Genomic DNA, 144179 nt, shown 5'->3' with positions numbered 1-144179 from the left:
CTGAAGATCCATCAAGACACTGAAATGAATTTAAGAAGTGCAACAAGAAATGGATTGCCTTTGAATCACCGATTCATTATGTCCCCACCTATTTGAACAGTGTTGTATAAGCTGCAGGTGTCCACCGTGCACTTCAGGGAGTAGAGATACTCCAGGGAGCAAAAGATCAGTGAGATGCTGAGATCATAGAAATGGCAAGCAATGATGTCTCATGGACACAGGGATTGATGAGAACACAGAGGAGCGGTGTCCAGGCAGGACTAGAGGTGCATGGCGTGACCCACACAAAAGGCACAGAACTGTGAACTGATAGAGTAAAAGAAAGAGTCAAGGGTGGTCCAAGCAGGTCCTGTGGCTGGGCTGTGGGAGGGAGATGGGTCTGCAGAAAGACCATGCAGTGTTTAGCTGGACAAAGCATTAGCTCAACTGTTCTCCTCTGGATCATGGGAAGAAGTGAGGAGATTGAAGCAGATGATGATCCATGTAAGCTGTAGCACTCTAGAGCTATGTGGAGGGTGGGTTTCTGAAGACCAAGACCAGGCAAAGGGAAACCAGCTAAAAACTAGCCCAGGGCCTCCTTGTCACTCTTGGATATTACATTGCCTTCTGATTTGCACAGGAAGTGGCATTCATGGGAGACTTGAAGGATGAAGACAGGTCTTCCTGGAGAGATCTAAGCAAGAGGCAAATCAATGGAGCCAGGACCTGGGAGGCACAAGTGTCCAGTATCACAGAGAGGTGCAGTTTGGTCTTCAGAAGAAAGGGGAGGATGAGGAAAGTTGGGAGGAGACAGATCCCATCAGTCTTCCTGGAACCTGGAAGGAGTTTGGAATTTGTTTCCTAAGAGGAATGCCATGGAGTCGATGAGAGTGCTCAAAAATGCTTCTGGATGCTTGGCAGTTAGTGGTAGTAGGGAGGGAAAGCACAGAAAAGACCTTGGGAGTGGAGGAAGGTGGGATCCAAGTGGTAGCAGTCCTGAATCTCAGAAGCGTATGCAGAATTCCAGACTGGAAATTGGGCAGAAGCTGAGAGGCATACACAGAATTCCAGACTTCCATCAGTAAGAATTCAGAAGCCCATTTTTCAGCCAACGAAATGAAGAGTGAAGGGTCACAGGAAGTATCCCTGCTCCACACAGGTCCACACCCGCTTCCCTCAAATCACCACCCCTGAGATGTCTTCTCCACAGCTCTGAAGAGAGCCTTTGTTTGGCAGCATGGGCAGGATGGAGTTGATGGAGGAGATAAAGCAAATATCTATTGTGAGAAGACACGGAAGAAATGCAATCTCTCATTAAGCATCCATGGCTGATATAATGATTTTCTCCCTGCAAATATATTTTCTGTTTCTTTCCTCTCTGACTGAAGCTTTACTGTTTATCAACTGAGTCTTTGAAATATCTTGAATAGCAAAGGAAAGAGCTTCTACCCCCAGGCTGGCTGAGGGGGAGCCCAGAGTGCCCTACAACAAACAGCAAAGTTTTGAGAAGTTACCTGTTTTATCTTAAAAGCTTGTAGAATGTTGTGTTCTGCTTCACAATGCAACTGTGTTTATCCTAGTGTTTAAAACTGTATTTTAGATAATAGTCAAGTATCACAATATGGAAGTACAACATTAAAAAAACCTTGGCTTCACTAATTATGTATCATAATGCTACAGATACTTCGTGTTGTGATTTCCCGTAACACAGGCTGTGTTCCGCCCCTGTAATTGTGACCTCGGCTTGGAAGGTAGGTTTCTTTCCATCTTCTGCAGGTACGGAATCAGGGCCTGCAGGAAGGGAGTGACTTCTCCAAGGGTGCAGCGTGTGCACTTAAAACCAGACACATCTGTGCTATAGCTGTATGTGTGGCCCTGCTGTGCACTCCCAGGAGACAGTAGCCCTATGTACAGAACTGTGACCTAAATGGTGTTGTGTAGAGGCACCATGTGTCACAGTTCGAGTTGACTAGCTACAGAGCTACAGAGCAAGCCTGGTCTCCAGTCATGGAGGATGTAGGGGAGAGAATGAGAAAGACAGCTGAGAAGGACCTGACACAACTCTGAGATAGGCCCTTGCAGGATGGCAGCTGGCAGGTCAGCCGTTCTGTCTGAGGGTCTGATTAAGGCTCAGATGGTCCAGATGGCCACAGTATCTGAGCTTTCTGGATACCTGCAACAGAGTCCGGCCTGGGGACTGAGGAGCTGGCTCCGTTTTCAATGTGGGAAGAAAGAGCATTTGCAAAGCTTCGATAAACAGATCACCATCAGAGAAGAACATTAGCTGCAGGTCGGAGCTCAGGAAATCTCTCTTCCAGGCTGGAGGTTATGCAGGAAACCTTGGTAAGTGGGGAGGGGCTGAATCTGAGGGTTGTGGGTGTACCCCAGAACCATCTTTGCAAACGTTCAGCAGGGCACCAGCCTGTCCCTGGTGGGGTGAGGAGGGAGGGGGCCTGAATGTTTCCTGCTTAGGAGGCTTGAGTGCTGACAGCTCAGAAGTGCCAGAAAGGCAGCATCTGATTCTCTTGCTCCTCTTTTATGGGGAAAGGGAGTCTACATAGCCCACAGCTCTTACTGTACTTCACTGAGTATTAAACCCCTTCCCCACGGTCCACTCTCCTGCAATTCTAACTTCCATGACACTGCGCTCCTGTGGCAGTTCAATTCTTACGGTTCTAATGAGGAAAAGCAGTCCCAGGCTAGTCTCCAAACAACAGCTTTCACATCTCAAGCATTTTTTAAAGATGGAATGAATTACACTAAAATCTGTAAAGTCATTGGCCACTTTCTTCCTTTTCTCCTAAATAAAACTGTATTTGTTTAGGAAAAACAAGAGCTGGGCTCAAGGTAGGAGGGACCCTCTTAAAGGGCCTCGCATTTTTGGGTAGCCCTTTGACATTTGGCTGTTTCTTGTTCCCCCCACTGTCCTCCAAGACAGCTGAAAATCCAGCTGGGGCCATTTTATGCACTCAATAAAACAAGGGCTGAGATTGGGGCTGTGAGGAATGAGTTCATTTGCAACCTTGGGGCTGGAAGCGCAGTTTCATTGCAAATCCAAACGAGTCCAGAGATGGGAAGCAAAGACTACAGGGCAAATTGTCGATAAGCATCCTGGGAAAAGGTAAGTCTGGAGTGTGCTGGCGTTTGCAAGGGGCTGAGATCATTTCGGACATATTCAATATGTTAAGAGGCAGGCGCTCCCCAGGGACACGGGGCCAGCGGGCTGGAGAGAGGTGGGGGGAGGCTTGAAGTGGAGCCACCACGAGTAGTAAATTACATAATAACTGCTCTGTGTTAATGAATGTTTATTGAGCTCATGTCTGACGCTAGACTCTGCTAAGCACTTGGTATATGTTGCATGGGATTAGAGACCTCCCGAGAACAGGGTGGGAGAAATGATTTGCTTTACAGATGGAAAAATATAAGACCCAGGGCATATGTGAGTGCCTGAGGTCACACAAGTCTTGTCAAAGTGGGGGCTTCAGGTCGGGGTGGCTACAAATCTCGGGCTCTTCATTCATTTCCTTGTTTCTTTCTGCAGCTCGGAGTAACTTTGCCTTTGCTGTCCCACCCATGTTAAACCTTCGACAACATCCCCACCTTTTGCATACAGATAGCATAGATTTCCTACTTGGCTCTCAGTTCCACTATAAGACAGCCAGCGTTATGATGTGCTAATACCCCCAAGTGAAAAAAAAAAAGCCCTAAATATAATCATTTGCTTTTTTCCTGTGCTTTATAATCTTCAAAACAATTCTGCATACATGTGTTGCCTGCTTCCATCTCTGGGTGAGAAGTGGGCTATTATTATCCTTAATTTGTAGGTAAGAAAGCAAGCAAAGGAATTGTACAATGTGTCTCACTTAGCAAATGGAAGAGAAAGGTCTGACTTCCCATGTGTTTTATTTCTAAGCCAATATCCCTTTGTGTCAGGCTCTGTTAGCTGCATTCCCAAAACCCAGTGTTCCTTGCTGACAAAGAGAACATACTTTTATTTAAGAGTCACAGAGAATATTGATCTTAGGAAACATAGCTTAGCCCCTGATCTGCAGGTGACCATTATTCCTATTTTGGGCAATGAGATATAAGCAGAGATTTTTCTTCAGGATAAAAGCCCTGTGCTATGTCATGCCTCCTAAGTAGAATGCAGGACTTGATTTATGGCACAGCTGCAGCCATCTTATGAGCATGAGAATATCAACAGAGTGGGCTTTGACATTACTATTACTGTTCTGTTAAATAAGCATAAAACACTGCCTACCAACATATGTTTAGTACAGTAAAATATAAAATAAGCCTCTGACCCTGACAACTGATATGACTTTCTTCTACACCAAGAAAGGGCACTTTCCTTGGCCAGTGTGCATTTCGGAAAGAGTGATCTAGAACTATGTTTTGTGTATGACTAGACAAACTCACTATGCAAATGAGTGTCAAGATTGTTGCTGCAGTTTTAAGGATGGATTTAGTCTTCCAGAAGAGTTTGCATTTCCAGTGGACTCCTTGGTCCCCCACAATGGAGACAGAGTGTAATCCTGAGACATGGTCTCTTTGCCTCTGGTCTATCTGACCCTGGCCAGGCCTGGCTAAGTTTGTACTTAGCCTAGGTCAGTGTTTCTCTTCCCCAGTCTCAGTTCTGTGCACTAACAGAAACGTCCTCTCTCTCAGCTCTGAGGGTACTGGGGCAGTGAAACACAGATGACAGAGAAAATTAAAGGAGCAACGGGAGGGGAGGACATGCTTATCACAGTGGTCATTCCCAGGGCCTTGTCTTCGTCGCCTTCTCCCCTCTGACAGCTCATTAGGTGATCCCTGTGCTCTTCAGGCACCTTGGTCGGGAGGTGATGGGGTGTCTGATGAACCCACAGCAGACTTGGTGACCACTTCCAAGATTTAGCTGTAAACAGGGGTGTACCTCCATCACTGTTATATGATATCTTTAACTTAGGAAGATTCCAGACTTGGTGTGAGTGCCTAGGTCTGGCACTTCCTGTTGCAGTCTGCAGCTGAACAGCCCCAGAATTCATGTATGAAAGGCTTGGTGACCAGCTGATGGGCTTTGAGGGATGTGAACAGACAGCAGGGCTTTGGTCTCTTCAGGAGAGAGTACATCAATGAATTCATAATTTACCCGTAGGATGGGGAGGTGAAGGAGGCAGGAGGTGGGGCCTGGCTGCAGGGAGTAGGTCACAGGGGCACACTGTTTCTTCTCTGATTCTGCTCTTGGCCACCATGGACTGGGCAGTGTCCCTCTACCTCATCCCCTCTGCCGTGATGCTCTGCCCCAACGCAGCAGAGCAGTGAGACACCAACCACAGAAGCTGCGAGTCCCGAGACATGTCTTACTTGTAGGTTGTGTCTCTCAGCTGCTTGGTCTTAGCGAAGGGAAGCTAACCAACACCTCTTTTTTTCACCTCTAAGAGCTTTAGAATAGAGGGCATGTGGGGATCTCTCCTAGACCAGAGCAGGGGGTTACAGGCAAAAATGTCCATGCATCGATTCCTTAGCTTCACCAAAGAGGGTCGTTATGGTGACTGCAAAAGAGGGGTGTTGAGGGGCAGAGAGCTAGGTTCCCAGCTCTAGACAGTCGACAGTGACAGAGACACCAGAGTCTGCCTTTCACCCTCAAAAGATGCACTATGTAGCCAGAAGAAGTCATGAAATTTTCCAGCCACCAGCAGGGGAAGAATTGCTCACCGTGAAGAGAGAAGGGAAAGAAATTAGAGACCGAAGGATGAGACTGCAGTCAGGAGCCCCACACCCCGTATTCCACCTCAAGCCACCTCCCTACCTGCCAGGTGGCTTCAGATCAATCCTGGAGCCATAAAAGGACACGCCCCCCTCAGGACCTCTAGATCTGACTCGCAGCCAAATGAAATACAGTCCCACCCTCACGGAGCTCCCTGTCTAATGAATGAGCTTGAAGAAGTGAACCCATCAGTGCCGACTGTGGCAAGTGTGGCATGGCCCCTGTGATTTGTGTCTGCAGTCCTGAACTGCCCCTTCCTCATTATTTAAATCAACAATGTCTTCCCGAAAGACTGACACATGGCTTGCTTTGCAAAAGCGATATTAGCCTGGCGTATTCTCCACATAGGGCGCACAGTTAGGACTGAAAGGCAGTTACTGCATACAAACGTTTAATGTGCGACCTGTTACATGGCCAGAAAGAGATTGCTGATTGCCATCTGAACGTTCAGACTCCAGGACCAGAAAGATTAAGCAGAATCCGGCCTCTTCCACTAATTAGCTGTGACTATGACCAACCCCTTGGGTCCCTCAGCCTTAGTTTCTCTCCTACAAACATTTAATAACAATTGGTCCTGTCTAAGAGTGGTAAGAAGAATCAGGTGTGCTGACACACTCACCCTTCTTAAAATGTACCTAGCAAGGGCTGGGGATTGAGCTCAGTGGCATAAGTGCCTGCCTGTCAAGCACAAGGTCATGAGTTACAAAAAATAAAAATAAAATAGAAAGTACCTGGCAAATAAGAAGTGCTCATTAAAGAATCTTATTAGCCCATGTTGGCAATACACAGCATTTACATTTCTTGTGCAGAGTGTAGCACATCTTAGCTCTTTGTTGATCCCCTTTCCCCCACACTTCTCTTCATCTCTTGATGCTCTTCCCCTTTGAGAAACATCTAATCTCTTCACTTTCTGTTTTCTACCTTTTATTTTTCTCTTTATTTATAATGTGGGTTTCTCACACAAGAGAAACCATGTGATATTTAATGTCATGTGTCTGATTTATTTCAATTATATCTGTTTTCCTAAAACGCCTGAAGTTTATTTTTCTTTATGGGAGAGTAGTACTCTAATGTGTACAAACCATGTTTTCTTTATTGTTATTTGTTGATGGCCATAAAGACCACTTCCAAGATTTAGCTGTACACAGGGGTGTACCTCCATCACTGTCCTATGATGTCTTTAACTTAGGAAGATTCCTAGTAGGGGAATAGCTGGGTCAAATGTCATTTCCAGTTTTATTTTTGGGGGGAAACTCCATGCCAACTTTCACAGTGGTTGTACACGTTTACATTCCCACCACCAGTGTAGACAGGGTAAATTGCTTATAATATAGCAAATGGTTGTAATAGGAAATGAAAATTGGACCTGGAAACGCAGGCTGCATCTGGTAGGATAGTGGTGACCCTTTGGGATATCCCAGAAAGTCAGAAGTGGCCTTGAATGAAGGAAGCACCCATGCCTTGATGAACCTTGAAAACTCTTAAATTCCTGTATCTACCCAAATTTACTGCCGGCTCTTCAGACCACTGTGCCCCCAAGAAATGTCACACGAAAACAATCACAACAAAAACAACACAAGGGAAAGAAAAGAAAAGCAGAGGAGGAGAAGGATGACCATTGTAGAGAATCCAGTCTTCAGAAACTCTCCACATGCAAGCTTAAGTGAGGGTGACGTTGGGATGGGGCAAGCACTCTGATATAATCTGAAGTGACTTTTCTGCCTGATACAAAGCCATAGAAAATGCACAGGGACAGTTTAAAGAACAAGCAAGGTGAGTGAGCTGCATTAAAATGGGAATGAAAAATAACCCAGAAAATGCTATTTATTGTAAAAATTGCTGGCATGCTTAGAACCGCTTTGATCATCGCTGCCTCAAAGAAAGCACAGCCAACAAAGTGAAGTTTCAGAAAAGGGCAGCAGAATGATCAGAGGCACAATGGGTGAAAAAGGTCTTTATCCCTAGAAGGAAAGAAACAATTGGGGGGAAAATTCTTTGGCTTAATAGAGATCTATTGGATAATGAATGGTGAGTGGTAGCCATTCAGGTGGTGCCCTCTCCCCTGTCCCAAATCACAAGAATGAGCAGGAATTTGAAAGGACTGAAAATAGATAAATGACCATCATCTGTCTAAAGCCTGGACTGGGGAAACTGGCAGCCTCGGGGCATTTTTGAAGCAAACAATAGAGTGGTTTTCTAAGAAGATCAAAAGTTCCGAGCTTGTCCAATGGCAATTCACCTGCCAGGGTGTTTGCTGAAAACAGAGACAACACCTTCACTTGAGCCTCCGAGGAGAGGGCTTCCCAGTGCACCCCGGGACAGTCTGTGCAAATGGAATCTGAGAGACAAAAGAGGCTGAATGTATTTTTCCTTCAGGATTCAGAAAATGCAGTAGGATGGTGGCAAGAGGACAGTTTTGGGTTGTAGGTGATGTCAAGCAGGCTGTCACAACCTGCATCCTCCCATCCCACCTTCGAAAAGGGAGATTTCATCGTGGGCTTGGCTGCAGACGGGACCCAGGACCAGCTAACTCCCCATGAGCTTGTTGGAAATATAGAAACCTAGCTGCATCCAAAATCCCAGAATAGGAACGTGCATTGCAGCCAGAGTCTTCCATGGGTGATTACAGGCACACCCGGGTTTCCAGGCTTGCTTCCTACAGCTCGTGGCACTTAGGGAAATCGGAGAAAAGTCTAGCAGTGTCTGCAGCCCGACTATGCCATTCACCACGGAGGCTTCAGCCCTGCGTGCCACCTCCGTACGCTCATGATCTTCATCCAGAGACTAGAAATTGAATTACTTGGAGTCTTAAAATAAGGAATGCATTTAAAGCGTTCGGAAATGTATCAGACATAGAATTCCAAAAGTGTTAGTAAGTGTGAACATGATAATTACTGATATTTAAAATCATTCAACCACCAAGAAATTGGAAGACAGGATCAAGAATGAGCAGCACTGAGAATGCAGAAACTGTTCAAGGAATAAGAAAAAGAAACAAGGCCATTGACTCAGAGCATCCCAGCTCTGAATGAAAAGTATAGGAGGTGGGCTGGGGATGATGGGAACCTGGTAAGATGTTCCAGAGTTTGTAAATAGCTTTTTTTTTTTAATTCTTTTTTTTTTTTGTCTTTTTTCTTTTTTCATGGGTACCAGAGATTGAACTCATGACCACACACTTCAAGACAAGCACTTCCGCTGCTGAGCTAAATCCCCAGCCCCTGTAAATAGCTTTTTATAACGTCCAGCTAGGAAAAGACTTTGAGAGACAAAAGTGTGTTACAAGATAATCAAGGAAGATGACACTGCATCTATGTGTATGTGTGTGTTTTCTTTGACCAATTACAATCATCTTGGGAGTGCCTGATTTGTTCCTAGAGTTGTTAAAGTAGTTGTTGTATGTTCTCCCAAATGAGTATTATTTGTCTTTTAAATACAATGATTACCTCATGTAACCCTTAGGATTTCTCACTGCTTTTCCAAATTTCAAGCTGACTTTAACTATTCCTGCTGAATATATATACGTGTGTGTGTGTGTGTGTGTGTGTGTGTGTGTGTGTGTGTGTGTATTCTCAGTGAGTAAGAGGAAATAATTCAGTAGTAGCAACAATAAAATAAAGAGTAGAGAAATTCCTCTAAGCCTCAAATTGTACCAAATGGTGATAAGGATACATCATACCATTAAAAATAATATAAGTTGTTCTTGTGATCTGCTCTAAGTAGAATTCTCGGAAAAGACAGTTTGAGTTCCCAGAGCGGGACAGTCAATTTCGCACGCAGTACCTGTGCTCACGGCTTGCGCCAGGCAGAGTTCCTGTGTGATACAGTCATCCTGCCCCTCCGCTGATGCTCCCACCATTGAGGTGCTCCTCAGAGCAGACACTCTACCCATTCCTACCCTCAGTCTAATTAATGGCTGAGTAATAAACAACCACCACTTCTTCAGACAGGTGCGTACCATTGTCAAAGGTCTTGGCTAAATCATCTTGATGGTCTCTAATAACAATGCTAATGATCCTCTGCATTAGTGTCAGATTGTAAAACACCATTCCTTGATGTTTGCTCAATATTTTCATGAGGATTAGGAACATCTATTACAGTCTCTAGGGTGCTAACAGCCTCCTGGAACATGATACCATAACTCATGTTGGAAACTTGGCAGAAATTATACATTATTGGGTTCTCCTTTACCATCTCTGAAAAGAAAGAAATCAGGTCTGAGCAGTCACTAAGACTATCTAGGATCTTTCCCTTCTGGCACATGCAGACCCACACATGGAAATTGTAAGTTCGCAAAATAGGTTTGCTGGGGTCACTAACATTCCAAACAGTGGATTCTACACACAGTGGTGTGTGTGCCTCATGGGTGTGTTTGGCACCAAAGTGGCTGTTCTGGTATTAAGTCTTTCACCCACATGTAGATAATGCAGGAGGACAAACACAAGAACAATGTAAGTAACCAGGCTTGCGGATTAATCAATGCCTTAACAGTAGCTCTGAGCGGACATAGCGGGAATTAAAGACCTCACAGAGGCGATTTCTCTTATAAAAGGACACGTTTCTCATTATCCAGATTAGTGGGCCTGGAATCATGAGGGATGTAGAAAGGTGAGTAGGAAAGATGGCCCTCTGCCAGGTTCCTGTCAGAAGATGGATACATGTCTTATTATTCATTCAAAATCCCTTCCAACTGAAGTCATGACTGGACTTTTCAAAAGATAGAATTTTAAAGTTCTAGTTCCTGTTCCCGTTTAATCCAAATTTCTCTTGCTCTCCTCAAAAGAGTGGCACTTCTGTATAATCTTGCAAAACTCACACATTCTATAACCTTTAGGCTGGAAGGGAACTTAGTATATTCCCTTTCTCCAGCCTGTACCTCTTGCCCATAACCCAAGTTCCTAGCTGGAGCATCTTGGAGCATCTTTTATCAAGCAGTGCTTTCCGAAAGATGACCTCCTAATGTTCCTACCTCCTGACTGTATCTTTCCTCTTCCTGCCCGGTACTCAAGTCTGTTCCTAGTGATTGACTGTGCAATCAGTGGTGTCACCACACAGTTCCTGCCATTTGTGAACCCTCCTCCTCCTCTACTCCTTTAATCTCAGGCATCACATGGAAATGTCTCTGCTTTGGAGTTGTCCATTGAAGTGACCTTTCCGTCTTTTGCCAACTTTCATTGCTTATCTGTTCATTTAATAAATATTTTTGTCACCCTCCTTTGCAATTCATTTCTTAGCACCTCAAAGGGCTAGAGCCTCAGCATGAGAAGGACCCAGCTGGAACTTCTAGTTTTGATAACTCATTCAAGAATTGGGTGAGTGGATCTGTTTCTCTCTGTTGGCTGCCAGAGAGTGAAGTGAACTCCTATATGTGAAAAATAACATTCAGGGCTTCTCTGGCAGTTTAAGAAAAGTTAGCAAACATGTTTAAAGAAAACCAAGATTAAAATAAAGGAAAATAGAAAACAGAGTTGGTGTATGTTGGGTTTTTTAGAAATGTACTTAAAATTTTTATAATTCATGTGCTAAAGAAAATAAATGATAAAATCTAGAATTTCACTGGGTAATTCAATCGCTGTAAAGAAATCAACAGAAATTTTTGAACTGAGAAAATCATCCCTGAAATCATTATAATAGATTGAACTTAAATTTCGTGAAGCCAGTGTAACTTTTTGATCAAAGCATGGCTCACAAATCAGCAAAAATGTATAGGTCATCTTTCTCAAAGTCAGTTTCAAATATCTAAGGCAAAATTATTTAGCACATTTTTAGACAAAATAAAATATATTTTCTTATTAGTCCATTAGGCATAAAATATGCAACTTTTTATGATACTAAAATCACAAAACTCTTAGCAAACCACAAATATAAGAGAACTTTCTGAATCTGATAACAATTATCAAGTAAAAAATAGAAATAGTGCTTCATGGAATTTGAAAACTTCCCTCTTAGACCAAGAAAGAGACAAGATATTCATTTACCATTGTTATTCATTCTATCAGCACCAGAATAGAAGCCATAGCTATGCAATAAATCCAGAAATCGGGGCATCATAATTGAAAAGGAAGGAATAGAGTCCCCATTATTCTCTGATGGCATTATGGTGAGCATAGAAGCTTGAAATGATTTATGCAAAGCAAATATTATAATTAATAAATAGCAATAGCATTAAACACATAGTTAATTATGCAAAAAGTAATTACAGTTCTATGTACAACTACAGTGAGATTATAAAAATCATTTACACCTTTGTAAAATATCAAATAGTGAGAAATAAATTTAACAAAAAGTGTGTAATAGTTTTACAAAGAAGAAGACATAGAAATCATTAACAAAAATTAGGGAACAAAGATGATGGGAGAACTTAAAATTTAAATGCTAGATATAGCTCACTATAAAGCTAAACTAATTATGCAAGTGTAACATATACAGGAACTGGATAAAGAGCACATGAGTATACTCACATAAATAGAACGACTTGCTTTATTTAAAAGGTGATACTGGATCTGGGATTTAGCTCAGTTGCCAAACGCCTGCCTGGCAAGCGCCAAAGTCATGAGTTTGATCCCCCGTACAAAACAACAACAATGAAAAGGTGATACTGTACTGGAAGGAAATAAAGGTAATGTTTTCATCACGTGGTTATAGGCTGAATTTCATAGCAAATTAGGAAAACTGAAATTACTCTCTGCCTTACATCATATACAAAAGTAAATTTTACAAGAATTTTAGTCTCAATATGTAAGAACCAAAAAATACATTTTGTGTGAGATTTTTAAAAACATTTTAATTTAAGCAGATTTTTAGGAAGGAAATAAATAACACTAAGCTAGAGAAAAACACTGATAAAAGTAACTATGTAAAAATAATTTCTGTTTTCACACCTAAGAAAGTAAACCCTGAAGTCACAGTGCACATATGCAATCACAAGTACAATAAAGGACTCAGCTCCAACATATATCAGTACTTCTGAATCAGCAGGTAAAAGACAAAACCTCAAAATTTTGAACAGGCATTTTGCAAAATGAGATGTCTAAATGAGCCATGATCATATAGAAAATGTTAAGGTTCATTCATCATCAAGGAACTATAAGTTTAAAAATAACAAACTATTTACCACCTGTCTTCCGGTGTGAAGACCAGTATTACGTGTTTGTAGAAAGACTGGGCAACTAGAATCATTTGACACTAACTGTGGGCACGTGGGTTGTTATAACCACTACGGAAAACTGTTTTACTGTATTTACTAAGAGAAATAGAAGACCCAGAATCCCCAACTGTAGCTAAATTCCCAGTAAAAGCAGGTGTAGCTAGGCACCAAACACATCGTGTGAGATTTTTCACAACACAAGTGGGCACAAAGCAGGAATGACCCAAGAACCTATTAATACTACACCGCACCCTGGACACACCATGGGAAATTTTTAGAAAAGATGCATTATAGGGGTGTGTGGCACCTATGTTTATTTTAGGAGTATTTCTATTGATGAATTATTAATTTATTAAACAATATGGACTTAACAGGAAAATAAAATAACAATAGAAAAATACTAAATTTTTAATTCCTGTATGAACTACAATGAAAACACAAACAAAACTCTATCACAGTACACTCCATTTCCAGTGTCTCACCTGAGGCAGTCTTTGCACACGACAGCAGCATGCTCCGCACGCACATCCTGCTTACACTGATCTCACATGTGCTTGACTTTCCTTTCCTGTTTGCCAGACTGCACTAGGTGCCCCTCAATACCACATCTGTAACTTCTCCATAGATCCTTGAAACTCTGACAATTAGAGTTTACATTTGGACACGTGTGTATACATTTTGCCTTTTGTTGTAACAAGGGGTGAACACAGAGACTGCTTCCTGTGTCCCCTAGCACAGCTGCTGAGCTGCACAGCTCAGAGCTGTTAAGCTAAAGCACATATTTCCATTAGAAACAGAATGCAGCCTGGTGTGAGGAGCTCAGGGCTGTGTCTATGGACTGGGGTGGCACACGATGGTGAGAAAGAACAAATATGTGAAACATGGCTGAACGATGTAGACAAATGTTGAAGCACTAGCATGTAAATACAAACAATGCATGATACATGATTTCTTTTATGCATTGCTATACTCAAAGAAGCCACGTGATGATGGTTCTGGACTCAGGAGAGTGCTTGCCATCAGAGACTTCGAGGGACAGGAGGAGAGTCCTGTTGTGGAGACAATGTCCTATGTTCAGACAGTCATTTCATGCATATTTTGTCTTTGTGAAAACTAAATTTAGGTGTGCACTTTTGATTTGTACTTTTTGTGTATACATAATATTTGAATTTAAAATTTTCTTTTAGATACTTTCAAACACAAAAACGTGATTGGCTGTGCCTACAGTGTTAAAGGGATTGACTAAATTGAAAAGAAAAAGTTAATGTGTTTTTCAGTGGAAATTTTCATAATCTTGACGAGGAAAATTTTAGTTTCCTCATACTAGCTGCACTGCTCTTCAACGCCCACATTTCTATAATTTTAGAGGTCTCCTTGGCTCCAGTGTCTTCTCAGCTTTAAATCAGCATGAATTTCTATGTTAGAGAGCTTTCTGAAATATTTGCATCATGTAAGCTGTCACAAGAAAATTTCCAGCCTTACAATATACCTATTTGTTTCCATATATGTGTATACATGCATTTTTTTCTTTTTTGAAATAACCTAGTTTATAGACTGACATGGAAATTAAGAAGACAGGACCAAAAGACATACTAGCACTCAATTTATGATTAATATTTCACTATTTATGGTTCACTTATTACTTTTTTACTATTATTTTCATTGCACAAATGAAGTGAGATACACATGTACTAAACGGGGAACAATGTGATGACTCAATACCTGTAACAACGTGTGATGATCAAGACAAAGTAGGTGATGCTTCTACCTCTCTAAACATTTTTAACTTTCAATTAACACACAATGATTGCACATATTTATGAATACAATGTGGTAGTGTACAATATGCACAGTTCAAATTAGATAGACTAACATTGCCATCTCCTTCCTGTTATGCTGTGTTTGGAGCCTTAGAAGCTCCTCGCTCTTCTAGTTATTCATAAAATGTGTAGCAGGTGATTGTGAGTTAGAGCCATTTCCCTGTCCTGAAGGATGCTGGAACCTAATTGTCTTTCTGCATTTGTATAGCCAGTATCTAACTTCCCTCTATCCTCAGCCTCAAGCATGCACTCTTGCAAGCCTCTATAAACCTTTACATACCCAGACTGACCTGCTAATCATCCATGTAATAGAAAGAACACTGCTACTTGTTTTCTGTATCTGACTTGCTTCACCTAACAGAGCGCCCTCCAGTTCTGTCAATTTTGCTGCAAAGGCTAGGACTTCCTTATCCGTTATGGCTGGATAATATTCCCTGATGTCTATATTCCACATTTTTTAGCCAGTCATTCAGCACTGAGTATCTTAACATCACCATCCCTCCACCATCTCTCCTTGTCCATCTTGAAAACTTACCTCTGACAACCTGTCATAAACTTTCACCTGAGTGTCACAGGTTTTCCTGCCAAATCCTGTATGTTTCCTGTTCATTACCATTCACATTCTATTACCATCACCAGCCCATGTTACTGGGAAAGTGTAAAAACGCCAAATGTCTTCCAGTCTAGATCAAGCCTCTGATGTCCCCAGCCACCCAAGGAAAGAACTCTGTTGCATAACTTCAGAGGAAAAGATTCTATGAGAAAGACAAGAGAAAATTCCTCTTCTGAAGCTATTTAAACACAAGCACAGAAAAAGAATTATTCATTAGCTCTAAATCCATGGTATAAAGAGATTAACAAAGGGCAATTTTCCACCTAGAAAGGACCCTGGATGGCACATGCTGTTTGATTTTCTGAAAGTTAGGGATAGTATCTCTTGGCTTGAAATTCATTAATCCTGTCTCCCCCAAGGATACCATCATCTTCCTCTCAAAACTGCATTTTGAAGACTCTGATAATATTATGAAATTTCGATTTACTTGAGTGTTGAGGCTTTCTTAACTCATGGTTCTCTTCTTACCTGTCTAATCATGGCCAAGTCCCCATGATTGCGGTTTAAGGCATCAAACTCCTAAATTCTGAACATTGCTATCTCTCAGTTGGTTTAAGTTATCACTACTCCTTGTCTTAACTGTTGCTTAAACTGATTCCTCTCTTCTATTTATTTGCATTTAGCTTTGTCTCACTAGAAAAGTCTCATTAGAAATACAGACCCATTTTTGTGATTCTACATTACCTAAACAATACTGTGAAACTGCCTAACATCACATTCCCAAGTAATAACCCCAGATATCTGCCTGGCTTTCCCTCCCAGCACAGCACTGATGCTCCCTAGTGATGCTCTTTTTCCAATACCTGCCCTGAACTCCTCCCCCGCCTTAGCTAATCATTTCTCCTCCTGTGACACACTCTGATTTTCTTTCTCACTTTTCTATTCCTTTTCACATTAGTGAAAGTCCTAACCAATCCTGCAGGACTTATTGAAATTCCACACTCTATCAGAGTCTTCCCAGCTCTCTCAAACATGTTCACTGAACTCTCTTTCCCCTGCTTTCCTACCTTCTCTGGTGGTGGCTTTATTTAAGCATGCATCATGGTCCAATCCTGTTTCAGGCACTTGTGTATCACAGTCTCTCCGTCTCCAGAGGAAGAAGATGAGGTCTTAGTTACATGTGTCACTTTCTCCATTGCCTTCTGTCTGGGACTTACGAATTGATTAACTTGACTACTCTGACAACAGCTATTTCATCATCTTCGTTGGTGTCCATGAGTTTTGCACTGAATTTTATCACTTAGCTCCCAATATGATGCCAAGTAACTTGATACCATTGTATGGAAAAAGCAAAATGGTCTACAGGTCAGACTGCCTCAGTTTGAGGTCCAGCTCTGCCCCTAACTTTGATTCTGACAAGTCATCCCTATTTGTGGGTCTCATATCCTAAACTACACAAGGAAAGGAACAGACTAGCTGGACATTTCCAAAAGCATGATCCACAGTCTTCAGTTGGGCTGAGTGCTCTCTTCATGAGAAAGAATTTTAGGATTAAATAAATCAGAGAAATATCAAATAATAAGTCTCCCTTGCAGAAATTTGTACTATACCAGGGTTTTTCAAGTTACAGGTGAGGAACATTTAATAGGCCATGAAATTAACTGTGTTCCAATGAATATGTTAAATAAATTAGACTAAAAGATTGCAGGAACCATTAGATACGGAAGGTATAGTATGGCTTAATGAAAACCTTAAGTCCCACATGTTATGTGCATGTTGTCTTCTTAAAAGAGCATTGCCCGATGCTTCCAAATACCACACTCATACCAGCATATTAAAGTCTCTAAATTATCTTATAGTAAATAGATTGCCCAGGTCTTTTGTTTCAAACTTTCCAGATTTAAACATTCAAACTCCCACCACCAAATACATACATTTCTTTTCTTGATATAACACTTACTGGTCATCCCAAGAAAACACACATCTGGAAATAACTGCTGCTACACATGATCTCAGGAATCACTTTACCACCAAACACACCACCAGTCTGCGACTTGGGAAACAAGGCAGCCTGAGGTAATCACGCTGTTACCCCTTGGAAAGTTCTTGCTGTTCACAGAGTACCTCTGGGAAATCTGTATACTTTCCCCTTTCCTATTTGCCTTTTGGAATACTTTGCCATACTCTTAAACTTCAGCAGGCTCATTGACCAGGGTGAGGCAAATCCCTTCGCTGGAGCAGAGACGCAGTGAGCAGGACTGAGGATGACTAGCCAGAGGGGCTGGTAGCTGCCTCCCATCCCCAGCTCTGGGTCTGGAGCTGTGCCTGCCTCTCTGATCAAAGGCTGCCTTCTGCCCCTGGCTCCCGAAGCTCCCCCAGGAGGCTTCCCGGTAAATCTTTTTTTCCCTTATATTGCACAAACACAAGGATACAGCTGCAGATGGAAACTAAGAGAGGACTTGGAACGGAGCTCCTGGCTGTAGTCACCTCGCAGTCTGGCACCTGCTGGTAGCTGGGCATCCCTGTGTTTCTATAGGGAGCCCACACACAAAACAGCCAAGTCCTGGCAAGCATGGGCAGAGGTAGACAAAAGTCCAGCGAGGAAATCCAGTTTCCACAAAGCCTCACTCTGCTCACATTCCCTCTGTGAGCAAGAACCCTCCTCATATCCAGGGAGAACTGGCCTATTCCCTGAATGTCTTGGAAGTGCAGTGTGCCTTTTGGGAAATCCAAAGTAGAGTGGTTGTAAGCAGCATTTGGACGCTGCCCTCGTAAGAGTGGTGTCCACCAATCCCAGTTGACCAGCCTTTCCTGCAGCCTGTCTGTCCTTCATGTGGTTGCCATCACTTTCCCCTGCTTAATTCTGCAGTGTGGCTTTCCATCGTCTGTCACATTAGCACAACTTAGTACACAGATACATAAACCAATGTGGAGAGCGGCAGTCTTCGGGTAGAGCTGTACACAAATGAAGAAAGCCTCCTGCATGCAGGTTGATTTGACTGGGTTTCCTCCTTTCTGTTCCAGATTCCTATTTAGTCCTCCCTCTCCTCAGCTCCATGTACCCTGGAGCTATTTCTCTGGGCTCTCTGGGCACCTGGGGAGCACAGCTTGTCCTGCCCACAGCACTAGACTACTCCTTCTCAGGTTAAATTGTTTCTTTGTGCTTAAATCATTCAAATCCTACCTCCGCAACCTCAGTTTTCACTACAGTCTTACTCTGAATTAAATCAGTGTTCCCAGCATGCACACCAGAAGAAGGGGTCAAATGTTTCCTCTTGAGAATACTCTGCTCACCACACCCTATTGACCCTCTCCACTTCAGCCCCATCCCGAGTTTTCCCCCACAGCATGTTTTCTTCCCCTTCGTCAGCCTATCAAACAGCCAGAGACAACACCCATAAGGTTTCTAAAGTGAAATTGCCATAAAATGTTCTTCTTTGGGGTAAGAGAAACACTGACAACTTTTAGACTGAGAGTTGACAATTCTTCCTACAACAGTAATAATTTGAATTTACAATTTGGATGAAGAATGTGAGGCATAGCCAGTGTGCTCTCTTCTACATCTGTGAGAGAAGGTGGGCATTCTTCAGAGTCAAAGAGAGAATGTGAAAGGGATCTATTGATTCTCTGGGAAAAATAATTTCCAAAGAACATACATTAGTCTTAAACAGAGCCAATAAAGTGTGTGTGTGTGTGTGTGTGTGTGTGTGTGTGTGTGTGTGTGTGTGGTGGGGTGGGGGAATTGGCTTACTTGGTAACAGGGGATAAGGAGTCCCCAGATCTGCCATTATCTAGAAGCTAGAGGTCCACAAGAACCAAAGGTTAGTTTCAGTTCAAAATCCAGAAGGCTCCAGATCCAGAAAGAGCCCATATTTCAGTATGAATTAAAGGCTAAGAAACAAAACAATTCCCAGTTTATGGATTACTCCTCCCTCCCTCTACCTCTCTTTTTTTCTTTTTTCTTTCTTTCTTTCTTTCTTCCTTTCCTTGTTTTTCTTTTCCTTCCTTCCTTCCTTCTTTCCTTTAGTACTGGGGATTGAACTCAATTGAACTCAAAGCCTTTTTAAGAAACTTTTATATTGAGACATGACCTTGCTAAGTGATCTAGGCTGGGCTCGAACATTCCCATTTCCTGCCTTGGCCTTTCAAAAGTGCTGGCATCACAGGCTTGCTCCATCATACCTGGCATAGAGCTCTTTCCTACTCAGACATTTTGTTCTGCTCAGAACTTCAATTGATTGAATAAGCCCCACCCATTTCAGTGAGGGTCAACCACTTTATTGGGTTTACTGATTTAAATGTCAATATCATCTTGAGAAATATCAGATCTACACAGAATAATCTCTGATCATGGCATTCCATGGTTCAGGTAGATGAACACATGAAATTAGCCATCATAATAGAATTATTGACATCATTATCAGCCTTTTTATTCAAAAACAAAGACAGCATGACACAATGAACCCAGTGGGCTAAGAGGAGAATGGAAAATCAGTTGACTAGAACAGGAGTGAGGATGGGATAAAAATCATTGAGTCTGAGAAAGAAGGAAGGCGGAGTGGAGCCATCCCTGTGTGGCTGGTGCTCTTCCAGAGCTGGCCGAGCTGGCCATTAGCTGGTGTCATTGTTGTGACTGTGCCCGACACATCTGGGCAACTGGGTGGATAGTCACACAGCCAGTGCAGAGTTCCCTAAAGTACCAGGTGGTCCAAATCCAAGTGCAGGGGAAGATTGCTGCAGCTGAGGAGTTGCAAGTGGCCCTGGACAGGTGACATAGGTGAGTGTGACTCATTGTTCCCGCAGCTCAGCGAGGATGGCAGCAGTGCAGATGGGTACTGTGCATCACAGATGTGGCAGAGCAGGCTCACATAGGACAATTTTCTCATACCCACAGTGCCGTGCAACAGGACATGTGTAACTGCCAGACACAGGGACAGCTGAGAGGTAAGTCACAGTGGAATAGTGACAGCACAGGACCAGTGGCAGTAATGCTTAAAGGAGAATGCACAAAACACTGTGAACTGGACTTAAGTAAGCACTGAGGGGCCCTGCAGAGAACTGGTTGCCAATGTACTATCACATCAGAGGAGGACCAGTCTGCAGGAGCAAATGGGCAAAGCAGGACCACGGGCGGAGAAGCTGGTGTAGGAAAGGCCCAGCTCCGAGACTCGGCCTGGTGCTGTCCAGAGTCACGGAACTTTCTAGCCCCTCTGTGAGGTAGTTTCATATTTGTGTTATCCATATTTTAATTAGGAATATATATGACTAGGTTTACTGTTTAAATAAACCTCTGTATATTTGGAATATTATTTTATGTAAGGTTTTCTTAATTGATTATTGTTTCAAAACTCCTCTTTATAATTAGTTAACAGCTGTGTTAGATGGTTTTGCTGTCCAAGCAGAATCAACCCTAAGCCACCTAGATAATGCCCCTGCCCCATAAAAAGCACCAAACTCATGATTCTTCACTCACGTACTGAGACACCAACATCACCACCTTCAACAAACATTATAGATTTTCCATAAACAGGTCACTAAGCTAGTTCTGTACATTTTTCTGGAATAGTTTGGCTGATGGTTGTAACTGGCCAGTGTCTCTGGGGTGAGAACCACCGGGGTATTTACACCTTTTTCACCACCCAGCAGGCAAACCTGGGCACCTCTCTGAAATGTGGTCTCAGGGTTCACCAGAATAGCAGAAGATGACTACCCCCACACAACCCAAGGAATTTTCAAGCATCTGCCCACGTCTCCTCCTACTGTCTTATTGCCAGTACAAATGACATGAGCAAAACTCTGATTCAGTGAGGGAGAGAATTAGCCAGGGGAAATTACTGCTACCGTTTTGTAATACTATTCTACAAGACACTCTGATACAGATGTCACCACATGCAAGTTGATTGTGACAATCTCAACATCAATCCATACAAAATTTCAGCAACTTGCCCTATCTGATAATGTGATCACCTTACCTAACACAGGTGGCTGCTATGAATGTCTGATCGCTTCACACACATTAGCCCCTTCACTCATGATGATTCTTATTTCTAGATAAGTAAAATGTGATTATGCAGAAACTGATCTCCACAGCCTGTCCTCTTCAACCCTTTGATTGCTCCGCACTATGTGGATAATATCTACGCAGAAAGAAAAACTTAATATGCAAAATCTCAAGCTTATACTACACATAAATTAGGGTGTAGAGAGTGATTTCTCCCATCACACCAGGATTCTGTGTTCTTCATTGAGATATGTTAAAATACCCGGCTCCCTTAGGGCCTCTAAAAAAAGAAGCTCATCACCAATCTACTGGATGTACATTCTGAGAATGTACCTACGGCACAGAGCAAGATGTGCCTATATTGATTATTCTCTCCCTGGCTTTCATTTGACTTAAGGGTCAGTGAAGGACTGTGTCCTACTTGGAAGACTGCATGAATCAAAGCAGCAACTTTCTGCCCAGATAAATTTGTAAAGCTCATAGCTTTGCGAAACGCATGCGCATCTCAGTTCCTGTGGTCTTGTGACTTGGAAGTCATGTCCTTTCTGGAAAGGGAACAGATGAGTTTAAATATCAGCCTTCAACTGGAAAAAGGTATGGAGGAGAGGTGATCACCAACCGGGTAGGGTGAGGCAGGGCTGGGGTGTAGACCTGGCATCCCCTGGAGTGCACCCCAGGAAACCTGCCCCCACATAGAAGCTGTTTTTTTTCTGCTGCTCGGTTCCTAAGCTTGCTATGATTAACTTTCTTCATTTGACTGACACATCCCTCAAAGAGCAGGTGTCTCCATGCCCTTCTGTGTCTTCAAGCATGTCGGCGAAGGATGCATGGACACCATCACGTGGAGGAAGAGCCAGGCTGTGTCCTGTCTCACAGTCCACTGCCCCTCTCTGCTACTCCATTCAGTTCCACTGGGGCTCTTATGAGCCAGCAGGTTATGTAACATCCTATAGAAGGCTCCTATTTAAATCCCTGATGGGTGACAGCCCTCCTGACAAACAGGCTTCAGTCTGCCAGGCGAGTATCTCCAGAGCGCCTGCATTTGCCAGGCTGCAATTTTCTTTCTTGTAGTCCATCAGGGCTGCTCTCAGTTCTTCAGGCCCTTCTGCAAGATGGGAGCTGCTGTGTCTCAGCAAGGGGCTGTCAGATGACCCCATTTTCCCTGCTTTATTCTTACCGTATCCATATTTATACTGATCTAGGCCCAAGAGTGGCATCTGCATGCCAGGCATCAACTCAGCAGAGATGATCCAGAGAGACTCTGCATTCGCTGTGGGTTGTATTTCACCCATGAAATGTACCTGTTTAGCCTGGTCACTGTGTAATTTGTTTCCCCACTATAAACAGATATCACATCAGCGACTGAGTGTGCATGTGCATGTGTGCATGTGTGTGTGTGTGTGTGTGTGTGTGTGTGTGTGTGTGCGTGCGTGTGTGGTCTCTGTCCTGTCTTAGCTAATAGCAATAATCCTGGCCATTTTTCATTTTGCCTCTTTTCTACTAGGAGTCTCCTGTAAGTTAAGTGACACATTTCCTATTGTTGACACATCAGCTTAGAGTACCTGTGTAGCCCACAATCATGAGCAACCCCACAGGAATGCAAATAGACTTCTGATAGTGCTTACCACGGTCAGGATGAGAAGAGAGGGGTACTGGGATGCTTGCTGTCTCCCAGCACTGTTAGGGGAGTTGCTGCTTCACCCATTTCCATCTTCAGCCTCTGTTAGTGACCTTCAAGTTGCAACTGAACTCTTCAGGTCCTTGTCACTTGCTCCTGTCATCTTCTGCTAATATCTACCCCTCTCCAACATGTGAGAGCCATGAGCAAACATTCTGCAACTACAGACCACTGTCTGCTCCTTTTGTCCATCAATGGCTCCCTGAAGGAACATCCTAGCATTTGCAGGACTACAGGGAGCTGCCTGGGGTGGAGGGCTACCTTTTAGGCCTGCAAAGTTGGCATTGGAAGTGCCCCTGAAAAGGCCCACTGTGATGAAAGCTTACTTTTCAATGGGCTTTGGAGAACTGATGGGATCATGAGGACCATCACTCCATCCACTGAGGAGACAGTGACTTGACACCATATTGGAAGATTGTGGAAACAGAACCCGGAGCCTAGGAGAAGGCTAGAGATGGGCAAGAGACCTTGGTATCTGGTTCCTAGCTCCTTTCTCTCTGGCTCTTTTCTTTCATCCCTGCTGCCAGCTACCATGAAATGAGCAGATTTTGACCTCTGTCCCCTGTCCCCAATAGAGTTCTATCTCATCATGGGTCCAGAAAAACAGCCAAGTGCCCATGAATGCCATCTCCTAAACCACCAGCCAAAATTAAATCACCCTACATTAAGGTTTTTTCTAGGAATTGTGTCACAGCAATGAGAAGCTGACTTCCAGGAGACCTGGTTGCCTCTTTGCCTTCTTTAGTCCCCTGCTCCACCACGGAGGTGCCCTGCTGCCTACACCGACTCTGCACCTGGAAGGAAAGTACAAGTCTCCTCCACGGTCCTTGTGCTAAACTCCTCTTTGTGGATATTCACCCACTGTCACCCACTGTTAATTCTGCACTGTGTGGGTTCTGGTTGGGAGGGCCCATAATTTTGGCATCATCTCCATGTGCACTTCCACGCCCCTCAGGAAACAACAGCAACCACAGTGCTCCTACCACCTGGACTGTTGTATGAAATCTATCACGCACTTTCTATACAAAAGCCGTAGAATGCATTTTTTGCTCTCATCTTTTCCTTCTCTCCCCCGCAAAAATATTCAGTGGTAGAAGAACAACTTTTGTTTTCAGATCTACTGGTTCTGCTGTACACTGCATTACACACTTAATAACACCGTGCTCCTCTGTTTTAGTATTTATTTACACCCCTCCAAGAACAATGCTTATAGGGAATAGTTCCCTAAATCTTCACGTGACAATTCATACATATGTGAAAATTCCATCTTTTGAGGGTAGGGAGAAGAACATATTGACATCCAAAAATTTTCTCTACTAAATTCTTATTAGAAATCTGTACTCATTTTCTTTCAACAAAAATAAGCTTTGGTGTGCACATGAGTGATTATTTATGACCACTACCCACTATCAGTTGCAGCAATAAGAAGAAGAAGAAAAGGAGGAGGAGGAGGAAGAGGAGGCGGAGTTTGTTTAAAGGCTTGATACTGAAGACTTGCTCATCCCTTCCACGGTGTGACTTCACCGTATTTGTGTGTCAGCAGGGCCCGTTGCTGGACACGACATCTGTGTGGCAAGAGCCAGCTCTGTGGGACAGGGCAGGGCCCACATCACTCACCTAGTGCATACTCACCTCCTGGACCAGCATGTTCTGGGTTGCAGGCAGTGCTTGTACACACTGGCTGAGTCTTCCTGCTCTTCTGTGGGTTACTGAGGTGTTGCTCCAGACAGAGCAGGGGTAAAATATCCAGGTTCAGCTGCCGCCTCTATCAGTGTGCTCTAAAAAAGAGCTCTGTGACAAGTCAGGGTTTTGGAGCCCATGGCTCTGCTGACAGGGGAGAGAGGGTAACGGCAAAATCAGCCAAGTCTGCAGCAGCAGAACTCCTGGCGCTGCTGACTCTAATTTAACCTTCACTCCCAACCTGCTACATCCACTTTTTCATCTGTGGCCTCTGACATCTGAAACATTTCATTCACTGTTCCCCCTTGGTCAGCTCACGGGCTGCTTTGCTCTCTCTAGGATCTGGTTTTCTAGTTTAAACAAACCACAAAAAAATAAGCAAACAGATTCTAAGTCCATCCTGTGAAAAAGGATGAACCTAGTTATACAGCTCAAGGAAAACATAATTAGCAAAATCATCTATTTTTCCCAAAAAAATTTCAGGCTAACCATGAACACATGCCCTGGTTACTTCACTGTCAAAGCAACACAAGAAGCTGCTGGTAAAATAAGTCTTATCTTCACTGGTTGACTCTCAGAGAAATCAGCCCAGGTCTCTTGGGCCAAGCCAGTGTGAGCACAAAAAGAGCCGCAGCTCTTCTGAAGATGCTGCAAAGGATCTCAGAAAGGGGTGAGTGGAAGCATCTTCCAGGGCGCAGAGGAAGCTGAAGCAAATTCATCACAAGGAGGAGTCCTGCAGTTTACCCCGGTGAGTAGGTCCATAGTGTCCTCCATGCTTTGCTCTAAGAAAATCCTTCCAGTAGGAGCTGGCCACTCAGCTTTTCACTTCCCCTCTCGAATTCAAAACAGCCAAACTCAGGCAGTCCACCCCTAAGCTTTACTCTGCTCTACCCCTCCATTATAGCCAGACTTTAATCACTCCTCCTACAATGAAGCAGAAGATGCCCCACTCCAGCCAGTACACTTCAGTCTGTTAACTGCCCAGGTCATTGTTCCGGTGAATGTTCCTGTTCTTTTGTTTCTTACAAAGGGCCGGTCACTGTGATGCATAGCTGGTCACTGTGATGCATACGTAAGAACCAATCCCCAGACAAGCCATTCTGCCTCTGTACTTCCTGTTTGCTTATCTCATATAAGCCCTAAACCACCAGAGATCAGGGTCTGATATTTTGGGAATGATCCTGATTAGTGCCTGTCCACATAAGTAAACCTCTCTCCAAATCCTACATGTCGTTTTGGTATTTCTGTTTTCCATAGCACCATCATCTTTACAAACCTATTGACCAAAACTAACATGTCCTATAATTGGTTAAATGAACACACACACACACAAATATATGGGAAAAAACTAAAACAAAATTTCATAATCAAGTAAGAGAATAACAATAGTTATTAACACCATATCATTATCTTAGAATACAAGACATAAAGATGCTTACAAAAAAGAAACAGATAACACAAATCTTTCTTTTCAACAAACTAAGATAAACTAGTAGTATAATTGAAACCAATTAGCATATATATTGAAATATTTTTTTAAAACAATGGAATTTGCAATTTCTATTTGAACTCCCCATTTCCTATTTTGTTCTTTGTATATCTCATAAGTATACTTTTAAAAGCAACTCAGTATGTATTACTTAGATAATTTATTTTAAATATATTCACACTAGTAATAATGAAAATAGAGTCCCATGTCAGGGGATTTCCATGTGCTTTATAAATTCAAAGTACTTCCTTGCTACTTTAGGGAGTGGCTGGTACCACTCGAGAGGCTTAGAGTGCCTACATTTGAACCTTTCTCTACTATTTTCTCCCTGTGTGCCTGCTGCATCCTGATTATATGTTTTGCAAAATGGGCATAGTGGAACTCTACTTCAGTGAGTTACTTTGAGGATTAAATGATTCCTAACACCTCATTCACCATATACAGTCGGTTTTTCATTACTGTAGTGGAATACCTTATGCTAGGTGAACTTATAAAGAAAAAGCTCAGAGACCTGGGGAGCGAGCTCAAGGAGATGCATCTGATGGTGGCCTTCTTGCTGGCGAAATCCCAGGGCAGGACCAGGCAGCACATGGCGAGAGACTAGAAGCATGCATGTGTGTCTCCTCTGGTCCTCTCCTAGAAAGCTACAGGATCCAGGCTTTGGGACTGCACCCAAGGCTGTTATCTAACCCTAATCTCCTCCCCAAAGCTCACCTCTGAAGAACAGTGTCATGCCAAGGTTTCCACCCTCCTAATACCTTCTGATGGAAATGAAATTTTCATATATAAACCCTGTGAACTTACTTAAACCATATCCAGAGTATGGTGTTGTGCTTGGGGAATGCAAAAACACTTCTGGCAGAGTCTCACCCGTTGGCGTTGGCTCAAATGTCAATCTAAGCACAGGCCTTGCTTCTCTGACCATGCTGGATCCTCTGTGCCACTTTTTCCCCCTTTTACACAGCACTTAGGTTGGTTTGCTTCACCAAATGAAATTTCCAGCACGTCCAACAGTCTGTACTGATTTCACGCGTTTGTGTTAAATATTTATATAATGATTTTCTCTAAATAATACCCTTCTGCACATGTGGCTGCATTGTTCTGGTCCCCTCCAGACTGTAAAGTAAGTGCAAGGACTTGGCCTGCTTTTGATGGCTGTGTCCCCAGTGCCTCAAATGCTGGCAGTGCACATGATAGTAGCCAATAAATATCCATCAAATGAATAAATAAACGAATAAATGAATGCTATTATTTTGCACACAAGGAAACTGGAGGTAACCGATAAAGTACCTTCCCAAGGTCAGATAGGGACTCAGGAGTGAGGGATTGAAGCCAACTTGTGCTCGCTCTGTTGCTGGAAACCACTGTGTATGATTGCAGATTCCTGGAGGCCTCCACATCATGTCAGGAGTCCGTGGGGTCAAAATTATTTCTATCGTTATACTAAAACTGCGATTTCATTTTAAACTCTACTGATATTTACACTGATGATGCAAAAGTAATGGGGGCTACAACTGTGGGCCCCTGGATGCTAATCCAGACAGTAGCATCCAGCTAGAGCAGTAGCTACTGAGATCTTCATTTATACACGTGCACAGAAAGGGGAGGAATGCCAGTTCACTGAGGAATGCCCTTTGCTGAAATAAAAGTTATTAATTTTACCAAGGCTCAACCTTTAAGTAGAGACCCTTTAATATTCTGCATGAGCAGCTGATGGATACATACAGCAAACACACTACAGAAGCAACGTTAGGGTTACTTCCAGAAACAGCTCAGATCAGTTGAGTTGTGAGCTGAACTAGTCACTTTTTCTTGGAACACACTTTTTGCTCAAAAGAACCAATTTCAAACAAACTATGGTTTTCAGACTTGGGCATTTGGCAGGCATTTTCTCAAAATTGAGCAAAGGGAGCCTGTCATTTAAGAGGAAACAACTGAGAATGTTGGTTGGCAATGATAAAATGTTGAGCTTCTGAGACAAAAATCAGAATTTTGAAAAAAAAGTGTATCTGCTTCTGTAAGCTTGACAGCTTCCCAATATTTAAAGATTTTTCTGCTGTGATTAGTAATTATATTGACAGATGTAAGCTTCTTGTGTTGTGTAATAAAAAGTGTCCACTTCTGGAAGATGGGAATAGCTCAGCAAATCAGCGGTTCCCAAATGTGCCGTCCCCGGTGTTTTTGCGAAGTCTCTCTGGGTCAAAGGTCCCCTGGAATGACGGTGAACCAATGTGTGTTCATCTTACAGAAGAAGAGGGCCCGCTGCTCAGTGTCACATACCATAGTGCAGAACCTTTAAGGAACTTCCACTGCCTGTCGAGTTTTGGTGTAGTATCAAAGAATCACAGTAGTTACTTGAAAAATCTAGGAGACTAACTCTCCCTTTTACCTACTGCACATTTACCTGATGCCAGATGTTCACAGACTTCGATCAAAAAACCTTATTCCACAGACTGAATGCAAATCTACATACAAGAATCCAGCTAAATTCTGTAAATTTAGACACTAAAGACATAGGCAATGGCACTTTTAATACACAGTTTTGCTTTGGGATATATGATTATTTTTCTTGATGCTGTGTCAACAGACAAGATATTTATCATGAGGCCAGAGGTAAAGCTCAGGGCCACAACAGCTGCCTGGCAAGTGAAAGGTTGTGAGTTTGATTTCTGATACAGAAATAAAGAAAGAGACAGACAGACAGACAGGCAGACATTTATCATTTTTTATTTTCACATTAATTTTCTTACTGTTTCATTTTTAATATCATTACCAATTCCCTCCATATTGTAGTACTTCTCTGAAATTACAAAACTTTTGATGTATATAAAGAGAAATTCTGACCCAAAAGTTTTAGAACTCTTGAATTAGACTCCATGGGGTGGTATTTAAACCTTTATGTGCTGTTTTAGTCAAGAGTTGTGAGGAGAACAACTAGAATCAGGACACAGAATTTATAATATTGTTTCATGATGGTCACCCAGAATTAAACACAAGAAAGTGCAGGAAATCTGTCCACAACACTCAAGACCCAGCATATTCAGCCAAAGGCCTGAATCCTACTGCAATGTCCAGCATGAGTCAGATGAAAACCTAAAGCCCATGATAATGACTGCCATGAGTCTAAATGGAGGTCTAGAGCCCATGACAAGGACTCATGCCTTTCTGTTTTACAGATCTATACTAGGAAGGCCCAAAGATCAGCGGTGGAAGCCAGAAAGTCTATGTGAGAGGGGTGAAGGAGCTGTAGGTTGGTACAGGAGTAGGTTGAGGGTTCTAGTTGAAGTCAATTTCAAAATAAGGACCAGAGCTGTCCTGAAAAGTACCATAGCCATCCTCAGCAACATGGAGGTCCTAAGCTCCTCCAACGATAATAGTTGAGTACATGCCAGAAAGCCAGAGTGACAAGTTGCTTCTGGAAATGAAACAGTACGTGTCTTCCCATCTGCAGCCAGGAAGTAATGCTCTATGTAAGGACAAGAGCTCCCCCGAAGTGAACCACAGCCACTCTCACCAACAAGGGCCCCAGCTCCTCTGATGACATTGGTCAAACTCATGCTGGGGAAGCTAGTAGGAGGAAGCTAGGATGAGGAGAACCAACAGCTCAAACAGCAACACTTAGGAGAACTCACAATACCTCACTCCTCTTCTCCACGTCTCTATGCTGGTAACTTTCCTCAGGTGGAACATCTATGCTCAGCACCATGTTAATTTAATTCAACTGTTGTTAAGCCGACCACCAGCTTTTAATCCATAACATGTGTTTATATAAAACTATAAGAAACTGTCTAGACAAGTAGTCCCCAGAGTTCACGCCATCCTGTGGTCTGTTATGCAACTCTAGAAAACCACATTAGAACTATTTTTAAAATAGTAAACTATCCCTAATATCTAAACTGAATAAACAACACACATATCTGGGTTGGTGAGGAGAGCAGTTTAACTAAAATCTTCAAGGGTAGAAAATCAAGGTTGGCTTTCAGTCTTGCTGAGTACGCATTTCAAACTGTTCAGGGCTCAAGTCTTCACTCCAGAGTCCAGGGCTATGGGGCATCTGGGCCTGCACATGTTGTCTACCACTGTGGGAGGAGAGAGGGGAGGAAAGGGATGCTCCTTAGGAGAGTGGGCTGTTAGAGCCACCACTGAGAAGGAAGACATGGAAAATAATGTTGCACTCACATCTCTTGGCTGAAACAAATATCATGGCCACTCCTGACTTAGAAGAAAGCAGGAAGTAGTACCCTAGTACCTATGATGCCCAGATCAGGGAGTCAGGGAGGTTGGGGTAGAGTAGACGTGGGAGTCAGGCTGCACCAGCAGCTCGGGGGGACTGTCCCAGTACCAGTTGTCTCCCCATGGACGAATTATTGATACCCATTCTTAACCTGCTCACATACTTTTCAGGGGCAAATTTTTATGTATGCTATTTTGCGTCATTTTTATTTGGCATTATTTTACATGTCTCTGTCACTCACATAGTTGCAATTTTCATGTTAAGTTTTACTTTTTCAACAACCAGCCTCATGCTAGGTACTTGAGTGATAGGTAACTAGTTTTCCACTAGTACAGATGGCATAGCAATACACAACAATTTCAAAACATTGTTTTAAAACAGGTTGTAGGGGATTAATGAATTAAGGTTTGGGTAGAGTTTGTGGTGACTCCTGTCCCATGTGCCACAATTTTATAAGATTTATGGATGAAGATCTGGCCTTATTAACTTCTGTATCCCCAGAATGTCACAAAATATCTGGAATTCATATGCACTCCATACTTGTCTACTGAATGAATGAGTGTTGCCAGATTGCTTCCAGAATTATGACACCAATTTACAGCACCATCACTATAGGCCTGTATTGTTCTAATAGACTTTAGTGGTTTGAGCAATTCCTTTCTCCTCATTTATTTAGCAATTAGCAGGATTGCACATATTTCCAAGATTTTTCTTTTACTATGTGTGTTTTTTTCTCACTTGTAAGAAAAATGTGACAATTTCTTTTAGAAGTTACCACTATATATTTATATTTTCAAAGATTTAGAGCAATCCTCTACAGGGTCATTGAGAAGAAAGAATAAACCAGGAAAGGAGGTGACAGTGAACCAATGGGCCAGCCGGAAAAAAAAAAAAAAAAAAGAATATCATTATACTGTTATCACCATTTTCTCAGCCCATTGTGTGCTGCTATAACACATACTTGAGTTTAGGCAATTTACAGAAATGATAAACTCATTTCCTTACAGTCCTGGGTGGTGGAAATCCAAGGTCAAGAGGCTGGGGCAGCCAATGGGCCTTTCTTAGTGCACCAACATGGTGGAATGAATGGAAAAGACAGCATGGGAAAGGGAACAATGTGCCCTCTAGCCTGTGATAGCAGCAAAGATCTATTCATGACAGTGGGGACCTTGTGGCCCATGGCCCCTCAGAGGTCCCCTGCCAACACTCTCCCAGGAGCAATCAGTTTTCAATTTATTTTGGAAAGCACAAACATCTAAATTGTAGCAAGCTTCTCTCTCCCCTCATCACTGACAAACACCATTCCTTGAACACGGTTTGTACACACTGTCTCTTGTTCTCATGTTACTGAAAGACAGATATAATTACAGCTGTTTTTGAGCGAGGCTATCAGTATCGAGGCTGAGAAACTGCCTGAGACCTCATAGGGAAAAAGAAGTGAGCCAGCTCCTGCGTCTCCTCATTCGGAGCCTGAGCGTCCTCTCTGTGCTCCCCGCCTGGCCACTGCACAAAAGAGTAGCTCAGCAGGCAGCGTGCTCTTGACCTGGAGGTACTTGCGGGACGCACTGGCTCTGTGGGTGAGAGGCTATGGAGGTGATGCTGCAGTGGTGCTGAAAAGAGCATCTGACCTGGGTGACGCAGCCTTGGTCCAGCCAGCAAAGGCAAAGCATGCAGAAGAGGGGGGGACTTCCCAGTTCCTGGACAACAAGGCACCATTCAGCTGCAGCCCAGGAAGGCAAAGCAGGAAGCCAAGCAGAAGCCCAGTCCGCAGCTTGAAAGGTTCAGGTCAGGAAAGGACAGGTGGAAAGCAGAGTCCCGGTGGGCTCACAGGTCTGAGACATCCTCTATTTTTGTAAAATGTCTAGGAAGCCAGCTGAAGGGGCATCTTCCTTAGCTTTCCACAAACAGCTACAGCATGTCATTATGTCCCTTTGGGTTAACTAAGCAGACCAGGGGTAAACATCATACCCTCAGAAACACTGGCTGTACCTCCAGGCCTCAGTACAGACCTCTGCACTGGACAGGATGGAGACAGAACCCCTCAGAGCGCCTGTATAGTGGTGCTGCCTTCTCCCCGTGGGGCAATGTGGAGCCCAGGAGCCTGTGAGTGGCAGAGGCTCAGACCCACCTGGACCTACTGAGTGAGAAGCTTCTTGTGAGAAGACCCCGGGTGGCATGGAATGTGTGCAGGAGAGCAGCACTGTCTCTTCTCAGTGTGCTCAGAAAGTATCCACAGACCCAATCTGTGCTACCTGATCGGAGGTGGGCCAGGAAGAGGCAGGCTGACCTCTATCGTGGTCTATATTATAAGTGTCCCATCCTCCTTCAAAGGCTCTTCCTTTTATTTTAGTTTTGTTCATTTTTTATGAACATCTTTCTGGACCCTATTAATATGTAAGAGATGGTGATGGTGGGAGCCTGTCTTGGCTCCCTCTTGGGAACAAATCACGTCCCTCTGCCCCCACCCCCGCTTTTTGGGGTTCTGTAGACAATGCCTCTGCTGTGTCCCTCCACTAAGTAGTGAGTTCCCAGCTCAAAGAGCTGTGTTTTTAGCTGCCTCACCAAGAAGCTGGGTAGAAAGCCTGTGCTCGCCTTCTCCAGAGCAATCCTGTCTCACACAGCAGAGCTGGTGTGGTGTTTATAGATGCCCTGGCAAGAGCAGGGGCCCATCTTGCAAGGTCTCATAAATATTTAACAACAAGCACTTGCTAAAGAAGAGTGTTATTAAGGGTGGTGCTGCCATCGGGTTCAAATGCACCCATATATCAGGACCTGCTAATGCTGTGTGGACATAACCCTCTCACAATAGCAATCAGCTCCTCTTTCCTATGGGAGAACTTAGTCCCTTCCAGGCACAGAGGGTGAGATGGATCCTCTTCTGAGAATAGCATCCTAACAAATCAGCTATCTAAGAGAAAAAGCAGTGATTACAAGGAAAAGGAAATATATCACACTCGTAGAATATTCATGCAGAGAGGTGGGCTGCCCAGCTGGAGTTCAGCAGGACCTCTCTCATCACCATGGCAGCCCAACCTAGACCACTTATTCTAAGGCTTCAAACTTTAATAATACTGGCTCTGTTTTCTTTATCCTGTGTATTGGTCACACTGCATTGCAATTCAAATCACTCCAAACACCACAGTAAGCAGGAAGTGATCACATTTCTTCCTAACTGGAAATGGCTCTCCACAGGGGACTCATTCTGGGAGCAAGAGGCTGGGACAGCATGGCCCTGGCAACTTGTGTTCCCCTAGGTGGTGATCACTGGAGGTAAATGCTCAGAAGGTTAAAGTCTGCAAGCCCCAAAGCAAATGCCTGTTAACGTTAGGGAAGTATCTTCCACTGACCAAATTCAGTGCAACCGATAAATCACAAGGGATTGCAGAATGAAAGGGTCGTTGTGTGTGTGCATGCCTGCGCTTACGCACACAAATCATGCTTAATACATTTTTCCTTTCAAAATGTTTTTACTTTGTTTAGCTCATGATAATCCCTGCAAAGTACTCTGAAAACTAATTTGAGTAATTCAAGGTGAACGTAGAAGGTAGAGAGCTCCTGGGAGTTTGCACAACAAAACGTTTGCTCCCAAGATCAGCCAGGAAAGAAACTGACTTCAGAGACTTTACATGAACTCTACATGGATTGTGTTCCCGTGAGAATAAGCAGTTCTGTGGAACTCGACTTCCACATGTGGAAGCTGGATCCCATAACCATGTTCCAGGGATAACTGAAAGATAACTGAAAGATATAAATTTTTTAAAATGACAGCACTGGGCCCATGGCCAAGAATGATGGGATAAGGGCGTTGGAAGGCAGGAGTTGCCTGGTGGGTAGTTTGAGGGTGGGTAGTCAGTGCCCAATCTGTGGTCCTTCTCATGATCGTGGTGATTTCTGTCAAATAAAACATCGCAGTGTGTCTTTACCCACCCCGTTCCCTGGACTGGCTCTTCCCCAAAGTCAAAGTGACCACGAAACAGAAATATTCTGAAGCAGTTCAGGACATCAAGGTAGCCATGTTAGGGCTCCCCTGAGAACCTCCTGAGAGGGCACTTCCAGAACTGCTGCAGGAAGCATCAAGAACCACGGGCAAAGTGTGAGGTAAGAAGGAGTCTGCTGAGGAGATCAGCGTGGATGTATCTTTTACTATAACAACAAATCTAAATACTAGTGATATTTTTCAGGTCACACCTCATATAAAAAGGAGCACCTCTTAAGTATAACAGGGACCAATCTACCTTTTTATAAGACATTCTGCATTTCGGCCACCAGTAGCCCTGAGCAGGACCAGGTGCCACCTGTCTGTTGAGATTAGAGTACTGGGAGAGAGGGGGGCTGGGGATTTAGCTCAGCGGCATAAGTGCCTGCCTTGTAAGCAGGCAGTTAGAGTACTGGGAGCGAAGTCCCTAACTGGCCAACGCCCCATGCAGCCATCACCTGCCTCTTTTACACATTCATGAGCAAGCACTTTGTAAGGTGCAAACTTTGTTTCAAGTTAGAGTCAGGAAGCTCATTTGTCAGTGCATGGCTTGGGGCATGGAATAAACTTTCCCTTAGAAACCAAGTTATAAATAGTGCTACAGCCTGGCCAACAAAGGCTTGTCTCTCCCACTGTGCTTCTGGTATTACAGAATTGTAAGAAAACAATGGCGGAGAGACACCCATAATTAAGCCAAAGAACAGGACAATAAAGTGAAATACTGCGGTTTTTACACGAACATTGATTCTCAAGGAAAGAGATTAATTGGGAGGGGGCTGAGGAGGTGAACGGAGCCTGTGCTGCCTCCTTAAGGAGCCCTGGGTAACCTCAAGGGCTATACAGGCTGATGGCCGGGCTCTTCACTGCGTCTCATCTCACTTCAAAACTGATCACTTGCCTTTTGCGTGATGCAGGTAGACAGCGAGCACCACTTACACTTATCCCCATAATTAAAGCCAGCTTTTACTTCTCCCGTACAGATGGAGAAGAGGGAGCCAGAGAAGTAGGGAGGGGCAGAAGAAAAGAAGATGGAGAAAAAGCAGGCAGAAAAAGAGGGCGGTGGTTTTCTTGAAGCAACCATATAAGGGTTAAAAAGGGACAGGGAAACTGGGAGTCTAGAGCAAATCTGTGTTTGTGAGGGAAAACTTACATTGGAATTATCAATCAGAGAGCATGAGAGAGGGGGAGAGGGAGGGAAGCAGGGCGAGAAGACTCGAGGTTGAGAGAGAGAGCACCTAGTCTCAGGGAGGGTGCTGCCCTCACCAGTTTCTTCCTAGAGTGCTGGCTTTGCTGCTGACTGCAGCAAATAGACAGTAGCAACCTCTGGGTGAGCGGGGTGAAGGAGGGTAAGGAGCAAATGCCCCTCCTCACTAGGGGCTTCGCTAGTGCAGTCAAAGCCTACCAGCTGCCCTCTCCTTGTCACTGGAGGAGTTGCGCTCTCCCCTTGAGGATTATGGGGACTCTCTTGTTTTCTGTCAAGACAAAGACGCACTCTTCAGCCCAGGCCTGCCTTGAACTCACAGCGATGCTCCTGTCTCAGCTGCCCAAGTACCTGCATCACACGCATGTGCAAGCAGAGCCTGCTCATCCTTAAGGACAATTATCACTTCTTAAATGGCTAAGACATCCCCAAGTCATCCACTCTTCCAGGATGGTCTCTTCTGGCAGTGAAAGTCCAACACAGAGATACTGGATCCTCCTGGGCCTCAGACTCCCTCTCACCCCATCTTCCTTCTGCAACCCCCTGCACCTCTTTATTCTGGACTCTTCCTCCTCTCTTCCCAGAGAACCGTTCACTCTCATGGCTGGATTTAATAGGATTTTACAAAATTACACAGCTAAGAGGGAAATTTTAGGCCACGTGAGAAACAGAATGAGATCCAATGCTGTGCTCCTAAAATGCTGTGCTCCTAAAATTTGTTCCTAAAATGCCATCCACCCCTGCTCCAGCTCTGGTCCTCTCTTGCATCTGTCTTGGGGCACTACCCTTCTCCAGGCCCACAGCACCTGGCTTGTCTTCCTCCTTACCTTCCAGGCCACCTGACTGCCTGACATTTGCAAGAAATTTCCAGTGAAGTCCAAGATAGCACAGAAGTTGTCACCAGGCTAGGGCCCTTCATCTTTTCCACTGCACTCAGGTCAGAAAGCTTTACTCCAAGCTCACCCCACCATACACTCTTCTGCCAGCCAGAGGACAGGCCATGACCCTGCATGGGACTCTGCAGCCACAGTTGTTGGGGACCCACTGCATCCTCGGGAGCTGCCCTCTATGGCTGTGACTCTGTGGTAGTGAACCCTGCAGCACAGAGGCACAGAGCAGAGAGGAGCAGAGGTGGGGTGGCAGGGTTGATATGAAAGAGAAAGCATCTGAACAAGAAGCCCAGGAGACTGCTCTGGGCCACAGCTGCTAAAGAGCCAGGGCTATCAACTGAGAGCCAGGCAGACTCCAGCCACGGAGCCCCGAATTCCAAGCTGGCCAGTGCTGCTTCTCAGTGACCCTGTGCAGTGTGTGCCACGGCTCCTGGGTGGACTCTTCTGCTCCTCCCTGCCCGCGACTCACTTCCCTTTGTCTCAGACTTCCACTGCAGGCAAGGTGAGAGCCTAACCTAGCGGCCTATTAAAAGGCTATTTTAAACAAAAGAGCTGTCCTCCCGAGATAAAGCCTGCACTCCCTGAAATGCTGGAATCATTTATTCTTTTAAACACCATCTTTTCTCCTCAGCCTACCCTTATTATATGTGCCTTTTACAGTCCCACCTGGCAGACCTCACCCTGCAAATATACTCTCCTTTATCAAGGATGAGCTGTTTAATAGTAAAAATATTTTAATTGCCAGTAAAAAGTAAAAAGGGGAAAATATCACCACTTTGCATGCTGGGTTGCAGCCCAATGACTGAGTACTTCTCATCACCAGAGGGACAGGGAGGGGGGTAGGACCAGGAAGGTGGGTACCCTTGTGTGGCCAGAGCAGGTCAGCCCAAGCCAGGCTGAAGAGTCCGGGAAAATTTCACGGCACTACGACACAGACTTTGGTTCTCCTGACATCTCTAGAGGCCCTCCCAGCCCTTCCTCTCCTGCCTCATTGGTACCATGGGTGGATCTAGAGTTTCCTGACTTAATTCCTCTATGCTTAAAGGTTTAGTGCATTGCTGTTACATACTGAGCGTTTGAGTTTCCCTAGCATTCACATGTCAAAACTGTAACTTGAAATTTAAAGGAGTGAAGAGGTACACAGCATTCAGGAGGTAAATTAGGTCACAAGAGTAAGGCCCTTACGATTAGGATCAGTGTCCTCAGAGAAGATTCCAGAAAGCCTTCCCACCTCTTTTGCTGTGTGAAGATGCAACAATAAAACATCGTCTCTGAAGCAGGAAGCTGACCCTCAGCACACACAAACCTGCCAGCATTTTGCTCACAGACTTCCCTTCTCCAGAACATTGAGAAACAAGTCACTTGTTCATCAGCTACTGGGTCTATGGCTGGAAAAGGCCCAAAAGCTCCTCCCCCTCTTCTTCCTCTCACCTCCTAGGTCAGCTTCACAGGGTGGGGTGTAAGAAATGACCTGGAAGTGAAAGTTGCAGCTTCCGGTTCCCCCCAAGTGCCATTCTGTCATCTGAGCAGAAGACAACGAATTCTCAGTTTTGGATGTCTACTACTTTACGGTTTTATTTGTCAAATAGAAAAGAATGGATTGACAGAAAAGATTTTATTTTGCTGTTATTTTAGGAGTAAACCCTAAATATGAAAGGATTATTCTGAAAGAAAATTTATATGATTTTTTAGAAAAAGAGAGAGAAAATTATTTAAAGCAAGACATAATTAAGCCATGCCATTGCAATGGACTACTTAATTTGAAATCAATTGTTTTGACCCAGTTTACAATAAAATAATTACGATATAAATAATGGCAATAATTTTGTTACACTTTCTTCATTATCTCATGTAGTTTCAAATATTTTTTCATAAAATGACAAGACAGAACAACTGTGATTTTATGGAGGCCCCAGGATGCAGTGGGTAGGAAATTCTAAGGTAAGAGGTCAGCAGATGGAGGTTGCAAAAGGAGTTAATAAAAACTGTCCAACTCCATCACTTCCACTGCTTTCAAGACACAGTCAGAGGAAGGTTTTCTGAGACTCTCTTTAGAAAGAGTTGTTGCCTTGCTTCCAGACCAAGCCTCTGAAAGAAAGCATGGAGGAGGCTGCTGTCTTCTCATCTCCTCTCCCTCAATTGATATGGCAAGCTTTGGGATGGTCAGTGTGAGGGAAATGGAGCCAGAGCCCAACTCCAGGAAGGGGGTTATCAGTGGCCACTTTGACTGACTCATCTGCTTCCTATGGCCAGACATGCGCCATGCCCAAGACACAGGGCCAGCCCAGATCTCGTGTGAATCTCGCACAGAAGGGATCTTGCCAGAGTGGGAGTGCAGCCCACTGGCAGGGGCTCAGGACAATTCCCATATTGGGGACTTCCAGTGCTGTTCTGTAAGGAAGGGCCTGATGCTGCTACTATACCTCTGTCCAGTGCCCTCCAGGGCTGTCGACCAGCTGGAAGCAGGGAAAAGTGAAGGCCACTGTCACACAGCCATGGGGTAGATTTGATATGAAATCAGGGTCTGAATTCTAATGAAATTCTTTTTTAGATTGCATATTTAAGTTTCTAAACTCAGATTGCATATTTTATTTAAACAGAAAATCTGTTACTTAAAAAGGCAATCTGATATTGGGCCAAACACTTTGCTACCATCCTGGGGAATGCCTGCAGCCAGCACCCATCTCGAGTGTCCTGTCTCAATACTTACTGAATGGTGAGCAAAAAACCAGGGACCTATCACAATTTGTATGCAAATATAGGTGAAATTTTGAATAGAATGGAAACTTGAAACTTGAACCTGGACTACAATATATGATTTTGAGTCTTAAAGCAACATAATGTGTCTGCTTCCACAAAGTCATTTGAAACATGATCATATGCTCATTAATACATTTTATCAGCCTCATCATCTGGATTTCAAGGAAACAATCCAATCAGGAATATGCTAGAATTAGGGAGGAACAAAAAAAAACACTCAGAGACAGGACTAATTTAGGAGTTAACAATCATTTAAAACAGAGTTTCTCAAACTACCAATTATAATTCATTAATTAGTTATGCAATAAATCTAGCAGGCTGTGACCCAGTGATTTTTTAAAAATCAAAATTGAATAGATGAAATGAAATGCAAAAGACAGAACAGCATACAAAATGTCACAGTTCATCTTCCATAGTGAGGTTAAATATTATTTAATCATGTTTTTGTTTGTCACATGAATATGGAAGCATATATTCATACATATGTACAGGCTAGGGACTAAACATATTGTACTGTGGCTCATCATTTAATATAAAAAGATTTAAAAATCTGAGTCACAGCATACATGAAATTCACAAAGAAAAATCAAAGATGACATGAAAAATAGCATAAAAAGGGACAGAAATGCAGAAGAAAAGGATCTGATTTTATGTTCCTTCAGAGTCCCTTTAAATCTCTTCCCCTAGAATGAAAGGTTGTCCTCACATCCAGAGTATCACCAAGATGTCTTATTATTCATTTGCCTTTGTCAACAGAAAGAAGGAAAGGAGAAAGATAAGGATAAGGGACAGGAAGATAAAAAGGAAAGAATAAATTAAATAGCGAGCAAGTTAGCGAAGGCAATTTGGGAGACTTGCACTCCCATGGGCCTTGTGCCAGCTCAATGTACATGGTATTTGGGGGTCACATGCTCATAAAAAGTGCCCCGAGAATAAAGGAAATTCCAAGTTACAACCAGCACACATCCCACTTTGCAGGGCTGTGACACCTGACATATCAAACATTGCAGTATTAACAAAATGACTCCACTGTGTAGAATGCCCTGGTAATGAACTTTATAAGCTTTCCCTTGAACTCTCATATTGTGTTAATCAAGGAAACTAACTTATTTTGCCAGAGTTGGCCAGAATGCTTCACGATAGAACTTAGATCATCTAGAGGAGACCCCACCATAGAGGGTGGACCATGTCCCAGGCTGTCATCTTGTATTCGCTTTGGACAGCAAACCCTGCCCCAGGGTTTGCCTCATTGAGGGGACCTCTAGGGCTGTGAGATGTACCGCACATCTTCCACGATCTTGGCTCAATGCCCACTGCTGGCTGGGGCCCCACCTGCAGCGTTAGTGATACTTCCCTCAGTGAACCACAAGGCAGGCACTGAGTCCTGGGTCTCTGCCCTTGACCTCTACAAGGGGCCATGTTTAGTCTTCATCTGTTCCCACCATGCTTTTCTCCTGAGCTGCTAATGTAGTGTACGTAGCCTCAGATCACAATATACCAAGACATCTGGTGGGGTCAAGTACAGGTATATCTGCATTTACCTTTACCATAGTCTATCAACAAAACTAACAAAACTCTCGCCCTGTCCTCTACCCTAGCTGTGCTTAGAATTGAGCCAGTAAAGCCTTCAGAATGTTTTCAATGAAGCCCTTCCTGCCTCACCCAGGGCTCACCAACTTTGTCTAATCTGTTAGTGCTGGCTGTGGCTCCCTGGTAGGCTATGAATTCTTAGTCTTTGGAATCCTTTGTAACAACTAGCACCCTGCAGTGCCCAGAAATACTGGTCACACTCAGAGTTGAATTGCAAGAAGTTGGTTCTTTGAACATCAATGTCTTTAGATGTGAAAAGTGACTTCCAGACTAATGCATCCCTTTTGGAGCACTCACAAATGCTTAGACACGGTTTCCAGAGTAACACAACAGAAAAAAACAAAAGCAATGCACATGCCAGGCAGAATATAAAGCGCTTTCCACACATTATTTTGCTTAACTATGGCCACAACCCTTAGATAAATAATTTTAAATAATTTATTGGAGAAAAGATGAGAAACAAAGGGGATAATTTCTCCAGATAGCAGAGCCTGGATCCCAACTCTGTACCCCTCATCACACTACCTATAACGTAGATTAGGCCTTCCTGAATTTCAGTTAATTCAGGTGCATAGAAAAACATTTTGCTGTTGCCAAGGAGTTATTCCAATTCCCTGAAGGCCTCAGCCCATCTCTTCCCAAAGGACCCTAAATTAATGATCCTGGAGTTCATAGGACTTCAGATTATGTCCCTTGCATTCTTACTGAGCTCTCATTCATAAGAGAATTGCCTTTAGGATCAAGAAGAGACAGACAACAGACAGAGTGGGTCCAACAAGTCACGAGGCCAACGGAAAATGAAAAAGATCCAGGTTAAAAAGGCTGGCATGAGCTAGTGAGAAAGAAACAGCTGGGTAAGAGCAATGAGGAAACGCAAAACAGAAGCGAGAATGTGTACGGCTCTCTACAGAGAAAGGCTGCCACCACATCCATCAATATAAGAGAGAGCCTGCGGGCGCATGTCTCCACCAGGCTTACGACTCTCGAACCCAGGTGAAACCACAGTAATTATGGAAACAAAATCATCCAGCACTTACTACACCAAACCACTATGTTAATCTATACTAGGTTGCCTAAATTAATTTAAATTTGCTGAAGTTGATTATTTCAGCAAACACTTGTTGATAGTCTAGCCAGTGGTAGGGGAACAGACGCAACAACAACACAAGACAAAACTTTTCTCTTCTTGGAGTTTACAGCCTTGTTGGTACATATTATTAGTGTGGGAGACAACTCCAGTGACTCCTTTTGAATCCAGAACAATTGCTGTGAATTTGATTACTTGGAGACTCATTTTCTTATACTGATATGTAAAAGGCTGGCTAGGGTATTTCCTTCTCTTCAACTGGCACTGAGCATTGCAAATAAGGCTAGCCAAGGCGCTAATGTGCAAAGTCTATAGCCATCAGACAGTCCTGTTTCCTCACCTGGTGCTCTCCACAATACATGATTGAGCTTGCGAGATGTTAGAGCAAATAGCTCCAGGAATGTCAACTGTACAAGCCTCAAGATAAGAGGCTATGACTCCCCAGGGCACAAGAGTTTGCATATCAGAAACTGAAACAATAGCCCCCCAAAACAATTCCACTGCTGCCTTAATTGGGTTATATAAACTGATCCTTCTGCCCGTCTTTATCTCTGCAAATTACCGAGATGCCATTCTTGCACCTGGCCAGCCAGCTCAAGTTTCTTAGTAATCCCCGACATCCTCACTATCACTCATCCCTTAGTCACCCCCCTTTCTTCACAAGATAATAAATTCTGGGAGAGGCTTAGGATCAAGGCCTTTGTCTACACGACCTCACAAGGATTGAACTTAGGACCCCTTGGTTGCCTTTAACTTGGAACGTGTCTTGATATTTTTATTCTCGCCATGGGTTGCATTGGTGGTGGTACATTGGAATTAATTTGCTAAGATTCCAATGACGTCTCGATGGGATTACAAATATAACCTTTTGGATTGTAAGGAAAACTAGAAAGAGGATTACAATACTTGGGTGACTGAACTCAATATTTGGGTTTACAATAATTAGTAGTAGTATTCTTGTATAACAGATAAGTAAACCGAGGCGTACTGGGGATAATCACAGTTAGGTACCAGCAGAAGGCTAGGTTGGGATCCATATTGGCCTAGCTCCAAAGTTCATACTGGACTGCACCCTCCCAGGTGAATAAGCTGGAAGATTCCAGTCTTATTGCATTACTTGCTGAAGTCTTATACATGTGGTCTTTATTGTCTGCTCTGGCTCTTGATCATATTGTCATTTACAATTTTCTAGAGGTTGCATGGATATAAGATTTGTTTGCACACCTAAATTGAAAAGTCCTAGAAGGTTGGACAAGACAATATATTCTGTTGTATTTCCCAGAGGGCCTAGCATCTCTCAGGGTGGGGAATGGATCACATAAGCTTTAAGCACCTGCTAATCTGCCAGGGCATGGTGCCAGGCAGCATGAGGAATAAGACAAAGGGTCCCCTGCCATCCGCGATCTTATAATTTCATGATAGCATCATTAAAAACTGACTGATGGAAGTTTAGTTTCAACGAAGCCCACTGCTAACTCATAAAAAGCCCCCCAAAGGTGAAAATAGGCAAATGATGTCTGTTCTTAAACAGACAGGAAGATCATAACTCAGAAAGTTAGAGATCAGCAGCAAAGCATAATTTGCCTATGAGAAACACTCTCAGGACAATCAAGAGATCAATGAGGAGAAAGATTTTAGCATGTCGGGTCGAACCAATGTGGCCTTAAAAGGAAAATTTCACTCGTCACCCATCCTGCTTACTTCTATCAAAAAGACAAAGATGGGCCTTGGAGAAATGGTGAGGCAATAGGCATATTGTGGCTTGACTCTAGCAAGGTTATTGATCCTGTCCATGTGACACATTCATAAATAAGCTAAGGAAATACAGTACTAGGAGGTAGATGCTCTCGGACGGTTACAGTGAGCAGTCAGCCCTCTGTCAGTTCAGGAAGGAACTGCAGAAGTCTGGGCAGGAACTGCCCAGGAGTCCTGAGGTTTCTACCTTTGGTGACACGAGTGATAAGAGTAAGGACATGCCTATTAAATTGTGCAGCACACTGAAAGGAAGCACAACCATGGTGAGCAGGCCTGGAATATCTACAGCTCAAGCAGTAGTTAGCAAAAGGTCGAAATGGAAATACACTGGATTTTACTAGAGAAGGCATGCAGGACAAAGCAACTTTTTATCTTTCTGTCTCAATATTACTCCTGGGGTCCAAGGGTGGAGAATGCTTTCATTTGAAACCAGAGCCTCTGATGTGGGAGAAGTGTTGCCTGGCCTTACGTTGTCAACCAGTAGCCCAGTTTTCTGTTCTGCTCAATGAGGTAACCACTGGCCTGCAGTACAAGTATTATCTTTTGTGGATTAACTTAATGATCATCACTTAGGGCCTAAAACATGCAAAGCCTGTACAAATGCTGCGTTATGATGTCTCATGAAAAGGGCAAAGACCTTGATACAGAAAGGAAATGGGAGGAAAAATTACAGGAGATTGAAAAAGAATACATGGGAGAGAAGTCATTAGCCAATCTGGGGAGCACAGTTTCAAGGACTTGAGCATCATAAAACATCTGTGGTAATTTCCACTCTCCTCTGCCCCTCTAGCCACCATGAAGGAGAAAATAGACTGTTGTCTTTACATAAAAATAAGGAAAAGCATAAAGTGAATATGTGCCCTTGACAAGGTCAAGGAAATCTCTGAAATGTCATGCAGTTTCAAATGTTCTAAATGAAGAAATTACTTAATCTGCCTGGGGGATTTTAGCCACTACATAAACCAAGGCAAACAAGCCTTCAGAATCCAGCTAGGAAGGACTCCTTGGCCACATGGCAGACAGATTCAAATTAACAAGTGTCCTAGGCCACCTGTGAAACTTGATTTGTTGACAGTTCATAGGAAATAACAGAGATGCCTGTCCAACACCCAGCATACCCCTTCAGGTACCCTCAGCAGTCTTTCTAAAGGAGGCTGTCTAGACAAACTCTAGATGGCCCAGGATCGTGAGGCTCATTACGTGAATGTACTCATTACAGACAGAGGCAGGAGGGGCACTCTGCCTATGTCCGCTGGCTCTTACGGCCAGCAAGACATGGAAAAGGCCAAAGGGATTGGAAGTCAGCGTTGTTTCAACAGCCAGTTCATAAGAACACAAAACAAAACAAACACCACAAAAACTGATCAAAAACACCATAAAAGGTCATCAAAAGGAAGGTTATTTTCAAAAAACATTTTATTTTGTCACAATACAGCATGCATTCTCAAGAGTAATGCAGTAAATGTGTATGGGCATGGAAGAGTATTCTGGATATTTTGTGAGGATTTAATAGCAATGTGTCTTTTGCCATTATAACTTTTTAATTTAAATTTTTACCCTGTCTTATGATCACTTCTCATTGATCAAATGTCTTTTTCAGAAAAGGAAAAGAAAGGAAAGGAAAGGAAAGAAAAGGAAAGGAAAAAGAAAAGAGAAATAAAGATGGCTGTGTACTCATCCATTGTATTTACTGGACCTGGGATTGTGCTTACAACTCATCCCCAAAGTGATGATGACTGGACCCTGAGACTGTGGGGCCAGTAAGAACAGCTCCTCCCTTCCTCTGTTGTCCGCAGGGCTGGCAAGAGGAGTCTGAATTCAGCTTTTCCCTTTCTCCATTGACCTGGGATGGCACAGCTGGTGAGAGAGAAGTCTGAACTCCCCCCTCCCCTCCACTGGGGGACTCAGGGCCAAGAGACCTGCAGAACGCCAGTGACACAGGAGGACCATGGCTAGGGTGCACAGACGGACAGATAGATCTAGAGGCTGGAAATACCCCATGCAGCATTAGCAACACAAGTCAGCAGGTGATCTCCAGCCTTTCTTTTGGTTTTATCCTACTTTTCCTCTTCCTCTCTTTTGTCAACTATCTCACTTGACCTTATGATACTTTGCTGCAAGTAAACAGTGCGTCTCCTTGTTCTACTCCACTTCAAAATTCCTAGGCCTTCTCTTCCAGTCGTTCCCTCCTGTGTCTGATGATTACCCAAAACCTGGATGATCATCCTCCAAGGATTCCCTGAAACCTAATTCCTAACATGTTTACCCTCCCTTGTCTCCACTTTACGCCCATCCTCCTGAACTTCCCCCAGCCATAACAGGCTAAAATCAATCTACTAAGTGAAAAGTCACTGCAGAAAGTTCCTGGTATAAGTGAGATTATATTGCATTTCTGTAGACCTTCCTCCTAGGGTTACAGATATGAGGCTAATGGTTACCACAGTTTGCCAGTAGCCAGGCTGTACTTGAGTCTACTCTTAGTGCCAACTGAACTAATTTAACCAGAATGTCATACATGATATACCCAGTTTTTCATCCCTGTAAGACAACACTATGATTGTAAATAGTGATAACCCTCACTGTAGTCTAGTACAAAAGAAATGGTCCCTAAGCTAAATAGATAATAACTCCTCAGTCTTAATATATTGGAAAATAGGTTCTAGGGATAGACATAAAAACCAAGAGCCACAGACATCTAGAAGACATCTGGAGGAACAGACACCTCCTAGGAAGGCCTCGACACCAGTGACAAGGCTAACACAAGAAATCTACAAGCTTTGACACAGAAAACAAAATAAAATAGAAAATGACAAATGAAGAAGCAAAATTCAATCCAAAATGCCCATCTACCCAGGACAAGTCTAGAACACACAGAGATAGAGGAAATCAGAAGGCACCAAATGGAACTCTCTGAAATGATATCCACAGGAGTAAAAGAAAAAAGTGGAAGTGGTCATAGGAAAAATAATCTCTAAGGTACAAAAAGAAATGATTATAAAAATAACAGCTTTAATGCAACAATAAACAAATAGAAGAGCTCAGGAAAATTATGGAAACCATGGATGTCAAACGTAGACAAGAAATAGAATGAATGAAACAGATCCAAACAGAAATGCAAGAGATTAGAACAAATAAAATTAATTAAATTAATAAAAGTAATAAAATAAAATTGATAAACTATAAATGAAATAAATAAAAGTGATAAACTATTAGCCACTAATGGGGCAGATTGAAACAAGGTGGAGATAGAATATCAGATCTAGAAGACAAGACCATGACTAGTTACAGGAAAATAAAGGTACCTTCAAAATCATAAGAAATCACAAAAAATCAATCCAACAGCCACAAGATGAAGCAAGAACAATGTAAGATGGACTTAAACCAATGAGAAACCTAGACACAGCACAAAATCCATTAAAAAAAACTGTTCACAGACATAATGGCAGAAAACTTCCCAAACATGGATAAAGAATTTGACATACAAACAAATGAAGCATATAGATCCTAATAGTCTTAACCAAAATAAATCTACACCAACCCATATAATAACCAAGATTCCAGGAATTCAGTACAAGACAAAATATTAGAAGCAGCTATGAAAAGAAATATATCACCTATAAAGAGAAGCCCATCAGAATCACAGCAGACTTCTCAACACAAACCTTCAAATCAAGTTCTAGAGGAAACAATCTTCAACTCCAATTGATATATGCCCCAAAAACATCTTTCAAAATTGATGAATAAATAAGATACTTCCATGGACAACTGAAGAAATTTATAATCACCAAACTAGCTCTACTGAATGCGCTAAAGAACATATTAGAAAAAGATAGTGAAGATCACCAAACATACAAAGACCAGTAGATGGAAGCCACCAAGCAGGCCAAGCAATTAAACAGAGGAGAAAGACAGGGAACAAACACCAGGATAACAATATGAAAAAGTAAGGCCAGTAAATGGTCTCAGCTCACCAATCAAAAGAAGCAGACTGGCAGAATGGATCAAGAAGCAAGATCCAACAATATACTGCATTCATAGACTAAGAATCAAAGGGTTGACAACAATCCTCCATGCCACAGGAGCCCAGAACAAAGCAGAAGGAGCTATTCTATTTGCAGACAATGCAAACTTTAAGCAAAAATCAAATGACACAAAGAAGGTCATTACATATTTGTTAAGGGAAAACTCCAAACCAAAGGGATAACAATCATAAACATTTATACACCAAATACATGTTCACCCAGCTACATAAAACCCAATAAGAACAGACATAAAAAGTCTAGTAAACAGTAACACAATTGTAGTGAGAGACCTTAATATTCCACTCTCACAAAGAGATAGATCAAGGTGACAAAAAAAAAATTAACCAAGAAATATTAGAATTAAACCAAAGTGGTCAGCAAATGGACTTAGTAGATGTCTACAGAGTTTTCCACCCCAAAACATGAGAATACACATTCTTATCCATTGCACATGGGACCTACTCCAAAATAGACCATATATTAGCTGACAAAACATGTGTAAGTAAAGGAATTGAGATCATCACATACATACTATCTGCCGATAGCACAATGAACTAGAAATCAATAACAAAGAAAATCACAAAAACTACTATTAACACATGGAAGTTAAACAATACCCTTAAAAACAATCAATGAGTCAAAGGGGAAATTAAAGACAACTTAAATCATATATACAATTAAACTATAATGCCAGTAAAACATACCAAAACTTACGGGACATGATGAAAACAGTCTTACAAGAGAAATTTATAGCAGTAGATTCACATACCATGGAAACAGAATGAGCTTAAATTAAAAACCTAATGTTGAAGCCTAAACTTCAGGAAATAGAAGAGCAAATCAAATCCAAAGCTCAAACAAGGGAGAAAATTATAAAGATAAGAGCTGAAATTAATGCAATAGAGACTAAGAGCACAATACAAAGAATCAATGAATTAAAAAAAATCTTGGTTCTTTGAGAGAATAAATAAAATTGATAAACTTAGCCAACCTTATCAAAAAGAGGAAAGAAAGCACACAAATCCAAGCAATTAGGGCTGAAAAGAGAAAAATCACAATGGGTGCCACAGAAATCCAAGAGATCATTAGTACCTGGTATGAGAACTTATATTCCAATAAGAGGGAAAACACAGAAGAAATTAACAAATTCCTAGACACAATTGAACTGCAAAACCTAAGTCAAGGAGTCATAAAAATTCTAAATAACCTTACATAAGCTAATGAAATTGAAAATGTAATTAAAATTTTACCAACAAAGAAAAGCCCAGGTCCTGACAGATTCACTGTTAAATTCTGCAAGAAATGTAGAGAAGAACTAACACCATTAGTGCTGAAACCCTTTAAAGAAATGCAAAGGGAAACAGAACTTCCCAAATCATTCTTGTAAACAAGCATTACCCTGATTCCAAAACCAGAGAAGAATCCAAACAAAAAAGAAAACTACAAGCCAATCTCACTAATGAATATAAATACAAAAATCTTCAATAAGATACTGTGAAACATAATGCAGCAAATCAAGAAGATTATACATCATGATCAAGTAGGATTCATCTTAGGGATGAAGGAATGGCTCAAGATATGCAAATCAATAAATGTAATACATCACATTACAGGACCACAGGAAAAAAATCACACAATCAACTCAGTGGATACAGAAAAAGCATTTGACAAAGTCCAGCACCAATTTATGATTTTAAAAAACCCTACAGAAAATTGGAATAGATGGTCTATACCTCAGTTGTATAAAAGTCATCTATGATAAATCAATGGTTAATATGATATTAAATAATTAAAAGCTGAAAGCTTTCTTTCTAAAGACAAAAATATAAGGATGTTCACTATCACTACTACTGTTCAATATTGTTCTGGAAACACTTGCCAGAGCAATTAAACATCAATAAAAAATAAATAAATAAAAGGAATAAAGATAGGAAAGGAAAGAAGTTAAACTGTCATTATTTACAAATGACACAACACTCTATGTAGAAGACCCAAAAAACTTGTAGATTTTATATCCAAATTCAGTAATGTAGCAGGATACCAAGTAAACACTCAAAAACTCAAAATTCCTGTACAGAGCAAAAGAAATCACCAAAAGAGTGAAAAGACAACCCACAAAGTGAGAAAACATATATCTAGTTGTCCCTCAGAAGAGACTTACATCTAGAACACACAAAGAATTGAAAAAAAAAAAAATCTGACCCACCAAATTCAAAGAGCCAATCCAAAAATGGGCATCTGAAATGAGTATGCACTTCTCAGATGAAGAAATACAAATGGCAACTACATACATGAAAAAATGTCCAACATCATTTGTCAGTCAATAAATGCAAATTAAAACAACACTAAGGTTCCATCTCACTTCATAAAGAATGGCTGCCCTTAAGAAATCAATCAATAACAATTGCTGGTAGGGCTGTGGGGGAAAAAGAACATTTCTGCACTGTTAGTGGGAGTGTAGACTAGTGAAATACTGTGGAAATCAGCATGTAGATTCCTTAAAAAATTAGCATTAGGAGTACCATTCAATCCAACTATTCACCTTCTGGGTATCTTTTCAGAAGAATTAAAAAGATCATACCATAGTAATATATGGGCACCCATGTTTATAGAAGAACAATTCATAATGGCTAAATCTTGGAAACAACCCAAAGGTTCATCAACCACTGAAAAGATAAAAAAGATGTGATATTTTTATACAATGGACTACTACTGAGCCATAAAGAAGAATAAACTGAAGACTTTAATAATAAATAGATGCAGCTTGAAATTCATAAGTGAAATAAATCACATCCATATGTGTAAACACTGTATTATTTAGTGTGAGAAACTAAACAAGCAAATAAGATCTAAAATATATAACAGATATTGTGAATTGAGAGGAAACTGTTCAAACGGAAAGACAATGTATGATTGAGAAAGAGGAAAGGAAGAAATGTGTTTTTATACAAAACAGTAAAGTCAGGTATCCAGCAATCTCTCTTAGTTCACTGAAAAGAAAGATTTGAGCTAATATTGTTTGGACCAAATATCATGCCTATATCTTGGTCTCTAAATAACTACTATGAAGACAACAATACACAATGTATTAATTATTATAACTCTCCTACTGACTTGTTTTGAAACTATTTTATAGTTATTTTTTATAGTTTTCTTTTTAAAATAAAGTAAAATTACCATGATGAAATGTTAATGTTTGGAGTCAGTTCTGAGCGTGGAAGCAGCCACCATGGTGCACTAAGGAGACTTCCATAGCTCCTCTAGACAGTGGTGAAAACAGGGGGGACAGTGTGCTGGCAGTGAGCCACGGTATTTAGAGAGTACTGGCAGAGTCTGCTTCACTGTAACAAGTATTTAAAAATTTAAACATTCATCAAAGTTTTTCATCCCTTCTCATATTCACCCACTTTTCTTCTCTTTAAATTCCAACCACCTGCTCTCTAAAGCATCCCTCTACTGAATTAAAAGAGCTTTGTCAAGCACTGATTCTATTATTAACAAGACATGTGTCTCTCCTGGGCTTCTGGGTAGATCAGGAAAACTGTCAGTCTCCTCCACAGGATCCCTGGGCCATTTAGCTGATCTCAGGGAGGACGAGGAAGAGGGGCCCCCTAATTTGGTAAAGTGACTCAAGAAGATGCTTAGAGAGAAGTGCATGGTCATGGTCAGTGGTCAGTGTCTGCTCCATACTGCCCCTCCCAGGCCGCTCAGGGGCTCAGGTGCTGGCCATGAGGATGGGTGATAGAGAAATAGAAGTGACACAATTGTAGCCTTAAATTGGATGGATGATCAAAGAATATAGTAAATTTTTTAAAATTATTACAGTAAAGACATCGCCATTAATCCTCCTCAAATTATTTCAAATCCTCTCCGTCACTTTGAATACATTTATTCCATCATTCTTGACAACGTGTCTTTTACTGTCCTGTTACTTTACAAAAAAAAAAAAACCTCAAACATTCACCATATTTTTGATCGCCCTTGTATCTTATCTGAAGACCCACTGGACTTCTTAGTGGATTGCATAGCTCCAGAGACGACAAAGCAGAAAGTCATCTTCCTGTTCTTGGGACCCAAGTGACACAGAAAATGCAGTATAAATCATTAGCACATGCACAGATTGCCACAGAAATGAGGACAGACAAACAATACAGACAGAAATCCAGACCACTTCCTTAAAAATGGCCTTTTTAGAAATGTGACCTTTTGTGGGACAATTTCAGGAGTCACTTCTGGGTTATTTTTGCTTAGAAAGACAGGTATATCTTCCCATTGTGTTGGCAGGGGCAGAAAAAAGAACAGAGGATCAAACTGTCAGAGGCAGAAATGAATGTGAGCGAGAACATTTTTCATATTAAATCAACCTTACTGGGAAAACCAATCACTTTTCTGCTCAAATTAACTAGCTAAAGGAGCAGAAAATAGCAGAATCTCAATACTTAAGTTTTTGAGATCATTGATATTCCCCACCGGACCACAAGTACCTCCAAAACAGATAATATTTTTAAAAGTTTTCTTCAGATGCCTTTAGCGTACTGTCTGCCACACTAAGTTTTTAAAAGGTGCAAAGACTAAAGACCAAATAATGAGAGGCCCTGAAATTCAGGGTAGTAACCCAACACTTGCTTAAAACAGAATGTATCATGTTCCAATGTCCTAGGTGCAACTTAAACAGGATAGAATCTGTGTGAGGTCCCAAAGACCTCCCAGCCAGTCCCGCCAATGCGCTGCGCTGCCGCCAGCAGCTGTGCCTCTGTTCCCCCTATTCTTGTCAACTGCTCAGGAAATCAAACATCTGTACAGCTGCTTAGGCCTCCTGAGCATGATTCATGTCGGTTTAGGGTTTAAGCTTATAGGATTAGACTGCTGATCATAAAACTTGCCCATTATAAAATCATTATTAATTTTAAAGTGAGTATAAAACCTTGGGCAAAACTAATAACAACCATGTGTCAATGCTACAACCACGATGAAGCCCAAATCCTGTCTAATTTGGAGAGTTTAGACTGGAGCAGGATCACTGAGCAAGGCTCAGCGTGATCCCTGACGGGATGGGGAAGGATGAGCACAAGCTCTCCGCTTCTGATCCTGATCAGAGGGTGACAGGAATCAGCCCAGCAGTACCCCAGTGTGCAGTTTGAACAGAGCAGAATGGGGACAAAAGCCGTCCACACACCCAGCCTGAGCACTGCCCAAGGAAGAAAAGAGCCTGGGATCCAGGACAGCTTCCAGGGGCCCGGACTGATGATTCTCCCTCCTGGGGGTCTCAATTGTTTCCGTTCTTTCACAGTGTGGAAGACAAGACAAAACACACTGACATCCAGAGGATGGAACTGATGATTAAATACAACACCTCGCTTCTGAAAAAACATAACATGCATTTGCCCATGCAAACAATCCACCTCCGGCCCTCAGAACGGGACGCAGACGAGGAGAGGAGGAGAAGCCATCTCAGTTTGGGGTGTGTGATTTACAACCCAAGTTCAAAGTGGTGATAATACCATGTTTTTACTTTTTAAATTGTTTTATTCTATTTTCCCAGCGCATAAGGAATGCACCTTGGTGTCAACAGTACCCCTTTGTCTTTGTAAGCTATTTTGAAGCAAACTATCGGTAAATTACTTCCCAAACCACCGCACAACTAGATCATGCTGAGAAAATGGGCTTTGCAAGAATGCAGTAAATTGTTTCTGTCACAGAAGAAAATACAACCAGTAGAAATCGTTATGGATGAATCATTATGAGAAGGGGCCAAAAAAATTAACCTGCATCCGTTTTCTTTGTCTTTGTGCATGCAAGGCTGTGGGTGGGTGGGTGTGTATTTATTCGGATTCACCAGCCATACTGAGGACTGGAACTGGGTGGGATTTCAGAGATAGCAAGGCTGGCCTCCTCCCTGGCACAGGCTGGGGGGCGGGGGTGGGAGTATGGGGGAGGAAGAACTGACCTCAGAACAGGACATCGCTGGGAAGGAACTTAGCATGATGGAAGATGACAGACTCTGCCAGTGAAAGTGGGGAGGGATTTTTTTTTTTTTATTTCAAAACATATATTGAAGCTTACAAAGTAAAACTGGCTCCAAGGCTAAATGTTTTCTATACAGGTTGCCTCGTCTAATTCTGTTTCTCCACAGGTCCCATGGGGTGGTGCTGTGTTAACTGACCTTACAAATGATACCATGAAGGTTTGAGAGGTTGGATGACCTAGCCAGAGCCCACCAGCAATGCAATGGCTGGGCTGGGGTCCTTCCAAGCGGTTTGAGTTTTAAGCCTGTGCTCTCAAGTGTGACGGGATACTTCCTTGAGTGGAGATGGTGCTATGTGTCACCTCGAGCAAAGCCAGGACTCCACACTATGGTTGGAGTCTGTTTTCTGTTGCTAGAAGGTAACACAGGAGAGTGGATATCCACATGGCTCCTAATCCTAGAGGTGGGGAGTCCATGACATTAGCACTGGGCTATGCTCAGCATCCAGTGAGGGACTCTGCTGAGTCTTCATACTCTGAGGATCCCACATGTCCACTTGGCAAGTGTGCTAGCCCAGAGCTGCTTCCCTGTCTTGTAAACCACTGATGACATCACGAAGTGTCCACTCTCATGACATCACCCAGTCTAATTGTGCCACCTACAAATACCAAGAACAGACAAATTTGGGGGGTGGCTTCCAAAGCATGAACCGATTAGGGGACACATTCAGACCATAGTAATTGCTGTGAGCAGAAGGCTTCCCTCTGCAGCATGGCTGGAGTGTGTGAGTGGAAGCCAGGTATACATCCAAGAGGGGCGTGCTTATTCCCATGTTCCAGATATCGCCTCATGCCCTTCAGATTGCCTAGTGGGTATTCACCCAACAAGCTCCTCTGTAAACTGCTCCAGGGGCCAGGAACCCAGGCAGGGACTCTAAGTTCCCTCAGGCACTCTGAATTCATTTAAATCTGCTCTGTCCTCTCCCCTGTCTGCCAATATAAAATCCTTTTCCATCTTGATAAGGAGTCTTCTTCCCTCCCTATGCAAACAGTGGTAGAGAAAAGTGTTGAACATTAAAGTTGTAAACATCCCATAATGTGTGGTAATTCGATTTCACATGTGGAAGTAGGACAGGGTAACACTTGGGACAATAGATTTGACACAGGTGTTGTCTGATTTGATGAACACAGCTGTAAGTGGCTGTTCCCTGAGCAAGGGCCAATCACTGGGGAGACCTGCCCAGAGCCCTGCTCTGACAGAGCAGTGAAGCAGGTGGACCGGACAAGACACAGGGCACCACCTTCATTCCTGCCATGGCCCGTCTCATCTCTTACCCATGGCGGGTCAGATCATTGTATCAGTGATGTGAATGTGAAACCTCTGCCCTGTTCCATGACTCTGTAGCACGAAGCCACATCTGAGTCACCTGGCTCAGGAGACAGCCTGAGGAGGGTGCAGGTCACACAAACTGCCTGGAGGGGAAAGAATCAGGAAACCATCCTGTAAAGAGGAGAGGACTGCACAGTGAGAACTGTGCCCTGCACCCAGATCTCCCTATCTGGAGCCCAATAAGTAGATCTGAGGAAGGTTCCAGGCTACAGAAACATACATGAGAGTGTACCTCCATAGTAGACGTGGAAACTTTATAGACTTTATTTTGCAATGGGAATCTTCTCACCAGTCTTTCAGAGTTGATATTCATGCCAATGTATAGCAAATATACACTAATGCTCACACATATACCAATATACATGTTAATCAACACATATGCTAATGTTATATAAAACATATATTCTAATTAATCAGCATGTCCTATTACACCTGTTCTCTAACTAACATGTTGGGTAGATTACTTTGCTAACATAGAGAAATGATGTGATGTTAATTGGTATGTAAAGGTTCATGCAGAACAGCTCTTACATGTTACATATACAGTCATAACTAGAATACTGAATCTCAGCTTGGTTTGCACAGCTACCTGGCAGGTTTTTAAAGAAAAATCTGTAGCCAGAAGTCCTTTGTCTCCGCCCCTGGTGCCCTCCACTCAGATGGGGCTTAAATGCTCAGAGGCTTTAAAAATGTTCTCAGTGAATTCAACATGCAACCCAGAGGACAGCTACTGAATCAGACAGCTGTTTATGGGTAGGTTGACTGAAGGGAAACGTATTAAAGATGGAGAGGGGATAACATTCAAATCAATGAAGAGACAGGAAAGATGAAAAACAAAAGCACTTTTACATCTGGCTGGTGCTGGCAGACAAAGGCTGCGAGAGGAGGATAGAGCTTTGAGGCGCGCCCCACATGGACATCTGGCGGTCACGTCTGGGCCCTTATTAAGAGGATGTTGCTCAGGTGATGTGCCAGAACCCTGGAGTCATGTTTCTAACCCATGTGATTTAGAAAAGAAAGAAAGAAGAGAGGCGTCTCTGAGATGGAGGCTGCACTCCGACCAAAGTCAAAACGCGAACACAGAACAGGCCTGAGGAAAAGACCATTGTCTGTTCTTGCTTTCTATGCCACAGATTGACTTAAAACAGTTTTCAAAATGCCCTCAGCTCCTGGGGGACTCATTTAGCAGCACACTACCTCCTCTAATGAGCGAGGAGCTGTGCTGCTGTTCTCATCTCCAGGCAAGGAGAAGACCCTGCACATCCTGGGTTTCTGCAGGAGCTGGAGACAGGTCCCACAGGGTGCCAGGCATTAGCAATGCAACATGACAAGGAGAACACCAATCCTGCCATTTCTCAAGTGCCTACCTTACACCACGACAGGGCCATGTGCTTACTGGGGTCCTTTCCTCTTCCTCCCTTCTTCCATATACCTCGGCAGGCAGGGACTGAGAACTTCTCATTTTGCAAATGAGGCTCAGGTCTCAGGGATAATACGCATGGAGCCCAGAGTTCCAAGGCCGGTACACTTCATGGTCCAGATGGGATGGAGACCACACATCGGGTTCAAAGTCCTGATGTTCCCAGGTGGCTCCACAATGGCGGCTGCCACAGGTCTGCAGCTTGCCACTCGGAGGAGGAAATAATTAATAATAATAGCCATCTTTCGCTAAGCACTTCTTTAAGTCTAGCACTGTGTTAAAAGCCTTTAAATACATTCTCTCATTTAATGCTCGGGAATTCCTTAGAAGCAAGTATTTTATCCTCAGTTTACTCAAGAATCATTTGCAGCTCAGAAATGATGTAAACAAACTCATTGCTGCTGAGGGCTGGTTTGCTCGGAAGCCTGTGGCTCTTCATTTCGTGTTCCCTGTGCACCTGTGGATGCAGGAGTTGTCACTTGGTTCTTGCCACTGTCTGTCCTCAGTACCACTTCAGAGACAGGGCAGAAGCAGATTTCGCACCTTAGCAGGGGAAGGAGCAAAGTTCTGGTTTTGCCCAAAGTCAGAGACTTCTTTGGCTCCGGATTCCTCATGTCAGTGGTTCCATTTGTATCAGCCCAGAACTCACCTTAGGCACAGAACCTGAGTACCAAGCTGTATTGGAGTGGAGAGAGTAAAAGCAGGGCTGTTGGAGGCCGGGGCTCAAGTCCTAGCTTCCGAGTGAACTGAACATGTCCTGTTGCTCCCAGTCTCCTCATCTGTAAACCACCAATGAAATACTAACTTCTCAGAGGAACTCCGAGGGTTTCAAGAAATAATGGACACAGCCACCTAAAATGCTTAGCTCAGTGTCTGATTGCTTAATTAGTGGGAACTATTGGTTGTAGTCAGGTGTTGTGAGGAGAACAATTAGAATCAGGACATAGAATTTATATCATTTTATGATGATCAGAGTTAAGCACAAAAAAGTACAGGAAATCTGTCCACAATACTAAAGATCCAGAATATTCAGCCAAGGGCCTGGATCCCACAGCAATGTCCTGCATGAGTCTAGATGAAGACCCAGAGCTCAAGACAATGCCTCCCATGAGTCAAACTGGTGGTGTAGAGTCCATGAGAAGGACTCACGCCAGTCTGTTTTACGGATCCATGCTGGAAGGCCCAAAGATCAGCAGTGGAAGTTAGGAACTCTATGCCAGCGGGGTGAAAGAGCTGTACCAGTAGGTTGAGGGTTCAATACTAGAGCCAAGAAGTCATGCTCAGAATAAGGACCGGGGCTGTCCTGAAAAGTACCACAGCCGTCCTCAGTGACATGGAGGTCCCAAGCTCCTCCAGTGATGAGAAGAACAGTCAAGTACATGTCAGGAAGCCATAGTGACAAGTTCAACCTGGAGAGTAAATAGCACACACCTTCCCTTCCAGAGCCAGAAATGATGCTCGATGTAAAGACCAGAGCTTCCCCAAAGTGAACCCCAGCCACTTTAACCAACAAGGTCCCAAGCTCCTCCCATGATAGTCAAATTCATTGGGGAAGCTAGCCATAATGAATTCCTCCAGGAGAACCAACGGCTTGAAATGGTAACACTTAGGGAAACCCACAACGCCTAGCTTCTCCTTCTCCTCGTCTGTATTTATGCTGGCAACTTTCCTTAGCTCGGCCATCTACACACAGCGCCATGGCGATTTTATTCAGCTGGTATTAAGCTGACCACCAATTTTTAATCCATAGCACTGTTGTTCTCTTAATAGCTAAGAGTCTTGGCTCTGGGACTGTTCTCTGGTTGTTTCCAGGTGAGAGGAGAAACAACATCTCTACACACCCTGAGGCTGTATTTATCTCTGCCTCCATGTGTGGACAAAGCTCTAGCACAGTTTCTTCATCAGTAATTGTCATTTCTGAGCCCCCACAGAGCCCATCTGTGCTTGGAGTAGAAAGGGTGCAAGGTGGGAAGTGGGCAAAGTGCCAGGAGGTAGCCCAGAAGAAGTGGACCCCACAACTCTGCTGTCAGCAGCCCCCCTGCCCCCCATACACGTGGTCCAGGAAACCTGGCCAGGTACTCAGGTGCCCAGGTGCCCAGGTCCCTGTGGAATCACCGAACTTGCCACTGCCACCACCCAGCAGTGCACACTCACACAAGCATGCACACACACAGCCATGCACACACCCGGGCCTGACACCATACCAGCCTGCACCTCAGGCACTGGCGCTTCCCTGGGGCTGTGGCAGGCTGTGCCCCAGGGTCTGCAGCCCCGTCCCTAGCTGTCAAAATCCATTCTCCTCTCGGCCTCCTGTCTGCCACTCACCTCTGTCAAGGAGTGACTGTGCCCCTTTCTGTCAGGACACTGAATGATTGTGGCAAGAAAATTGCCTCCAGCGATAGGGATTTAAGACACGCTTTTCCTGAAAATAGTGCTCAAATTAATTAACTTGGAAGAAAGCATGGCTGGTTTCTTTTTTGTTTGTTTTCTGGGTCTGGATTTAATTTATTTTTTTTCCTAGGAGTTTGTGTGATAAGAGGCGAAGGGTCACCTGCTGCGACACATTCCTGGGTCAGAGCAGCCTTGCTAGCCCGCCCCAGAAGATCCAGTGATGGGGTTGGCAGTGAAGGCAGCAGCCAAGCGGTAGCCTCACCTGGGCACCTGGTGAAGAAGGCCGCCTGCTTTGTCCACATCGTGGATCTCATTCTGATTGGATGGGCCAGCCAGCTGCTGGGCACCGGATCGCAGAAGGCCTTCTGAGGGTTGAGCGCTGCGTTCCTTGCAGTGAGCCCTGCACAGCACCTAACAGAAGGGTGGACACTGGCCACAGGGAGGTGGGGGAGATCCAAGCCCAGGTTTTGCCGCCTAATTGATCCAGAATGAAAGCAGTGGCACAGTCACAAGCTATGCCAGGCATCTAACCTCTCTGAGCTTTTATTTTCACACTGTAAGATGGAGATTAAAAATAGCCACTTTATGACATCATTGTGAGGAGCAACAAATCAATTAACAGAACTAGCTCATCATAGAGTGTTAAATATTTACTGCTTCCACCCCAGTACTGTGCAATACATCTAGTAGTTACTCAAAAATATGTGTATTGTTTATATTCCAAAGGACACCGATGATTACACACTATGCATGCATTTATTATTTCCTGTGACCCTTTTGCCTGTGCACCCTGGCCTCTTTCATGCCAGGGTTTAAACCATCAAAATATAACATAATCCTCAATTTCCCTGGAATGCCCAGTTTCCGCACCACAAATCCCTACTAGCACACACACACACACACACACACACGGACATGGGTCACCCATCTTTCTGAGACTTGTGACCATTTATACTCAAGAAACACAGATATTTCTTCTCTACTTAAACTTCTGAACCTGGAGTGCATAAGTGAGTTTTTCAGGTTTTATAATCTTCTGAAAAATTCAAAATTATTTGCACTGAATTCATGTACTTATTCTGGTATGAAATCCACGGCTTTCATGGGACGGAATGGGAATGGGCTATGAGCCTCCGGCAATCAAATTAAGACAAATTGGCTTATACCCAACAGAATACTGATAGTGAACCAATTAAATATATAAAATTTCAAAGTGGACTCTTACATAAAAAAGTCTTCAAATGTACTCCTTTCACATCATGTGTAAAAAGTTATTTGGAGAAACCTTGTCAGAAGTCACCCTCCTTTAATTGAGGAGCTACCTCTCATTCTTACATTCAGATTTCACACACTTGAGCTGGTTTGTGTGTGTGCATGCACACACACACACGCACACACCCCTCCCAGAGTCAATGCCACTGCCCGGCAGAGAGTGCAGGAGAACTGAGCTCCTGCAGCCTCTTGTCTCAGAAGCTGGACTTTCACAGCATCTCATTGCCTTGCTGGAGGCTGGGTGATCACAGTTTGCAGGTGAGAGAGGGGGAAGGAAAGTACCTTGCCCTGAGACTGCAACAAGGACACCGTGCTCGTCCCTGATGGGTGGATGATAATTAAGAAAGGCAGGAAGATGGTCTCGTGCAGTCAGACTGACTGTGGGAAACCTCAACGCTGCAGAGGCCAAGGCTCCCAGTGAGACTTCGGGGTGCAAGCCTGGCCTCAGGGATAGGCTCCGAGATCCCAGCTGCCTCAAGAGCTGCACAGCAAGCGTACAAACACCATTTCTGATCAAAGGCAAGAGGGAGGCATGATGTCTTTCCTATTTTCAAAGAACTTTAGAAGAAAGGCCATGCTATGAAATGTGCTTAGCATCATTTCCATGCAAACTGAGATACTTTTGAGTTGGACAAAACCCTAGGCCTTCACTTGGTGACTCACAAAACGGCCACTAGTCCTGTAATTGCTGTGCTGTTACTATGGTGTCTTTTCCTACCACTGCTATTGCTAACGGGGAACACATGTCACCTTACTTTACTGGCTCATTTGTGTGCTTATGCGGCAGTCAAACTGCCCCATGTGAGAGGCTCAAAGGAGAGAATGCAGAAGCGGGTACCCACGCGTATTGTGACATGGATAAATTAGCCCATTCCAGAACTTGGAGGAGCAATTAAAGCCAGATGGAGAATCTCTGATACAGACCTGGGCTTCTATTTCCTCCCCTCCCACTCAGTGCCTCACGCACGACTTTGCACACACTGAGTGCTTGCGGGATGCGAGTGGCTACTCACAATCTTCTCCTCACCTTCATTTCAAGAAGAGCAGCAGCTTTTGGCTATTTGAGGAGTGATTTTGAGCATTTAGTCCAAGCGCTGCCTGCTTCAGAACTGCCCATGGATCTTGTTTACAATGCAGCTCCCTCAGTCCCTTCTCAGAAACTCTGAGCCTGGATCTTTGAAGGTGAGGCCCTGAGTCTGAATCCGAACAAGATCATCACGCAAGTCAGTGTTTGTTGGTTCTTTTCTTCTTATTGTTGTTTATTTTCATACTGGGAATTGAACTCAGGAACTTGCACTTGCCAGGCAGGTGCTGTGTCACTGAGCTACATCCCTGGTCCTAAAGTCACTGTTTAGACACATATTGCTTCCCAAAGGGCCCTTAGTCACCTGAACCATGTGTCCAGGTATCTCTAAAATAGCAGTCTGCAAAGTCTTCAACTGGTTGGAGTAGAACTGAGTACCAGAGGGTTTCAGCAACCGCTTTGCAGAGGCATGGGGGGAGCTGGGCGAGGGACTTCTTTTGTACTTCCAGGAGCCTCGGGAAAACTATTTGTCTGCAGGTTAGAAACCTTGGTCCTTCCATCTCAGCCAATAGGCACCTAGGTCCTAGAGAAATCAGCTGCCTCTTGCATAGGATTTTCTTGGCTTGTGCTGTTGCAAATGGGCCATGCTGCTCAGTAGTTGTTTTCTGGATGAAACATGTTATGAGAGCGGGATATTGTGATGGAGAAATGAAAAACTAAACAGGAGAGGAAAGGAGGGGGGAGGGGAGGAGAGGAGAGGAGAGGAGAGGAGAGGAGAGGGGAGGGGAGGAAAGGAGAGGGGAGGAGAGGAGAGGGGAGGGGAAGGGAGGAAAGGAGAGGGGAGGAGAGGAGAGGGGAGGGGAGGGGAGGAAAGGAGAGGGGAGGAGAGGAGAGGGGAGGGGAGGGGAGGGGAAGAGAGGGGAGGGGAGGGGAGGAGAGGAGAGGAAAGAGCTGATTCTCTTGTTATAATAAACCTGAGGCCTTCAAATATCGTGTCTCAGCAAACGCTTTAATAGAGTAAGGACTGAAGGGCTGGCTCAAAGGAACAAAAGTGGGAGAGAAAGAAAAGTGACAAAGAGAGAAAACAGCAAGGAGAAATAAAGCCTGGAAGGTGTAAAAAAGAATTTAAAGTACAAAGACTCCAGAGAAGCAAGTTTTTATTCACCTTGCAAACACTTCATTTTACTACACTTAATTATAACACAAGAAAATAAATGTTGAAAGGGTGAAATAAAGTGTACAGAAATATAGTCATACTCAAAAAAGAGAATACATAAATTTAACATAAGGTTGTTATCCCAGCACTCTGGGAGCACACAGGGGTGCAGCATCCCCATTTCTGTTCCTCCCAGTCATGAGCAAGTTCATAATACCATAGCTCTCTTTCAGCTCTGGCAGAAATCAGTGAGCAAAACACAGAAGGGAAGAAGGGAAAATGCTCCAAACAAGAGAGAAAAGACAGAGAAAAATAGTGAGTGTGACAGTGACGGAAATAATTTCATTATCTCATGTCAGTGCTCCTCAGGCCAGCAAGTCCTCTGCCATGTCTCAGTGAACCTTCTCCCACAATTCCAGCCAATTTCTTGTTCGTCAGGGTCTGTCCAATAAGAGATGGTGATGATTTATGTATTCCAAGACACTATAATTTTAAAGAGTAAAAATTTAAATGGAGTCTACCAGGCTCTATTTCTGAAACTTTAGATCTATATGAAAGCAAAGCTTGGAATGGATGGGAAGAGGCAGATTATACTCAAGAATGATTAAATCTCTCTCCTTTGTAAGCTATAAAAGCCATCTGGGTTTCCCCACTCTTTACACCAAGGCTTCTGCTACCAGAGTCTGGGCGTTTTGATCACTCTGTAGGAGCTGATAGAAATTTGGGCCTGACTGTATGATCTTCAGCCCATTGAAAGGAGCTGAACAGCTGTCCTTTGATGTCGTCAGCCTCACCTTGTCCTTGGGTCTCCCCTGCTAATGGACTGTCTCGAGTCTGGTGGAGGAGCACTTAGGGAGACAGAGAGAGGGTGCGTTTGACAATCGGCTACATTTGCACTCTGTCTCACGGTGCTAGGGTCCTTTGCCACTCCTCGCTTCCCGGAGCCCCCACCCCAAGGCCTGCCCCTGTTCCAGCTCCACAGCCATCAGAGGTCACTGATGCTCTTCCTGCTGCCTGGCCAAATATACCTCTAGCACCTGTTTTTGTCTCTCCTCTTCTACTTGCTCTGATACGCACAGACTCCCTTTTATCAAAGGTGTGGGATGAGCAGCTCTTTACCTTCATGAAGCCCCAGGAAGTCCATGAATTTGGAGAGGTTTTACATGCATTTGCTCACTGAAGCTATTTCTGACCAGCGTAGATTCTCTTCCCCATCTGCCTGCTATCCACGCTGCATTTCTGTGGCCAAGTGTCAATCAAGGAACGTGAGGAAGATGCAAGCTGTGTCTTCAGAAACTCTGAAGGAAAGCAATTTCAATCCATGGCAGTTCTGTGATCTAGGTGCAGCTATTTATTCTTCCTTTGCAGCCAAAGTCTGGGGTTTTTTCCCTTGGTACTGTGGATGGAACTCATGGCCTTATGTAGGCTTGGCAAGTACTCTACACTAAGCTGCATGCCCAGACCTCCACTGTCTTTGACATTTGTGTTTATTCTTGGGACGAGCCAGGCCAAACCCTATCCTTTTTGTTGCTCTCATTGCAAGGCAATGGTGTGGAAGGAAGGGCTTGCAGGTCCTATCTGAGCTGCATATTGACCCTGTAGCTGATTCCCTATGAAACTTGGGGCAATGACTCCTCCTTTCGTGGGTTTATGCAAAATGAGGCTGTAATCCCATGAAGGCTCAATGCAGTTGGATAAATTCTATCATACTGTCTAGCACAGAGACACTGCTGAATAGTTCTGTCTCTCTGAAGTCTCTGAGGATCCATAATTTTGTTGTTTGGAAGCTGTGAGATTGCCACAAGGGCAGATGTCAATGTAGGAAGACCTTTCCATTGTCAGGAGCCAGCCCCTCTGGCTCACTGCTCATGGTCCACCAAGCCTTCTGACCCTGCAGGACCAGTCTTACACCCCAATGGCTGAGAATCTCATCTCTGCCCCAGGAAAATCTTTATCCTCCCTTACAACTTCCAGTGCCCCTGCCTTCTGCCTCTGGTCTCCAGGACTACAGGAGAGCAACAAAACCATGAATTGAAGACCAGCATATTTCTTAAAGGATTTAGGTTTCCTTTGTGCCTTTTCTGAGGACTTTTATTATTATAAACACATACATTTTCCCTTATAATCTTTAAACTAACAAAATGCACTGTACCTTAACTCCAAGGAGCCCAGAGCATCCCATACATAGCCTGCTTATGTGGGAAAACACATCTCTCTTTGGCAAATGCCTGGATATTCTATGCATTTCATTTGATAGATTAATGTCCATGAACTTCCTCACTGGGCCACAGTGGCTTCTGAGCGGTCCCAGTGGACAGTGGGGTTAGGTATCACTAACCACAGAGTACATGCCCACTGCCTTCTGGAAGGACTGAAGTGCTGCTAAACTATTTGCCAATTTTCCATAATGATAGTGTCCAGTGACAGATTTCAATTGGTAAATCCGAGTCTGAAAGATTCCGAAGCCACACCCAAGTTCACCAGCAGAGTATAGCAATCAGTTAATGGTGTCAGTTTGGGGTACTTGAAGGAGGGGCAGTATTTCATCACCAGCCCCAAAACAGGAGAAGGCAGGCACTGCCATGAAAAAACCTGAGATCATCCTGCAATCCTGGCGCATGGGGAGCCTGAAGTCCCTGCCAGAGGCTGAGAGTCTCAATTGATTTGCAAAATGTCCCCAATTCTTGCCCTTTCCTTACCCCTTGCTCTTTAAAGTTGTATCCACTTTTCCATCCCTGAAGTTCAGCCCAGCCTCGCGGTAAGCATGGCAAGCTACCTGGCCCAGCATGGCTAGGCCCTGAGAGGCTTAGCACCCTTTTGTGAATTTTTTTGGAGCCCTGGCTCTTCTACTACAAGGAAGCCAATCCAGTCTGCTGGAAAACTGGGAGATCACATGGATCAGGGCCAGGTCGTTATGTCTAAGACTTTCCTAGCCCAGCCATGCCCCAGCTCAGCCACCAGCTGACAGCAGCCACACATGAGCCCAGCCAGAGCTGCCAGTGAAGGGAATGCATGCTCACTGCTTTGTGCCACCGCACTTCGTGCTTGTTTCCTATTTTCATATAGCATTCTTGGAGCAACAGATAATGGAGGGAAAAGAAGCAACGGATTACATGCTCCCAGTACTCACCAGAACCACTGACCGTGAGCATAATGTTTTTATTCCAGATCTGTCCACCTGAGCTGATTCAGTCCAATGCCAGTGCTTCTATAATGTGTATAGTAAAGGACCAGCTTCTGCTTTTTACATGTCCTTTTTCTCTTTAAAAAATTATATTTAAAATAATTACAGACTCATAAGAAATTGCAAGCAACAGAATTGTACAGAAGATGACAAAGGTTTGTTTGCCCGATCCTTTGTGGATCAAATACTTCTGTAAAATACAGCAGAAACAAATTATCAGAAACATGAAAAACAGTTTAAAGACATATAAAGTCTGACCAAATTTCTTACTTTTAGATTACATAGAACAGACATAAAATTACCCAAACTTTATGGAAATTTCTAAATACCAATTTTCACTCTGTGTGTGTGTGTGTGTGTGTGTATGTGTGTGTGTCAATGCAGATGCTTGGCACATGGCCTGTGGCCTGACTAGCCCACACCTCCAAGGCATTATTTATACTCTTCTGGAATCTTCTGACATTAGAATAGGAGATAAACTTGAGGATGGAGCAGATAGGTTTGGTCTGAAATGGTCCCATCACAGACAAGATCTTCAGCACAGGATATTTTTAAATATCTCTCACCCTAAGTGCTATACAAGAGTGCTTTGTGGTTCTCTAACCCTGAAGGCTGTTTCAGCCTCTGTACTTGGAATTTTCCTCCAGTGATTCTCTTCTTTCTCCCTGGCATGAAAACAAATTATCAAGACAAAAGCAAAGCAATCTAGAGCCCTAAGAATGTTTAAATCCAGATATTTAATATGATTGGTTCTAAAGAATACAAATATGACTTGTTACTATGCCTCTGGTTAAAGATTTAAGGGACTAGGGGATTCTATTTTTAATTCTCAATGCAAGTTAATCCCCCATCCCTCCTATTCCCTGGACCATGCACAAGACAATTCCTTAAGAGAGAAATCCTCTGCTTCTAAAATGACTCAGAGTAGATAAAGAGTAATAGCTCGCTATGTTCCAGGGGCAGGAGTGGGTGAGGAATTATGAAAGAACTGGGGACACACTAGTGCCTCAAGACCATTGCAGTATCTAGATCGGAGGGAGCTACCCCTCAGTGACTCTCCCTGGATAAGAAAGAGCAAGCTGCTCCAGCAGAATCAGTAGTACCCTGAGACCCCTAGGTCAAGTCCTTCCTGAGGCAGAGTCAGTCAGACATTTGGCACAAGGGCAATCAATTTCTGCCATTTTTCTTGTTTCCTCTTTGCCCATCTCCTAGTAAATGGGCTTGCATGTCCTAGTGTTATAGAAGAGTATTTAATTTGGTTGAACTATGCAAAAACATAGGCGATGGCATAGGCCATCTGTAAATTATTGAAATCTTAGACCTTCCCCATATTTTCATTCCATCTCTGCCTGTATCCCTACCTCTTTCCAATCCATACTTTTGAAAAAAGGCAAATGTGATCATGTCTTGTTATATTCAAAGAAGTTTATGATTTTCCACTGATCTTAGAATAAATGTTCAATTCCTTAGTCTCTATAATTCAACAAGACTGAACCCCTGATCAATACACCATAGCTACACAATCTCTCTTTCACTCACAAGTCCTTTCCTATCAGACTTTTCTTTCCTGAAACTTATCCAGCCCCTTCCCATAACAGAATTTCACTCATCCGCAATCTCACCCCGAGTCCTAAATCCCCCTTTAATTTGTCAGAAATTGATTTTCATATAACATAAAACCTATAGACTATAAACATGTAATAATGCGTGTGATTCCTGTCTAATGTCATTGTCTATCACTAGTTGGCGGGCAAGGACCCAACTATGTTGAGTTCATTTCTGGCTTCATCAACCAGCAGGATCACAAGTTCATTCAGTTTATTCCTTGGATGAATACTAAGCAACTTCAATACCAATCCTACCACCAGGACTGAAACTCCCTGGCACACAAAGTCTGCATTGTAATAACACAAAAAAGAACAGCCCAAAACTATTTTCCTTTAGAATCTAAACTCAAATGAGCTCAAAGTACATATTTTTTTCCTAGAAAAGAAAAAGAGTATAAATTTAAAAAGCAAACTTTCTGAGAAAAGCACAGCTGGATAAAGGCACTCAAAGGTGAACAGAAGAATTTAAGCTCTGTGGATTCCGGGCAGGCGCCTCTCTCCCGGTGACTCCGGTCATCAGAGTGAGATCCTTCTCTGAGCCGAGTGTGTCTATAGCTTGGCTTTACCTAAACTGACTCATGATCCCCCCCTTCTTCCACTACTGAATGTCAGTGTGGTCACCAAGGTAGCATCTTTTGAAGTGCATACAGCCTCTTACTTTATCTGTAAAGCAAAAATAAATTAAAAATTATTTATAATAATATATACTTGATATATGCCCATACATTGGAACAGAGAGAGAGAGAGTCTACTACCATAATATGTATATAACAGGAAAAGAAAATGTTGTATAAATATTTTAATAAAGCATATTAGCACAAGTTACTTTTGCCCTATATAATTACAAGAGGTACTCAAAGTGGTCACTATTAGCTTCCAGACATTTATTAGTAGGGCAAGCTTCTGAAGAACATTTTTTGCACATACTTTATATATGTGTGTGTGTATATATATATATATATATATATATATATATATATATCTTTTTTAAAAGGGGAAAGGTTTATTTAGCTCACAGTTTGTGGAGGTTTCAGTCTATAACTGGCTGGGTTCAAGGCAGGGTAGCTTGGCAGAGAGTCATCACAGAGGAGAAATAGTTCATGGTGGCAGAAGACAGCAAAAACAAGCAAGGGAAAGCAATGTATATATATTTTCTTTCAAACAGCTTTTCCTTTTTCAATGTCATAATAAAAGTCTATAAAACAGAGGATATTCTGTTACTTAAATACATAACTATACTAAATGTATAATTCTCCTTTGCTCATTGCAGCCCAGGCAAGTCGAAATGTTGGGAGTCCATACAAGAATCCATGACCAGGTCCCACAGGCTGGGAATGCCTGCTGCAGAATCTGAACTCCTTCTTTATAAATAACATATAAGGAATATGTGTATCCCTCCAGGATTATTTTCAAATAAAGCCTTATTCAACTGTTCAATCACGCTATTTCTGTACTAGAAAGACAAGCAATATTCTGTTTTTTAAATTATTTTTTTACTGTCCGCATATGGCAAACTACTGCTGAGGCAGGTCCCTTGATAATCACCAAGAACAACTTGGAAACTTCCCTTGGGGCTGTACCGCTTATCTCGGCTTCTCTGCTTAACAACTCTGGTCTTCACTCCCTAATATAACCATAGATGACTAGGTTGTCAATACAGTAGCCACTTATAAAACTCCTAAGGTATCTTTATAGGAAAGTAGCCTGTGACTGTGTCCCAAATGTGCGGTCCCTGACAGAATTTGTCAGCCAGTTAGCCCTGCCTCAGAGTTTCCCCAGCAAGTCAGTAAGTACTAACCTCATATACTGACAACCCTAGCTCTGTCTTCCAGCCCTGAGGAACTAAAAGGCATAATTAAGCAGATGGTTGTTCTTCCATGAGCAACACTGAGAGACTGCTCAGGACACCACCAACAGAGATATCCCAACAGTGACACAGGTCACAGTCCTACTAGGCTTTGTCAGAACCCTTGCATTCGCACTCTGAAGCTTTCATCACCTGAAGAGTACCTTCTCTGTCCCTCATCCCTGAGATCTCCCAGGGTATGTATTATACAGGTTTCATGACCCACTAAGATGTAGAAAAATATGAGCATGTTCTTGAATCTACACCTGCTACAGTCAGTTGGAGTTTTCAACATTTATCTTTGTTGCTGTTGTTCAATATTCCTGACACTTTTCAAACATGCGTTGGAGAGGGGAGCCCTAATGGAGTGTAGCAGCCTCAATGAGTTACAGAAGGAGAGCGTGGACTTCACCTGTGGCAGCTGCAGTCCTAGAGCAGATTTTCAGAAAGGAGGAAGTGATATAGAAACAGAGCTTTAAGAGCCTATAGGTGGATACCCTAGCGTCACTGTTGAATATTGAGCTATCCATAGACTGTATGAACTGGAAAGCCTGAAATATTTATTACCTGCCTGCTTAAAGATGAACTGTGTCTCAAATCACCCCCCATAGCTGAGTAATATTCCACTGTACAAAAACTCCACATCTCCTTCATCCTCTCCACCAGCTGGGATTCTAGTTGCCCCAAGATCTAGCTACCACAAACTGTGCTGCCACAAACGTGGGTACACACATATCTCTGAGAGGTGACCCTCTCAATCTTGTGGATATCATGTTGCCTCACTAGTATAAAAATAATAATACAACACTGAAAGAGCAATAGGATCCAAAATGTATAATGGAGATTGAGATAATAAAGGGGAGGGAAAGTGCTCTAAAAGATATAACTGTGGTGTATGTTGAAGTGTACAACATAGATAACCATACTACTAAGGTTTTGTTAGTTCATTGAACAGGATGGTTTGTGCTGTCATTGTTTGACTGTCTACTTTTTATGCTTTGATTTTGTGACTTGAGCAACTACTTCTAAAATAACAATATATAATTTATCAACTAATGATTTCTTACTGTTTTTCTGAAATTCTGTATTATTTCTACCCTTTTTCTGTTTTGTTTTTTTCTCTAAATAAAAAAATGACGAACTTTGTCAACCTCTGTCCTAGAAATGAAAAATACAACTTAAAACATGAGAGTGTCAATGGACTAAATGAACAAATAATAAGAAGAAAAGATCAGTAAACATGAAGACAGCAATGGAACACACACAGAGAAACTAAAAATTAAATTTGATGGAAACTATAAATTCACAAGTAAAACAACATCAAGGAAATACACAAAAAGATAAAAAAAAAAGCTTCAGCAAGGTACATCACTATCAAATTACTTACAACCAGTGATAAAAGCAAAACTTAAAAAAAAATTGGATCACCCTGAAATAAGGATCTTACATTACATTTTAAAAAGTAATACTATTGCAAGATAGTAGTTCAGTAAGTTCAGGGCCTCAGCCTATGATAAGTTAAATGCATGTGATAAATATTTGAGTACTAAAAGAAAATAAAATAAGGTATGTAACTGATGCCCGATGAGGTGGCACATTCCTCTAATCCATGCTATCCAGGAGCCAGAGGTAGGTGGATTACAAATTCAAAACCAAACTACACAATTTACAAACAAAAAATAAATAGAAAACAAAACTTGAGGTATAATTCATTGAACCCCAGTCAGTTAATTCACAATACTTGAAAAAAATATATATATAGCATTAAGTCACAGAAAATCTTTAATCCAAAGGCAACAGGAAATTAAGAAATAAGAATAAAAAATATATGAGTGAATAGAAAACAAATAGCAAGATGGTAGACTTAGAAGAAGCACAATAATTAAATGCAATCAGGCTGAATATATGAAATAAAAGGCACAAATCACCCTACTGCATACACAAGCGAGATCTAATTTTGTGTTATCTGTAATAAATCTTGTAGCATAAAGCTACAGATAAGTTTTAAAATATGTCATACAAACATTAATAAAGCTGAAAACACTATTATCAACATCAGCCAAAATAAAACACAGAGCATTTCCAGGGTCCTTCAAAAAGAAGGCTAAAGGACTTAAAAACCTCAAGTACAGCTCAATTAAAGTAAATTGTTTTACAGGATTTCTGTATCAAGCATGCCAGCTGATCAGAGTTAAGCCCCATGTAAGCTTTGTTGGACTCAAATTCAAAGAACAAGAAAGAACATACATATTCCTTTCCTATTCTAGACTCACCTCTGACATATACATCTGTTTCTCTCTGTCTCTCTGTCTCTCTCTCTGTCTCTGTCTCTCTCTCTCTCTCTCTCTCTCTCTCTCTCTCTCTCTCTGTCTCTCTCTCTCTCTCTTTCACTCCTCATTCTTTTTTGCTTTGACACCTATCACAAGTTACCTCATCAAATGAAGGTGTTGAGTCCATGCTCTCTAACTTTCCCACTACTCTAACAGGACCTCCAAGATGTACACTGTTTACCCTTCTTCCCAGGACTGCCAAGCTCCTGTCTTGTCTGGGAGCACTGGAACCCTGCTGCAGGCTGAGCTCTGGGCTGCTTTGGCTGTGTGACCTAGGAATGCAGCTCTGTGACTTCCTGCTGGGCTTGGAAAGGAATTTGTATGCCAGCCCCATGCCTGGCTCCACCTTCACACTGAATGAAAACATTTGTGATAAAAGGTCTGAGATTTTTATTCTGGGTCCAGCCAGATCTTTTGCAATAACAACTTGAATAAATCCTAATTAATATAGTACCTGTTTAATTTACTTTGCTCAAGAGACTTGGCTACTTTATATAGTAACTCAAATAGCTCGTGTGTTCTCCATATCATCTCTATTTAAAGACAGTGATGAGCAAATAGCTGTCACATCCTTAACCATGACTTTTAAACTAGTGATAGGTGGTGTATTTTCTCAAAATTAATACAAGTCAGAGAAAATTCAACCTCGCTTCCTTACTTTAACTCTTGTTAACTTTAACTCTTGTTAACTTTATTCAATTTAGAGTCCACTTATTTCTTTAAAATACAGCTGTCTATTACTAGTGACTAAACAAGTAGAGATCCTCTGAGGTTCAAGATAAAATACAGTTTTCTATTTAAAGAAAAAAATATCCATGCATCACCTGCAGGGTTGGTTTGTGTGGCTTAGGATGAGCCCCTCATCCTTCTAACTCTGCTGGTTGCCTAAGTAAGAGGAGAATGTGTGTGTTTCATCCCTGTTCTGCACAGAATTTCTTAACCACCTAATCCTTTGCATGGTCCTACACCCCATTTCCTCAGGGCTACAGGCTTTCCGGGCCCCTGATGTCACCTGTTCCTATCCCTTCCCTTTTGTTGGCAACTTTTTTTTAAACTCCAAAAGTCATTAAAGAGATTTCTCCTCTACTTATGTTTAGATCAGAATAATTAGAAGGACATTAAGGACTGGGATTTAGAATGCTCAATGGAGCTGAACCAGGCTATTGCTGCAGAGTTATCTGAATCCTCTCAGTGTGTTCTGGAGCTCCCAGCCCCTATCTAACCTCTGGAAAATCTCTTCTCAAGACAAACACCGCTCAGATTGAAGCAGGCTCCTGAAGAGGCGTTGCTTAGCATCACTGTGTTGCCTTGCTTAAGTTAAGCCAGTCCCACACTTGTGCTGGGTGGAGAACAATGTGGGATTGTGCGGGAGATGCAGCACTTTGCTTTCTGTGAAGCTGCTTTGTCAGGAACAAGCCCCAGGGTGGTATCACTTAATCAATCGCAGAGATGCAGAAAGGGAGAAGGGAGTTGACAATAAACTGATCACAGCATCTGGTTTCCTATGAGCAGCTGCAAGACTCAGAAAGTCCTGTAATCTCATCAAGCAGCCAGACAGATTGATTTTGAGTTCATTAATAGTTGCTGGTGTGAAAGAGTCAGAAAGGAAGCGGGAAAATGAATGCTTCACTGAGTTCTGCACCCTTAATGGAGATCACAGATTCTTTCCAAGCCACTCACAGCCCTGGGTTAGCACAAGACCAGACAGATGTCTGGTCCCCAGCCCAGAGCCGAGACCAACCCTAGCCCCTGGAACAAGGCCATGGACCTCCAAACAGAGGACTACAAAACACCCCAATCTCCACATGGAGGGAACAATGTTTTTTTCTCAGAATATCAGGTGGTTTTACACACACATATCTGGCAGCATTCAGACACACAGATGTGCATTACGTATCAACCTTATTTGCTAAAGGAAAGAAAAAACTGGCAACATATCTGAAAAGGTCATTAAATAACAATTAGTCAATTTGATTTGAGGTATGGGGGCCTCTAACTCAATTCAGAACTGGTGGAGTTTAGCCATATCTAGACTAGACTGCCTGCCTAGCATCTTTATCCCTATGTCTGTCAACCCATATGCTAATGGCCTACACTAAATAGTGGCCTTTCAAAGATGGATATTTCTGATGCAAGTATCTTATTGCATCAAAACAGGTGTATACAGACATGTGTAGATTTTATCCAAATTCATTCCATAATAAAATTCAGGGAGGTGGGCAGTCTTTATAAAGGAATTATAATTTTTGTTTAAACAAATAACCATCTCCCAATATATCAGGATTTTATTGCTATTTTTTGTAAAAATAAAAATAAAATAAAAAACCCCTACATTTTGCTTTCTTTAAATTCACCACTTTCCAGTCAGGGTGAAGATCAGTCAGAAGCAGCGCCCTCTGCAGACAGGCTTGGTTTGAATTTTGCAGCAACATTGTAACAGGTAACAGTTGATGGTGCAAGGTAATTTGTGAGATTCCTTCCTGACACACAAACACTTACCGCCTGTCTCATTTGGGTGAGGCAGTCAGCTCTCATCCATCACATGACAGATGCCCATTCAACACGATCCTGCCTCTCAAGTGACTCAGAACCTCCCCCTAAGCAGGGCTGTGAGCTGTGCTCTGGGAGGACGGAGGGAGTAGCAAAGTGTAAGCTTGAGAGACCAGAACCTGGAGGTGTAGGGGAGCGCTGTCAGCAGGACCAACAACTGGGGTGAAACTGCGAGGAGAAAGGAAGCGCATTGGAGGAAGTCACAGGACTATGACAAGAGCTTGGAGAAGAGGTGTGTGACAGATCGAGGGAACAGGGAAATTTGGAAAGAACAACTCAACATGCAGGAAGGTAAGCTGATTTGGATGCTCCGCTGAGAGCAACAACGTCCTGGAAAAGTTCCTTCAGGGAAGCCATAGACTTGAGGGTGCAGAGATCATGTGACAAGAGAGTGGAACAACTGTAGCAGACGGGGACAGAACAAAGCAAAAGGCCTAGAGACCTATTAAGAGGATGCTTCATTCCTGTGGTGATGGTCAGTTCCAGCACTAAGTATTCAGGGTCACTTCTTCTGTGGCCCATCCCCACCAACCCCCATGGTACAGTTCAGTGTCTTGTCCCGGCTTCCCCTGCTCTGATCCACTGTGCAAATGAGCCTAGCATCACATCCTTCCACTCACCAGTGCACTTAGGGAAGCAGCAGCATTGCTAGACCTGTAACGCATTAGAGATGGCAACAATAACCATGAAACTAAACCAGGTGTGCTCTAAATCTCCTGTGAAGTAGACACAATTTTTCCTTGTAGAGGGGGAAGTTTGAGATAAATAGCAGAGAATCTGTAAATAATTCGGCCTATGACCTTGATGCTTATTGATTCCTACAGCTGTTTATCTTTCTCTAGGCTACCCAGAGGGGGAGAAATCCTCCAAAAAAACAATTATCACTTAATTATAAAATTGCCTGGCTTGGGAGAGTCTTCTGGTTGGCTGCCTAATGCTCCAAGGGGGTAAGTTAATCTCTACAAACCACGCAGTCTGACTGAAACTGCTGCTTAAAATTCTTAACCATAAGCTTCGTTATTCTCTGGTATGGATAAAATTTTTTTTAAAAAATGAAAGAAACGCCCACATTTTCTGCTTCCTTTCAGACACTTAGGCTGTCTAGCCAATCAGATGACTTGGATGGCTGGTTATTTCTCCCCGGTGGGATTTGAACATAGATTGATTTTAGCCATAGAGGGGCCAGGCATGCTGAGCGCCTAGAGACAGATCCAGACATGGGGAGAGCTCAGCCCATATCTGGTGCAGTAGTGGAGGTCATAATTTCTGTGTCATTCAACTATTAGATTCAGATTGTGTTGCAAAAGACAAAGGATGCATTGTTGCTCAGTTATTTTGTTGATTTTGCTACACTAATAAGTTGTTCTTTGAACTCAGTTTAATGAGATCTAGAGCTCTCAAGCTAGGTCTTGCTCTCACCAGACATCTCTTGGAGATTGCAAATCTCTTACCCTCGTGTCAACGTCATTCTGAGCATGAAACCTGATCATAGCAGTGAGCTGGTAAAAAAGTCAGTCAGCCGGAACTGGGGAGTGTGAACAGATGAAGGCTCGGTCCAGCTCACCCTATGTCTCTATACTTGCTACCCTAGTTCAGTGGCAGTTGAAGATGCTACACTGGATAACATCCCACTAGAAAGTAGATGAGGTCCTGAATAGGCATTTCCTGAATAAGAACATAGACAAATGGCCAATAAGTACCTTAAAAAGATAGTCACCAAGTTAATCTTTAGGAAAATGCAAAGCAAACCACAGTAAGATATGACCTCAGGTGTTTGGAGGGCTATGATCAAAAAAAAAAAAAACAAAATAAAACAGGAACCCACTGCCTTGGGAATGTAAATCAACATTAGCATGTGAGAGGTCCTGGCCTCAATCCCCAGTACCAAAAACAAAATAAAAGAAGATCCAGATAACAATTGTTGGAGTAGATGTGCAGAAATTTGATACTTGCAACCTGTTGGTAGGAATGTAAAATGTTACAGCAGCTATAAAAAATGATACTGCATTTCCTCAAAAAAATTAAAAATGAAATTATCATGTAATCTGAAATTCTGCTTCTGAGTATACACCCCAAATAACTGAGAACAGGATTTCAAAGGGATATTTATTAATCATGTTCGTAGCAACATGTTTTACAGTTGTATCAAAATAACACAAGTGCCCATAAACAAATGAATGGTAAACAAAATGTGGTGTATACCTTTAATGGAATATTGTTCAACTTTACAAATTAAAGGAATTGGGACAATCGCTGCAGTAGGAATGCATCTTGAAGACATGATTGTAAGTGGAATAAAGTGAGTCACAAAAAGACAAATAATATATCAGATACTTGAGTAGTCAAATTCTTACAGACAATTGTAGTTGCTGCCAGAGTTGGAGGAGAAGAGTTGGAGAGTTGCTTAATGGATATGGAAATCAGTTTTGTAAGACAAAAAGACTTCTGGAGCTTGGTTGCATAGTGATGTGATATACTTAACACTATTGAACTAGATACTTAAAATGGGTAAGATGATAAACTGTGTAGTGTTTATTTTATCACAATGAAAACTAAAAGGAAACTCTCATGATCTTTTACAAATCAGTCACATAAAAAAAAAGAAATGAGTCATATTTATCAAGAGGATGGACAGAACTATGGAACCCTGCGATTACTGGAAAACCCAAGCATCTAACTACTCTAGGTCTCCCCACTTCTAAAAGGTGGACAATACTACCAAATTAATATTTATGTAAGGGATGGGGAATGAGAGATGTTTGGAGTAAGAAGATGTACACTAGATCTACTTATATTGTGATGGAAAATCAGTCTACAGATTCACCTTCAATAAAGGAGAATTTATATGATCTTGCATTGCCTGTTTCTATGGGGTTCTTAACTGAATCTCCCGTTCTTATTAATGGATGGAATCTGACCTTCTTTAGCCTTGTCATCCAAGCATACATATTAGCACACAATCTTACAAAGAAAGGCTATGTCATTGTTTTTCCTGGGAAAATAGAGGAGTAAACAGGACTTATGGTATTAATTATTGTCTTAGTTACTTTGCTCTCATTGCTAAGACAAAATACCCAATACCTGCAAGTTAAGAGGTAGTGGGTTAAGAGGTATATTTAGTTTACAGTTTGTAGAGATTTCAGTCCACAGTGGCTGGCTCCAAGGTAGGATGGCATGGAAGAGGGGCATCACAGAAGAGAAATAGTTCTTGACACAACTACAATAGTTCTTGACCAACTACAAGAAACCACCAGAAAACCTCTTTCTGTCATTTATTTGTTTCCAGCCTACCCACCCTTAAGATGGATAAGACACACCTTTAGTCTTAGCATGGCACCATGAATCAATCATGCACTCTAGATTTAGCTATCCTTTAAAAAACCCCACCTATGACTACATGAGGATTTGTGGGGAAATTAGACATAAGCCATAACACTTACAGAGTTCTCAACTTTGTATCTTTCTTCATGGCTAGTGCTCGTGTCTAGAAAATTCTAATTTTTTGTCTTTTGAACTTGCATACTCTACTCTCCTCCAGATCTGATTTATATTCTTCCTCATCTCCTGATCTGTATGGCCTCCTTCTTCTCTGAGCTTTTTCATTATCATGTCAACATCCCACTCTGGCCATTGTTTCCTGCTTTGCCTCAGTTCTGCTCTGAACAGGCTCTCTGGCCTCTTAGCCCAGCAGCACCTTCCAAGCTCTGGGGCCAGGTGCTTGGTTTCCTTTGCCAGCATTGCTCCACCATCTCAGGATCCATGGATGGTCTGCCACAGATCCTTCCCCAGCCTTTTACTTCAGCAGTATTGTTCTTCAACCACTCGATTTGGCAAAAAATGTTTACAAATTTATATATTATCTATTTCTCCCAATGAGAAAGTAAGCTCCATGATTTTGTCTCTCTGTTTACTGTGGCTTCTAGGACTAATGCACAGCAGATACTCAAAGAATTTTTGAGTGAATAAATGAAATATATCTTTACACAGACTTTAACATGGAGCTTTACACAACTCTGCACTGTTTATAATATGTCCTAAGAAACAGAAGCTGTCTGGAATGTTAATAGTTACAGTATAGCTATAGTTCCTGCAAAATAATTATACAGGAAGAAAGCATTATTCTAGCACTCTAATTTGGCAAAAGCCCAGATTCATAATATCAGACGAGTTTTCCTTCATAACTTTTGAGATCCTATTACCTTGATGAGTCACTGTGCCCTGCAGAGGTCTCAGGGACAGGTCAGCCTGCCAGAGCTCTCCCAGGACTCTACAATGTCTTTTTCAGAGGGATATCCCTATTGATGCTCTTAGGCATGACAGGGACATGCCAAAAGGATTAATGGCATCATGAATTCTGTCTCTTAGCTAAGTCCTTTGTCTTCTGTGGCCCCATGTTTTTGATTGCTGTATGTCTCAGATGTCAGTCTTGGTATCATGACAGAATTTCAGTCTTGAAACACTTCTTTTTGATTCACTTGATTCCCGTTCTCTGTGAGGCACACTGCTCCATAGAGACACTGGTGATGTCCCTGTGACAAACCCATTCTATCTGGGCATCTGGAAAACTTTGAGTATCAGAACTGGGAAAGAGGGCTGAGTTTAGTCAAGCTGAACATCTCTACACTAGAGCAGAGAAGGAGCTGGTAGAAAAAATGTTCCAGAACCAAATGGGAGTCAGGTTAGGACTTTTGCTCCACATATAGCAAAAATCCACTGGAGATCCATGAGAGATGGTGTCTGGGGACAGAGGTATGGAACCAGACACAGGGGAGCCAAATGCACACATCTCAGAGCCAGAGCAGACGTCCCAGCTCCCTGCCACCTGGGCATCCATCCGACTGAGCTCCACACAGCTGTCAGGTGATGGCAACACATGCCACTGCTAATGAAGGGGAGGCAGAGTGGGGTAGAGACCGAGACAGTGTGACCACAGACTGTGTGTGCTGAGTGCTTACTATGCAGCTGACACAGCTAGACACTTGCCCATTCCCTACTTATCTGATCTGCATAGTAACTGTGAAATATGGATTATATCCCTATTTTACACATTGTAAAACAGACTTAGAGAGGTAAAATAGTTTGCTCAAGGCCATCCAACTAGTAAGTGATACAGGCAGATCTTTGGGCTTAAAGGTGATGTCCACTCCTGTACAAGGACATTTGAGAGATAATGTGAAGACAGAGGAGCCACCTCAGAGAAAGGTGATGTGGCCCAGGCAGATTCTTCAGGTTTTCCAAAGCTTCATAGTTTACCCTCCCTCCTAATCTCCTTAGCCAGCTGAGAGCCACGAGGTCTGCCTCCAGAAGATAGAGTCACACAGGGAGGGTTTGCGAGCATCCATTAATCCCTGACAAGGAAACTGGACAGAGGAAAGACAGGAGGGACAGACAGTATAATCATTCCTTTGATTTTAACTCTTTTTTATGATCCATGGACTTCTCATCATTAAACACAGGCCAGAGTCTGAACATCCATCTGGAAGACTTGGTGAGAAAGAAAAAAGCTCTTTAGGACAAGATAGAATACTTAGGAAAAGTAATATTAACATGGCTGATAATAATTTATTGGGATTTCATCATGTACTAAAGCCTACCAAGTATGTTGCTACCAAACAACACTATGCTAAATGGTTTCTACTCACAAGTATTCCATAAGATTGAAGGAGTGGAGGACATCTCCAGGGAATAAACACCTGACAATGTACAATAACAGACAGCAGCTGCCAGGGAATGAGGGATACTATAGCTTTGGTTTCGTTTTTGTTGTTGTTGTTGTTGTTGTTGTTTTTTCAGAAAAGCACATCCAAGCTTTGAAGGAGGCTCTGGAAATGGAGGTACAAGGAAATCTAAGTGTAAACATTAATATCTGAGCACTAACTACTCACGGACAGGTAGATGGAGATTAGAGGAAGCATTTTCTGAGATCCAAGTGATCACAGGACACAGACAACAAGGCCCCAGGAGGCTCAGGAGGCCACCAGGAAATTTTTTCTGGAGTCCGATGAATAGGGGTTCTTCTCACCCATTTAGGGTCATTTCCTCCTCCTGGTGCCCTCACCGGGGTTTTTCTCTGGCAATAATTTGTTACCAGTTTCAAGGTCTGGTTTTGGGGAGAGATTCCTACTACTATTTCTTTCTGCAGATGGATGTTTGAGTGCTCTGCCCAGGCGAGCTTGGCTCTCTGCCCTCAGCACACAGAGTAGCACAAAATAAACTACATCTAAAGGAGGCCCAGGGACCTGACATTCTCTTGCAGGAAATCATTGGAAGGGAAGCACCTCCTTGACACTGGGGGTGCCAATTTGAGGCTAAGCCCAAAGGGGTGATGACTATTTTGCCAACACTATAGGAAGAGAAATAAAACTGAAACTAAAACTAGTTGAGGAATGAGATGAAAGATTTCTAAGGCGTTGAAATTCCTGGGTTGAGCTGTGAGTAGAGTGTGTTATGAAAAAAAGTAATGATAATAATCAAGCCCAGGAAAGAGGCTGGAGAATGTCAGGAGGGAGGGGAAGGCGTGGTCAGAGCCACTCTCCTCATGGTATGTCTTCAGTCTTGTGTCCTTTCACGCTCTGTGTCCACCCTGGGTGATATATACTGAAGGACACAAAGAAGTGAGGAACCAGGGTGTCCAAGAGGACCCAGAAAATGCAAAGTCCCCAGCTAAGCACACTCTGCATGTCTAGGAGCAGTGAGGAGGCCGGTCTGGTGGGAGTTGGCTGTGCAAGAGGGACAGCACAAGGCCGGGGTCAGCTCATAGAAGCCTTGTCATCATGTGAAAGGAGCTTGGCTCCTACTCCCTGAATGAATGGAGGCCATTAGAGAGGTTTGAGTAAAGGAGTGACATGATGCAACTTTTGTTTAAAAGGGTTACTGTGGTCAAAGTGCTGAGAAGAGACAGGAGCAGGGCAAGAGGAGAAAGCCAGGAGACGAGGCAGTGGAAGGCAACATGGTGCTCAGCCAGCATGATTTGAGACTCTGTCTCCCAACGGTACTTGTTAGGAGTAGGGCCTGGCATAGGAGCTGGCTGGATGGAAGCAGTACTGAGCAGGAGCAGTCACAGGAGAGAGCATGCTGGGAAGGAAAAGGCAGGGAGGAGCCAGGCTGGGGGTGGAGAAGAGGGAGGTGGTGAGTGTCTGGAGCCAGCAGTCATATCATTCTGGCCAGTAAGGGCATGGTGCTCTGTCACCTGCACAGAAGTAGTGGTCGTGTGTTCCTTGTGGAGCCGGAACACCTGGCAGAGGACATACCCAGCTTAGCACTCCACCAGCCAAGAGCTACAAGAGGAGGACTTTGTCTTCTAGGGGGCCTTGAGCACGTGACTCATGAGCTGTTGGCTGAGGATGCCTGGGAGTGGTCAGTGGGATGCTATGCAGATTGCTTGGGGGAAATGCTAGACCTTGCTTTGTTCCCAAGTTTCCTTAGCCCTGGGACAGACACGTGGATGGTTCAGGTGATCTCATCAGGCATGCCCAGTGTCCTCCTCCCTCCTGTAAACTGAAGCAAGCCTCTTTCTCCTCCTATCACCATCCTTCCAACCCTTTAGTGATTTTTCTTTACCTTGAGGGCATTGAGAAGCAGAGTATGTGCTCAAGTGTCCATTTGAAAGTGCCTTGGCTACCTATGAGTGCTGGGGGGCTGTGTGTAAATTTCAACTGTCCCATCCATACCTAGCATCCCTTGAGGTCAAGAGGCATCTCCCACACACAGAAAAAGGCAGAAGTTGCTCTGGCTTTCAGCATTTTCCAGGCACCCTCTGAGAAGGCTACATGATTGGCTTCAGGGTGGTCTGGGGAAAAGCCAGCCCGCTCTTCCTCCTCAAGCCAAACCACCTGGCTGCTCCCGCACCTCCTACCCTATCACCTGGTTTTCACTTTGGATTTTCTCTTTGTATCCCCAGATTTCTTCCTACTCACTTTTGGTTCCCCACTTTCCATCTCATCACTGGGGATAGAGTGGACGCTCAGCAAACTCCTGTTGAACACTGCTCAATGCGTAAGTTGTTATGATCGATTGCCAATCACCTTATTCTTCAGTAACAGCTCACACCTGCCCCCATCTATCTCAGAAGAAGCTCAATAGCCCAGTCATAGTGCAGGAATGTGTGTGGAAGGTGATCCAATCTCAAACCTCTCGTCCCTCTCTGGGACAGGGACCCGGACAATGGACTCTATTCTTTGTACCTTTTGACATATACAGATATCTATTTTTCACCCACACATATGATATATTATAACACCTTCTAATTCAAAAGCTTTTTGTTAGTTACTGTGGATCTACAAAGCTATGAAACAGCCCCTACCTTCTAGGAAACGGGGTTAGACAAAACTCCATCAGACTTGCCATCAGAGGGCAGAGACTGCTGGTCACTGTGCTGCAAAGTCCTTCACCTCTGTGGCTATAGACATAGTGTCCACCTTTTAAAATCTCAGCTTTATCATCTGTGAAATAAGAGTGTTGGGATGGATGATCTGCAGGCACTTTCAACTCAGCTGTTTTATGAATGGAAGTGAAGCAAAATCTAAGGCAAAGGTATGAGAGTTAGCATAGCAAATGAAAGATGAAATATTAAGTCCCAGAAGAGCTGAGTCTTGGGGTCAAGAGGAACAGTGATAACACCTTTTTTATAGCAGTGTTGATGGGATTAAGTTAGTTAATGTATATTACTTTGGCAAGGTATCTAGCTACAATAGAACCTCCACAAATTAGTACATTAAATGATCAATAGCCTAGAGCAGCATTATCTAAACCAACTTTCTGTGATGATTGGAAAAGTTCTATGTGTGGGTTTTGCGAGACATGGGCTATTTGCAGTTTAAATGGGCAAGACTGAGCCAGGAGTGGTGACACACACTTTAACCCCAGCACTGGGAAACAGGAGGATAGATGTGAGTTCAAGGACAGACTGGGCTACAGGGTGAGTTCAAGACCAGCCTGGATTACCCAGAGAGACCCTGTCTAAAAAAATAAGCAGACAAACAAATAGGCCAAAGTGACTGAGAGAATGAACCTTTAATTTAACTTAATTTTATATGTAACTAGTTACGTAGGCCTAGTGGCTGTCACTCAGGTAGAGCAGATTTGGTCATTAAGAGCTACGCGAGTTTTGAAAAGAACCATGAGGCATGGCCCACACAGACAATGGAATATTATTCAACACTAAAAATAAATGAGCTATCAAGACATAAAAAGACATGGGAGAATTTTTAATGCTTATTACTAAGTGAAAGAATCTGGGCTGAAAAGGCAGTGATGTAGCTGTATGATTCTGACAGTATTACAAAATCATAGAAAAGGCAAAATTAGGAGCAATGCAAGGATTCATCTAGGAGCCAGGATGGAGGGATGCTACAGTCAGGAGGTTTTAGAACAATGATGTGCCTCTGTGTGATGGGCTGTGACGGTGGACACCTGTCATTATAAACTTAGCCAGAGCCATACACAGTACAACACCAGCACTGTGTGCTTCTGTAAACCAGCCCTGGGACAGTGACTTGGTGTCAGTGTAGGTTCATCCACTGCAACAATGCAAAAAAAGCCTTGGTGTGGGGTGTTGAAAATGGGGTGTGGTGTGTGGGATGTCTCTACACCTTCTGCTCTGGTTTCTGTGAACCAAATTAGACTGAAAGCTAATGCACTTTTTAAAAGGGGAAACAGAGAGTAATGAAAGAGTGCATGGCACAAGGGGATTTGAAACCAAGTCCTCAAGAAAGTATCAGGCATAAAGAGCAGGGGTTGTGTTGGCAAGGACCAGGAAGTCCAGCACCCGTGAGTCAGTCTGTGATGTCAGAACAGAGGCTTTTATAGGAGGGAAGCTAACAACAAGCTAGCAGGTCCCTGGTCTTGGCTGGGGAAGACCTTAAATTCTAGTATAAAGAGCCTAAAATACATTCAGCAAACAGTTGAGTCACTGAAGGTTTTCAGCAAGTTATTGAAATATCCAAAACATGTTTTAGAGATACTAATACTCTAAATAACCACACTATTTGAGACTTTAGGTCCTTTGAAGGTCAGGTTTATGTCTTTAAGTTAAATTATGTGAGGTTGCTGCTATCACACCAGGAACTCAAAAGTGCTTAAAACAATTTAAATCAAATAAATAGATAGCTTTACTCAGGATCCTGCTGCTTTACAAGGATCTTCCATTACCAATGTGGTATGTCCAATATTGCCTGGAAAATTACAGGCTTTTAGGGACTCCTGCTTGATGGATTTGTCTAAGTGTGTCTAAACGAAACATGCTATGTAGACCACATCAGCCCTGGGAAGTCAGCATTCAGAATGCTTAAGTACCAAGAAAAGATTTTCATCTCTGCTCTCCTACAGTGCACTATCTTCAAAGGTTCCCAGATTTATTATTTTATCAACAGATTGGAGAGGGGAGTTTGTATGAGATCAAACAAACACAAGTACTATGGGAAGGCTGGCAGGTGAGAATATATAAATTGCCCGATGGAAAATGTCAAAAGTTGACATCAGAGCAGTAGGAGGAGGGGAGTACACCAAACTGAGAACAAATGATCAGGCCTTTCTGGGAGCCAATCCCTTCCACGGTCCGGCCAGCGCACTGCAAGAAACTCTGGGCCTAGGCTCCCACTGAGAATCCACTGAAACCCATTAACTCAAAACGCAACCCTTACTTTAAAAAAAATGAAAGAATCTCTTTATTTCTATTTATGCCTGATCTCACCTCATTTCCCTTGTTATCTTCCTTTTCTTTCTTAGTCTCTATATCTGTCTCTCTGTCTCGCACACTCTGTTACACACACACACACACACACACACACACGCACACCATCTTCTTAGGTACCCCCTGTGTTTTTCTCCTTATTCATTTTACAACTCTCATTCTTTACATCTGCTTATCCAGTCTTCCCAGGGTGGCATTAAAGCATCTCCCAAGGTATAAAATTATACCCTGTGTTTACACCAGATCTTTGAACATTCAGAGACTTTGATACAAGAAAGACTGTTAAAAGTCTCTCTATATCAAGCTCTGTGCTACTGAAAAAAGTCTTTCTCCTGAGTCAGATTTAGTTGTGTTTGAGTAACTAAGTAGCAAGTACTTAAGACATTTCAGACATAGTGTATCTGGAAAACACTGTGTGACTTATGCATATCATCTCATTTGCTCACTGCACACACACACACACACACACACACACACACACATGCATGCATGCATGCAGACACACACACACAAGTACACATGTAGGTTTGCACACACCAGCAGTCTTTCCTCACAGACATTTTCTGAGAATGGCCACTCTGGATCACTTTATCTCAGACAAGCGTCCATTCCTGTCTGCCCTCCACTCCCTTGCTTGCTTTCATTTCTTAGCAGTTTTTATTTCTTGACACCATTGTCAACATCTCTTTATTAATCAAAATGCATGTTTCTATTCTTCTCTATTAAAATACAAATTTCATCCCACTGAGCCATCCAAACTGCTATGCAGGGGCTGCTATAGAGAACTTCCTTGTCCAGGGGTGTAGGTGTGGAGCTCAGGAACATCACCGAACTCTGCTCTCAGCTCACAGGGAGGACACAGAGTGTCTGGTCCACTCCTGACTCTAAGTCAGCCTTCTTCCTGGCAGCGGGATGTAGATTCCAGGCTAGACATTGTGTCCAGTAGACATCAAGCATACATCTGGCTTCAAAATAAAAAAAAAAGCTAGGATGTCCTAGAAATCTATTTATTCTCAAAAGGGACTAGCAATAGATTCTAAATGCCTATTAAAATCATGAACTATCAGAATTTCTCAGAATCCAACATTTGAGTACTTGTGTAATTCCTGATATAGCATGAAGTTTAATCAACAATCTACTTTTATTCCCATGTTTCTATGAGGTCCCTAGCCTCTCCAAAATACATAGCCTGTATGCTACTAGAGTCCAATAAATGTCACTTTTCTTTATTTCTCAAAATCAGATTTAAGCTGCTAAAGCTCCTAGCTACCAATTTCAATAATTTAGATCTCTCTCTTTCTCTCTCTCTCTCTCTCTCTCTCTCTCTCTCTCTCTCCCTTTCTCTCCTTCCCTCCCTCTCGTCTCCTCTCCCCTCCTCTCCTCTCCCCCAATGTTCCCAATCTTTACTCTTTTCAATTATGCAGCTATTTCTGCCCATCCATGACCCTTGTCATTTGTCATCTACCATTTATCTTTTGGGAGTTCTTCATGGGGTTTGCTTTTATCCATTTGTTACTGCAGCCTGCCTTGTGGAACTGGGATCTCTCACCTGGAGCAGGCTGCAGAAGTGAGCCCTTCCCCTCTCTGTCCTGGGAAAGCCTCTGCTTTATACCCCACATACAGCTCCCACTTCTGCATGCAGACATCACACATATCCTTTCTCTCACACACTACCCTGTGCTTCCCCGCTGAGGTAGGTGGGGAAAGGAGACCCTCTACCCAGTTCCCTTTCTCTAATGAACATAACTTGCTATATTTGATTCACTTGTACTATCAGAAAGCTTTCATTAATTCCCTTCACATCCTCACCATTTAGAGGCTACAAAGCTCATAAATAAATCTAGCCCAGAAACAAGAACATTTCCGTCTTCACTCAAATAACAGCAAATCCTGGATTTCTCATGGGGAGCTATCCCTCAGGCCACTTCCCCAGCATGGCTGGTGGCACCCGTGCTCACCCTCACTGGGAGTGTGGCTTACATGGCTGCACCACTGACGCTGCTCACAGGTTATTAGCAGCTGAACAGAACATCAAGCCTTCTGCTCCTAAAACATCTCTAATGCCTTTCCTAATCCACAGCTGTTATCAGGAGGCATTTGCAACTGGGAAGAAAGGTGGGTGGGAAAATGAAATAAATTAATAAAGAATTTCCACACGGGCTTGAGATTTTCCCATGTCAAACCTCAAGACAAGGCAACCTCACCAGGGTGGTTTTTCTTCCCTGCTGTTGTCTAGGAGAACACACTGCTAACCTGAGTCAGGTGGCAGATGCACAAGTAGAAAATGTCTGCAGCTTTCTCAGAGATATGTTGATGTCAGTGTAGAAACAACAGTCAACTGGGAAGAAAACTTCTCGGCATGATAGAGACCAAATAATGACAATTCCTAAGCATGTTGTACTTGAAAACTATATCATGAGTGTTACACAATTGTAAGGAAGCTTCAAGTCCCACAAAGGCAGAAGAAACTCCCTCATCCATAACTCTGGCCATCTATGGTGTTTTCACCCCTTGGAGCATTTGAATAGGAGAAAATGGTGAACACTGAAGACTCAATCAGTTCATCACCCCGAGAAGGACAATAAAAGGAAACTACTTCCCTCTGAAATGGTATAGTAGTCTCTGAAGATCTGGCCAAGGGGATTTCTGATAGATCACGAAGTTTAAATATTATTGAAGTTAGGGTGTCCACAAAACAAGGTAGATGATTGTTGTAAATCACCACTGACGAGTGGACACACCAGGCAGCCACCTCACACGTGCTGACTGAGGATTTCTCCTGTTTCCTGTATGGCAGGCATCATGCTGGGCACTGACGACTAACAGAGAGCTGAGCTTAGTCTCTGCTCTGAGGGGCTCAGAGATCATTTTCATGCGGCAAGACACAGAGTGTCACTGAAACCTGCATAGCTTCCAGAAGTATTCTGGTAGGTAAAGTAAGTGGACAGTACAATAGAGACTTAGGGAAAATTTCTGGAAAGAATAGAACCTCGGACTAAGTCTTTAAGGACTAAAAGGGGTTCACCACAAAGCAAAAGTCAGAAAGTGAGCACAGGAAAAGTGTGTGGCAGGTGTGAAGTTTTATAGAGGAGCCAGGGAATCAGGAACATTTGGAGAATCACAGCTGGTCCAGTGTGATTGAACCATCAGCTGCACGTGGGAGTGGCCGAGGAAACGCTCAATTCTTAGAAAAGTCTCCTGAGTCACATTAAGAAATCTGAAATTTATCTGGAGTTTCAAATTGGGCTTTTCAGAGCATTGGAAGTGGTAAGATATGGACAGATTTATAATACAGAAAGATAAGGTCCATTCAAAATGTTCAGATATGAATAGATAAGACCTTAGTCTACTAAAGGGAAATACATACCAACAGTGACAATTTGGAAGTATGCTGATTCTTGTGTGTGGTTTCTTCTATTGAGAATACATGCGCGCACACACACACACACACACACACACACACACATACACACACACACACACCTGCTAGTAGTGCTAATTTTACCACAATATTACTCTTTCTACAAGTATTCAATATTTTCCTAACATTTTTAGTACCAACAAGAGTGGGTACTCCAGGGTCTTTCTCTGCATAGGACACTTATTCAGTCTTAGTCTGACTGAAATGTGGCTGGTAGGAAGAGACATTCTGATGTGAGTCGAGAATTGTTCACGCTGAAATCTGAGACATCTTAGAGGATCATTCTTTCCCAATACCTCTCACCCCATGGTAAACCAAGACTTTAATCAAGGCATAGCTGGTATGGTTGATGTTCAGAAGAAGGTAGAGAGAAAGGAGGTTTTGAAGAAGTCCCCAAGGTTGCACTTAAAGGCAAAATGGACCACTGAAGGCTTTACCTAAGACCTCCCACGGTTTGCCAAGCACAGTGACTGTATCCCAGAGGACAGAGTAGCTAGGGAGTGTGGCGTAGATTTGGTTCCAGTGAGAACATGCTGTGATGAAAAGACTCCTAGCTTTGGAGTCTGCTAGATCTGGGCCTAGCCCCAGTCTGGCTGCTTATCTGTCAAGTGAAAGTCAGTGTGTATTTGAAGTACCCACAAGAGCACCTAAGTCTCGGGCCCTCCACCATTGTGGATTTGCCCCCTTCCCCAAGAGGACACTTGGCACTGTCTAGAGATAATTCATTTTCACTTGTCACAGCTGGGGACAAGCGCTACAGACATCTGGTGGTAGATAGCAGGAAAGATGCTAAGCATCTCTAATGCACAAGATAGCCTCACAACCAGGAACTATCCAATCCCCACATTCAAAAGGGCTGAGAGTGTGAAACTCCCGTGTAGCCCAATAAATGATTCATTTCGCCCCTTCCTCTCACTCCCCTATAATGACTCCCCCCAGAATACAAATTAATAGAACTCTTTCCCCAGCAGAGATGTCCAGCCCATGGGACATCCTCTGGCTGAAGGCTGGGGAGATTTACCTCCAACAATTCTACCAGCTGGCTTTCCTATCATAAAAAGAGCTGGCTTATTCAGAATCCCAGCTGTTTATTTTCCTCTTGAGTACATTTTGGGGTAAATTTTATTTTCCACAAAATAAGGTAAGAAGTTCTGATATCCTAGTAGACTCCTACCTTCTCCTTACTGTGCTTTTTTTGCCCACCCTTAGCCACCATCCTTGTTGTCTTTTTTCTCCCCTTCTTGGTCTCTTTCATTTTGGTTTACTGATCCCCCAGCAGGTGTATGCTTTCCGCAAGTGTTCCTTGGGACCAGCATGGATTTATTTTACATTTATGAACCCGCCAGGGGTGCATCTGACGAAGTCAGCTCCCATCTCTCTACCCTCTATACTGGCAGAGTGGTACCCAAAAGCTCATCACTCTCCAGCTGAGGTTTCTTTCCAGACAAAACAAATGCACACACTTGAGAAAGAAGAAAGGGAGTAACAGGATGCTTTTGTGCTCACCCTCTGTCTCTGTATGTGGACACAGTTTTAGACACGGTGCCTCACAGACACAGGGACATTCACAGAGATTCGCGCACACAAAGAAAAAAAAGTGTGTGTGTGTGTGTGTGTGTGTGTGTGTGTGTATAATAGTTAAGATAATTATACTCCTAATTTCTATTCATTGAAAAAAGGCTTGTGCCTATAGTGTTTGATACATTTCCATGCCTTTATCTTATAATATGAGCAACTACTTTGAAGATAACAATACGCAATGTACTAACCATTGTTACCTTCCTATGATCTTGTTTTGAAATTTTGCACCATTGTTTCTTTTGTTGCTTCTTTTTCTTTAAAATAAAAAAGCAGGCTGCTCAGAAGCAATGCCAGTGTGCAGGGGACATATGGCTGTAGCCACGGGGGCCCCCGAGGGCTGATTATTGGCTGCTGTCCACCTGCAAGAGGAGGCCCAGAGCTCAAAGGCTCATCTTGGCTCCCTCTGGGGCACAGGCCCATGGATCCCCATGTGTGGCTCTGCTGCTCTGTCTGCGTGCAGCGTCTGTCACCAGCCTGGGATAATCTGCCCTCCAAATCAGGTTTGTGTGGAACTGGGCACTGGTCAGGATTCTTGATCATTGTCAGCTCCTTGGATTTCCCATTTATGCCTCTTACTCCCACGTCCAAGTGCCAGCTGATTCAACAGTGAGAATGCAAAAGAAGCTAAAGGAGGGAATAAAAGGCAAAGAAACCAGTCACAGGCAGGTGTCAGTGGGTTCTTTCCACTCCAGAGCTTTCTGTCCTCCTGGGGACACAGAAGTGGGGATTCTCTCTCTCTCTCTCCCACTCTCCTGTGTTGCAGAGCTGGACTACCGGGAGCTTAATCACCTCAGCTTCTGTGAAAAAAAAGGACAAAGAAGGCCCAAAGCAATAGAGGAAGCCTTTTACCCACACTGCTGACCTTTTTGCTAGAATTCATGGAGTGTAAAATACTATTTCTTAATCTTTCATTTCATATAATGTGCTAAACTTCCAGTAGTGCAGTCTGTCAGTATGCACAGAGAATTCCAAGACCCCATATGTACCAAAACCCAAGACTCAAGTCCCTCAGGGAAAAGGGTGCCATCAGTCATCTCTAGATTCTTATGGCAATGAAAACAATGTAAATGCTTATGATATTGTATTGTTTGAGGAATGGTGAAAAGGAGAATACACATGTCTATTGCAAATGTTGAATTATTAAAAACAAAATTTTAATCCAAGATAGTTTGAATCATCCAGGACAGGACAGACAAATGTATCTAATTTCCAGTAGTGGAAATCTTGAGGAAGCTGACCCTCCAAGCGACCTAACTTCCACTCCACTCCCATGTCCTCTGGGTTGACTAAAGAGATCAAAAGAATTCCCTGTCAGCTGCTGCTGGCCCATCCCAAAGGTGCCAAGGCCCTGGCTGGGCAGTCAGCCTTTCATATGCTAAACCCACAGTGGGGCAACAGAAGAGCCTTTTGAAGGTACTTTGGAGCCAGGCAGCCAGGGCCCACTGCTGGATTCAGGCAGGGATTTCTAAAGAAGAAATGTCCAAAGAGAACAGTCAATTAGAAGTAGTCCAGGTGGCAACAGGTTAGGAAAGAGAATCACTGTCGGGCAGGTGTGAGAAGACACAGAAGGCATGGGTGCTGGGGCTTATCCGTCCCCAACAGTGCAGAGGGAGAGATCTGGAGGCCACTGACAGGCTGAAGACCACTAAGAAAATGACCAGAATACCTGGCCGTGAACCTGCAGGCATGGGCAGACCCTGAGGGTTCTGGATCAGGAATGAAATGGTCAGATGCACACTGGGGATAATGAGCGAGACTCTGTGGGCAGGATGGGCGAGAGAGGGAAATGAGATATTGCTGCTTTAACATGAAACTTAAATGTCTTTGAGATTTATTGGCAATACATCAGCTTAGTGTCCATGAATCACCGCCCACCAATTTGGGCATGTAGGATATATATCTTTTCATAGCTGTCTGTGCTTTCAAGCATCCTGACTGGCCAAGTTGCTTCAAAACTTTAACACAATCTTTTTGAGGTGAGTCCATGTCATACATTAGGCCACAAGCTGAGGAGAGTTGGGTCAGTTAATACCTAGCATGTGTTACTACACTCCAGCAGACTTTAAGAAATCAAACAGATAAATATCTGAAGAAGGAAAACCAAACAATGCTTTATAGAAGACAGTAGGAGAAACACAGGAAGAATAAGAGAAAGGGTTGGGTTCAAGACTCAAGAAAATTGTAAGATTCTCAAATACTTACAAATAGAACCACCCATATGGTCCAGGATTCCTACTTCTGGATATCCAGTTCCAAAAGAACTGCAAGCAAAAACTCAAAAGAGATGTCTGCATTCACTGTGGTATCGTTCATAATATTCAACAACAGAAACAACCTAAGTGTTCACAAATAGGTGACACATAAGGAAAACGTGGTACACACAACATGGAATGGAACACGTTCAGCTTCCAAAAATAGATCATTCTTCCATGTATAACAACATGAATGAATCTACAGGGCAGTATGCTAGGTGAAATAAGCCAGACACAGAAAGCTCTTACTTACATGAGCTGTCCATAGTAGTAGAGATCACAGAATCAGTGAGTGAAGAGTGGTTGCCAAGAACAGAGCAAATGAGAAAAGAAAGGTGGTATTTAATGTGTTTAAAGTCTCCTTTTTAGGAGTGGGGATTTAGCTCAGTGGCACAGTGCCTGCCTGGCAAGCATGAGGTCCTGAGTTTGATTCCAGGTACCACCCCCACCAAAGCCTTTTAAGTTTCAGTTCTGTAATACAAAACAGTTCTAGAGATCTGTGCACAGTATTCTGCTTAGCATAGTTAAGATGCTCTGCAACATAGTTAACAGTAAAGCTCACACATTTGTCATGAGAGGTGATTTCATGTTTTAACCACAATAAATAATCCAGAAAAAGAAATATTGCAGGTACAACTACTGAAGAAAGAAGCTGTGGGAGTAATCGTTCCTGATAGAGTTGTCAAAAATAGGGGGAAAAGAGTTATATTAGTAAGAGCCAATGACAGATGAGAAGAAAGGGAGAGGAACTGTGAATCCTTGGACCAGACCATCAGTGATCTCTAAAGGAGCAGCAAGGAGGGGAAGGGATAAGGAGATTCCCTGGGGCAGGTGAATACAGAGCACCTGGGGTTACCCACAAACCTCATTCCCCAGCAGCTGAGCTGCTCCTCAAGTGTGCAGCTTGTGACTGTTGCTCAGAGTGGGTGCTTCTGAAGCAGGGTCCTAGGAGCGGGCAACTTCTAGGCTCAGCAGCACCCGAGACACGACTTCCATCTACCTCTCACCCAGCCTTTCTCCTTCAGAGTTCCCTCATCCCTGTATTCACTCCTCCACACTGTCAATCCAGGTGCCTTCTCTAAGTGTTTCATGGACAAACTTAACCATCGTCCTAAACATGAAGACCATTTGCCATATGGGGTTGAATCTCAACAGAGCTGTCTGTTCTCTGGACACTAGAAGAGCCATCCCAAGGTAGGAAACTGAGGTGTAGAAAAGCAGAGTGCAAGTATCAATTTATCATCCCAAGTCAGTCACAAGCTTTCTCAGTATCCTGGCCTTTATTTTTTAAATGAAAATTGTGCTACTCTGACCAGCTCCTGGGGTGTCATGGTGATTCCATGACATGGGGTATGGAAACCGTTCCTTCAGGGAATACACACTGTTCTTGTGTGAATTGTTCCGATGCCTTTGCAGCCCTCCCTCTGGATTAATCTCTGTCCTGAGCCCCACTTTTCTTTCTCCCAGCATTGTTTCACCCTGCGACCCGAGCTTAGCAAGCCATCTCATGCAAGAGGGCTTGTGTATGTGAGATGCTTGGAACAGTGGAAGACCAGGGAGCCAGCAAGGGAGGAGACGCTGCCCTCAAGGGAGAGCAACTCTCAGCTCCTGCCCTGAGTGACAGTTAACATTTAGCAGACACAGGCAGCAGATCGTGGCTCTGGACCGAGGCCATGAGAGAATGTGCTTTGTTCTTTGCCTTTTCTACTCTTAGTGATCTGGAGAAATGGCACCTGCTCATCCCCTTTCCAAGCCCAGCAAAACACAGCTTTCATCACCTGGTAGTATACATGTGCAGCCCGTGCAGAGGCACAAAAATCAATGCACATTGATTCCTAGGCTAGGAATTCATAAACTTCTTTAAGGTCATGGATTGATTTTTTACTTTGGGAAAAAAAAAAAAAAAAAAAAAAAAAAAAGAGGCTCTAGACCTTTTCCTTCACTGCTACAGCCCGTCTCACCTGCAGGGACACAGGCTTTCCCTCACCCGCGTGTCCTGCTCCCCCTTCCTCAGTAGCACCGGGAGGCAGAAGCCGAGAGAAAGATGCTTTAATGCTCCTGCTACATCAAAGCTTCCGTGCACTGTCTTAAACCTCTGGATTAGTAGGTAATGGACAAATAGATTTTCAGGAAGACATCACAAAAATGTGATTGTGATTGGAACCAACTCATCAGCATTTGCCACATCATAGCTGGGTAAGGGGTTTAACCTCAGAGCAAAGCCAGAGACCAGAGGGGTGCCCCTCCAAACGCTGCTGCCTCCACAGCATGGAATGCAGGTCGGGAGCAAGGTACCAAGGCGGCTCCTGGTTCCCGCACCAGGGGAGCTTCCGAATCACCTGGCAGGAAAAAGGATACGCCTGCCTCATGGAAGTGGCTGTGAAGACAAAACTGAACAGATGTAGAAACCCTTTTTAAATGGTGAAGGAAGGCCGGGCATTTAGTTTGGTGGTTCAAGCCACAGTACCAAAAAAAAGGTATTAAATTGGGGCTGGGGATTTAGTTCAGCCGCATAAGCGCCTGCCTTGGAAGCAGGCAGTCGTGAGTTCGATGCCCGGTACCGATAAAAAGGAAAAAAGACAAAAAAAAAAAAAAAAAAAAGGTATTAAATAGTGAAGTATTAGATGAGCCCAAGATAATTACTATTCTAGCATCCAAACCTTTGTTACTTAGAATCAAAAGATTTTGAAAAAACTTATGAATAGAGTCGTGTGACTCCTTCCTTCTTTCCATTGTTTGGTTTGATTGTGGGGGGTGACTATGCTGCATATACTGCTCCCCCTAATGGAGCTGTAACTGTAGACCCCGTTACTGTTGGCCCAGTCTCACAGAGCGGATCCCTACAACTGATTTGTCCTGCATACTGAAATCATACACCTCGTTCTCACCCTTGGCCGCCCACCGTTCTATTCCTTGCTGCTGTAACTATTTTAGATACCTCGTTTAAGAGGAAGCCACCATGAGATCCAGCAAGCCCACACCCGGGTATTTAGCCAAGCAATTGAAATCAGGATCGTGAAGAAGTCTCCGCATCCCACCCCACCTCCCGCACACGTCCATCCAAGATTCTGCATCAAATACAGAATCACAAATCCCTTTTTTTTACTTTTTTGGGGTCTCGAGGCTGTGAAGCACAAACTCTACACCCAGATACACTGAAGTCACATCCCAGTCTTAATACTTCTCAGCTGTTATCTGGCCACTTCCCTCCATAATATAGCGTTGACAACGCCCACTGCATGAAGCTACAGGGAGACTAAGCCAGATGCCTCTTGAGTCTGCACACACTAAGCAAAACTAGGGGCCCTCCCGGACCGGGCTTTAAAGCTTTTTCTGCCTTTAGAGACCTGTCCTGTCAGCTTAAGAACATCAAACGGCAGAGGGGCAGAGGGCCGGGCCTTCCCAGTCAGCCAGGGCCGGGATTCCCCTCGCTGCAGGCTCCTGAGGCAGCTCGTTCTCCCTGGCACTGTCAGCCTGCAGCAGCCTGCAGTAGGTCTGCACGCTCTGCAGCGGGCGGGGAGCAGGAGTCCCAGGCTGCGCGGTGCACAGGTCACGTGGCTTTGCTGGTGTCAGGCTGCTCAATTAGCAGCAAATCAAGATGTTCAGTGGCTCCGGAGGCACGGAGAGCCAGTCCCCACTCCCCAGCGAGGGCGGCAGATTGTGCCGGTGCTGGCTACCAACTTCCTGTCAGCCTTGCAGGCCCCTTTGTGGCGCGCCAGCCTCCTCGCTGAATCTCAGCCCTGCTTCCCCTCTGGCTCTGGTCCTGAGTGCTGTCAGCGCCTGGCCCAGCTTAGGCTCAGCGCTCAGCCAGTGGTTCCGGCTCATTAGCAGGGCCCCCTGCTGACGGGTGCGTGCAGCGCAGGCTGGAGCCCGCTCCTGCAGAGCCCACCTGGGGCTCCTCTGGCCCAGGACTGAGCCTCCACCCCTCCCTGAACCAACCCACCCACATCGTGGTGGAGTGGACAGGGGAACGAAATCCCGGTCTGAAATCCCACCTCGGGCACGATCTGGATCCAGAGTCTCATTCTGACCAGGAATCTGGCAGCGAACCTACTGCAGGTGATGAAGATGCTGCCGTGGAAGCAGGCACCACTCCAGCTCGAGCCGGCCAGCTGATGCCACCGAACACAGAGAGGCCTGAGGATCGTCTGTATTCAGCAGCTCTGCCATCTCTGCGGCCAGGACCAGGGCTGCCCAGGCTGCTTTCTGTGTGTCCTTTTGGGAGGCCCAGTATCACCCTCTGAGCTGCCTGCAGGCGCTGGGAGCTAGGAGGGGGGCGTATGGGGGAGGAAAGAGGCCCCTGGGAATCTCTGGCCTTCGCCCTGCCTACGTGGCCGCCCTGTGCTAGACGTGTAGAGTACCAGACAAAACACACCACACAGCAGACCCCAGTAGCCTCTGGTGGGCAGAGGACCAGGTCATGGGGTAAGAAAAAGTAACCAGCAAGGGTGAGTGCGGCTCAGAGGACAACACGGCAAGGGCCGGCACCAGCCACAGCACCAGGGAGAAAAAGAGAGACAGAGACAGAGAAAAGGAGGAGGAAAGAAAGAGAAAGAGACAAGGGAGGGAAGGAGAGAGAGAGAGAAGAAAGGAGGAGGAAAGAAAGAAAGGGAGAGAAAGAAAGACAGAAAGAAAGAAAGAAAGAAAGAAAGAAAGAAAGAAAGAAAGAAAGAAAGAAAAGACAGAAAAAGAGAAAGAAAGAAAGCATGCTGTGACAGCAGGCTGTTTCCGAGTGCCACTGAAGACCATCCTGCTCCCAGGGACACGGCTTCGGAGAAGGCTCAGCACTTGGGCAGTCATCACTTTGAAGACAAGTTTAACCCAGACACCTCTCCCTGAGGTTCCCTTCCACAAGATCACACAGGCTTCTTCATGGAGAGCTTTGGAAATAACCTAGAAAGTGCAGAAACTACACCTCCTGTAACTGGGTAGTGCAGGGCGCTGCACGAGCTGCTCTCTGCGGGCCAGAAATCAGAACTTGGTGAAGCCAAGCCTTTCCTTAGTCTTACTGACCCTCCTCGCTCTGTTTCAGAAAGATCCCGGGGCACACAGGCGTGCCCGCCACCCACACTGCGGCTGGAAGGGGCCCCGACCAGGCGCCCAGCAGCCCGAAGGGCTCCCAGTGAGGCTGGGTTCAGGGCAGTCATCACTGCTTTGGTACAGGCAGTAGAGGCTCCTTGGGGAGCCCTACACAGATTCGCCACCCAAAGTCCTCTGTGCAGTTCCACTGTATCCTGTTATTCACGGCCAGTGTCCATCTAGCGATTGCTGGAGCTACTTCCTGAGGATTGTTACAGGACCCTGGTCTTCTCCTCCTGTTCCTTCTGTGCAGTCGCAGCAAATGCCTCTGGAGATGGGATTTCTCAAAGTATAGTTCCATTCGACTTTAAGCTAATGAGTGCTGGTGGACTGCAGTGATTATACTGCAGAATTCTAAGAAAATACATCTTTTTGCTTTCTGCAAGAGCATCACGATACCTGCCCTGACTATGGGCAGTGCCTGAGCAGCACCTCTGGTTTGGGGAAGTGACTGGCCATGCAGTTGTGTCTGAAAATGTCCAAGACCAGAAGGACCAGTTACTAGAAAACAAAGTTATTTTGCAATGGAAAAAAAGAGAACCTTCCTTAAAGTGCCGCTGTGGATGCCTCTTATTGATAGAAGCATTGTTAACACTGCTAAGTATACCTCACATCCATACCCTATGCATCCCATGTCTCCCCTCCAGGGATCTTCCTTTTAGCCACCTGGAACAGCTCTCTCCTAATCTTTCTTCCTACCTTCAGTGCTATGAAAATAAATGAAATGTACACTGGCCGTATTAGTCGACTTTCCACTGCTGTAACAAACTATCCAAGACTGTAAGCATACAAGGAGGAAAGGTTTATTTGGCTCATGGTTCCAGAGGTTTCGGTCCACAGTGAAATGAGCTCATTGCATTTGGCCCTGTGGTGAGGCAGGGTCCTGGGGTAAGTGCATGGTGGAGGTAGTTAGGAAAAAAAGGGCTCCAGTCGCTGCATTGGCTTCAAGGCCATGCTCCCAGTGACCTAACTTCCTTCCACCCGGTCGCACCTCCCAAATGTTCCATTCCGAACAGCACCACAGACCAGTGGCCAAGCCTTTACCATATGGCCTTTAGGGTATGTTCCATATTTAAATGATAGCATTGCCTCTCTTGCTTCATAAAGTTCAAATGTGTTGCTGTATTCTTCAATTCTATTAGCACCTGATCTCTTTCTGCCAATGAGCTGATTTCCCGGGAGTGACCTCAGCCAACAGGAAGATCTGAGACAAATGCAGAAGCCTGGATACAGGATGGGCCCCGGGCTAAGCAGGACTGCACACAAGAGCAAATGAGCTAAGCTGTGATCAGGGGCTCCAGTCCCTGGAGACCAGAAGTAACCTGAGGGCACAGACATTGGTAAGATGACAGCCTACATTTTCACACTGACTACAGAGCGGGAAAGGCAGGGCCTATTCCTTTGTGAATAGTGGATTAACAGCTTGGAGCTACACTGCCTTCCATGCCTGCTTCAGCCCCAGTGTCTAGGTCTTCTTTTTAGTTTTGTAAATGTTTGCAATGCATGGCGATCATATTCAGCTTGGGGTCTGACGCACGTACCTACTGCATCTTGGTCAGCTTTGCTGTCCTTATTGGCCCTGTCTTCCCCACTCCCTCCTTCCTTCAGCCCCCTTTCTGTCTCTACAGTATCTACCTACCAGTTTTTTAATGTGGCTTTTTTATTTCACTTTATGGCCTCAAAAATCTATCAACTTTCCTACAAATTTATCCTTCTTTATGGTTGACTAGTACTCCACTCTGCATGCGTACATTTTCACCAGACACCAACCTGCTAATGTTCGTATGGCGAGTTGTGTGACAGTAACCATCGTAGGCATGGATTGCTACAGTGTGATGACTCGGGCTGTTTAAGGAACACATACATGGGAGATTTAGCTGAGTCAAATTTCTAGTTTTAGATTTTTGAGAAAGTTCCATGCTCATTTTTAGAGTGGTTGCACTGCTCACATTCCCCCCAGAAATATCAAAGGATTCCTTTTTCCCCACAACCTTGCCAGCATTTATTTTCTGAGTAGCCATTATTTCTGAAAGTAGAATCTCAGAGTGGCTTTAATTTGCATTTCTGTAATGGCCAAAAATACTAATTTTTTTTTCATGTGTTCATTCACTTTTTGTATTTCTTCACTGAGAAGTGTCTGTTTATTTCAATTCCTCACTTCTTGATTAGGTCTTTTATTTCTAGGATTTTTTTTAAGTTCTTTCTATATTCCAGATTTTAGTCCTCTGGCTGAAAAGTAGTTGACAAATATATTTTTCCCATTCTGTATGTTGTCTTTTCACTCTTTTGGTTGTTTTCCTTGCTGTTCAGAAGTATTTTAACTTGACATAACCCTGTTTTAGGTCTTGTTACTTTTTTTAAAAAAATCAGGCCCAGTTGATGAGCTGCATTTGACAGTGTTAATGAGAATGTGGCAGAGATAATGACCTCTTTAGCCTTTCTCTGTTTGACTAAGAATGGGACAAAGTGGTGTGAAAAACAATTGTAGGCCTTTTGAAATTCTGATGGCTTCTTGGATCTCTCACCAGAAAAATGTACATATGGGGAATATTTTTATAAATAACATTATGTAATTTCCTGTCTGGCCAGAGCACATCCACAAAGGCATCTATGGGTCCAAAGCAGAAGACCTGGAGGAGAGAAGGTACTCCAGCCTGTTCTTTCCTGAGCTTGGTGCTCCAGGGCTGAATGGTGTCTCCCTTAGCAGTGTTGCCTGTGACAGCACAATGTCAGGTAGGAGAAGCCCTGTGACCTCAGGTCAGCCTGTACGTGCAGAGGGATTCCAGGTGGGGATGGGTACCAAGGGTGGAATCATCTCTCCCCCAGCAGACGCAGACTTCCTGCCCTCCTTTCTAAGCCACTGGATTCTGGAGGTTCTCCAAAGACAGCAGCAGGCAGCAGTGGCTAATTGCTCCGAAATAGCTAGTCTCCATTTCAGGGTGCTGCCTGCTTTTGCTTTAGTAGCTGGCAAATGAATCCTCCGAGGGATTATAATAACCCTGTCCTGGCTGTGTTCCCTGGAACCTTGGCTTCTTGCCCTGGCACTTGTCCCAAAAGGGTTGGAAATCTCCGAGTATTTATCCCCTTGAAGATTCCCCATGCCTGCCTGGCTCCCAGCCACTCGGTACACAGATGATCAGCTTCCTCTATTTCCCATGGACCAGAACGTGCCCTGGTTCTCCAGCACACACCCACACCCATCTCCACTCATCCCCAACCCTGCTGCCCAGGCTGCTCGCCTCCTCCCCAGGCTGCCAGCCTGCCCATCCCCTCCAGCCCGTTTCTCTCTTCCCTCTTGCTGCTCTCTCCCTCAATGAAGTTTTCATTCCTCTGTGGCAGGTCTCCTTTTTTCCTACAGTATCATTTTTATCAAAAAGCCCAAGGTACTGAAGCAAGAGCTGCGATGGCTTCTCTGACTGAAGACAGAGACGCAGCCACTGAAACAGTGGAGCAGTTGCTCCTTCAAAGGTGACTGTCAGTGCCTCTTGTCTGATAACACACACACGTCTGAAGGCAGGGAACGCATGGGCACACCGTTCAGAACCTCTGAGCGTTACCAGAGATGGACTGCTTGTGACACCCTGTTATCAGAGTGCAGAGAAGGTGCAGTCAAACTCTGGACTTTTATCAGGTGACACTGCTGTTGCTCTGTGGATCTCCCACCGTGCTTGGATGCTGAGCTCCATGAAGATAGGGACTGGATCGATTCTTGTTTACAAGCATAGGGTTTCCTCCTTACCTCTGGTCACCCAGGACGGGATTTTGGAAGCGTAGCCAGTGAGGGACTGGCATATCTTTAAAGCCCAACAAAACACTGGTGAATGGATGAGATGTGGTATCCACCGCTTGGTGTTTAACAAAGCTCTTTCACAGAGCACTGAGTTTTAGTGTGCAGGTCAAGGACCACTTACCCTGCGGGGCCATCCAATGGTCATCAGTGTGCCTGTAGGAAACATCTCATTTTCAGGGATCCTTGGCCGTGATCACAGTGGGCTTTGAAAGACTATGTGTCCCAGCACAGCCAATGCTCTTGCCAGAAAGCAGTCTAGAAGAAAAGCTGTGGTTATTTTGGTGTAGAAAGTCTAGTGTATTTTCCTCAACTTGATTCTACCCAGAGGTGTGCAGCTCTGGGGAAAATATCAGCTGCCACTTTCCAGGAGCACCTACTCCAGAGATCCAGCTGAGTGGCCCAGTGCTGACCAGTCGTTACATACAAGCCACACCAATCAAGATGCTTGTCCCTTCCCTCTACTCTGTAGCGTCCGTTTTATAATCCAAGCCTTCTGCCTCCCTGATGACAATATGGTAATGTTATCTTCACTCACCCTTTGCCAAGTTATTATTGACTTTCCGTGGCAATTCAGATACAATCATAATAAATGAACAATAGTAATTAAAGCGTCCCATAATAGATCATATAAAACTTTTATGTGGCTGGAACGCCAAATAAGTGGCATTTTAACTAGACAGAAGGGGAGCTGGCCAGCTCAGAGGGAGTGTTTGAAAAACTAAGCTGTTTTCAAGCAAGCATGGTGAATTCTGCCATTCAAAGTGAATTCATGGTGTTACTCAAGCCGTGCAGAGCTGCCTTGTGTAGCGAATCTCAGTCGCTGCCAGAAAATAGAAGATGATGTATAATGGAGAATCTGAAATTCAGGCAGAAGTTGTTTGGCTAAGACAGATTTAAGGGGGATAACTCATGAAGGAAGTGAAGGCACATGGTCTCCCTCATGCAGGGTCAGGCAATCTCTGCAGAGGAGATGGGTGAGTCCCATGAAGTTGGAAAGGAGCAGGAATCTCAGAGCAGGGTGCTCCAGGCAAATAAGAAAGACACTCCTTTCCTATTTAGCTCCCTGAGAGGGCAGTACAGGGCTGGGGAAATACATGTGCTTAGTAGCAGAGAAACATGGTGTGCATAAGAGATCTGCAGTTCATCAGTTTGTGCCACTTTGACTCACTGAAGTCCTCCCACATTTTTTAAGGGCATAAAATTGTCTGATTTGCGATCGAGGGGTAGTATAACTCCGTGGTAGAGCACATGCTCAGTGTGTGCAAAGCCCTGGATTCATCTTCAACCCTTGCCCCTAGAAAAGCTAGATTTATTCTGATAATTAAATGAAATAACAGATCACAGCACTTAGGACCCAGTGTTAAATGCAATTGCATCATTCAAAAGACGAGGTGCTGAGGTGCCGCTGGATCAGAGCAGAGAGCGCTGGCTTGCTCGGGAACCAGGCTACATCAGGGCCTCCCTCCCATCTTGGTGTCATCTTTTGCACAGGGATGTTAAGTGGGTTCCAGATCTCTATAGATACCTGTATTCAATCATCCTCTGGTGAGTGCCTGTCGCTACAGGCAACAGGGAGTCAGAGAACAGGGAAATTAGCTGTCCCATGAAGTGACTTGCAAAAATGTCCCCCAAAATGGCTACTCGTTAAATGGGTCTATGAATGGGAATCGGAATATTTCCTCATAAAAAACAAAGATGTCTTAATGGGGGCAGAGCGGGACTTGGGCCCCAGGAATGAGTGCACACATGTGGCATGTTTGCAGACACCTTCGGTGTGCCCCCCTCCTTCTGCCTGGAGCTCCTCCACAGACCTGTCCTCAGAGCTCCTCTACCACACACCAAGTACTTTAACCTTGGACCAGGAGGCAGGGTACTAGTGAGATTCTCCAGAGTGCTAACCACAGATCATGAAATCAAGGGTAACTGGTAGACCTAAGGGATGCTAGTGAGGGTCATGGTGGGACCGTCCAAGTTCAGAAGGAATTTGGGCGACATTAGGAGTGAGCTGGGGCTGCGGTGAGGAGCAAGCCCACTTTGCAATCCTCTGGCTGAGCTGGGATCTAGCCTCACCTTCCTGCTTTTAACATTTTGTAAAATAAAGTGCAGACACTGAAAAAGAAAGCCAAAGATGACCTTTGTAGGGTAAAGAAGATGCGGGGAATAAAGGGGAACAGAAGACTTGGGGTTCTGCTCTGTCGTCAGTAACTCCTGTGGTGTCCAGAAGAAACCATAGTAGCAAGTGTGACTCTGGAAAACACAGACCCTGTGTCTGGGCGTTGGACAATGTCCAGGAAGTTCTGACATTGTCCTTTGATGTCAGTCTGGGCAGGGAGTATATGTCCCCACTCTAGTGATGTACCCTGAAGGTGGGGTTCCGTCTGGGTTTTGTTCTCACGTCTTCTTTTTCATTTCTCTTTCTTCCATGTCAACTTCGCAGGCTGTGAGGGTCACAATGACAGCCAGGTACTTGGCACTTTTAAAAGGAAGAAGGCTTCCGCAACCTTCAGTGGAATCATTGAGCTACATGAAGTAGAAATCAACACCATGCTGCTTATTTAGTGATCCCCTGAAGTACAAATGTGTTTGCTTTTCTGACCCAAGACAACCTATTCTCACTGGCTGAGTCCATTTTCAGCAGCAAAGCAGGAAGCTCTGGCACCCAGGGCACAGGCCAAGCTCCCCCTAAATCCCAGATCCTCTTTTCTATCAGCAAGTGAGAATCCGGCTGTCTTTTCTACTGGGGCTGAGTCCAGCTGTCCCTGACCATTTAAGACTGTGATCTCTGTCTCTTGGGAAGCCTGTCCTACTGTCTTCGTGGGTCTTTCCTGCCAGTCTCCAGACATTTGCCTGTTTCGGCGAGGTCTGGCCAGGGGAATCCAGTGCAAGCCTCTGGTACCATGGAAATGCCATGAAAGACAGTTATTTCTGGAGATGAAATGGGTACTTGAAATCAAAGGGAACATTGTTTGATGCCAGACTGCCTCTCTGATGGCTTTGCAGGTTCTTGTGTTCAGGATGAATGAGCGACCACTCCAGGAACCCATGGCGTGTGTTGCTCAATCTGCAGGTGAGGTTCTGCACCCTGCTGTCCGGCCCTCCTAGCATTCCCGGGGCAGGGACTGACCCAACCTTACAGGTGTCATCCCCCTGGTGTTTGTCTTAGATCAGAACCAGCTTTTTTTTTTTTTGCAGGGGAGGGTAGTAGGAGTTGAACTCATGACCTTGCACTTGCCAGGCAGGTGCTATGCCACTAAGCTTAGCCCCAGAACCAACTTTCAATTAGCTGAATGAACGTGTTCAGTGTTGTTATGGATGGTCTTCAAGACATTTATGTGTGGTTTCATAATGCATTATGGCAGGAAGGTGGCATGGGGCAGGAGGTGGCAGTGGAGAGGCCAGGGGAGGAGAGAGTTGTGAAGATTTAGCTTTCTAATTATGGCTTGCTTAGGGCTAATATTAAAATTAGCTTTAATTCTTGAGCACACTGCAACTCAGGAACACACTGAGTACTGGGGAGCCTGGCCTAGGATTTTAAATTTGCTTAAGACACATACACATGGGTAATAGTAGTTCCATCTTTGGGCTGAAACCTTTAGTGTCTCTCCAGTGTGGCTACTCCCATGGCTTATGCAAGGAAAACAACCTGCCATGTGCCCGCACTGACCCTTGACTTTATAGCAAAGGGGCTTCCATCAGTGACCCATATAAGTTTAAGTTTTGTTATGAGGTGAAGTAACCCTCGATATGGTAAATAATAGGCAATTACCAAATGATATGGAATCCATACAAATCAGTGCATAGTGGTGCACCTCCTTCACCCCCAGTGCCAGGGATGGGTTGTGCTAATGACATTTGCACCTGCTGAGTGTAATTAGTGAGTAATCTGCATGGGTGTGTAATTACTGGGTAAACATATGATATTTGCCAATAACTTCCCGCTGAGTTAGCACCAGTGTAATTAACAGGTAGCTATGATCTTCAGGTGCAAGGAGAACTGGCCCCAACTTTGGCTCAGATCTGTGCTCCAGCAAAACTTCCTTCAAGGGGTATTACTCAGTGCATGAGCAGGTGCCATGCCAACAGCATCTTCCTGCCCAAGCTTCTTAGTCAGACCATGAAGCTGAAACACCACACAGCCCAAGGCATCTTGTTCATGGACGAGAAATAGTATGGACCTCAATTTCTGATGTGGAAGGAGACATCCACACCTGGGCCCTGTTTCTTTGCATGTAAAATGGAGATAAGCCTACTTCATGGACTTGTTCTAGTGAATGAAATATGGGATGGAAGGCATCAGAATACAGTGATACACGCATACCCATGTTTATACGTTCTAACTTATAGTAGCTAAATCTTGGAAACAGCCTTTTTGTCCACCAACAGATGATGGATGAAGAAAATGTAGTATTGATAGTATTGATACACCAGGGAGTACTACTATGTCACAAAGAAGGAAAAACTTGAGTCATTTATAATAAAATAGATGCAACTTGAAACCTATTTTTTTATTTTACTTTAACGAGGATAAAACAGAATAAAACCAATCAAGACAAACCAGTGAAGGAGATACAGCACTTCAAAACATTACAAAATCAACAATAGTTACCCTAATGCCTCTTGACATCTTCAAAGTAGATGCAAATAACTTCAGACAGAGTAAAAAATCAAGCAGAACAGAACAGAATAGACTAATAAAAACAAAATAATGACTGCAATAAAGGACTTCAAAACAGACAATAGCAAATCCAAAATGGCGACCATAATACATTTTGCTCTTTCTGAAATAGCTGCTCCTGCCATTGGAGTTAACATAACCAAACAAAACAAAAGAGAATAAAACCCTACCCTACAAAACAATGCAAACGATATAGAACTTCAAAACAAGACTATAGGGAATTGCTGCAAACCTCAGAAGGAGACCCCCTCCGCCCCAGATGTCACCCTGCGCACTGATGTCCTCTGAACCTATGATCAGACCGCTGGCCCTAGACCTGCAAAGTCAGTGAAACACCACAGCACCACAGGCATCCAACTGCATTTCACCTCCACAGTTAGCATCACAGCCTGTGTTTCTCCAGATTAGCTGGTCACTTACAGGGTGTGGGTGGGCATTGGAAGGGGCTGAGGTCTGTCTCTTCCCAGTCCAGCAGTGGCCCACACATGGCACCGGTTCCCAGACTGGGCTTGTTTCCCAGTGTAGTCTTGTTCTCTCTACCCCGAGCTCACAAATGGCACCGACTCACAGAGAGAGGCTGTGATCTGTCTGTTCTGAGTCTGGCAGTGGCCCAGGTATTGAAATCACAATATTAAGTAAAATAAATTCAACACACAGGCTATAAGTATCACTTCTCTTATTGAGAAGTGCAAAGTATAAATAAAGAATAAAATGAAAGATAATAAGAAATAGGAAGAGAGATCTTCCCTTTTTTGCCAAAAGAGAAGGGGCCAAGAGAAGATGGAGAGGGAAGAAGAAAAGACAAATGGCATGAAAGGAACTCAGTGTTGTGTACGTGCCACCTCCCCACAATGAATGTCATCATTCTGTCCTAAAAACACTTGCTAATAAAGTGAACATTTAAAAATAAATACAGAAAATTTTCAGCAGTGAATGTTATGGAAACTATTATGCCACCCTGGCTGACTTTATGTGGGTCCGGGATTCTGTTATGAGAAAGTGTCAGAGGGACAGACATAGTACGATGGGAAGTGACCCTCCCTCATTCACCTCAAAACTCGGAGACTTTGAGAAAACCTCGGTTCCTAGGGAGAAAGATTCAGTCTTTGCATTCTGCATCCCGTCACACACGGGCCGCACAGTGCAGACACACACACAGACACACAGACACACGCACTCTGCACCACTGCCACTCTGGGAAACTTTCCTCTACAAAAATACCATCAGCCCTGATCTTGAGAAAGCAGAAGAGGGGTGAGAGACAGGTCTAAAGAATTCCAAAAGAGTTTAGGTATTTAGTTTGAATATCCAAAATCTCTTTCAGCATTTTAACCACATCCTTGGTCCTGTCCCAACTGATATGTATGCTCACTCGTGTACACTCAAATCTGCCGAATACTCAAAATCTAAGGGCTCCAGGAATGATCAGAAAACCAATATGGACAGAAAATGGAAAGCATGGGTGGCTGATTAAGACCCGCCAGGCTGTCCTCTGTCAAGAGAACTCTTGTTAGCAAGTGTCCTGCATGTCCCGTGCATTTTCATCTATGCCACTGTTGCTAAAACCCCTGCCTAATTTACCTCCACTTTGCATGGGGGCATCCCTGACTGCCTTCCTGTCCTTCTCCTCAAAGATGAACTGCAGATCTCATCACAGACTCACCAGGGTTGTCACGGGCAAAGGGACACATGCACAGTCAGGAAGAGAGGTGCCATCTTTGTCTCCTGAACAGAATGCAGTTAACTGGCTGTCTGCAGGTCAAACCCCAGACCTCAGCCTCATTAAAGCAGAGCCCTCGCTAGGCAGGTTCTACCCGAACACACAGCATGTGCACAAGGAATGCCACTACTTCTGGGAGTTCAATGCTCAGTAAGACAGCAGAGTGATGAATGCAAGGTAAGAAGACTTTCTCTGGGAATTAACTAGAATCAACATTTTATTTTTGCAGTGATTTTTTATGGCACAGTTTTACAAATATTTAAGCAACTGCTTAGAAATGAATAGAAATTACATTGATTTTCACCAGAGGTTTTAATTTTATTTATTTTTACCATGAATAGCTGATCAATACATTCACATAGTTCAAAATTCCAAAAAACAAAGAACACTCAGTGAAATAGCATCCTTTGACTCATGGTCTACCACCAAGCTCCTTTCCTGGTGGCAGCCAGCCATGGATCTTCCTTGAATCATCCTAGAAAGAGCCCATTATAGAGGAGCAAATATATATTTTGCATAGTTTCCAGGACATGTTTCTACTCCTCCAGATAAAGTGCCTTTAATTAGGAATCTTCAAGTATTTTTTAAAACCCCACATAACCTGACTTACTTATTGTTACAACCTGAGGTCACATAATTCCTACAATATTTTCACAAATATTTGGTTTTCATGAATATCCCCCCATTTCCATGATACCTAATGTCCTATCTTTGCTTTTCCACATACATACTATCTTAGGTTGCAACTCAGATGCAGCTGGCTAAAAGCAGCCTTCTTCTCTTACAAAAATACATGGAAAATGAGCTTGTATTTCCAGTTTATTTCACTCTCTCCTTCAGCAAAGCAGTGACTGATTACTGCAGGGGGAGAGTGAACCCAGGAAATAATTAACTCAGGGCTTGGCATCTGCTAAACAAAGAACAGGCAGAGGCTCCCTTACCTTTCCCAGGACACCTGTGGGAGAAGATGGTCATCCTGGCTTTCAGTAAGATTACAGGGCCCAGAGAGGAAATTTCCTTTATAGTCACATGGTTCATTGGTGGGGAAATCAGGATTCTGTTTTTTAAGTCTGCACTTTTATGTGATAAGTTCCTAATCAAAATGCTCCATGATGTCTTCAGGGTGATGAAAATTAAAAGAGATAACAAGTGTTGGAAAAAAAAAAGTGGAGGAAAGAGGATCCTTGCATACTGTTGAAAGGAATACACCTTTCTGCCCTTGTGGAAAACAGCACAGAAGCTTCCCCAGAAAGTTCAATGTAGAACCATTGAGTGGTCCACAAATCCCACCCCTCGGCACATATTCCAAAGGAAATGAAACCAGCATGTTGTAGACTTCATTCCCATGTTTACCTCAACACTTTACAACAGCCAGGGTGTCATGGCTTATGTCTAGATGACCCCCTAAGGCCTCACAGGGAATTTTGAAGGTGGCTGGATTAGGGTGTGTGATGCTGGCATTAAGGTGAACTGCTCTGGGTGTAGGTGGCACCACCCATAAGGTAGCCTGGATGGAACATAAAGAGACAGAAAGAAGCATCTTCTTCACTACTTCACTGCTGTGCTGCCTCCCGCCTGCCCTGCCATGCTACAGATTGTTTCACCTCTGTGATGTCCCTCTGCCATGCCACTCTGCCTTGGAGCCGGCTGACTACAAACTGAAACCTCTACAAACTGTGAGCTGAATAAACCTTTCTTTCTTTAACTTTTTGAGTGTCAGGTATTTTGTCTCAGCAATGAGAAAAGTAAACTAAGATACAAGGTTTGGAATCAACCTAAGTGTTTAACAACTGATATATGGATAAAGAAAGTAACACACACACACACACACACACACACACACACACACACACACACAGATGACAGATACCATTCAGCCTTAAAAAGTAAGGTATACACTTGTTGTTATTAAGAAAAAATAGATGAACTTGGAGAACTTTATGTTAAGTGAAATTACCCAGGAACAAGGTCTGGATAATTTCATTGAATTACCCATGATATCTTATCTGAGTGATCTCTCTCACATGGAATCTAAAAGAGTTGGAGTCACAGAGACCAGAGCTGGTAGCCAGCAGCCATGGTAGTTGAGGATGTTGGCTAAAGGATACAAAATTCCAGTGAGATAGGAGGAGTAAGTTCAAAAGGACTATTGTGCAACACGGTGACTATATGTAGTTAATGGCAATCTATTGTGTTCTTGGGAAATGGAAGGGCTATGGTTGATATCTGGATGCACCCCGAATACCTTGTATGTTCATAAGTTGGGCTTTTGAGTGGTGACTGGATCATGAGTGTGTGACACTCACCACTGGGTTACTCCACCAATGAGTTTATAGCTGGGTATAATGGGAGGTCAAGCCTGGTGGGAAGAGGTGCATCACTGTGGGAGTGGCCTGGAAGGGTGTGTATCCTTCTTCCTTACTTGAGCCCACTCTACCTCTTGCCTTCATACCATGAACTGTTCCTTCTCTGCCATGCCACTCTGCCTTGGAAACAGCCAACTACAGACAAAAACTTTTAAAAACCTTTAGAAACTATAAACCAAAGTAAATCTCTCCCTCCTTAACTTGTGGTTAGGTATTTTGTCTCAGTAACAAGTAACAAAGACAGACCCTATTCTGTTTTCCATATTTTCACCTTCACAGATCCCTCTAAGAACAGGAAGAACACAGCCCCAGAAGCTCCCACCCAGGAAAACTACAGGATGAAGGCAGCTTTCTGGACCCCAGATTTCAGCCTCAAACTCACCCTCTTTGGGACCTAAGAGGGCCTGCAGCTGTGCAAGTGTCTTGAGCTTTTATCTTTCTGAAACTGATACACGGAAACCCTAATCCCCATGGTGACAGTGTTGAAAGAGGGCCTTTGGGTGGTGCTTGGGCAATGAGGGTGGGGCCTTCATCATGAGTTAGGATTAGTGCCCTTAACAGAGAGGCCCGAGAGCAACCTCGTGCTTCCACCATGTGAGCACACGGTGCAATGAACACTGTGACTCGGGAATCGGGACCTTACTAGATGTGAATCTACCAGTGCCTCAATCTTGAACTTCAAGATGTAAGAAATACATTTCTATTGTTTCTAAGCCACCTAGTCTAAGACATTTTCTTATAGCCTTCCAAATCAACTACAGTAAGTTGATATTTTTCTTCCCATCTTCTCAGTAGGAAATCTAAGATGCAAAGGACCTTGAGTTTCTGGCAAAACACAAGGCTGTTATTCTGGAACCTGGCTTGATAGAGGTTGTATCAGGAAAATCCACTGAACTAGCACACAGGATCCATCATAGACAGAGAGGACACAGGCTAAGTGAAAGGGAAGCATTCCCAGTCAATGATCGGCTCAAGATCCCTGAAAACACAACGTAAATTACCTTAGATAACTACAGATAGATTGCATTCAGAAAAAGTGTTGGTCCCAGCAAAAAGCACCAGGCCTGGGGATTCCCACCACAGTGGGAGAGTCAGCAGCTGCCTCTAGGACAGGATGCAGTCCTACCCAGCACCATCCCGCCCACTTCCACAAATAGCAAACATCTGTTGAAAGACAGCCGCAGTAGTAAAAGTTCCCACTTGTATGGATCACCCGTTGGCATCCTTCTGAGCCTTCTGCACATTTCTCTCCTCTCCACTGCCTGGTGGAATAGACTCAGACAAGCCAGTTAGCAGCCCCAAAGTGCAGCTTCTGTCTTCCTCTCCGCCCACAGCATTGTCCCTTCCAGGAACACAACTCTGAGCTGTCACATTCCTGTCAATCAGATGGGAGACAAGCCATAAAGCTGCTAATGCCTCTTGAAAGGACAGGGCTTTTGTCACAAGCTGGCTTTCTGGGAACCTCAGAGCAGGAGAAAGTTAGTAGAGGTCTCTTCTTGGCTGCGGTCACTGTAGGAAGAAGGGGACTCCTGCCCTCAAGGTCCCACATCCCTCCTGCCCTCCCACACTTTCTATTCTGGTCTCTTCTGCTTCGCAGGCTAGCTGCAGCCAGCACTGTGAGCAGCATGGCCGCAGCAGAGGGACTCCAGTGAGCTGCCATGTCAGGAATGAGCTCGCAGGTAGGAGCCTCGTAGGATATTTATGGCTTTAATTCCTCGGTAGAGGTTTTCGTTCTGTCATGCAGCGACATATGAATTGCAACTCGTTTTTTCCTATATTTCCATGTCAGTGGCAATTGTGGAAAGGTTGCTAGCTTCCTGTAGGACCCCACACTGCAGACTGGGGAAGCTGAGGAGGACTGCACACACCAGTGAGAGAGGTGGAGACAGCAGAGCCATGGAGAAGATGGCAACTTCCAGGACGTTAGGGGAAACGGCCATGTTTCCAGGGAGGGTTCTGCCAGCCTGGGCTTCCTTGGCCAAGGAGGGGAGGAGGCTGAAGGCACCAGAGAGGTTGAGGGTCTAGGCCAACAGCGGCCAGCAGCTACTCCCTCTGTGAGTCTGTGACCTTGGTAATGTCGCATTCCGTATCTACTTCCTGCTCTTCCTGGGTCTGCGATGAGTAGGGAAGAAGCCACTCACGCGGGCACAGATGAAAGATTCCACCTAGAAACCCAGAGCACATCGCTCGTCGGCAGGGAGGGTGCATTCTGGCTCAGCCTTTTCACTCTCCTCAGAGCAAAGCCTTGTCAAAATCCACTGTGCCTCCAACAGGGGAACGTAAATCCCTCCACCTATTTTTTACTTGGTTTTGCCATCGACAACAAATTCATGAAACAAAGAGGCTTTTTTTTAATGTCATTTCTGTCAATATACCTGGCAATGGAAATACCAATTTCAACAGCAATTTTCCCACTGGTTTGAGCTGAAATTGGCTCTGGATGAATTGTTTTCAGTTTTCACATGTAAATTCTTTCTGAAGCCTCACTTCTGCAGAGTTGCAGGACAGACACCTGCTTCCTGACCACGTCTCTGCCCAAACCTGAGTTCCTGAAAATGATGCCCATTTATGCTTCAGTGAGTCTAAAGCCTCTGCTCCAAAGCTTAGCCACAAAGGACAGCCAGCAGCGAAGGAAGGCAGTCACTAGAGCAGGCAGGGCAGGACTGGGCTCCTCCATGGACATCCTGAGGCCAGCTGCAGGCTTCACACCCTGCACTTCACCACCCTTCATCTCTTCCACTTCTAGAGTCACTGTCTGGATTCCAATCAGGCCCTGGACCAAACCATAAGGCTAGGTTCCCATGGACTAATTCAGTCTGAGGCTGAGGCCTTCCTATATTATTAGTGTTGCCAGGTTGAACATACACAAATATAACAACATTTAGAATAAGTATGCTATTGTGTCAGTATACTTATATTAAAACAATTTATTGTTTATCTGAAGTTCAAAATTAACAGGGTCTCTACGTGAAGAGTTTTGCCTCCAGCTGCGTTGGGCTATGATTTTTAACAAACAATCCACTGCTCACCCAGCAGTTCTGCTCATCCCTTGGAGCATTTTAAATCCAACCACAGGTGGTTATGAACACCAGATGGTTGCCTTTCATGATGCTAGAGCTTGAAAGCCAAATGTTCCAAGCTTTAGAGAGAGGTAGAAATTCAAGTGCTGGCTCCACCATCCAGCAGTTCTGTTCCCTTGGGATAGTCTGTTACTATTTTAAGCCTTAACTTACCCCTATGTAAAATTTTTAAAGATATTATCTACATAAAAAAAATACTCCAGGAATTTTATAGTGTATGCAAAATCTTTACTTCAGTGTTTGGCCCATAGTGAGAAATCAGTTATTGCCACTATTTTTAAAGTTTTTGTATTTAAAATAGAGATTCAACTATGAAAACAAGTAAACTAACAGATACAAATATCTTCCCAGATATCATTATGTTTAACCTGCATCACCATGAGATGCATTATATTCTATTTTATAGCCGAGGGTTAAGGGCATTTATAGAGTATTCTGCAATTAAAGAGCAAAGTTCTGGGCTTGGACAAGAGTATGTTCAGTTTCAGATCACTACGCTTCTAATTATGTTTCCATGGCCCTGACCCTTGCCTCCAAGTAGATTCTACTAGGAACTGGAATTTAATTCAAAATTATTCCCAACACCAAAGTGTAGGATTCAGTCACTGCCCATAAAGATGTGATAGTGTCTTTCCCATAAGGAAAAATTATAGTTGTGGGCTATTTTTAAACCAGGCATGACTCTCCTAAGAACACTGACTAGATAACAACTCTCATAGATACACAATTAGGTGATGATCCAACTTGATGGAGTTTAGAAAGAAAATTTAGACTCCCTTCTTAGCTCTGTGTAATATAGACTGTCCGGTCCACGTAGGCTGTCTCCCAGATTCCATTTCTTAAGCTATTCGGTCTTGGCAGCTTTCTATACACAGTCTATGGATTGAGAATAATATCTAAAGTAGTCCCAGGCACCCCGTGCTGGGTGACATCTCTCTTCCCAGCTTCCCCATCTCCCTCCACTCTTGGGAACCAGATGGTAATACTGCTTCATACAGCAGCCTGGAGTGCTACACAAGGGAGAATACCCAGGTTGTTGCCCAGCACAGTGGTAACCACTTGACTCCCCAGGGAAAGTGAGAGCTCCAGAACCTTAGGTACATTTGGTAACAGCAAAAATTATTCTGATTCTTCCATGAGCAATGACCACTCTTGAGTTTCTAGATGTGGCCGAGGTCTTGTTTTGATTCATATCATGTTGTTTACATTTTAAAACTCCATCGTAGCAGCAATGGGTGAATAATATATTTGTACACAAAAGGACAAACAACATGGCATAAGAAAGCTTAACTTCCTGAAAAAATAAAAATCTACACTTATTCCACACTTCAAAGAAATCTTTACCTATATTCTAAAGACCAATTTTTTCCCAGGTTTTTTAACCTAAGCCATTTTCACAAATTTCTCTTTGAATAATCGAAAACACTCCAGGTTCATTTTTTTTTGTTTTTTACTTCCAAGCCCTACTTCTAATCAATTTTCTTTCACACTTTCCTGTCCCCCAGATAAACCAAATACCAATTTATCTTCTTCTCCCCTATTTTCTGCCTCTTTCCATTCCATCTTGAGCTCATCACTAATCAGCTTCTGCAAGAATCCACATGCACACTTGCTGCATATTTGATATTTCTTGTTTGCTGTAAGGACCAGTACCTCAAATAACCATGCAGTAAGGAAGGATACTACTAACTTCAAGAAAATGAAGGAAAATATTTAAAGCCATTAGAGAACAATTCAAACCAGCAATGCAATTAGTAATTAATAAGATTATATACAGCTTTTCTGAGTTACAAACACAGAACAGCTTCAATCTCTTATGATTTTACAAGGATGCATGGTCAAACCCAATGATGTAGTACACAGAATGGGAATGTGAAGATAAAATGTGATGTATACCAACCAGATATGGGTTTGACTGCACCCTTGCCAGTTAGTGCTGGCACACTGGCCAGCACTGTAGCCTCTGTATTTTTTATTCTAAATTATGATAAAACTATCTAACACTGTGTTTGTGATAATGCATACAAAAATGCCTGGCTGAAGGTTGATGGGGGTCATGATATTCACTTTATATAGAAAAGAACAGAGAATTGAATAATTTTACAAGTTTATTCAAGGTCATAGAACCATGAAGACTGTACTTCAAACTCAGAGGTTTAAATTAAGGCCTCTGCTTGGTTCAAGACATCACACCAAGACTAGAGTCTTTGTCCAGACTTCTTAGGACTTAATGTTCACACCAATCACCTACGTCCTTGTGGTATGCAGATCTTAACTAACTCCAGTGTTCCCTGAGATTATGCATTTCTAACAAACTTTGAGGTGATGCTTTTCCTCCTGGTTCTCACTTTGAAAGTGCTAAAATACAGTATAAACTGTAAGTGTTAAATAGGACTTAAGATCATCACAATGTGATACAGCATAGTCTTTACAAAGCACAGATTTTGGATGCTGAGAATCAAATACAGAGGGTCATGACACTTGTCTAAGGTTTGAGCATACACATGTGCATCCTGTGGAGGCAAGTTCAGGTACAGAGATGAGACAGACACCCTGGGAAACATGTAAGTAAACAGATAATTATAGACAATCGCGCAATGGACTTGAAAGGCATGAAGGAGGCTCACATGATAGGAGGAAGACGGATTACATAGCAGCAAGCATAGATGAAGGCTGGATTGTGAAGAACCTTGAAAGACTTAAAAAGAAATGAAATTTATGTTTAAAAACAAGGAATTGTGTATAAGTCTGATTGTTTTTAAGTCCAATCTTATGTATTAATGGAAGCTCTTTATGAGAAAAGAATTAGTTTAAATCCAGATTGAAGTAGAAATCAGAGAAAGCAGAGTTGAGAGAATGTGGGCTTAGACTTCGGTAGAAACTATGGAAAATAAAAGGAAGAAAGGCAGCATGGGAGCTGCTAGGGAGGGCTGCGCTGCTTGGACACTGGATGATATGGTCAGATAGTTTCTGCCTTCCGGAAGTCATGCTGAAATGTGACTGCCAGGGGGCAACATGGGGGAGTGATCACTTGATGAGGTCCTTAAGGACCCACTAGTGCCTTTCTCAAAGAAGTGTGTTCAACCTTGCAAGAGTATGTTGCTGCAAAGCAGGGGCAATCCCTCATCCTACGATTTTCCCTATGTCCAGTCACCCCTCAGCTTCTCAGACAGGCAACGTGCAGGCTTCACCCGATCCCACTGGCTGATTGTGAGCTTCTAACCTCCAAAACCTTGAATATGAAGAAGAAATAACCAAAGGTGATCTGGAAGCATTCAGAGTATTGGAAAAAGATGATTTCTGGAAATGGAGGATATTTGGGGATAACGTTCAGGGCTGGGGGAATCTCCTAAGACTTGATCCTGCTACGTCAGAGTCCCAGCAATAGAGCATGGCTCTAACTCTCAAAGGGATGCCTAAGAGTTACAGTGAAAAAATTTCACTTAATTTCTGGCACCCCACTACCACTGAGATGCCAGCTTTTGGATGCCAGCTCCGTGGCACTGAGAGACGCTGTGCTGAGTGCCAGCATCCCATCTGTGAAGTGGGGCTGCAAAGAGGAGCTTCCGTCTCTAAGGGACGCCATGGTAACCACAAGTAACGATGGGTACCAAGCTCTTTACTCGATGTCTGGCACAACCTCGGCTCTTTATAAATCTCTTCCTTCTTACAATCGGTGATGCCCACATTATTTGATGACAACATTTAATGTAGAAAGCAGAAAACAACATGTGTCCAAACCAAAAGCAAAGAATACTAAAGCTCCAAGGAAACTGAGAGGCTCTGGTCCAAGTCTGCTATGTTCACAACATGCCCTCCCACTGTCTGACCAGTGGGGAAACCAAAGCCCACAGAGCTGGCGAGGGATCAGTCTCTTTGCTTTTTGTCAGCTGCTTTGAAGTTCTTTCCTTGTGGTTCTCCCAGGGATTGAGAAGATGCAAAAATCTCTAGGAATCTAAAGGCAAAAAAGACTTGCTAGAGATCATGACTTGAGTGAGCTTGTTCCATGGTTATTTTCATCAGAGTATGTTCCTTCCAAGCTGGACTATTAATTAAAATTCAGCAATGCTAATTTTACTGCCAACTTAGGAGATTCTTATTACATTTATTTCCCAGGTAATTGCTGCTTGTACAGGAGTTCAAATAGATGTCTTCTTTAGATGGTACAATAGATCAGAATTACAATAGTTCCATTCCTCATCCTTCATTTTGCTCCACTCTAATTCTGAATTCCTTAAATTATATGAGAAATTCTCTTTCTTACCCCCCTGATTCCTTCCCTGCACTCGCTTTAGTTCTGTGGTACGTTTCCCTCTCCCTCAGTGATAGAATCCACAGCGGCATGGAGTATCAAAATAGAGTTTCTGTTCTGTTGTTCACAATTTTATCCCACCATTTCCCCTGAGAGAAAAAACCAAAAATAACCCCCTTTTTATGTATGGAAATATACAAAGAGGCGTATTTCCTTTCATCATCTGATTTGGGGTCCTAAATTATGTCCCCAGGGTGCAGGTGAAAACATTGGTGCTTCAATTCATGATTCCTCCAATATCATACAACTAATACGTGGCAGGTCCTGGTTCCATTGCTTAGTGTTTAATTGTAGCTGCCAAAAACGTTCTAGGGAAAAACAATATTGCATTGTGCTCTGAAAGATAAAATATCATTGAAAGGGAGCAGATTCTCTGTGCAGGACAAAGGCTTCAGACCACAGACAGAGAAGGGCCAGTGAGAGACACGGCAGGTGACACTTGAACATCAGGGTTGCTGCTCTCTCCTTCTGTTGGTCCCATCTCTGACGCTGCAGGAACTCTCCTCTTTGCTCTGTATCGTACAATCCCATGAGGAGACTCCAGGCAGGATGAGGTAAAGCCTGAGAACGACGATGGACTCATCCAATCTTCACAGGAACAAATCCTGGAGGCCTTCCTGGAGGCCAAGAGATCATCAGAAGAAGGCAACTGGTGTCTGAGCCTCTGACAATCAACTATGTAGTTGTGAGCTCTCTTGCCCATAAAGAGCTTGCATCTTTGCACCAGTGCAACAATTAGTCCTGTATGCTAGGGAAGATGACAGTTGGCAAGGGAGACACATTAATTTTAACCTTCAGCAGTTGTTGCCAGCTATTGTATCCTTAACATGTGCCGGGTATAATAACACGCATTTTACATGCTTGTTTTCTACAATCTCAACAATCTTTTAAGAGGAGAACTGTGATTATAATTAGGTCCGTTTTATAGGTGACAAAAACCGAGCCTCGGTGAGTCACATAATGAGTGAGAAGTCATGTGGCTAAAAGTGAACAGAGCCAGATCTGCATTCTGAATGGCTCTGCCAACTACCCTCCTGGAAGTTGGGCATGGTCTAAATCACTCTGATGCTATACAATAGCGTAGGTAAAATAAAAAAATGAAGACTCTACAGCAACGCTGTCTCACCTAGAAAGCTTACATCTCAGAGGAAGTACTACTTTATGCATCAGGGACCTAGGACAAAACACTAGGACCTTTATTTATATTTTAATACTAATCTTTGCAAATATATATACATGAGTTTTATTATACAAATTACGTGCTGGTACGGTAATACATATATAATTGGTGAATATACACATATGGGGGATTGGCCCACTTTTATCTTACAGAAAGGAGCCTAAAATAGTCTATGTTATGAGACACAGAATTTTCTGATCATAGAGTTATGAAGGGAATTTAGAGGACATTAAATCCAATATCCCACTTCCTACCCGTTCTAGTTAAGATTTTAGGATTAACCTACATACTTCTCTATGAGCTCTGAGTTTCCAGCATTCCAAGTGGCTTTCTTTGCTAGCATCTCATGGCAATGAAGACATCAATCACTTTTTTCCTAAGATGCAGCCCCACGCTTCCCAGTTCACCTCCCCATGAAACCCTGGACACACGGTTGGCCCAGGGAATATGAAGCGCATGCAACAAGGAGATGCAGCCTTTTTATGAATGGTGCCAGATCAGGTCAACCTGGTGATTGCACATGCAGACCTGGTGAAAGTGGCACAAATTAACTCAGAGGCCTCAGAGCCTCCTGAGCACCCTGAATACAGAAATCCCTGTGTCAGTGAGTGCCAACCCTTGAGCCCACTAACTTCTGAACTGACTTGGAGTCACCTCCTTTCCCTCACTTCCCTGGTGGAACTGGTGAATTACATACATCTTCCATCAACACAATGGCACTGACAATCCTGCAGAACAGAGCTGTCAGGGCCCTGACAGACAGCTGGGAAGAGGCGGAACAGTGATATGAGAGAGGGGCTTCGTGGAGATGAACAGTGTGGGAAGGCAGTCACCGGAACCCTGTGTTGGCAGGAGCTGCGACAGGCAGGGCATCCGCTCTTCTTAGAGGCTTAGGCCGTTCCGGCAAAATCACTCAGTGCCAGCTGGCTCTCGCATGAGTGATTCTCCAGACAGGCTGACTTTTGTTACTTATTAGAATGTACACTGCCTCTAAACCCACTTCCAAATTCCTGACACCTGACAGGTTTTTATTCACCATGGAGCTCGGACCCAGCTAACCACGAATTCAGCCATTATGACCGTGCCATCGCACCTCTCTGGTGACTCTGCTGCAGCCGTGTGTCCGCGGCTCTTTCAGGTAGAAGTAAGAGCACAGACTTGGGGACAGGGCAAGTCAGAGGTCATGTTCACTTTGTCACCACTAAATATCTATCCTGTGGAAGTTGTTGGACATCCCAGCTACCATTCTAGTCTTTGAGAGATGCTATTATCACTTCCTTACAGGGGCACATGTCCAGTGAAATAGGACAGGACAGGTGTTACACATGGTAGCTTTTACCTGTGTCTGTTTTTTGCCTTACTTGGCCTTTGGGCTTACTTTGATGACCAAAGACCACTCTGGTCCCATGCAGTACTGACTGGGGTTCTGAGGATTAAAGTCCCTGCAACCCCACAAGGGCAGCCCTCAAGTATTAGTGTAATGTTCAGCCTCTCAGGTGTGATGATGATGGGCATGCACCTAACATTAGACACCCCCCCACCAGTCTGAAGGACTAAGCTCCAGCACCCATAGTGGTAACTCCTTGCTGGTGCACCTTGTTCAGGTTGCTTCCTTCCCTAACTTCCTACCCTGGTATAAGTGTGCCCGGGTAAACCACCTGAGTCTTTGTCTTGGGGTTGCTTCACTTCTGAGGAGACCTCACTGAGGATAATACATGTTGTGTCGAATACACTTTTGATGCAGAGCAGCTCATGAAAAATAAGATACTGAAAACTACTGCATGGAATTCAAAAGCAAGGGGATAACCAGGACCCCAAACCTCTGCAGTTTATCTTCCCCCTCCTGCTCAGAATACCACAGTCAAAGCACCCTATCTCCCGAAGAGGATTTCTCCTATGACCTGGACAGATGCTGTTTGTAGGAGCATGTAATAGACTGAGCCAGTGAGCCAGGCGGTGCCGGTTGGCTGTTTATAAAGTGCCTGACACTGCGTTAACATCTGTAGCGGATCTTCTGACATGAGATGTGTCCCTGGCCTCAAGTCAGAGAGACAGCACAAGGAAGTATGGAGTGCTCCAGCTCTAACCCAGGCCATTTTGACCGAGTGCTATAATGCGTGTGTCAGGAAGTCACTGTTGCTCTGCTCACGGCCCCTGGCCTGGGTGTACACAATTCCTGTGTGCACTCTGAGACTCAGAGCTGTGTCTCTGCAGGATCCCCCTTGGCCTGTCCTTCATCTGGGTAGCCTCATGCCACACCAGGTGCCCTTCCAGATGGTCCTTCCTGTGACTGATCCATCTGAGGACACAGAAAACCAGTTGCTGGCTGAAATAGGGCTGAGGCTCTACAGCTTCCCTAGGGGTCAGCCTGAAGCTGGCCTCCAGCCAGGGCCACAGCCTTGGCTGCTCCTCTTCACCACTGTCCTGCCTCCTGCAGTTTTCCTCTCCAGAGAGCAGGTATCCAAGAAGCCCATGATGTCACACTGCCCTCCAAGGAAACCCAGCCGAAGCTGCTGCCAGGAAGAACATCCATGGAGTTTTAATTAAAGTGTCTGCCACCAAGACACACTCAGTCAGTCTGGAGACCCTTGTGGTGGGGACCAGACAATGGTGCATTTTACAGCCTGATAGGTTTCTGATACACCAACTTGTCTCTTCACCTTTTTTTTGGAAATTTTCAGACTTATAGAAATGATGAAAGAATAATGTAATGATGAACACCTACATATTCTTATCTAGATGTACCAGTTATTAACATTTTGCTCCATTTTCTTCTCTTGCTCTTCCTCATATCAAAAATAATTTGCACATAAATTGTAGACATCATGACACTTCATTCTTTAATACTTCATGTATTATCCAAGAATAAAGACATTCTCGTACATAATCTAAATGACATAATCACCCTTAAGGAAATTAATATTCACTTCTCAGTATCATCAGAGTACACAGTCTACCTGATGTACGCCCTCTTTTTAGGTCAATTGTTGAAATTTTCTCTACTATACATACAATAAAGGTTTGAAAGAAAAATCTGTATGGGTTGAAAAGAATGGAGTAGTCTTCAAAAAAGAACTAGAATTTGAATTGACAGTAAAGGAGTGATAATAGAAAAAGGGAAAAAAGAAAATGCTCAAAAGAAGTAGCCACATATACCTGTAAATATAGAAACAGGCGTCCATGTGGCCTTTAGTGAGAGGTGGTAGCTCAGTAGAGGTGACAGGCTTGAACAGAAGCTACACTTTGGCGCAGAGAGGAAAGCTATGGGGGCCATGAAAAATCAGAATACAAAGAGGTAGGCAACTTAAGAAGTGTCACATTTTAAGGAAATTTAAACACACCCTGGATTTGCAATGGTTGGATCAGAATTTTGGGACACCGTTGGGTGGACATTATAAAGAACAATGTTTACTCTGCAGCTGTTCCTGATTCATTTTAGTTGCGTATACACTACTCATGAGTCCTCAGGACCCATAAATTTAAGTTTAATTTTTATAAAGGTAAAATTATTTCTGCAAAATTTGATTTGAAAACACAGTAGGTATTTGTGACATGAAAGCGATTAATCTTCAAAACAGGACAAAGTGTCTTACAGCACTGTTTACAAATCGGCATTTTACAAGCATCATGTGGAGAGCAGTTCTTCTGTCCTTGCTGTGGGGGTACAGTGTACCTCTCTTTTGCTCTTGTTGCAGTCACCCTGGTTGTCTGGGCTCTTCTGCAACAGGAAAAGCAACTCCCAGGATTTCTGCTATAAGTTTTCATACTTTTACAGCCACTCTTTCAGCAGCCATTCTGGAACACACTTCAAAAACAAGGCTGGTCTCTAAGAGCTGTCTGCAGAGGCTGCTGATTAAGGATTTGGGACTGGATTTGGGCTTGGGGAATTAATCACTAACTGAAATACATCTATCCATTTATTTATCCTACAAACATTTTAAAATACTTATTTTATGCAAGATATCAATCTAAATAAAGCACCAGAAGCACTGAAAAATGTAGGCAAGGTCCATGTTGCTGTGGACCTTGTGTGAGAGTGTGTCAGAGGAGAGAGGAATAACTCGATGGCTCAACAAACAAGTAAGGAAGGATCGCATGGCTGCATGGCTAGTGATATGGTTCAGATGAAAATAAAAGAGGCTGTTTCCACCATGATTGGAGCTTTCTTTAGATTGGTTTTGTGAAAAGACTAATACATATAGAGCCCCGCTGCAGCACTGGAACCAGTTACCATTGTCAGGGAATAGATTGTTAAGCCTTGCTTGAGCTTATGAACTGCATGACATCACATCAGAAACTTGTAGTAGCACACTAGCATTGTGCTTCCAGATTGACCATTATATCAGCTATGGCTTCCTTTACATGGAGAGCTGGCTACTAAACACTTACCAGGATATCACTGCACCCAAATCAAAGCTAAATGATAGGAAGCCAGTCATAAGGAAATTCAGGAGGGAATTGTCTAGGCAATGCAGAATAAACTGCGCAGGTCTGAGGAACACAAAAACCCTGAAGTGTGGAGACTTAGGGATGGAGGCACAGAGTGACAGAGGACTGGGAAGAAGTTGGGTCCATGGCAGCCAAGGAGGCTTGGCATGGGATGCTGGGGGTTTTATTTTTTAATATAACAGTTACTCATTGGAAGATCCTAAGCCTGAGCGGAGCAGAGTCAGAATCATGTTTTTAAAACATTGGAAAAGTGACAGAATAACATTTAACTCTAACTCTAACTCTAACTCTAACCCTAACCCTAACTCTAACTCTACCTAACTCTAATTCTAGTGCCGATGAAGCAATGCACATATAGATTATTCACTGCAGCCCTGTAGAATCACAAAGTATTTGAAGCAGCCTGAATGTCCAACAGTAAGAAAGCAGATGATTAATGGTATCTCCGGAGAATGCCATTGCTCAGCAGTTGTTTAAAGATAAAGACAAATTTTACTTACTATTAATAAGATGGCTGTAGTACATAGTAGGGAATGAAAAAAATATTGGTAGAAGCTAGAATCTGAAGAACATCGGTTTTCATGCAACCTGTGGGCACAAAAGCCACACTTTAAAAACATTCATTTTGTATATACATTGCAAATCATCTAATGGGAATTGTAAAAAATTAGTGAATCAAACCATATTTAGCTTTCATGTTTGAAGATCTAAATGATTTTAAAATGGCTATTTATGGTTTGGCCTAAAAGTTACTATTTTATTTCATACATATTTATCAGACAGAATAGGTAGGGTAAAATATTATGAGGTATATTTTTCCATATGCTGTTTCATGGTTTATTAAGCTACAAAAAATTACTTAAGTATTTTGAAAGTCAGCTATCAATGGAGCAAAAGACGAACAGAGGAAACTCTTACAGAAGTCAAAGTCATAGTTGCTCCATGGGGCAGCTTTCCTGGGACACAATGCTCAACCCTACAGCTCAGAATGAGGGAGGCTGAACTCCGCTTACAGCAGCACAAGCTCTGGCTCCAAAGCAGAAACACCATGGTGAAAGGGCATGGTGAAAGGTCAAGAAAAGATACTCAGTCCCCGGGGGAGGCTGAGACACAGAGCGGGGAGCAGAGATATAAGGCTACGGCTCCATGACCATCTGGACTACCCGGAAGTGAGCTTCATGAGTGCCCTGGGCTGTTCCCAAGCAAGTCAAGTTGACACCATCAGACGTAAGCCTGGGCAGTCCTGCAGTAGAGAGGAAGAGAAAGCGGACCTAAGATGTTCTTGGGAGGTAGAGGTGATAGGACTCATCATTAAATTTTATGTTCATGGGGATGCAATAAGGGGGAAGAGGAAGAGAAAAACACCCCTCATCTTCACCCAAACAATTACATGTAATTGCTTGAGTAACAAAACCAATAGTGCACCCATTTGTTAAGATTAAAAATAAAGACTGGGAAAGGAGCGCAGTGGTAGGGAAAATTCAGGTGCCAGGAAGTGGGGAACTTCAGAAGTCTGTTAGTGAATATGTTAATGAGAAATTCAGATAAACCAATCTGGGGCACAAGACAGGGTTTGGGGCTTTCTGCTATGAAGGCAACTGTCATTCAAACTGGGACAAAGGAGATGAAGATATTTTTTATGGGATTCTGGCAAATTTCAAGGTTTTACCTATTTCCTAATTCCTAAAACATCATAGAGGTTGCACCATAGATAAATCAAATGGAGAGTGTTGGAGAATTGAGTAAAGCAAGAACACTGGAACAAGTCTTGTGCCCTGAAGTGTCCTGGTGCCTACATATCATGTGTTATTCAGGCCATGTGAGCCTACAAATGTGACCTGAGAGGAGACGCTTTCAAGAGCGACACCACCAGAGAGGTGCCAAGCGCAGCTCCCCATCCATACAAGGCGGTTCGGAATGTCAAGAGCTACACCTGCCCCTGCTGCTTCGGTGGGAGGTGTGTGGGCACAGAGCAAGTTCAAATAGGGGCAAAGCATTCTGAATTGAGCCTATTTTCCCCCTAAAACTAGAAAATCCAACTGTAAAAAATAACTCAAAGAGAAAAAGAGCTCAGTTATTGAAGATGGCAAAACACTGACCTGGTCATCTATAGGACAGGGAATAAAAGTGTAGGTGACAAAAACAAGATAAATGGAAGCATGATCAAAATAGAAAGCTTTTGTGAGATCTAATGATTGGATTCTCTGCCTGGGATTCAGGCTCAGTACCCAGCAGGGTGTGACGTGAGTTTGGCAGTGGAGAAAGGAGTAGATCCTCTGTGGGTTTGCAGAAGCAGCATAGAAGCTCAGGCTCTGAACACATCAAGCACGCGCCTCTTCAGAAAAGCTTCTCCCTGGGCGCTGCTGGATAGTGTTGCGCTGTTAGCCTCACATCTTGCTCGATTCTAAAAATGGATAATTAAATTCTATCACTCTAATGAAATTCCTCCTGTCATTTACACTGCAGAGATTGCACTCGGAGCCTTCAGGAGACCAGGAGGGGCTCAGACCTTTGCAGGAGATCATCTATGCAGTGTAGGAAAACATGGAGATGCACCATCCACCAAGGAAGGGGACCCTGGAGCATACCTGAGAAACCCAGGGCCACAACTAAGCAAAATTACATCAAAACAGCTCAAGCACCTTAGATCCTGGGCTGTCCCCACTGAAAAAAATTCACCAGATAATTGCCAAATGTGTACTTCATTTGGCGCTGTGAACATCTGGTCTCAGTTCACCCTGGAGAGAAATACGCATAAATTGCTAGGTTAATAGCTCTCTTGTCTACTCAGAAATCTTCCAAAAAAGAGAACATAAATGTGTGTAAATGCATATGTTGTTCTCATCCTCACTGCTGCTATTATTGGATCCATGACTGATAAGGAAGGAAGATAGTAGGAAACATTTGCAAAATGTGAAATATACATATATTTATTAATATACATTTGTGGTTTTTTTGTTAAAAATTGGAAGCTTGGTACACTAAAAGCTATGAAAACTCTCACAGCAAAGGAAAAAATTTATTTCTTCTCTGAATATAATGAAATGAGCAGGGCCTTCCAGATTATTTTAGTGCTTTCAAATTGGTCTATATTGGCCAGCAGGACAGCATAGGCACAAGAGAGTCTTTCTTTTTTTAATTTTAGATTTTCAGTGCTCTTTCCAATAACGAGAATTTGCCACTGACCATGGCAGGGAGTTTATAAGAAAACTTCATGATCCAAACAGATATCAACAAATGTATATCATTATTATTATAAACCTAAGACACGAGCAAAGGGTAGGTGGGGGAGGAATGAGTTCAGGGAGCAACCCTGACAGTGAAATGCATTGTTACCTAGTTATTCGTGCACTCTTGGCTTTTCAGTTGATGAACTTTTCACACCAGAAGTGGGGAAACTCATCAACTTTCCCCTTTGTGTGCCTTCTCTTGGCTTCTCTTCTGTCTCACCTAATTGTTTTGCACTCAACATGGATAGATACTGCTCTCAATTCAATGTTCCCTACAAAGCTCAGGTGCCCTCAGATGACTCTGAACCCTTCTTTCACCTCACCCAGCTTAACCTGCTTTTAGTTCTGCAGCATTCCCTTCAGTGTTCACGAATGGTAAAGTCCTGGGCTTCATTCACCATGTGAGCCACCTAGCCTTCCCTCCTTCTTCATCACATTAATAAAATGTTCTCAGTTCCCTCTACTCTATGCAGTTGGCTCTTCTCTTTCCTCTCCCACTCACCTAGAAGAAAACTGAGGTCCGCAAGGTTTGGAGTTAGTAATGGCTATGACCAGCCGTTATATAGGCTTTGGGGGTTGGGGGAATATAACTCAAAGCAAAGATTTCTCAGCAAAAACTATTGCCAAAATCTCTATCTTAGTCTGAATTTTTAAAAGATACAGAGAAGGGGAACTTTTTGGATGTAACCAATATCTGCATATTTCATAAAATACAGACTAAGCCTCTGGAAGGCTAAATAAACCTTGTAATTATTATCCAGGCTTTCTGAATTATGTAGGTAGCTCCTCTCTGCTATGACACAATGCATTTGCATGCGTCCTAAGCCACCTTGGGAATTTAAGACCTTTAGAACACGAATCTAACTAAGCCCTTGGACATCAACTCTCTGGTTTAACAGCCATTTATTTGGAGGTTCTGTTGACATCACTCCTATGTGACAAATTTACAAAGGAAGAGACACAGTCGAGCACATGAAACATAAGATGATTCTATGTCTTAAATACTTAAAGCCTATTACCAAATAGGTGTGCTGTGTTGCCATTATAAATATCATCCTTAACACCTTTTGATTCTTTTTACTCTGAAGTGTCCGACCTATTATGGAACAAAGAAAGGCCACCTTTTAAATCTCGCTCACTTTGGCTTCTTGCAAAATGGATGTGCCCCCTCTGAGCACAGCCTCACATAAAAGCTCGGCGGTGTTCTGCTGTAAATCTGTTTTACATCAGCTTTTATGTGAACCAGGCCTGGGCTGGGCTTCATTATCCTTTTTATTTTTTTTTAACAAAGGAAAAATGTAGTTTCCTGTTCACTCTGATGATTTGCTTTGTAAATAGCATGAATTCACTGTCCTTTAGAGAAACCCCTTGAGAAGCCTGGGACCCTAGATCTCACGCATGGCCTGATGATAGGAGTCGCTGGCTTGTGGAGGTGCTCTTCTTGGGCTATCTTCTTTTTTTTTTTTTTTTTTTTTTTTTTTCCTTTCATTTTTACCGGTACCAGGGATCGAACTCACGACCGCCTGCTTGCAAGGCAGGTGCTTATGCCGCTGAGCTAAATCCCCAGCCCTCTTGGGCTATCTTCTAGTGCTGTGCTCTCCCTACAGCAGCCAGGATTTCTGATCCACAATGTTTTCTGGGACAATGTTTGGTGGGACACTTCCAGGCCCTTAGTTTATAGGGGAAGATCACCAAAATCCATGTGGATAGTAAAGGGAAAGTCAACATGTTTACATCTCCAATCCACCATGGGATCCCCATAGAAACATAATAAAAATGTTTCCCTTCTATTTTAGGATTGCTGTTAGGAATTTCAGTACTCCTACCAGATCACATTTTGTGTTTCATAAGCTGTGCCTATTCAAATTCTCCCTTTAATGACCAGATAAAAGATGGGAATTAGATTTCAATCAATGGCACTTTAATTAAAATGAAGGCTGGTAAAATAGAAAGAGTAGTTAGAAGGAGGAGTTAGAAGATTTAAGCTCATTGGTTAGGTAATTCAGGCAGGTCAATTGGTTTGTCTGCACTTCTCTAAAGTTTGAAGCTATTACTAGATAATCTGATAAGTCCCAGAAGATCCTCAAGTTCTTTGGGACTGAGATTGTATGGTCAGTGTGTCCTATTACAGTCCTCCAGGGCATCCAGCTCTCAAATGGTCTTCACCTGGTGGTGTTTCTTGGATCTCTGACAACTGAGCCCAGATAAAAAATCGATTTGCTGATAACTATCTAGAACAGAAGTTCAAAAAACTTAAGGACAATTAGAACTGAAAAACATTTCTCTAGCAATAGCCTAACATGTGCCTGTGGCTCCTACTAAGGAAAAATAAAATAAAATTATAAAAGTTTAAAAAGAATACCATGTACATAACAGTGAGGTAAAGAGATCTTGAATATGCATGTATCATCAACAAACAAGGAGTTTAAAAGTTCCCTTAGAGACAGATATCAGGGCTGACTAATGAACATGTGCAAAAAGCCACCACTGGCAATTCAGCTAGTGGAATAAGAGATTTCCAGATGCTGTGTGGAACCCTACCAGCACCTGGTCTGAGAGTGAGCAGCCACAATGAAGAAGGAGTAGAAGAGTCAAACTTGAACTTATAGTGAAAATGTGGACAGGAAAGGTTTTCATGTAGGTGTGTTGGTATTCTTCATTCTGCCTCTGCACCATGTCATCTAGAGTTCCATGCCAAAGTTCCCAATTGTTCTTTCTATAGAATTAAATCATGATCACATAGTATAGGTGCAGAATTATATCTGGGAAAGAGAAAAGCTGACCTTAAGAAAGTAAAAAGGACTTTTAAAGAAGAGATGATCGAGAGAAATACATGACATAAAACAGAAAAGAACTGTTAACATCATTTACCACTATCATCATCTTCATTTTGCATTTAAGAAAATATTTTGACCATTATAATTAAGAGAGTAACAGGAGAATAAGAATGAACTTATAAATATTACAGATATACCTGACAACTTGTAAGGGCTATGACTAGAAAACAAAATTTTTCAAAAGCTTCCAGAATATAAAAAAGAGTCAACAAAGAAAGAGACTCTGAAAGAAAAAAGGCCAAAAGAGGAACAATTTAAAAGCTCTAAAATCTAAGTAATATAAATTTAACAGAGAGACAGACAGACAGACAGAGAGACAGAGAGACAGAGAAGAGAGAAGAGAAACAGAAAGAGAGGATATGGAAGGAAAGAAATAAGACTCTTTGGTGCCATGAGTCCAATGAAGACCTTCCTAGCCCAGTGTGGGGCCCTTCAGCCATCAGGGGATCCCCAGTGAGCCGAATGAGTCTGGTGAAGCTCCACGCAGCACAGGAACCTCTACCATTATGGAATCGCCAGTGAACTGCAAAAAAGCAGAAGTTTTGCCCATCACCTCCCCATCACCCCATGAATCTTGGCTTGGGGAAACTCAGGTGCCTGGATAATTCCCCTATACTACAGGACAGGCAGCCAGTTTGGGAAGAGCCTGGGACCCCACATCCAGCTCATCTGGATGAACCCAGGAAAATGACAGTAGGAAGAAGGATAAATGTATTCACAGACTGCAAACCCACTCAGAACAATTCCAGGAAATATAAACATAGAAATTGGAAGTCACACAGCTGATATTTCTGAAATGATAACAAAGTAAAGAAACAAATCCATGAGGCCACAAAGAAATAAGATCATAAATAATATCTTGATTAAAAAAGAAATGACAGGGCTGGGGATTTAGCTCAGCGGCATAAGCGCCTGCCCTGCAAGCAGGCAGTCGTGAGTTTGATCCCTGGTACCGATAAAAAAGAAAAAGAAAAAAAAATGTAAAAAGAAATGACAATCATAATGAAAGAATTTCTAAAGAAGACATAGATTTAAAAAATAGAGGAACATAAGAAAATGATGGAAAACTTGAATGAACAATATAGGAAAGAATTAGAATGCATAAATCAGATTCAAAGAGATATTCAAGAAATTAAAATTTCCACAGAAAGCTGGAAAAATCACTTGAATGAAATTGAAGATAGACTTTCAGACCTTGAAGACAGGATTGCAGCTAGGAATTATAAAAGGAAAGATTTCTTAAAAATAACTAGGAACCAGGAAATAACAATTCAACAGATGCAAAATAATGCAAAGAGAAACAATATAAGATTGATAGAAGTCAACAAAAAGCAGGAGTCAACACAAATAACATAAACGACTATTTGCAGAAGTGATACCGGAAAATTTCACAGTCATAGGAAAAGAATCTGACATACAGATAATTGAGACACATAGGATTCCAGATGGCCACAACCAAAATAAATCTATACCCAGACATATAATAATCAAGATCTTAGAAATTTGGCACAAGAGCTGAATATTAAAAAACTGTTAGGGAAAAGAAATAGATCACCTATAAAGGAAAACCTGTCATAATCACAGCTCACTTCCCAACACAAACCATCAAGTCAAAAAGAACTTGGAATAAAGTATTTCAAGTCCTGAAAGAAAACAACTTCCAACCCAAATTGATGTGCCTTGCAAAAGTATCATTAAAAATTAATGAAGAAACAACATACTTCCATGACAAAGAACTGAAAGAATTCATGACCACCAAACCAACTCTACAAAAACTACTGAAAGATATTCCACAAAGAGAAAAAAAATGAGCACAACAGAATGAAACCACCAAAAAGGACAAGCACTTAAAAAGAGGAGAAAAGCAGGGGACCAAGATCAGGAAAATAATATGAAAACGATAAAATATTGCTTATCAGTTATAACTATCAATGTAAATGGCCTCAATTCACCAATCAAAAGAAACAGACTGGCAGAGTAGATCAAGAAACAAAATCCAACAATATGCTATATATAAGAAACACATTTAACTCAAATGGAAATTCATAGACTGAAAGTCAATGGATGAGAAACAATACTCCATGTAACAGGAACCCAGTAAAAAGCACAGTTAGATATTCTGTTTGCAGACAATGTGAATGTCAAACCAAGAATGATCAAAAGTGATTAAAAAAAAGGTCACTATTTACTTAGTAGGAGAAAAATTCAAGAGGAAGAGAAAACAATCATAAATATATATGTACCATATATAGGAGCACCCAACTATGTAAGACAAATATTAATAGACATGAAAAATCAAATAAGTAATAACACAATTGTAACAGGGACCTTAATATCCCATTATCACAAGAGATAGAATAACTAGACCAAAAGATTAACAAAGAAATAGCAAAATTCAACTAAACTTGTGAACAAATGGACTTAGTAGATCTTTACAGAGTATTCCATCTAACAACATCAGAATACACATTCTTCTCAGCTGCACATAGGATGTTCTCTAAAACAGACCATATACTAGCCCATAGAACACGCTTAAGTAAATGCAAAGGGATCACAATTATCCCATACGTATTATCGCACCATAGTGTAATGAAATTGGAAATTAATGTCAAAAGAAACCAAAAAAACTCCATAAACATATATAAATTAAATAGCACCCTCCTAAACAACCAATGGAACATAGATTAAATTCAAGGAGACATTATACAATATCTACAATAAAACAAAATTGCAGATAGAACTTACCAGAACATACAGGGCTCAATAAAAGCAGTCCTCAGAGGAAAATTTACAGTGGTGAATTCTCATTTCAGGAAAATGGAATGAGCACAAATAAAAAGCCAAAGCTGCACCTCAAGCTTCTTGAAATAGAAGAGCAAATAAAGCCCAAAGAAGAGAGAAAATTTTAAAACACAGCAGAAATTAATGCAATTGAGACTAAGAAAATGATGCAAAGAATTAGTGAAACAATGAGATGATCTTGGAAAGAATAAACAAAATTTTTAAACCTTTATGTAAACTTATAAAAAGAACAAAATCCCTCAAGTCATATAATAAGAAATGAAAAGGCTGAAATCACTACAGATCTTGTGGAAATTCAGAAAACCATCAATACCTACTTTGAAAATCTGTATTCTTATAGGATGAAAAACACAGAAGAAATGTACAGATTCCTAGAAACATGAATTATCAAATCCGGATCTAGAAGATATAAAAATTCTGAATAACCCCAAATCAGTTAGTGAAATTGCAAAGTCATTAAAAACTTACAAAAAAAAAAAAAAAAAGATGATCCCAGGTCCTGATAGATTCACAGCTGAATTCCATAAGAAATTTACACAATATTTAATACCAATACTCCTCAAATTCTTTAATGAAGTTGAAAGGGAAGCAATTCTCCCTAACTCATTTCAGAAGGTAAGTATTACCCTGACACCAAAACCAGAGGCGAGACCCAACCTAAAAAGAGAACTACAGGCCAACCTTCATAATGAACATAGATGCAAAAATCCTCAATCAAACACTTGCAAACAGAACGTAGAAAATGATCAAAAAGATCATATATCAGATCTGGGATTCTTCCTAGGAATGCAGGGTTGGTTTAACATATGCAAATCAATAAATATAATATACTACATCAATAAAGCCAAAGACAAAAATCAGACAATCATCTCTGTAGAGGCATAAAAGCTTTTGATAAAGTTCTATACTCATTCATGATACAAAAAAAAAAAAAAGAAACTATAGAAAATCGGAATAGATGGCCTTTACTTCAGTCTGATAAAAACGTTCTGTGACAAACCAACATCATGCTAAATGGACAAAAACTGAAAGCTTTCAACCTAAAATCAGAAGCAAGACAAGGATGTCTCTCCTATCATCACTCCTGTTCAATACAGTTCTGGAAACATTAGCCAGGGCAATTAGACAAGAAAGAGAGAAATAAAAGGATTAAGGACCAGAAAGAAAGTGAAATTATCATGATTCACAATGACATGATACTCTGAGTAGAAGATCCCAAAAAGTCCATCAAAAGACTTCTAGACTTAATTAAAAAATTCAGGAGCCTAGCTGGATACAAAGTCAACACTCAAAATTCAATAGCATTCTTGTATACAAACAATAAACTCACTGAGAGATAAATAAGGGAAAGAACACCCTTCACAACAGCATCAAAAAATAATTAAATACTTTAGAATCAATTTAACAAAAGGAAGTAAAAGATCTGTACATTGAAAACTATTGTACTCTGAAAAAAGAAATCTAAGAGGACTTAAGAAAAGATATCCCTTGTTCATGGATAGGAAGAACCAACACAGTAAAAATGGCTATACTCTAAATTATTATACAAATTTAATGAAATCCTGATCAAAATATCTAGAGGAAGATTCCTAAAATTCATCTGGAAACAGAAGAAACCTAGAGTAATCTTGAATAATTCCTCAAAGCAATCTTGAGCAACAAAGGCAAAGCAGGAGGCATCAAAATCTCTGACTTGAAATTATACTACAAAGCTACTATGTTAAAATCAACATGGTACTTCCAAAACACACACACACACACACACACACACACACACACACACACACACACACAAACACACACAAGCATATCAATGGAATGGAACAGAAGATACAGACTCAAGTATAAACACATTGAGCTACCTTATCTTTGACAAAGGGACCAAACATGTTCACTGGAAGAAAGATAGCCTCTTTAATAAATGGTACTGGAAAAAGTGACTTTCCTCATGCCAAAGACTTAAACTAGATCTTTGCATATCACCATACACCAAACAAAAGTCAAATGGGTTAAAGATCTAAATATTAAAATAAAAGCAATAAACCTACTGGAACACAAAGCAGGTAAAACTCTTGAACACAGAGACATAGACAGATAGTTTATGAACAAAACCCAAACATCACAGGAAGTACTTCAAAGAATCAACAACTGGGATTTCATCTTATTAAAAAGTTTTGCACATCAAAATAAATCACCAATAGAGTTAAAATATGACCCCAAAAATGGGGTAAAATATAGCCAGCTGTCATTCAGACAAAGGACTTCTATCTAGAATATATAAAGAATTGAAACAATCAGGCCCCCCACATTCAAATACCCTATACCAAAATGGGCATCTGAGATGAATACACACTTCTCAGATGAAGAAATACAAGTGACAAATAAATATATGTAAAAAAATGTTCAGCATCACTGGTTGTTCAAGAAATGCAAATGAAAACAACACTGAGATTCCATCTCACTCCAGAAAGAATGACTATCATCAATAAATCAACCAATAACAAATGCTGACAGCGCAGTGAGGAAAGAGGAACACTTTTTCACTGTTGCTGGGTTTATAGTCTGTTACAATTACAGTGGAAATCACTGTGGAGGTTCCTCAAAGACCTAGGATTAGAGGTTTCATGCAATCCAGCCATTCTCCTTTTGGGTATTTTCCCAGAAGAAATGAAAACTTAATACCACAGCATATAGGTGCACACATGTTTATAGCAGCACAATTTGTAATAGTTAAATCTTGGAAACAACCCAAACTCCCATCAACTGCAGAATGGATAATAAAGATGATATTTTTATAAAATGGAATATTACTCAGGTGTAAGGAAGGACATACAAGGTTTTATAGGTAAATGGATGCAACTAGAGACCATATTGATAAGTGAAATAAATCAGACCCACATGTGTATATGTCATATTGTCTCCCTAGTATAAAAGGCTGAAAGAGTAGATAAGATCCAAAATGTACAATAGATATTGTGAAAGTGAAAGGGGAAGAAACTGTTCAAAAGGGATCTGGGAAGAAAGAAAAGAAAGAAGGAAAAAGGTATATGATAGAAAATTATACTACTAATCTCTGTTAGTTCATCAAAAAAAAGTTTATGCTTTCATTATCTGATCATTTTTTCATACTTATTTTTCATTCTTATAACCTGAACAACTACTTTGAAGATGACAATATGCAATATATTAACCATTGTTAATCTATTACTTTGTTTTGAAATTCTGTATCATCATTTTTTTCATTTCCCAATAAAAAAAGAACTTTTGATGCTACAAGGTATAACATATTAGATTAAATGCGCTCTTAGGGCGCTTGGCAAACGCATAGAAAAAGCCATACTCCTAGGCAGAGCATCACAGATAGAGAGGAAGCCTTCCTGGGGCCAGAAACAGATGACATACAAAACATGACCATCAAGCATGTGTCCCATCTGATTTCCAGCTGGCAACTGGAGAAGAAACAGTAAAGTGATGCTGTCAAGGTTTGGAAAGAATATAATTTTAACCCCGATATCTGTGCTCACCTGAACAATTAAACAAGTCTAAGAGTCCGATAAATTCATTTAGCATGTAGAGACTAAAACACTCTAAAGTATTTCATGAGCACTCTTTCTTGGAAAACTGTTTGAGGGTGGAGTCTACCATAAAGATAATTCCAGACTAGAATTCCTCCGGGAAGAGTGACAGAGAACATTCCATGGCCCCTGCTAGGTGGGGAACCTGGAAATGTGACCAACCTGTGGCAATCAGAAAATAACGATAGAGCTTGCAGATTGAGGGGAACAGGACCAGCAGGACCAACAGGATTGCAGGACCAGCTGTTTAGCTGTGAGTGTAGAAAACAACTGAACACATAATAAAGATAATCATACAGCAAAAGAAAGTTGTTTCTCATGAAAGAAAAGCAGCTGTATGAAAGGATGCATAAATCTGAGCCCTTGAGAGGGTGATGAGAGGGAGTCTACTGCACTTTGAATCCAGGAATTATCTCCCCGAAGGGACTTCTGTAGACAAGGGACTTCATCCAGCCTCCACTCTGTCAGCTAGAGACTGGATATTATTTCCCATGATCATGATAGTGCAAATAATATTATTTAGTTTTCAACTTTTAAAGAAAACCTGTGGGAAAAGAACAGAAGCCTTGTTTATGGTTGCAGATCAGAATATACTGTAAATGATTTATCAGTCTTGCCATGTAAGCGGGAAAGGGCACAGCGTAAAAAAGGGAAGAAGAGCATAAGGAAGTAGGGCATGAATACCTTCCTCCTAACTAAAGAATAGTTGCAATATACCATGAGAGCTGATGCTTTTGAAGTAAGGATGTAAACATATTTAAGTATATGTTTTAAATGTATCAAATAGAGTGTTGTAAAAAATACTAAATCAAATTGCAAACACTGAGAAGGGTTATAGACCATGTGTGTAATGGGAGAAACATCAATGACATGAATGTTTACCATTCACATAAAACACAAATGAAGGTGGATCCAGTTGATAGGGGACAGTAGGATGCTAAGCATGCCCCTGGGATCACGTTGTGAAGCCCGGCACATGGCTTCAAGCTCTGCCACATATCACAGTCACTGAGAGGGCTTCAGAAAGGACTGTCATCCTTATTCACACCCTGCAGACGGATTTAACTCCTTCTGGGCAAGTCCAGAGCGTGGGGATTTTGTAAAGTCCCCAGGTAGGTGGACTGGGTAGCCAGGACAGAATCACTGTCCTTAAAAGCTAAAAAAGGATAGGAAATAAAACATGGGAGGTGCTGCTCTGGACCATTTTATTTATTAATATGTGTATAAGGTGTCTTGACTAAAATTGAGTATACAAAATCAGAAAGGTGGGTGTGGCAACAGGAAATCTCTGTGCGGTATGAAGCTCAGAGGTGGACACACGGCTGTCGCAAAGGAGAGGCCCTGGGGCACCAGTGAGGAGACATTGCCTCTGCACCCCTTCCTTATTCCAGGGAACAGGACAGGGGGCCCAGAGAAACCCAGCGACCTGGCGGTGGAGTCCTGCACAGTCTCGAGGAAGAAGGTCTTGCCCTCTGTGGTGACACAGGTGGGACTGGCTGACCTGCAAAGGGAAGTCAGCCAGGCGCAGCGAGAAGAAGCTGCCATGCTCTCATCTCCATGTGGACAGTCGGGGAAGCAGAGTCAGAAGGCAGCGGCCAGGGCCTGGGACGTGGAAGGAGAGAGGTCGGTCAAAGAATAAAGTCCTGTTAGAAATGAGAAATACGTTCTGGTGACTTATTACACAACCAGTTAATAACACACAGCTTACTCCCAAATTGCTGACAGAGTACACGTTAAATATTTTTACCAGAAAAATATAAGTAGGCAAGGGACTGAACATGTTATTTAGATTGATTTAGGCACTCCAGAATGAATTTATATATCAAAATATCACAAGGCAGCTCACACAGGTATAGCAATACTATTTTTCAAATAAACAGAAAACAATCATTTGAAAACCAAACCAGTTAGAAGTAGAGCTGGACTCGCAGGTGCACGCGTATGTCTCTGCTGGGCCTCTCCTTCTGTGACTCTGTGCCTTTTCCCTGCTCTGTGACTCAGCTTCACGCTCCCCACAGAGTGCTCTTGTAACCTCTCCCGCTCCTGTCTCTCTGCACCTGGGCTGCACTGGGAAGGAGCACAGAGCACACCCAGCAGCACAGGGCAGCCTCTGCGGGTGACACAGGCATGTGCGCCCTGCTTAAGAACGTGTTCTATTTCAGAATCAACCAAATGATCTCGTGTCTGACTTCTGTCGGCCTTTCCCTTCCTTTCTCCGCAGGCCAGGAGCCTCTGTGGGAAGCAGGTCTTTGTCTCAGCCATGGTGATTCCTCCCCTTCCCTGAAGGGAGCCGAGCGTGGGACCTGCCTGCTACTGTGCCTCATTTTATGGAGGAGCTGAGTTGACTTTGCTTCCCAACAATGTCTGCTCTTCGCTTCTCCTTTTCACTTACAGCAAGGTGCAGACACATATATCTCTATCCTCCTTTCACAGCCACAAAGAGCGGTGACAGGGCCACAAACAGAGGTAAGAGATTTATAGGCCCCAACAGATCCCAATTAATAGAAACCACGGGGCCTATCGGCGCCTTCTCTTCTGAGGCCTCGAATCATGCAGACTCACCTTCCCATAAAGCAGAGCGAGCTGACACAGAAAATAAAATATCCGTCTGGTGCTCAGAAAATGCTTTGTGTGCTCTCCCGCGTTATGCTCTGTGTTTAAACTCCAGCTTTTTAGGATAATTTCAGACTTAGAACTTAACGTTTTTATTGCCTTTTTCTCAAATAATCAATATTGATTTTACCGTATCTGTTATAATTCTGACATTAAGATTTATTTTCTTACTTTGCTCTGTGTGAGAGTATAGTTTATGGGAGGAATATTTATCCTATTCTTTCAAGAAAGCTCACGGGATAATTATCTTGCCCGATTGGCAAATCATTCAGCTCATAATGTATTGAAAAATAGTCATCAGCTTGGCCTCTCATCAGGCTTGAGCGGCTTTATTGTTATTAGGTCTGCCGGAACGGTCTGATAGCATCTTCACAGGCATTAGAACTGTTAGGTGCAAAGAAACCTGCATCCATTTAAATAACTTCTTCCTGCAAGGTTTTCTCAGAGCTCTGCCATGAGTAGTAGGACGTGCGATGATGACCCACTTCGCAGACAGCCTCCATCGTGGCCATGGGCCTCGGTTTCTCTAGGTGCAAGGAACCTACCTCAGGCCTGCACGGAAGGTTCCAGGGAGGTGCTCATGGGATATGAGAAACAAAGTGACAGAAGAAATGACCCAGAGAAAACCCGCCCTGGAGACTGATTCCCCCTTGAGAGCAGTGGTTTTGCTCAGATTAATTATGAGCTGAAAATATGAAATGGAAAATTCTAGAAAGAAAGAACTTGTAAGTATTAAATCAGCACTGTGACAAAGTCTCTCACCATCCCAGTCCAACCCGCTCAAGAAGTGACTCGTCCTGCTCAGTGCCTCCATACCCTGTGGGCCGTTTGTCTGTCCGTCACTCAGGAGCTCTCTCGGCTGTTGGATCAGCCGTCACAAAGTCGTGGTGCTCGTGTTCAGATGGCCCTTGCTTTAACTTCATAATGGCACCAGTGGATGCGAGCAGGGATGTCAGAAGCTCCATTAAATGTATTGTTGTAACTGCTGTAATTCACTATTTTTGTTGTTAATCTCTTACAGTGCCTAATTTATGAGTTAAGGGTTTCTGTAAAGGAGAAAATGTAGAATTATTATAGGGTTCAGGCATCCACTGGAGATCTTGGACTATACCCCACAGACAAGGGGTGACTTGGCATTCAGATGGTCACCATCACTTGTGCAGTGCAGCAGAATACTTCATGAGTAGTTTAACCACAGAGAATGCTGCAAGATATAGAGAGCACAAAATCAGGAGCCAGTGAGCTTGGAGTTTACCTTTTACTCACAGTATGATGCTAAATAAATTACCTCTCCCTGAGTGGAGGCCTGTTTCAAGAAGAGTAATGATATAGAAGTATGTCTTATATATTGTCTGGTTTTGTGTGCTAAATAAATAATACCAAGTGCACTGATTTATAAATGTAAAGTTATGTATAAGCATGTGCATGTGTGATATCTTAGTGTAGGAACTCATGCAAAATCTCTAGGGAAACTTATTCCTCAGAATCCACTCATTCATTCATTCATTTATGTACACAACAAATATTTATTAGGCATCTGTCACAGGGGTCAGACATGTTGCCCTTCGTCTCATGGATCCTTAGGTTGTTGCAATAAACAGGCATTGTCTCATAGTTCCACAAACAAATGTCCAATCACAGCTGTGATGAGCCCTGTCTGTGGTACGTGAAGCCGTGAAAACCCGTAACAGACAAGGGTACACACTGGTCCTAAGGACTTAGGGGAGGAAGAGCAGGCATCTAACTGCTGATGTCAAGAGCAAAGCAACCAAGGTGGAGGGAGCAGCACATGCAACAGCCCCACTGCTGGGCGGAGTTCAGGAAAGCAAAGGAAGTGGAAGCAAAGCCAATGTTCCCACAGTGGAAGGATGCGTGGTACCGTGGCCAGCACAGAGCAGGAGACAGGTGAGGCGACAAATGGTTACATGGCTATGTCTGTGCTCAGTAACGGGTTCATAGTTCATCTGTGTTTTCATTTTCAAAGATCCTTTGTATTAAAAGAAAAAAAGCTAAAAGATACAAAGCAGGAGGCGAGGTGGAGATGAGGAAACGCATGACAAACAGAGTGGCTTCAGAATTGAGAGCAGTACATGTGGAACTTGGGGTGCAGGGCAGCTGTGGTGGGTGAAGGGGCTGCTGCAAAGGCAGCCCTGCACTGCATCTTCTGTGAAATGTGGGATTTTCAGGTGTTCAGAATCACTGGAGTCATAAATATCACCTTACATTTATCAAGGAGAAGCAAGACAAATGAAAACAAAACGGGGCCTAGCACAGCGGAAAATCACACAGCACTGGGTGTAGCAGCTTGTTCCAGCCAGTAATTCCGGTGTTTCAGAGAAGTATAGCACTCTATGATCTACCAATCTCCTATCCACAGTAGATGATAGAGCTACCTGTCCTAGGGCTCCCACAGTTCTCCTGCTGTCCAGAGCTGGGCAAGAGGCTGAGAGACGCCCCACTGTCCTGGGACTCCCAGCTGTGGGCCCTCTCAGCTCTGGTTCTGGCTCCAGCAGAGTTCCAGGATCCTCCAGGGGAGCTATCACAGGCGCTGATACGCTGCTTCACCCGAACGGGCTGGGTTCCAGCCTCTGACCCTGACACTCAATTAGCAGAACAGACACTGTGTAACGTACGCTTGACACTGATGTGATTCAATGTTAATAACTGGTTTTCAAATATTTATTACAATGGCTGTTTCAATAAATATTTCATGAACACTATTTTTTTCTTCAAAAAACCCTCTGTTGCCAGCTTCGCTGCCTTAATTTGCCTTAATGAGGATTTTTTAAAATGCAGTGATAAATGCTTTCCTTGCCCTGTAAGGAGGCAAAAGGGTTCTTCTTGCACCTCAGTCACCTGGAACAGCCAAGGAACAAAGGATGAAGATCCAACACTGAAAGGCATTGAAGGACCTCAGCGTGGCTGCGCACTGGTCCACCTCAGATGAGGGAGGGTGCATGTCCATAAACAAAGAGAACGAGGCCTTGGGACAAGCCACTGCCACTAGGAGTGTGGGCTCTGCTGCAAATCCAGGGAGCCCTGCAAGCTCAGGCAGAATTGCAGAGCAAGGCTGCTTGAGGGGAAGGAGAGATCGGAGCCACTCCGGGGTGCCACTGCCAGATGAATGCTCCCCAGGGGGTAAAGGAGCAAGGGGACAGGCAGGAGGGCCTCTGCCTGACTTCCATCCTCTGCACCGTGGACACCTTGACATTAAGGACCCTCAGCCACAAGTGCACGCAGAGCTCATCCTGGGCTGTTCTCACTGTCTTGCCCACTTCCCGAGCAGCTCATTTGAATATTTCTGAAATCTAGACACCTTCAGATCCATGGGGCAGGTGCATCTTGCTCTCCAGAAAGCTGCTTTCAAAGGAGGTGAAGTTTTGTCTCTGAGCATTTGTAAGAATGACAGAAGTTGAAGCAACCACGGTGGCAACAATGTCCAGTGAGGTCTGGATCAAGTGCCTTTGCCAGCCAGGAGCCCAGCACCAGGCCCACTACCTGCTAACCTTTCTGTTCCAAGGCTTCTCACCACCACTCCCTCCACAGCAGCACCCCAACACCACAGTAAAGGGCCCCTCCCCATGCACCTGGGCACACCATGTTCAGGGAGCAGAGCTCTGGTTCGCATCAACTCACCTCACCTCAGTTCTGCTTCTTCATCTTTCCTGGCAGGACTTAAGCACGGTCCTCCTACCCTACCTGCAGCCAGGAGACACAGCTCTCTGCAGTGCTCAAGCTCATGGGCCTTCTTGTCCTTTCTGCACACCCAGGGCAGACGCATTCCCCTGAAAGACAGGCACTCTGACTACTACCCTCCGTCTCCCTCCCTAAACCTAGTGAAGACCACTGGACCTGTGCTCGTCTCTTGCAGCCATGTGTCTGGGGGTGCCCTCCACAGCTGCCTCATCCCCCAGATCCTGTCTAGCTTTGGCATTCTTGTCTTCTGTTCTCTGATTCCAGGATTTCACCACCTCGCACCTGTTACCTAACCTGATCCCACATTTTATGTTCTATGTTGAGAACAAATGCTTCCTAGTGGTTACGCTCACTGCTGGGCTCCAGGAGACCCCATCTAACCATATTCTATTAGAACAGAAGTCCCTGTAACTGCACAGTGTTCAACCCAAATGGCTGAGCATGGCAACCCTGCTCTCCAGCTTCCCCAGGTCACCAAATTTGCAGAGCTATGGCTTCTGCCAACCCACTCAGAAAGGTCTTGACCCTAAACACAGAAGACAGTTGAGCAGGGCGAGCGTTTGATGCACATTCACTAAGTTCTGTGCCACAGATTGTGGACAAAAAGAAAAAAGATGCACAAGACCTCAAGACATAATTACATAGAGAGCTGGTTGAGTTCTGTAGTGTCACAGGCTCAGAGCACTGAGAGTCAGGGCACTTAGCCAAGCCTATAAAGGGAGGAGTAGAAAAGGAGGCACCTTACCTAACTGTCAGTTTTACCAGTTAGCCATGGAACTAAAGTTGTGCGCGGAAGTTCTCAGAAGCAGCTACTAAGAAGAAAAGCATATGGACATCGTACTCCCCATGCCCCTCCACGGTGATTGCGTGATTGTGTACTTACTGTAGCTAGAACATAAATGAGTCAGAAAATGACAGGATGAAACTTGCAAGTGAATAAACGTATTTCAGAGGAGCTTATTTACCTTGTTAACAAACTCTTTCTGGGCTGGGGGTGTAGCTCAGGGGTAGAGTAATTGTCTAGGATATATGAGATCCCAAATTCCACTCCCAATACAAAAAAAAAGAGAGAGGAAGGACAAAAATAAGAATTAAGGAATAGAAGCAAAGGAAAGAAAGAAAGAAAGAAAGAAAGAAAGAAAGAAAGAAAGAAAGAAAGAAAGAAAGAAGAAAGGAAGGAAAGAAAGAAAGAAAGAAAGAAAGAAAGAAAGAAAGAAAGAAAGAAAGAAAGAAAGAAAGAAAGAGAATGAGAGAGAAAAAAAGAAGGAAGTGATTCTGTCTTATCCTGCAGGTAATGGGGAGCCATGAGGAGTTTTAAGAAGATGAATATGATTAGATTCTTTTTATGCTAAGCCATCCATCACTCTGGCAGCTCTGGAAAGAATAGAGTAGAACAAAACAAAATAAGGTAGAAAGCCCAATCAATTGTCAATAAGAGAGTAATTTTATGTACAGAATATGTTAAAGCCATTAGCTAATATTAATATAGCCAATATATATTGAGTGCATGTTAGGTGCCAGATATTGGAAGCCCTTAAAAGAATTCCATATTTAATTTTCCCAGCATCTCTATCAGAAGGCATTATGAAGACCTCTGCTTTACAGAAGAGAATGTGAGGTGAAGGAGACAGACATGTCTAAGGCCGCGTAGCTGAAATACCTATAAGCCTAAAGCCCAGGGGAAGGATTCCAGACTTAAGGAGTCACCAAGATGACTTTCCAACTGTAGGCTGAGGTTAGAAGGGCAAGGAGGAACCAAGACTCATTCCTCAGCAGCTGCCATGAGGGCACGGGATTCCTAACAAATAATCAAGTGGAAAAATTCCAAGCCCAGGGTGAAAAATCAGGAATTCATCTTGGAACCTGGCTCTGAAGAGTGTGCAAGATTCAGGCAGCCCCAAGGAGTGCTGGAAGGTGATGAGCCTCTCAGCCTGCATGTACAACCCCAGAATCTCCCAGCTGCAGTAAGGGCACCAGTGGCCATTTGCAGGCTGAGCCTTGACCATTCTGCCAACCCTCTTGTCTCTGGCAGCCCTCTGACAGAGGAGCCAGTGATGACTGCGTTGCTGGCTCCCACAAGCCAGTGGCAGACAAACTTGGTCCCTGCACATGAGAGCCTACTGCTCTTGGAGGAAGTTGTTGAATGAGCTTGAGAAAGACCCACCTGACAGAGTGACAGAGCAGAGGCTGAGCGAGGTCAGCATAACCATCTGTGGTGCAGACTCCATTTCTTATGCCTTCTCTGACTCTGTCTCCACAGTTCAGGACAAAGATGACTGGAAAGCCAGGACAGCTGCTGTGGATGGGACCTTGGTCATAAAGACCCTGCTAAGGGTCCTTGCTGCACCAGTCTACTGCAAGGTTTTGGGTGCAGTATTCATCTTGACTGCTATTTTTGATTCCAACAAACCCAAGTGTCCCTTGAAGCTGTCACAGTCACAGAAAGAGCCCATGTAGACTGTGGGAGATGGGAGCAAGGGATAGTGATTGTGGGGTGCAGGCTCCAGCAGGGTTCTTCTGGGTAGCAGTGATCTAACCGGCGAAGTCCTTAGGAGCAGCAGGTGTAGAGGAGGGAGATGGAGGTCAGGAGGGAGCTCCAACCACAGCCAGGAGAAGACTAGCTGAGGAAGGGTCTCCAAAAGGAAGCAGAGGTCACAAGAAAGAATAGAGCATGTCAGAGAGAATGTGGGACACACATCGGCTGGTAATGTATGGGAGCAGTGTCAGCCAGAATGCAGGGCAGGGCAGAGGTGGAAATGGGTTGTAAACTGCTACATCAGGGCATCAAGGGTCAGAGAGAAGCACCACCACCGCTGAAAGAGACAATGTTTAGGGATGATGACTTACCCAAGGAGGGAACTTTCATTTCCTGGGCCTGATCCATTAACCTGATGGTTCTTTAAAAGAAATAGATTACTTAAGATTCTGAAAGCTGGAAGTCCAACTTCAAGATATTACAGGGCCAGACTCCCTTCTGGGGAAAATCCAGCCCTTGCCTCTCCCAGTTCTGACCACTGCAGCTTCTGTGGCTCGTGGTTGCATCAGCCCAGGATCTGTCCCCGTCTCCAGCTTTTGTGTGTCAGTCTCAG

Source organism: Cavia porcellus, unplaced genomic scaffold (genome assembly GCF_034190915.1).
Source record: "Cavia porcellus strain 051 isolate PalLab524CR breed Dunkin Hartley unplaced genomic scaffold, mCavPor4.1 scaffold_9, whole genome shotgun sequence".
NCBI classification, from domain to species: domain Eukaryota; kingdom Metazoa; phylum Chordata; class Mammalia; order Rodentia; family Caviidae; genus Cavia; species Cavia porcellus.
The sequence above is the reverse complement of the archived record's forward strand: the minus strand, read 5'-3'. Positions refer to the sequence as shown.